The 134,057-nt window shown below is 42.8% G+C and overlaps 1 protein-coding gene and 1 pseudogene across 1 annotated transcript; both read left to right on the forward strand.

Moving 5' to 3' along the window:
* The first annotated feature begins 12,741 nt into the window (after positions 1-12,741).
* Positions 12,742-81,022, forward strand: LOC140210467 (palmitoyltransferase ZDHHC1-like; annotated as a pseudogene).
* Positions 81,023-102,762: 21,740 nt separating this feature from the next.
* On the forward strand, positions 102,763-126,207 carry LOC140210468 (tubulin polymerization-promoting protein family member 3-like). Its single transcript, XM_072279441.1, has 4 exons — positions 102,763-102,869; positions 112,333-112,530; positions 122,385-122,538; positions 125,802-126,207. The coding sequence occupies exons 2-4, from the start codon at positions 112,337-112,339 to the stop codon at positions 125,988-125,990; spliced, it is 537 nt and encodes a 178-aa protein (XP_072135542.1). The 5' UTR covers positions 102,763-102,869; positions 112,333-112,336; the 3' UTR covers positions 125,991-126,207.
* The last annotated feature ends 7,850 nt before the right edge of the window (positions 126,208-134,057 follow it).

The following is a 134,057-nucleotide window of genomic DNA, read 5'->3' on the forward strand; positions in this document are numbered from 1 at the left end:
CGAACCCACGACCTTCAGATGGCTAGTCCAACGCCCTAACCACTTGGCCACGCACCACACACTGCAGTAATTTAATGTATTTCAATATACTGCTGTCGGAAAAAGAGGCAAATGTCATGACGTGTGAGTAACGATAAATCTGATTCTGATATGGGTCTCTATTGTGGACTGAGAGTGGGAAATGAGCAGGGAGAGGGGAATCACAGTTGGGAAAAGGAGAAGGGAGTGGGGAGTGAGTGGGAGGCACCAGAGAGACATTCTATAATGATTAATAAACCAATTGTTTGGCCTGGTGTCTCAGGGCCGGGTGTAACTGCACCTGCACCACCCCCTGAGATGGCACTCCTCTATCAGCTTTCCTGCACCCCTTCTGCAGTGCTTCATTCTCACCATTCCCAAAGTTCTTTGCTCTCTCGCGATTTACCTGTGCAAGTACAGTACTGGGCAACAGTCTTAAGCACCCTAGCTATAAATATGTACCCAAGGCTTTTGCATAAAACAGATGGTGTTGTGTGAAATAAGCTGCCAGAGAAAATGATAGAGGTGGGTACCATTACAGCATTTAAAAGGCATTTAAACAGGTGCGCAGATCGGAAAGGCTTAAGAGGGATAAAGGCCAAAGGCAGGCAAATAGGATTAGTTCAGTTTGGCAACTTGTCTGTGCAGATGAATTGTGTCTGTTTCTCTGCATCCAACTCTATGATAACCAGTGGCAAACTCAAATTTTGCATAGGCTGCCATCTTTCTTCTCTGGCAGTCAATATCCTGCGTTTGGTAAGTCAAGGTTTAAGCTCTCCTCGGTGTTTTTACAGCAACACTGCATGTAGAAATATTTTTTAAGTTTACTAATTAGTATATTCTTGTACTTCTGTGGCAGGCAACCTGACATGCTACATGCTTTCTGCATTTTTTTATATTTTATAAATATCAGCATTTTGGTTTTTAAATTCCTCATGAGTCTCACTGTGTGAATTAATACTTGATGCCTACCTAATAATGGCTATCCAACTGCAGAATCCTTACACTTCCTCCCTTACCACCATTCAGGGCCCCAAACAGTCTTTCCAGGTGAGGCGACACTTCACCTGTGAGTTGGCTGGGGTGATATACTGTGTCCGGTGCTCCCGATGTGGCCTTTTATATATTGGCGAGACCCAACGCAGACTGGGAGACCGCTTTGCTGAACACCTACGCTCTGTCCGCCAGAGAAAGCAGGATCTCCCAGTGGCCACACATTTTAATTCCACATCCCATTCCCATTCTGACATGTCTATCCACGGCCTCCTCTACTGTAAAGATGAAGCCACACTCAGGTTGGAGGAACAACACCTTATATTCCGTCTGGGTAGCCTCCAATCTGATGGCATGAACATCGACTTCTCTAACTTCCGCTAATGCCCCACCTCCCCCTCGTACCCCATCTGTTATTTATTTTTATACACACATTCTTTCTCTCACTCTCCTTTTTTCTCCCTCTGAATATACCCCTTGCCCATCCTCTGGATTCCCCCCCACCTTGTCTTTCTTCCCGGACCTCCTGTCCCATGATCCTCTCATATCCCTTTTGCCAATCACCTGTCCAGCTCTTGGCTCTGTCCCTCCCCCTCCTGTCTTCTCCTATCATTTTGGATCTCCCCCTCCCACTCCAATTTTCAAATCTCTTACTCACTCTTCCTTCAGTTAGTCCTGACGAAGGGTCTCGGCCTGAAACGTCGACTGTACCTCTTCCTAGAGATGCTGCCTGGCCTGCTGCGTTCACCAGCAACTTTAATGTGTGTTGCTTGAATTTCCAGCATCTGCAGAATTCCTGTTGTTTGTTGTCAACTGCAGAATCTGTTGTACAGTAGATCTGGGTCACAGAATTGTAACTTCCCTGGCTTTGTCAGTAGTGAGATTGAGAGAATTATGAATATCATTGTTTTCATAAAGTATCACAGGTTTGTGCAGCTCATAGAATTTCATCCTGAGCATGCCGATAGTGTTCTCTTGTTGGATCTTTGGTGATCCCTTTGCAATAATTAAAATGGCACTCTGATTAACATGGATTGGAGGTGGATGGCAAGGAAGAAGCCTTTGTCCAAAAAACACTCAAGTATTCTCATGGGCAACTGCAAATTGTATATTCAAAGTATGTAAGCCTCTGAAATTCATAAAGAGTTCCTGATTCATAGTTGTAATGTATTTTAAGTAAACAGTGAGGTCTGATTTACCTCACCTTGAAAATCAGCAGAAATGTTTACTTGTGCCCGAACTCTGGATATGTTGTTGCCTAACATAGAATATGCCATTCTTGTAGAAATAACAGTCTGACTGTAGAACATGGAAGAACCATCACAATCTCCCACATCCCCTGATGATCTCATGATTTCAGTGTCTGAAGCTGACGTGCGAGCTGCCTTCAGGAAGGTCCGTCCATGGAAAGCATCCAGGCTGGATGGAGTACCTGGCCACGTAATACAGACATTCTGATCAAATGGCTGGTGTATTCACTGAGATATTTAACTTCGCATTTTATCAGTGTGTGGTATCCACCTGCTTGAAGCAAGCTTCAATTATGCTGGTGCCCAAGATGAGTGTTGTGACCTGCCTTAACAACTATCGCCCAGTTGCATTTACATACACGGTGATGAAGTGTTTTGCCTGAGAGGCAACTTAGGTCTACTCCAAATTGTCTACCGGAGTAACAGGTCCACATAAGATACCATCTCCTTGGTTCTTCACTGAATCCTGGAACATTTGGTCAGCAAAGATGCATACATCAGGATGCTCTCTATTGACTACAGCTCAGCATTCAATGTCATTATCCTCAAAATGAATCAATAAGCTCTAAGAGTTGACCTCAATACCCCCTTGAGCAATTGGATCCTGGATTTCCTCACCTGTAGATCCCAGTCTCTTCGAATTGACAACAACATAGCCTCTATATTCTCCATCAGCACATGTACGCCTAAGGCTGTTTGCTTAGCCCCCTACTCTACTGGATTTACACATATGACATTGTGGCCAAGTACAGCTCCAATGCCATATTCCAAATTTGCTGAGAAAACCACTGCTGGTTAAATCAAAAGTAGTGATGAATAAGCATATAGATGGGAGATTGAAAATCTGGCTGAATGGTATCATTACAACAACCTCTCACTCAATGTCAGACCAAGGAACTGATTATAGACTCCAGGAGAGGGAAACCAGAGGTCCATGAACCAGTCCTCATCAGAGAATCAGAAGTGGAGAGGGTTAACAACTTTAAATTCCTGGTGTTACTATTTCAGAGGACCTATCCTGTGCCCGGCACTTAAGTGCAATTGTGACCAAAGCACTGCAGTGCGTCCACTTCCTTAGGATTTTGTGAAGATTGCGGGCTGACATTTAAAACTTTGATAAACTTCTGTATCTGTGTAGTGGTGAGTATATTGATTGGCTGCATCACAGCCTAGTATGGAAACAACAGTGCCTTTGAACAGAAGATCCTACAAAAACTTGTGGATTTGGCCCAGTACATTACAAGTAAAGCCTTCCAAACCATTGAGCACATTGACTTGAAAGGCTGTCACAGGAAAACAGCATTTATCATCAGAGATCCCCACCACCCAGGTCATGCTCTCCTTGCACTGCTGCCATCAGGAAGAAGGTACAAGAGCCTCATGACTTACACCAACAAGTTCAAGAATAGTTACTACCCCTCAACCATCAGGCTCTTGAACAAAAGGAGATAATGACACGCAACTTCACTTGCCAGAGCATTGAAATGTTCCCACAGCCAATGAACTCACTTTCAAGGACTGTTCATCTCATGTTCTCATTATTTTTTGCTATTTATTTATATTTATATTTACAGAGTTTGTTGTCTTCTGCACTCTGCTCAATCTTTTGTTGATCCTGTTATAGTTAATATTCTACAGATTGTTGAATATGCCCATAAAAAATGAATCTCAGGGTTGTATATAGTGACATGTATGTACTTTGATAATAAAGTTAACTTTGAAATAATGTGAATGTCAGAAAAAAGTACAAAAAGATAACATTTGCATTTGACATTTAGAAATTGTTTTGCAAAGTATATTTCCAATTTTTCCTATTTTCTCAACTATTAGTGTATTTTTAGTGACATATTTTGACAAGTGGAAAACTATACAACAATGCAGCAAAAGCTATAAAAATTAGCTTTACTGTTGTTAAAGATTAATGACCTTGTATGAAAATATCTGTAAATATGTAGTAATACATCAAATTGCAAGTAGTTCTGTTATAATGCGAGAATTTTATTCCAAAATAACTTTGTATTACAGAAAATCAGGTTATAGGCAGAACAAAGCACAAACTTTAAACTAGTTTTCCCAATCATGATGATGCTGTAATCAATTCAGTCCCACATAATGCTGTAACAGTGGTCCCAAATCCATCAATCACCTTATAACTAATTTGCATTATGGAAATGGACATTAGCAGAACTATGTATGCTAATACATAGCAGCTGAGTGTCAAGGTGTGTTCTTTAAATTGGCACTCGAAGTGCTCAGGTATTAAGATTTCACATATTGTAATCCTGATGAAGGGTCTCGGCCCAAAAGTCAACTGTTTACTCTTTTCTATTGATACTGCCTGACCTGCTGAGGTCCTTCAGCATTTTATGTGTTTTGCTTTGGATTTCCAACATCTGCAGATTTTTCTCTTGTCATATAGTCATAGACATAGTCATAGTCTTACTTTATTGATCCCGAGGGAAATTGGTTTTCGTTACAGTTGCACCAACCAAGAATAGAGTATAAATATAGCAATATAAAACCATAAATAATTAAATAGTAATATGTAAATTATGCCAGGAAATAAGTCCAGGACCAGCCCATTGGCTCAGGGTGTCTGACCCTCCAGGGGAAGAGCTGTAAAGTTTGATGGCCACAGGCAGGAATGACTTCCTATGATGCTCAGTGTTGCATCTCGGTGGATTGGTCTCTGGCTGAATGTACTCCTGTGCCCAACCATATATCTTAGATGTTGCTTTAAGGATGAGCTTTACATGTGTCACTTGATATGAGTCATTTGTTGCCAGATCAGGAAGAAGATGTATGCCAAGTTACTAGCTCCCCAGAAAGCTGAAGTTGCAATGTGTTTTGTTGCTGAGGACCTGAATGAGGGCTTCAGCAGAGGAGCCAGAATTACGAGCCTAGTAAGTGCACACAAGATGTATGCTGTAGTATTGAGCCTCTGTGACAAGAAGCATGGATGATCCAGCTCCAAATTTATAACTGGCTTTACACAGTGTAAGTGTTGGCTGGTCTTTTTCAACACTTGCAGATGAGCAAATCATACAGTTGCTATGATGAAGGATTTGGCTTTCATTGTAGTATAAATGGACACAGACCGGTTTTTGAAAACTGTAGAAGAACCTGTGTTCATGCCTCAATTCATTATGCCTCCCGGAAGGTCAACCTGCAGGTTGAGTTGGTGGTGAGGAAGGCAAATGCCATGTTAGCATTCATTTCAAGAGGTCAAGAATACAAGAGCAACAATGTGATGTTGAGGCTTTATAAGGCACTGGTGAGACCTCACCTTGAGTACTGTGAACAGTCTTGGGCCCCTCATCTTAGAAAAGGTTTGCTGACATTGGTGAGGGTCCAGAGGAGATTCACAAAGATGATTCCAGGAATGAAAGGATTATCATACGAGAAACGTTTGATGGCTCTGGGTCTGTACTCACTGGAATTCAGAAGGATGGGGGGGGGGATCTCATCGAAACCTTTCGAATGTTGAAAATCCAAGACAGAGTAGATGTAGAAAGGATGTTTCCCATGGTGGGAGAGTCCAGGACAAGAGGACACAGCCTCAGGACAGAGCGGCGCCCTTTCTAAACAGAGATGCTGAGAAATTTCTTTAGCCAAAGGGTGGTGAATTTGTGGAATTTGTTGCCATGTGTAGCTGTGGAGGCAAGGTCATTGGATGTATTTAAGGCAGAGATTGATGGGTTCTTGATTGGACATGGCACGGGAAGAAGGTCGGGAACTGAGGTTGAGGAGGAGATAAAAAAGAGGATCAGGCATGATTGAATGGTGGAGCAGACTTGATGGACCAGATGGCCTAATTCTGCTCCTATGTCTTATGGCTTTATTATGTGCTGCATTGTAGGATGTGGATGATCATGGTCTTTCCATGACCATGATTGTTCTTGGCAAATCTTTTTACAGAAGTGGTTTGCCATTGCCTTCTTCTGTGGACTATGTTTACAAAACAAAGTAACCCAGCCATTATCAATAGTCTTCAGAGATTGTTTTCCTAGTGTCAGTTGTTGCATAACTGGAACTTATGGTATACACCAGCTGCTCATGTGACCAGCCAAAATCTCTTCCCACAGCTTCATATAACCCTGATCGGGGGGGGGGGGGGGGGGGGAGACGAAACAGCTGCTACATTTTGTCCAAGGGTGACCTGCAGGCTAGTAGATGGAAGGAGCACCATGCACCTCTTTTGAGATGTATCTTCACCCTACCACCCTCATGCTTCTAATACTAGTGTTTAAATGTGACTTGGCATTTTCAGAGGGATCTGGCAATGCAATGCACTGGCTTCATATACTGGTAGTATATATTGGAAAACTGAGCATACTGCCCACAGTTTATTTATCTTGCATTTATGTATGAGTAATCTGCCTAGTGTCCAGCAAGTACTCAGAAATACCTCAGTGGTAATCATCCTCACCAAGCAGACTGTTTTGCAGATAAAAGTAATCCACTGCTTTCAATAATATTGAAATATCAGGCCATAGAGGGACACCTAGCTAGCAAAAATTCTAATCTTCAATTTTTAGTAATGAAAGAAAGAGCTAATTGATTTGTTTTGTGCTACTTGCATAATTTTAGTTTGATTACTAAAAAGCAAGCACTGTATGGTGTTACTAGAATCAATCACTTGCTTGATTTCTTGGCTCAAGAATGATGTAATTGGTTGAAAAAGCCAAAGCAGGAAAAATGTTCACACAAAATGCTGGAGGAACTCAGCATGCCAGACAGCATCTCTGGAAAAGAGTACAGTTGATGTTTTGGGCTGAGACCCTTCAGCAGGACAGTTTCAGCCCGAAACGTCAACTGTAATCTTTTCCAGAGACGCTGCCTAGCCTGCTGAGTTCCTCCAGCATTTTGTGTGTGTTGCTGGGATTCCCAACATCTGCAGATTTTCTCCTCTTTGTGGAAGGAAAGATGTTACCTGTTAATTTGCAAGGTTTTATTGCAGGGAAAAGTGTTCTGAGAATGTATAGAAATATCTGTTACAAATAGCAACTTGTATAAGATGTACTGATTTGCAAATATATTAATAGGCTTTGGATAATTTGAAAGAAAGTAAACATCATTTGCGTGTACGACTTGAAGATGTACCAGTCACTCAAAGAGCCTATAGGAATTACTGGAGAACAAGATGTAACAGTAAACCTTCAGACTTTCAAATTAAAAGTCCAGCATTCACAGGTAGATAAAACTAGTAAATTTTTCAAGATATTTGTTGTCAACAGTTAGATCATTGTTGATTTTTGATCATTGTAAAGAAAATTATTTGTAATGCCCTGGGTAAGATTTCTACTACTATGCTGTGAGGTATTTTTATTTTAGCAGTTTTCTTTAAAAGCAGTGTGTCTTGCTTTAAAAGAGTGTTTTGGCTTCGGCTAAGCATAAGGAGCCATGTTGCTCAACTTAAGAGTGTTGTGTCAGCCAATTAGGACTGTCGGTGTACATGTTGTAACTTTCTGCCCAGTGGGATGTGAGAGAAGATTCTAGAGAACTGGGTGGGATGAGATTTCTGAAGGACAGTAGTCTGGTTTGGGTTTTTTTTTGGGTGGGAGATGTAGAGGACACCAGGGAAGATGCCTGGAGGATCCTATCCAAAGGGGACACCATAATGTAAGAAATGCTTTGAGAATCGAAGGATTCCAAGAAAGGAAGTTCTACCTGTGGTTGGTGATGGGAATTCAGCGCCGTGAGTAAAACGATACACCTATCTTCTATGGAAATGAGCTGCAATGTTTATGTGCACATTTAGACTGGTTTAATTGCCATGGGCCCTTTTATCTTTCTTTTCTTTTCCTGTTAACCGTTTGCTAAAGTTGAAAAGTTGGGGAATATATTTTTCTTTATAATTTTATACTGTTGTACAATCTATCATTTCTTGGCAACTGATACTTGTGTGTGAGCAGTATTTGCACAGCATTTGCTACAATCAATGTTCCTTGGTTGGAACATCCTAACTTTCCTATTTGGTTGAACCCCAAATCATACCAACCCTAGACATATATTGTTTATGAAAGGTGGCCTTCTCACCACTGAGTCACGTGGCTGTTAGCAGAATTAGTTAATGAGCCAAGTTCGTATATGAGTCCGGTGAGAGAGTTGCATTGGTGGGGTGGTCATTCAGGTTTTGGATGCTGTGTGAATGCTTTATAAGGATTCATTAAGTACTTTATTTGTGTGTTTATTTAAGTCAAAGTTTAAACTAGTGTTTATGGAAGGTAAGCTATGCTGTAATTAAGGTACTTCATTATGAGTGCTGCAGGGATAAAGGTTTGGTGCGATTCAAAGTGGTTGTCCGTAAGTAATGCTTGTGTTGTGAGTGGGGTGGATATTTGAACACCTGACGAACTGCTACTTAGAGTGCTGAATTCTGTAAAAGTATTGAGGAAAGTTAACTCTTGTTGAACAATGTTTTGACTAATCAGCTGGTGAGAATGTCATGCTAGTCCAGGCTACCCATGATATGACTGAAGTTGTGCTGTCTGATAGATGGGCAGGGCCATGGGAAGTCCATATTTTTTAAAAGGGGAGGGGAACAGCTGAGGAATAGTTAGAAGAATTTAAAGTGAAGTGTTCTTGTTTCTGTGAAGTCAGGGAAAAGAATTGTCTGATGTGAAAGATCTAAAGAGTCCTTCAGCGATTGATTTAAATTCTGAGCTGATTTCAGCTACTATATCACCAGTTGATAAATGCCAAAGTGTACCTGCGGAGAGCCAAACTTATTGAAGACTGAGAGTGTTCTGTACAGGAAGAAGAATATGAGGCTTTGGCGGAGCAGACAACTCAGTTACTGGATGAGTGATGGTGTTCAGTTAATATGAAAAAACGATGACTGTAAAGAGTTTCAAAAGTTAAGCTGCTGAGGTGGTGAGGTCCTTAAAACAGAAAACTTGTTGGCCACGTCTAAGGACTACATGCATGCATTAGAAAATGTTTTTGGCACGACGGCCCAACTGATCTTATGGTGAGGTTTAGGCACACGTTCCAGGAGAAAGGAGAGAAACCTTCACCTATCTTTTCAGGTTAGAGATTCAGCTGCATTGCTTGTGCTGTAAAGGGGGCCATTCAACTGGCTGAGATAAATCAATTAAGGATGGAGCAAGTTGTGAAGGGTGCACAGTCACATGAGGTGATTGCTTTAAGTATTCAAATATCTCATAAGATGCGCCCCCTCCCTTGTTTGTTGAACTGCTCAGAAAAGTAAAAGAGGAGGAAAATATGTTGGAGGAGTGGAAGGCCTCCACTAGTCGGGCAATGTCCTCAGTGGTAGCCCCTGTTGCTGAAGCAACTCCTGATGCCACACAAGGGAGATTTTGTTAGATAAAGTGGAAAAACCTGCAAATCAAGGTATCGCGGCTGATGTCAGCTAATGCTGCAACCAAGTGTGACAAGTCCGACAGGAAACCTGACCCAACCGTAGGACGTGCAAAACAAAGGAGTGGTGCTGAAAGGAGTCTTTTGATGAGGGAAACGACCAGTATTTTCTGTTACAACCGTGGAGAGGATGGACACATCAAGAGGGTATTTATGCCAGAGCTTTACTTGGTACTGCATACAGACACCAGGCGTGAGGGTTTAGGCAGTGTTCTTTATCAAGGCTTTTGCTTTTGTTCACCAGAGTATGTCAGTATCTGGTTGAAACTGTCCTATGCACAAATTGGAGTTTCTGGCAATGAAATGGGCAGTGGTGGATAAATTAAGTAACTATCTATACGGTGCCAAGTTTCAGGCAAGGATCAACAACAATCTACTGACTTGTATCCTGACCTTGGTGAAATTGGATGCCACAGGTTATCGCTGGTTGGCAGCGTTGTCTGTGTATGATTTCAACCTTCAATATCGGCTGGGGAGTTGGAACATTGATGTGGTTGCGTTGTTCCGGCATTCGCATGAGGTGCTGGAAATGGATGGAGAATGGGAGGGCGTTCCTGCCCCTGGTGTTTAAGCAATGTGCCAGTTTTCCACAGTGGGGAAATCAGAGGCAAGGCTATGGCCTGAGAGAGCTATGGATCATGTGGGGGCTTCTAGTCATGCCATTCCTGAAGCTTATTGCAATTTGGCTGTTCTGATTACAAAGTAGTTGCCTGCCTTGAATCCTGCAGAATTGGCAGCAGCCCAGCAGGACTATCCTTCTATAGGTGCCATTTAGTCATCAGTTTTCAAAGGGGATATGGGCCAAGTTGAGAAGCTAAAACATTCTACCATTCCCATGATGAGGCCTCCATCGGTCAGAGTTAACTATGGATATTGAGTCCTACTGTCCAAATATGCGCCCCAGGGCAGTACAATATGGGGAGTAAGCTATTGCCCCTCCACCATCTGATGAACCTAAAGGAACGGCGGAGACCGATACAGTTTGGTACCATTAGCGTCGTAGGAGTTGCCAGTTAATGTTGAACTCAAAGAAGGACTGTTTCAGCGTCTCTAGCTCTGGATTTTTCCCACAGGGTTTACTCTGAAGTCATCCCCATGAGTGGGTAGAGGCGCAAAGCAGAGGAGGCTTGAGATCAGAATTTTCCTTCTAGATGAGCTGCCAACCGTGGCTGATGAACCCCATCTGTCCGAAGCAACTGGTTTTAAGGCACCGCTGACCTGCCTTTGCCCCTTCTCCTTTCAGTAGAAATATTTTGGAAAGGATCTTCAATCACAGTATCTATCTTTCAATGGATCCTGCCAGACAGATCTTCTGATAACAATGTATCCAGCTGTATTTGAAAATCAGAACTCTGTTGAATGTTTTGTGTGAGGAAAGTGATAAAATAAGTGTTGAAAATCTGAAATAATAGCAAAATTCTGAAATTACTTGGATGAGTTTGAGAACTTGATACTAATTATTTTTCAGCTGAGGTCTGTTTATTAATACAAAAATAATCATTAAACATTGTCAAACTCTATCTCTCAATCTGAAAAAGAGGACAGAGGACGAAGCTCTGTCCTCCTTAGCAAATTAGCACTTACCTAATATTAACATTTTTTTTCTACTTGAGTTCAAACATAATTGCTGTAATTTGCAATGTCAGTTTCATGACATGAAACAACATAAGCATTAGGGTCATTCTGACTAAGCATTTAAAATGCTGTCATAGTTCACATTGGTATTTCATTAATCTTGTGTGTTTGCTGATAGTCTGCATTCACTAATTCATCAGTTAGAAATATTTTGGTGATCTTATAAGGGAAAGCAAATCAAAGGTGAGATACAAACTCAGCAAAACATGAGCCCCAAAATGAGACTTTGCTGCCCTCTGTTGTTTAATCTCAAATCAACTATTAAGTCCTTGGAGAAATCGACTTCTAATTTTTATATTTTGAAATGTGATAACTGTTGAGGGGAAATGTTTTTGAAGGCGATTGAGACCTTTCTTTTTGTTTTGCTTTAGGTTTAACTGATAAAGTTCCATTAGGATTGATAGATACGCCCCTGTTGGATACGGAAGAAGAGGTGCACTGATATTTTCTTCCTTTAGATCTTCTGAAGAAATACCCTACTTTAATCAATGAAGATAATTGCTGTGGTTGTGTGAGGGAGTTGTCCTAATAGAAATTGGCTGGAGTAATTTTCGATATATAGGTAATTAACCTGCAATTATATTGATACTACATTACAAATATAAACCCTGTTAACTTTCTCACAGTCATTTAAGTTTTGTTGCTAAAATTAATAGTTCACTGCTAATGTGATGGCCTCTCTGTAATGTTTGGGTTATGACTAGAGGTAACGGGGGGCTTTAGAATGTTCGCTATCTAATGAGAGGCCTGTTGTTTCTTTCTTGTGGGTCTGAGAGAAGGTATTCGTGGTCTTTTGTTGTGAGAGGTGAAGAGAGAAGACGCAAGTGGAGAGAGTTGGTAGACCGCAAGATGGAGTAGACTTGGACCGAGGGTCCAGCAGTCGATGCTCAGAGGAGGTCGATGGGGAACGAATGGATGGAACCGTGAGCTCCAACGTGCATTTTAGACTGTTTCATTAAAATGGGCCCTTTTTCTTTTTATGTTCTTTACTAACCCTATAGTCAGATTAAGAATTATAAAACTCAATTGTCTCTTTGCATATGGTGTACTGTCTAATATTTTGCGGTACGGATTTGTAACCAGGCAACACATCACACAGCATCCACACAAACGAGATTTCTCAGTTTGGCTGGGACAGGCTGTCTTTCCCTAGACAAATGCACGCTGGCCGAACCTGAGGGTTACACAAGTATTAATATGCTATCTGTACTCCATTTGTGCTGGGATTCCCAGCATATCATGAGCATCTTTTTACTGGAGAACCAGAAATAACCTACACTTCCTGCAGTGTCACCTTGTGTCACAATAATCAACTGGTCATTGTCCTTGGTGTTTTCTGTACAATAACTGAATCATTTATTTAAGGAAAAATACAAACAAATGAAAGTGATTGTTTCCACCTTTAGAAAGGGAGTAGGGGAGTGGTTGTTCAAAAATACATCTTTACTTCCACCCCCCCCCCACACTCTCTGCTTTCCACAGTGATTTCTCCCTCTGAGATTCACTTGTCCATTCATCCTTCCCACTAATCTCCCTCCTGACACGTATATCTGCAAGCAAAAGACTATACGCTTACCCATTCATCTCCTCCCTCACCTCCATACAGGACCACAAACAATCTTTACAGCAGAGGCAACATTTCACCTGCAAATCTGGGGTTGTCTATTGTATCTGGTGCTCCTGATGCAGCCACCTTTACATTGGTGAGACTCAGTGTAAATTGGGGGACTGTTTTGTTGAGCACCTCCGCTCCATCTGTCAAAGGCAGAATTTCCTAGTGGCTAACTATTTCAATTCCTATCCCCATACCTGTTCCAGCATGGTCTATTCAGTCCATGGCCTATTCTTCTGCTATGAGGCCACTCTCAGGGTGGAGGCGCAGCCTCATATTCTATCTAGATTATATTCAGCCTGATGGCGTTGAACATTGATTTCTCTGTCAGATAAATTTTTTTCTCTTTTTCTTTTCTCCATCCCCTTCCTTCTTTTACCATTCCCTAATCTGGCCTCTTACCTCTTCTCAACGGTCTATTACCTCCCACTGGCGTCCCTCCTTTGCTTTCTCCCATGGTCCGGTCTCCTCACCAATTAGATTCCTTCTCCAGCCTTTTACCTTTCCAACCCATCTGGCTTCACCTATCACCTTCAAGCTTTTCCTCCTCTTCCCCCACCCCCGTTTTATTTTGGTACCTTCCCCCTTCCTTTCCAGTCTTAGTGAAGGTTCTTGGCCCAAATGTTAACTTTCATAGATGCTGCCTGGCATGCTGAGTTCCTAGAGCATTTTGTGTGTGTTGCTCTGGATTTCCAGCATCTGCAGAATATCTTGTCTACTAGTTATGTACACCTTATAGGAGATGCAGGTTATGTGTCCTTGTGGTATTTACTTCACTGAAGATAATAGACATTCCGAAATATAAACCATAATCTTGTGTATAATATTACATTATTACAGAACAGATCGTCTAAACAAGTTGCAGTAAACAAAATAGAAAGTTTTATACTGCTGTTTCCAAGATGAAGATTGCATGTCAGACCTTTGGTTTTATTCGATGAGCATGGTATTTGCAGGCTGATATTCTGTTTCAGGCCTCCAGGTCTAATCTGGTGTCAAATTGCAGACGCTTTTCAATGAGGATTCTTGGTCTTTGGAATAAGGAAGCAAATTATGATTTTTAAATTAATTTAAAATGTAAATGTAAAGTAATTTTATTTCTCAAAATATGTATATCAATTTCAGTAATTTTATAAAATGTTCCCAGAATTAAGATAGGTAAAAGAAAATCTTTTCTTTACTGGCATCAACGTCCAAGAACGGTATTTCAGGTAAGGACACTACACAAAAGTATCTAGCCTATTTTCTATTTCCTAACCAGAATTGTGCAACAGACTTCAATTATTCATTGTACTTTCATGAAGCTTTTGAATTAGTTCCATCCCCCTGTTTATCCCTGGTAAACCCTTATCAGATGGGTATTCCATTGCTTTTTTGTGCTTCCTTCATCTTAGTAAAAACTGTACACACATTTCTCTGATCTTTCTGGAGAACCAGAAATACACTACACTTAGTTCTGGTTCTTTTCAACCATTTTACAGCATGTAGTTAGAGAACATCCTACCTACAGTTTTCTACAACAAATTTTGTGTGAATGCTTTCAGCCAATATCTGACAACTATTTTTATCTAATGCATATATGCCTAGTGATTCGCAGAAATCCATTATTGGGTCCATTTTTTTCCTCACTCCTGTTCACACTTGCTTAGTGAAATGACCTACAAGTCAATCATAATCTATACGTCATTGCAATTCCTATAAACAAACTTTTATGTTGTTAAATTGATAGGTATCACTTTTTTCAGTTTAGCACAGAAAGCATTTTCTGTCCCTGCCCTGAAGCTGTTTAGATTATCTTTTCCATCTCCTTTTTCTGTCTTAAGCATGCAATGCAAAAGCAAATTATAAAACCATTTGTTATTTATTGGGCAATGTTGATGGAATTTAAATCAACTTTGTTGAACATTGAAGTCAACATGATCATTCCAATTTTGCAGTAAACTTCCTTCTGACTGGCAAACTTATTCTTCCTGACCAACCTTCAGAAACTGAAGTTCTTCTGAATGAAATGAAGTTGCTTCAAATTCCGGAGCTCATCAAAGCTGTGAAATCGTACAGGAGAGAAGCACCTTTTGAAATAAAATGTCCTACTTTTAGGATGAAAACATGACAAAGCTGTATAAGATAACAAATTAAAAACTATTGAGTTATTTGGCCATCACAAACGAGAAAATCTGCAGATGCTGGAAATCCAAGCAGCACACACAACACATGTGTCTCAGCCTGAGAAAATGACTGTACTCATTTCCATAGATACTGTCTGGCTGGTGCTGCATTTTGTGTGAGTTATTTGGCAATATCTTTTTATAGATGGAAAAAAGAAATGTTGATCTCGGTGGTCTTTTTGTTTTAGACAATTGATGAATATTTAACAGTAACTGCCTATCGGGAAGATTATTTGTGCACAGTTTTTTTTGAATTAGTTTACAAATGTCATGGAAACTTTTCAGCATACATAGTTGAGACAGAACTGATCAACATGTCTACCTTAATATTTAGAATGGAAATTATAAAAGCTTAAAAAACGATTTTAAAGATTTGTAAGAACGTTAATTTTCTTTTAGAATACTTGCTTTGCTTCTCACTTCTGAACTCAACTTATTTTGGGTGATTGTGTCCATAATTGTTTATACCTCCTAGACTCAAATTTTTTTGAAAGGATAATGCTACTTTTTTTTTGCAAGTAACACCCATAGAGTATATAAACTACTGTCAGATTGGATAGCAAAAACAAAGATGTTGTTGATAAGGTATCTTTCATAATATTTGAATGTCCCAAAGATTTTCTGCAGACAACTAAATACAATAAAAGTCTGATAATTTGGCACCCTTGGGATTTTACTTTTGCCAATGTGTCAGATCTTCTTGACCATCGGATGGTACTTGCACTATTCCCAAAACTTCCATTTTCTTTACATGGAACACACATAGGGAGCATGGAAAACAGAAATAAGTTAGTTACAGCTTGTTATACATGGCTGACAGTCCACAGATAGAGAGAACTTGGTGTATCAATGAGTGATTCAAATGCTTAAATTATCAAGATTTCTGAACCTTGGATGCTGAATTATCAGTTTTTTACTGGTAGAACAGTAATCCGCTATTATAATATAAGAAGGGTTATTGTATAATGTTTGCAGCAGCTTTATGGGGATCATTCAGTGCAAGTCTCTTTACAAAGTAAGATGGGTAGATTTTGAAGTAACTAGTCAGCTATAAAAATATTCTTTAAAGATTAAAATGGATTTGAAACTTAATCACTGGTCCATAATTATAATTTTCCACCCTAACAGCAAGTTGAAAATCAATGCTATTACACTTCATTATCAATTGCAATTTTGAGTAACATACTTCTCACTTTATTATGGCAGGTAATTCCAAAGATGTCTCTATCCCTGGCAGTTCTGTGCACCTTTCTGAAGTGGGTTGTGAGGCTGTAGGCGCTATGGCAAGCAAACCATTATATGTCCTTGTCCTGGAATTATTAGTGAAGTACCCAGATTCAGCACTAGGACAGCTTTGCATTGAAAGCAGCCTTGATGGGATGAAACTATATATTTTTGGCAATGGAGTTCTTTTCAAACATGTCAGGTACTTTGTATTAGATTTGATATTAAATATGATTGATTCTAATTGTTGATTGATATCAAGTATAATTTATATAAATTTGTTTTCATAACTTTCACATAATATTGAACATTTCATTTCTCAAAGTAATTAAATACACGCTTGTGTTATGTGCCATCAGCAATAGGCCACAGACTCAGTTTTTAATGTTAAACAACTACATTTTCAGTATCTACCCAAAGTACAGACAACTAAACAAGTTACTCCCCTAAACAAAAATTAACAGTGCTCTGCACTTGTAGCTCACAAACGGTGTCAGGTTTGAGAACAGTTCTTCTTAAATCTTACTCAAACACAGTCCCAGAAATGGCAATCCAGATGATTCCAGAAATCCACGGAAACAGGTGAGGGAAAGAAACTTGTAAATCCACACTAAGATGTCCACTGAACATTTCTCACTGATTGGTGTTGTGTTTGCTTCATCATGCTGTTTTTACACTCTCATGCTGGGTCCTACATCACTGAGGATAGTAGCATTTTTGGAGTTTGTTTTGTTAATCATTTTTGATTTATCATTGATAGTAAAGATACCTGTATTAGACTATAGCTCCACCTTTAGTACTCTTAATTCCAAGCAAACTCATTTCTAAACTCAGACCTGGAACTCAACACCTGTCTTTGCAGCTGGATCCTTGACTTCCTGACCAACAGGCAACAACACCTCATCTGTGACTATCGCCAACCCTGCTGCCCCAAAAGGCTGCATCCTCAACCCCTGCTCTGCTCCCCAAACTCTCACGAATACTTGGCCAGATTTTGCTTTAATTCCATCCAAAAGTTTGCAGCTGATACTACTGTAGTGGGCTGAATCTCAAATAGTGAAGAATTGGAGTATAGAAAGTTGGTAGAGAGCCTGCTGGAATGGTGTTATGACCACAACCTTTGCCTCATCATCAGTGAGATGAAAGAGCTTGTTCATTGACTTCCAAAGGAGGCGATGGCAGTCAGTGCACCTGCTCCTGTCTACATCAACAGTGCTGAAGCTTCAAGTTTATAGCAGTAAACATCACCAGGTCTAAGCTCATTGACACTATGGCCAAGAAGGCTTACCATTGCCTCTGCTTTCTCAGGAAGCTAAAGAAATTCGGCATGTCCTTTTTGATTCCGTCTGGATGCAACGCAGCTTAGTATGGCAATTGCTCTGCTTTTAACTGCCAAAGAACTGCAAAGAGTTGTGGACACAGCACATAACTGAAAACAGTCTTCCTCCATGTAGTCTGTCTATATTTGTTATTGCCTTAGTGAAGATCCTAACGTGATCAAAGATGCCATCTACCTCTCTCCACCCCCCCCCCCCACCCCAACCCCTTCAACAATGGGCGGAAAAAACAAAAGCTTGAAAGCATGTGCCACCAGGCTCAAGGAAGGCTTCTATTCTCCTGCTATAAGACTGTTGGACGGTTCCCTTGTCCAATAAGAGGGACTCTTGACCTCACAATTCACCTTGTTATGACCTTGCACCTTGTCAACCTGAACTGCACTTTTACTGTAATGGTAGCACTTTATTCTGTGATTGTTTTTTTTCTCCCTTGGACTACCTTGGTACAATGCTATAATGAATTGATCTGTTTGAACAGTATGTAAGCAAAATTTTCACTGTACCGTGGAACACTTGGCAATAATGAAATCAATTTATCAAGTGGAAAGTTCATAATCTCATGTCGCTGTAATTTTTTGATAGTTGGTTTGTTTTCAGAAAATGGAGAGCATGACTTTAGACTATTTGGCAGTGTTCTCTGATTCTGTAATGAAGCTGATGGCAAGTTAAAGTTAATGATAATTAATTCATAGTTTGTTCTAATTTACTGTGTTGTGTCCATAAATTGTCACTGTTTTCTTTCATTCCTGCTTTTACTTTGTATCCTAACTGCAAAAGATTGACATTATTTGTGTCTCCAGAAGCTGGTTATTGTCTCAAATGTGTGCAGTTTGTGCTTATCTGGACCGACACGACAGCCTGTATCAGCCAATTAAGGATGCCATGCAACTTTATCTCCAGAAAAGAAGAAAGGAGTCGCTTGAATCAAGGTTGCAGATAAGTATGTTCATCTAAAATGCAGCAAATTTGAAAGTGGCAGGCAATGTTGAAAGAGTTGTTAGTAAAGCAAATGAGTTTGCAGGTTTCCTAAGTAGAAGCAGAGATCTTAATGCAGAAGGTACTTTTACAAGGCATTCATTATGCCACAACTGGAGTTTTGTGGTCAATTCATATTGCTGTGTTTTAGGAAGAATGTCAATTTAGAAAGAGCGCAGAAAGCATATACATGAATAGCTCAAATAGTGAGGAATTCAGCTATAAGGTTCAAATGAAAGAAGAATTCCTAGATTAAATGAGGGTAAGAAGAGATTTGACATGAACAGGAAGACTTTAGATAGACTACGGGGGAAAAGTCTGTTCCTATAAGTAGATGGTTGAATGTCTTGAACACACAAATTCAAAGTGATTGTCAAATGATGCAAGGAAACCCTTTTTACACTGTGGGTTCTGAAGTAGAACTTTTTGTAAGGGTGGTGAAAAGAGAGCTAATTGGGGCTAATTGGAACTAGCTGAAGGAAATTAATTTACAGACTTCTGGGAAAAAGGTGGGGAATGGAACTGATTAGATTGTTGTGAGGGAAAGATAAAATATATGGACTAAATGGTTCCCTTCTCTGATGTTTTAATTTTCTGTACTTTTAATGAAACCAAGACTTAAAAATTTTATTTGCATGTATCATTTTCTATCTGCAGTAATTTGCAACTTTAAATTATTTAATTGGTTTGAGGTACCTCAAATGACAGTTGGACTGCTGCTGTCAACAGCCGTACACTTCTTCAGATTGTGAAAGTTTATGTAGGAAATTATTGGTACGCCACTTATCTGAATACCTTCCTGAAGGTAAGCTAATTTATTTTTCTATCATCTGCTTTGTAGATAATTTATTCATCAGCATATATACCAGTTCTATAAATGTTGTCCAAAATAGTTATTTTGATGTTTTTTTGAGATGTAATAAATATATTACTGGCATTATTGATATTGTAATTGATGAAACAGGAAAAAAAAGTGTAATGTGACAAAAATATCTAACCTAGTTATTCTCATGACCTGTAGTTCTAAAACAAACTGATTCATTATGATATAATAATCCCTAAATAGGTCAGGAATCTGTGATACAATTTAGGGTGGAGTGTGTTCAAGATGTTTCTGTCCCATATACTACAAGTATAGAAACATGGATTGATTTCATTCGGCCCTTCAAGCCTGCACCGCCATTCAGTATGATCATGGCTGATCATCCAACTCAGAACCCTGTACCTGCCTTCTCTCCATACCCCCTGATCCCTTTAGCCACAAGGGCAATATCTAAATCCCTCTTAAATATAGCCAATGAACTGGCCTCAATTGTTTCCTGTGGCAGAGAATTCCACAGATTCACCACTCTCTGTGTGAAGAAGTTTTTCCTCATCTCGGTCCTAAAAGGCTTCCCCTTTATCCTTCAACTGTGATCCCTCATTCTGGACTTCTCCAATATCGGGATCAATCTTCCTGCATCTAGCCTGTCCCCCCCTTAATCTTCTAAATTCCAGCGAGTATAAGCCTAGTCGATCCAGTCCTTCATCATATGAAAGTCCTGCCATTCCAGGAATCAATCTGGTGAACCTTCTTTGTACTCCCTCTATGGCAATAATGTCTTTCCTCAGATTAGGGGACCAATACTGCACACAGTACTCTAGGTGTGGTTTCACCAAGGCCTTGTACAACTGCAGTAGTGCCTCCCTGCTCCTGTACTCGAATCCTCTTGCTATAAATGCCAGCATACCATTCGCCTTTTTCACCGCCTGCTGTACCTGCATGCCCACTTTCAATGACTGGTGTATAATGACACCCAGGTCTCGTTGCACCTCTCCTTTTCCTAATCGGCCACCATTCAGATAATAATCTGTTTTCCTGTTTTTGCCACCAAAGTGGATAACCTCACATTTATCCACATTAAATTGCATCTGCCATGAATTTGCCCACTCACCTAACCTATCCAAGTCACCCTGCATCCTCTTAGCATCCTCCTCACAGCTAACACTGCTGCCTAGCTTCGTGTCATCCGCAAACTTGGAGATGCTGCATTTAATTCCCTCATCTAAGTCATTAATATATATTGTAAACAACTGGGGTCCCAGCACTGAGCCTTGCGGTACCCTACTAGTCACTGCCTGCCATTCTAAAAAGGTCCCGTTTATTCCCACTCTTTGCTTTTTGTCTGCCAACCAATTCTCTATCCACATCAATACCCCCAATACTATGTGCTTTAAGTTTGCACACCAATCTCCTGTGTGGGACCTTGTCAAAAGCCTTTTGAAAATCCAAATATACCACATCCACTGGTTCTCCCCTATGCACTCTACTAGTTACATCCTCAAAAAATTCTGTGAGATTCGTCAGACATGATTTTCCATTCACAAATCCATGCTGACTTTGTCCAGTGATTTCACCACTTTCCAAATGTGCTGTTATCACATCTTTGATAACTGGCTCTAGCATTTTCCCCACCACCGATGTTAGCTAACCGGTATGTATTAGATGGTCCTGCTAATTTACCAGCCACTTAAGGAAGGTGATAACACAGCCTAAGATTCCACCTCTGTCCTGGTTTAGTATATGATAAATTCCACATTCTATTAGACTAAGAATGCAGTAATTTACCACATACAAAGTTAGGGCAGAGGTAGAACCTTGGGTTCACCCTGGAGTTTTAAAGTCTCAGCCAAGTTAGTTTTATTATATACATTTTGAAATGATCCCAACATTGACATTTTAGGAACAACATCTGAAAAAAAACACAAGCATTTACTACTGTTTTTTTTGTTTCCTCCTTTTAAGGCGAATTGTAAGAGCTTTTCCATTAAGCAATGGCTATGTTGGAATCCAGCAAAATTTTCAATATTATCAAATACAAATCCCTGCTTTTCTAGACCTATTTTCTCTTGAACCCTTATTGTATTATCTGGTCCTATTATTTATAGTCAATGATGATTTCATGGCAATAAAGCCCTTTGGTATCTCATTTCAATAGCACTGTTTACTGGGAGAATAGTCAACTGAAGTTATGTCCTTGAAGGAGAATAGGAAAGAGCTTGAATTGAACATCACTGTCATTAGTGGACTGATTTGGTCTTTTTCTGTGCAGGCTCTACATAATTTCTTGTAAAATGAGAAATAGCAATATGATAGAGGCTTTACCCCAATTAATTTTCTCTCCCATTGACTTCAAAGTAAAAGAGAATTATGATGGACACAGAAGAAGTTGCTAATTTGTTATTTCATATTTTCTGTTACTGCTTTAAAACAATTTCATCCATTCATATTGTGATGGAACTGCCAGAATATGTCCAACTAGACCTGGAATCCTTTATTGAAATACAACTTTTATAAACATGCAAACCCAAAATGTGCATGATGATAATATATTTGACAATAAAGGAGCATTACAGATTAGTCCTGTTTTATTTTCATCAACGTCCATGTGGCAGGAACCATTAAATATTAATCAGCATTAAAGAATACTGGGGCTGGTTCCTGATAAAAAGATGTGAATGAGAGTGACTCTTTTCAGGGTGAGAGCCATTTGAAATCAACAACTCTCAACAAGAGTGAGTTATTGTTTGAAGAAGCATGTGAGAGAGTGACATCTTGTAGGGCAGGAGCCATTTGATAAAGGCAAGTCTATTCAGGAGTAAGTCATTGCTTTAGGTAGCAAGTGAGAGATTGACATGCTGCAAGATAGGAGCCATTTGAAAACATCAAGTCTTGTCAGGAGTGAGTATTATTTGAGCGGCCCATTGTTGATGCAGGCAGGCTTTGGCTCAACAGGCTTCAGCAAGATCGGGTGTAGGCTAAAGACGCTGAGCTTTTGGAGTCATTTAGTTGATTGTAGGATTTAAGCTGAAGAAGTGAGAGCTAAAGGTATAATAAGTGTGGGCATGATGAAAAGCTCCTCCTGTGAGATGTGGGATTTCAGGATATCGAATGGTCTTTCTGATAACTATATTTACAGGAAGTGCAGCCAATTTCAGCTCCTGACTTGATAGGTTTAAGGAGCTGGAGCTGAAGCTGGATGCACTTGGGACCAACCAGGAGGCTGAGACTTTTACCAGAGTGGGCATACCTGGAGCGTAGGCTTCTCCTGGTGGTCAACCATCTCATATGTGAATTAAGGGGAGTAAGCACTCAGTGCAGGTTCCCCTGTGGCCATTTCTCTCAGCAACAAGTATACTCCTTTGCAGACTGTAGTGGGGATGACCTATCAGGGTGTAGCAGCAGCTAGGCCAGGCCACCAAAGCCGGCTCTGAGGCTCAACAGGGAAGGGTAAAGTCAGCAAGTGCAGGAGAAAAGAGGGCAAAGAACCTTTGGTAGTTGTTTCTAAGACTTGAATTTGATAACATTGTCAGCAGCCAGATCGTAAGTCCTCTGTGTATCCTGTCAAGAAGGCCAAATTATCAGGTATGTACTCTCTACCAAGAGAGAGAGAATGTGGTGATGATTATGATATTGACGATGATAATATGGTAAGGAAATCAAGCAGAATGTGAGGAAAAAGAGCTCATGTTTGTAATAGTCAAAACCTATTAAAGCTCTTTTAGGTTCTTGTGGTTCACTATCATTTATTAAGAAAAGTCATGCCCCTGCCTTTGGTGTTGCCTACAGTCAGCAAACACCTGTCCAGTATGTCCGTGGTGACTGGAAGTCTGAGTCACTGGCAGAACTCACTGTTGATTTGGATGACCACAAAGTATGTAATGAATGTAAGTGTGCTGAGAAACTGCCAGTTAACATGAATCGGGAAGAAATTTGCCTGTGTTTCATGAGTTACTGAGGAAGGAAAATAGCCAATCACACTCATCTGTTACTCCATGAGTAGATAGTGCTGGTTTGTATTTTGGCATGACCTGTGCAAACCAAACCAATGGCCGGGTTACAATCTCTGCCTGACCTGAATGCTAGTCAATGAGAGGAAGGAATCAAAAGGCCTAGAAAATTAGGTTGGCAACAGCACCGTGAGAAATATGCTGGTTCTCCTGCTTCTGTTGATAATTGTATAGATGGTGTACCCATTTGATGATGATGATTCTGAAGGGGCTATGGAGGCCTGGAGGATTGACCTCTCCCATCTTGATGGCTGCCAACAAGTGGAGCTGCAGAGGGTGTTTGCTTATTTTCCACAGCTGTTCCAGAAGAGACCAGGGCTGACAAAGGTCTTAAGACATCCCATCAGGATCAAACATGACCAGAGTTAAGTACAACACACCGCTATGGAGTGTCAGAGCGGCTTGTGGGGGCCCTGAAGGATGAGATGCTGACCATGTTGGCACTGGGAGTCATCAAGCCTTCAAATGGTGAGTGGAGTAGTCCTATCGTTATTGGCCCCAAGGAGGATGGTACCCTGAAGATATTCATTGACTTCCAGAAGTTGAATGCCATTTCATTTTTCAATGCTTATCCTATGTCCCGCATTGATGACCTATTAGAAAGAATTGGACGGGAAAATGACATTACTAGACTGGACCTTTGTAAAGGCTACTGGTAGGTTCACCTGGATGACCAATCAAAACCCCTCATAGCCTTCCAACCCTGGTTCTGTTTCAATTCACCATGATGTCCTCTGGTCTTCATAGTGCACTGGCAATCTTCCAGCAACTGGTGAACCAGGTGTTACAAGGCTGAGGACTGTAGTGCGGCCTACCTAAATGACGTGCTTGTCTACAGCCAGATGTGGTCAGAGCACTGGGACCATCTGCACAGGATCCTGGAAAATATGCTGATGGTTCCACCCTCAATCTACAAAAATGTGAGTGGGCAAAAAGGAAATCCAGATACCTTGGCTGTCAGCTGGGACATGGGAAAATCTGAGCCCAAGTGGACAAAGTGAAGTCCTTCCTGGCTCTGGTAGGGTGGCATCACGGGTTCGTTCCCCAATTCGCCACTCTGGCTGCACCTTTGACTCATCTTCCTGGGAAACTTGTAAGTCACCCAGTGTCGTGGACAAGTGAGTGTGAAAACACTTTTCCAGTCCTTAAAGCTCACATGTGTTCTTCATCTGTACTTCAGAGCTCAGACCTTGACTAATGGTCTCTTGTCCAGGTGGATGGCTGCCTCAGGAGTAGTCACTGGAGCAATGCGGGTCTGAAGAACCTGGAGAAGAGCGACTTACCTTTTGCCTGAGCCAAAAACTCCTCCCAAGGGAAACCAGGTATTTCTTCATTGAAAAGGAGTGTCTGGCCCTTGGCAGCCTTCAGTACTACCTTCTTGGTGGGGAGTTTAACCTCTGCACAGACCACAGAGTGATGTCATGGATTCAAACAGCGGAGGACCGTAGTACTAGAGTGACACAGTGGTATCTGGAGCTTCAACCTTTCAAATCCTGCATCCACCATAAAGCAGGGAAAGGGAGAGTCACTGCAGACTACCTGTCTTGGCTGCTGTGTGTTGGTGCAGCAGGAGAGGAGGGTGGAAATGTGATGGAGAGCACTCAGTAAACACACTCCTTATACGTGTGCATTTACAGACACACAGTCATTGCCTTGTCATTCTGATGTCGTTGTGCTGAGTGGACACATTTAAATGCCTTCCCCGGTATATTCTCATAATGGGTCCAAAACCAAGCTGATGAACTTGTATTGGCTGGATGGTGCCCTCCCACCATATACAGTGAAATATTCATTTTCTGTAGTAATGGGGATGTGTAAATATGTATATATTGTTTGTATACTGTATTTAAGGGAAATTCTTCCATTTATTTTGTGATATGATTGTAACTACATTGTGGGATGTATCAAGTCTTAAGTTAACTTTGTGGGTAAATAAAGATGGTATGCCCTGGTGCCTAATAAACTGAGCTTTTATCATCAGTTGGAGAGAGATCATGGCTGCAAGGTCTTAACAGTGGACAAAAATAGTATGGAGCTATTAGTGTGTTTTCTAGTAGATATACTTAGGAAAATATTGGCAGTTTTTTTCCCACTTTTTTCTCTAATTTTGTAAATTTGATTTTTGACGCACCTAATAAACACACTTGCACTAAAGTGTTAAGTGACTCCAGCCATTTCTGTAACAGAGCCTGAGGTAAAAGAACTCTTCAGAGGCAGTAATCATAATGTGATACAATTCACTCTGCAGTTTGAGAGGGAGAAGGTAACGTTTTATGTATCAGTATTACAGTGGAGTAAAGAGAATTACAGAGGCATATGAGAGGAGCTGACCAAAGTTGATTGGAAGGGAAAACTAGTATAGCTGATGGCAGAACAGCATTGGCTGGAGATTCTGGGGACAATTTGGAAGGCGCAAGGTAGATACCTCCCAAAGATGAAGAAGTACTCTAAGGGGAGGATGAGGGAACTGTAGCTGACAAGGGAAGTCAAAGACAGCATTAAAGCAAGAGACGGCATATAATGTAGCAAAATTTAGTTGGAAATTAGGAAAGAAAATATGAAATATGAAGATAAGCTAGCCAATAATATGCAAGAGTACCAAAGGTTTTTTGCAGATCTGTGAAGAGTAAAAGAAGGGAGAAGGTGGATATTGGGCCACTGGAAAATGATGCTGGAGAGGTAGTATGGTGAGCAAAGAAATGGTATTTTGTGTCAGTCTTCACTGTAGAAGTTGCTAGCAGTATGCCAGAAGTTTGAGAGTGTCAGGGGGCAAAGTTGAGTGAAGTCACCTGAATCAGATGATTTACACCCCGGGTTCTGAAAGAGGTAGCTGAAGAAATTCTAAAATGGTTCCGGACTGAAACCATTATGTCTTATGGTCTTATGCCAGATTTCGTTAGAGCTATAGCTCATGAATTTTCTGATTCAGCTTTGACTAGAAATTGAATAGCCTAGTAACACATTGCCCAATTAAATAGTTTCTTGTTTTATTACTGTTATACTGCTGGTAAATTAATCTGGAATATATCTAGAATTATGTCAGTATGCTTTGTAAAACTTAAAAGGACAACTTTATAAATGCTTGTGTTCTAATGAATTGTGTTGTGATTGGAAGTTCTGAATATACTGTGCACCACTTTCTTTCTCATGAAGTGACAAACTCTATACCTCATGGAGTGGTTAAGACAGATATCATTGATATATTTAAGGAAAACTAGATTAGTACATGGGAGGAAAGAAATATGCTAAAATGATGCAAAATGATATCTGTTTAGTTCAAAGGACCAGTGATTTGCTGTGGTAAACTGTGATGTGACTTTCTTCTGGTGAATTATTTCACCAAATTTGCATATGATATGAAAAAAATTAACAAACTAATTCTAATGTGATAAGTTCTTACGAATCTTTAAGGCAATGATTATAATTTCTTGAGTGACTATAATTAAATACAATGTAGCCTTTTTGACAAGATTCATGTCTGTCAGTATCCTGAACTGCTGTTTAATCGCAACAAAGCACAATGGATCACATATGGCAAGACACTTTTCATGATTGGAGATGGTCAGATGTTTAGGCATATTATCAACTTCCTGAGATTCGACAAACTGTGTATTCCATCAGGATTCAAGTGAGTGCAATACTTCATATTTTAGCCATTTGAATGTCAAACAATTCATATAGATTTTCTAATATTTAAAGAGTTACATACAAGTCAAAATATTTAAATCCAACCAGTTTAATAAGATGAACATTTTGTCCATCTGTAGACTACAAGTTTAAATTCTGACTTCCAAAATATAAAGCTGCACTGATCTTGAAATTACTGATATCACTTAGAGGAAAGTAGTCAAACTGAAAAATTGACAACTGATGCTATATGGAGTGCTTTATCTGGTAGTACAAGGTCAATAGACAGAAGATTCTGTAAGTTGAAGTAGCAAACAATCTGCTGGAGGAACTGCCAAGTCAAGTGAAGAAAAGGAACATATTTGGCCCCATGTTTGGAAGATGTGTGTTTGAAGAGTTTATTAAACCTAATTGTGGCCAGGGTAACGTAGCCTTTAGTGCAACGCTATTACAGCTAAGGGAGTCATGGTTTGGTGTTCAATTCCGGCATCCTCTGTAAGAAAGCTTGTACGTTCTCCTTGTGTGGGTTTTATCCAGGAGCTCCAGGTTTCTCCTACAGTCCAAAGATGTGCTGGTTCATAGGTTAATCGGTCATTGTAAATTGTCCTGATTAGACTAGGGGGGTAAATCGGTGGGTTGCTGGCCGAGGCAGCTCGGTGAGCCGAAAGGACGTACCTCTAAATAAATCAGAATCAGAATCATATAAAACCTAGCAGAATTGATCATGGTTTGGTGCCAAGCATAAAAACAGGACGATACTATAGCAGACAACACAATGGCAACCAACAATTTACAAGACAATAGTGTGAACAGCCACGAACAGTTGACAACTGGCAGAATGTTCACATGTGCAAACATACAACATAGAACAGTACAGTACAGGAACAGGCTATTCAGCCCACAATGTTGTGCCGACCCAGCTAAAAAGCAAATCAAAAATACCCAAACACTAATCCCTTCAAAAACACAATGTCAATATTCCTCCATCTCCCTTACATCCAAACGCCTCTTAAAATCCTCTAATGTATTTGCGAACGTCAATAATCAAACTTCAGTAAACATGAACATATGAACAAATTCAATAATTATCAACAGAACAAGGAGAGCAGGAAAGACCATTTATTTAACAGATGTTGGGTTGGGACATTTGGGATTTTATACCTGAGTAAGATTTGTTGAGAAGCTGGATAGCTACAGGAAAGAAGCCTCGGAGATGATGTGTAGTGCTGGTGGTGATGGACTTGTAGCATCTTCGTGATGGCAAATTGGTGAATGTATGTCCGGTGGATGGAGTCAGCAGTATTTTTTTAGCTCCTCTCTTTGCTCGGTCGAGGAACAGGTTTTTAAATGTCGATAAAGTTCAATATAAAATTTATTATAAGACTCATATGATTAGGAGTAGTCAGCATGGCTTTGTCAAAGGCAGGTTGTGCCTTACGAGCTCGATTGAATTTTTTAAGGATGTGACCAAACACATTGATAAAGGTAGAGCAGTAGATGTATATGGATTTCAGCAAGGCATTTGATAAGGTACCCCATGCAAGGCTTATTGAGAAGGTAGGGAGGCATGGGATCCAAGAGGACATGACAATGTGGATCCACAATTGACTTGCTCACAGAAAGCAAAGAGTGGTTGTAGACGGGTCATATTCTGCATGGAGGTCGGTGACCAGTGCTGTGCCTCAGGGATCTGTTCTGGGACTGTCTCTCTTCGAGATTTTTATAAATTACCTAGATGAGGAAGTGGAGGGATGGGTTAGTAAATTTTCTGACACAAAGGTCAGGGTGTTGTGGATAGTGTGGAGGGCTGTCAGAGGTTACAGCAGGGCATCGATAGGATACAAAACTGGGCAGAGAAGTGGCAGATAAAGTTCAACCCAGATAAGTGTGAGGTGGTTCACTTTGGTGGTCAAATATGATGGCAGAATATAGTATTAATGGTAAGAATCTTGGGAGTGTGGAGGATCAGAAGGATCTTGAGGTCTGAGTCCATAGGACACTCAAAGCTGCTGAGCAGGTTGACTCCGTGGCATTGGCCTTCATCAACCGCGGAATTGAGTCTAAGAGCCAAGAGGTAATGTTACAGCTATATAGGACCCTGGTCAGACCCCACTTGGAGTACTGTGCTCAGTTCTCGTCACCTCACTACAGGATGGATGTGGAAACTATAGAAAGGGTGCAGAGGAGATTTACAAGGATGTTGCCTGGATTAGGGAGCATGCCTTACGAGAATAGGTTGAGTGAACTTGGCCTTTACTCCTTGGAGTGACAGAGGATGAGTAGTCCTCAGGAATTGGAATGACTTGTTCAGACACCGCCTGGACATTAATTTCCAAGGTGAGGGCAGGGTGTTGTTGACAAAAGTCAATCTTCATTTCCTTTGTCTTTATACATGAGGCTCTGAGTTGTTACGAGCACACCATGCAGCAAAGTGGTCCAGCTCTCTTTGATAGCCAACTACAGTCCTGTCATCAGCGGACTTCAGAATTTTAATGGATTTGTGTGTGGAGGTACAATCACTTGTATAAAGTGAGAACAGGAGGGGTAAAGAACACGGCCGTGGGGACAGCCTGTGCTTACAGACATTGGATAGGACAAGTTGGACCTCAGCTTTTCTAACTGCTTACTTTCTGTCAGTATGTTTGCAATCTACTGACAGATGCTGTAGGGTTAGCTTGGTGTGGAGCCGCTCCAGGATAATAGAATAAAATAGACACTAGACAATAGGTGCAGGAGTAAGCCATTCAACCCTTTGAGCCAGCACTGTCATTCACTGTGATCATGGCTGATCATCCACAATCAGTACCCTGTTCCTGCCTTCCTCCCATATCCCTATCGCTATCTTTAAGAGCTCTAACTCTTTCTTGAAAGAATCCAGAGAATTGGCCTCCACTGCCTTCTGAGGCAGAGCATTCCGCAGATCCACAACCCTCTGTGTGAAAAGGTTTTTCCTCAACTTCATTATAAATGGTCTACCCCTTATTCTTAAACTGTGGCCTCTGGTTCTGGACTCCCCCAATATCGGGAACATGTTTCCTGCCTCTAATGTGTCCAATCCATTAATAATCTTACATGTTTCAATCAGATCCCCTCTCATCCTTCTAAATTCCAGAGTATACAAGCCCAGTCGCTCCAACCTTTCAACATATGACATCCCCACCATCCCTAGAATTAATCCAGTGAACCTACGCTGCACTCCCTCCATAGTAAGAATGTCTTTCCTCAAATTTGGAGACGAAAACTGCACGCAATACTCCAGGTGGGGTCTCACCAGGGCCTTGTACAACTGCAGAAGGACCTCTTTGCTCCTATATTCAACTCCCCTTGTTATGAAGGCCAACATGCCATTAGCTTTCTTCACTAAATAAAACATTAAAGAGAAGGCGGTGGAAAGGTTTAAACAAGCAGCTGGTTTGTACTTTATCTATTACTCAGCCTGCTCTGGCTAAATCAGTGAGCGTGAGAGAAAGGAGCAGTAGGAGGCCATGGCCTGGTATGTGCTAGCAAGTGGTCTCCGGAAGTTGCTGGATGAAAATCAGATTTAGCTGTGGTGGAACGCTTAGACCAGTGATTCCCAGTGGGGGCAGTACCACTCCACATGAGGGTGGCTACCTGTCCTAAGGATTCTTGGGTGGGGGGTGGTAAGCGGCGCCCTAACTTGAGGCACTTCCAAACAAAAGGATGAGCCACTGGAACACGGGAAGAACCACAGCTCTGCAGGCGGTGAGCACTCGTCGTCACAATGCATCTGAAACTCGGTAATCTCATCCGACCTTACCGACCAAACAGACGTTATTGGTGATGCACAAATTAGCAACCGCGGTGCCCAACAGTTCTGCTTGACTCGCGGCACTGAACTAGTTCATGCAATTTAACATTTGGTAAGTGAAGTACAGATCTACCGGAAACAGGTGAAATAGAACCTGCCTACCCTGAGGATTCCTCTTGAGGTGTTCAAAGCGACCTCAGCTGCATATGTGCAGTCAACGACCATCTTATGGTTTTATGGGACCTTACGTGATTGATCAATCGCGCTAATTGGAGTGGTAGAAAGGTAGCTTGCCGAACACCAGCTCTGTCCCGACTAATATTCAGATTCCAATCTGAATCCTCGTCAATGTAACTTTCACTGTTGTGATCATCTTCAACTTCGCCTCGCCGTTCCTTTGCATGCCGCTACCATCGTTTCGTCCATGTCAACCCGCTGCTGTCGTCAACATCCAATAGGCATTTCCAGATTGTGTTCATTTTTTAATTTTAGCTTATTCCTGATAACGATGGATAAATATCCTGCTGAGAAATAGAAAGTGCGTCAATACAACGTTGGAGTACGGTTTTATTCGGTTCTCATCAGATCAGCAATGCTCCATGCGTCTTATCTGTATTGTCTAATGAAGGAATGAAACCATCAAGATTGCAGGAACACTTCTGTAAAAGACACCCTGAAAAGACCACTTATGGTATTACTCAGTTCCAGAGGATGAAAGAAGCATTTGAAAAGCATTGCACACTCAGTTACTTTCCCAAGAAAACTAAAAATGACCTTGATATTGGTTTCATTGCTTCTTATAACATTTCCAAAATTATAGCAAAGTGTGGAAAATCTCATGCAATAGGTGAAAGGTTAACAAGGCCACTGCATCAGAAATGCTCACCACTGTTCTCAAAATGGATACCAGTATTTTAAAATCAATTACTCTGAGTAATAACTCTGTAGCTCGTTGTACTGACAAAATGAGTTACGACATTGAGAATCATTTATGCACAGAGGAACAAAAACAGTATTTGTGATACAGTTGGATGAATAAACAGTGTGAGGCAATGAGGCATTGCTAATGGCATATGCACTGTTTGTCAAAATTGGAGAAGTTTATGAAGAGATTGTGTTTAGTAAAAAGTTAAAAGCAAATATCAATGGAGAATCAATTTAGGACGAGTTCAAAATGTAAATTGAGGATAAAAATATTCCAATTAGGAACATGATTTCTTGTGCATCGGATGGAGCACCATATATAACAGGGAAGCAATGCTGGTTTAGTGGCATTTATGAAGAAGGATATTCCAAGTAATTTGCAATCCAGTGTGTAATTCATCGTCATCACATCGTAGCCAAAAACCTCAGCTAACTTTGTTTTAAACTATTATCTATTATCATAAACTTAAAGCTCATCCATTAAACAGCAGAATATTTCGCTAGTTACCCTAAGATAATGTGTTTGAACGCTTGCTTCTTCACATTGGCTGTCAAAAGGCTGCTGCTTAACATGTTTCTATGATCATTTTGACACAGAGGTTCAATCTTTGCTCCAATTCAACAACAGCTTGAGAAGCAAGATTAAACTTCTATATGGAGCTGTGGCATACCAAGCCAATCTGTGTGATGAAATGAACTTTCTAAATATGAAACGGTAGAGTGAGAATTTTAATTTAATCCAGGCAAACAGCAGTGTCCACTGTGGGTAAGGAGTTGGAAATTTGGAAATAAATAAGCAAAACAATGGGAGAAGAATGTTCTCACAGTTTCCCTGCATTGAAAGTCTGGCACCCTCTTTCACATATGGTGATTTGCAAGAGTACTGCTTACATCTGCCGTCACTGAAGAAAGATTTTCAGAATTAATTCAAGGGTTTGAACGATCTGGAAATTCTGGACTGGGTAATTAACCCATTTCTTTGCAAGGTGGAAGAACAGGGAGAGCGCTTGCAAGAAGAAATGATCAAAATTCAGAATGATAAGTAATTTTTTTCAAAAATGTTGGCTCTTGTGGTGTGTGGTTACACTGTCATACAAAGTTTTCTGGTCTTTGGAGAAGAGCCAAACTGCTCTTCATGGCATTTCCCTCCTCCTACCTTGTTGAAAGAGGCTTCAGTGCAGTGAACCACATGCAAAAAAAAGAGAAACCGCTTGGACATTGTTACGCGTGGGACTTAAGCCTTTTGCTACCGCAACTTGAACCAGATATTTCAACTCTTGCTAAAAACCTTCAAGCTCAAAGGTCACAATGATATCGAAGATGCTGTACAACGTAGTGTGTAAGATAGGTTTAAAGACCGATAAAAAGTTAAAGCAGAATCACTTTAGCATAGGGTAGACTTGTTTTTACACTATGGGGGCGCCGGAAAGTATATTGTGCCTAAGAGGGGCGTTGGCAAGTATGAAAGTGCTCTAGGGTTAAGAAAGGGTCGGAAAACACTGGGACTATTTGGGAAGGGGAGGAGCGGGCAGATGATCAGAAAGGGTAAGGAGTTGGAAGAAGAAAAGAAAACATTCTTTCTCGACACAATCCCTTTCCCAACGACCCAAATTTTCCCACGCTCCGCGAGCGTCGGAAGGCGCAGTCCACTGCATTGTCGCGTCACAATGGAAGGAAGTTTGAGACGTAGACCATGGTGACCGTGGGTGTTCACGGTCCTAATGGCTCAGAACACCGTTGAGAGGTATGGAGGATGGATGTGTTTTCCACTTGGGGAGTAGAGAGGGCGGGCAGTCACTGTCAGCTGTGGCAGGGTTCATGCCAGGTGAAATCATTGCTGGTCATTTAACCCGCCCTCCGGGATGGTGCGGGTGGCCGTCCGGCCGGTTCGATTGCAATCAGTGCTGAGCCCCGGGTCGGGCTGCCTGTCCGTGGGAAGGGGATGGTTGTGTATTGCTGAACTGAGTTATTTTCCACGGTAGTGGATTTAACCATAATGATCCGCTTCGTGCTTTGTAAGGATATCAGACCCAGAGCCAATGTCACGGCCCAAGGTAGGAGTGTCGCACTTCGTAAACTTGCATTGCAATTGCCTTGTCGCCAACCTCGTCTAGTACTCTTATAATACTTTCCCAAACGCGTGAAGAAGTGACCAGGTATGACGTTCACAGAAACGGTGCAAAACTACCCTAGCCAGTTTTCTTTCAATTGTCAGCCCAAATATTCATCTTCATCATCGTTATATGCCGTGTCAGCCAAAGTAGTAGTGTTGTCATATGGGACAATCTCCCGTAACCTGGGCTTGGGTGCCCATGCCTGGTTTTGCCTGGATCATACAGCCTAGGTGCAAATGTAGATGAGACAGCAATTTTCCAGTAGTGAGGTGAGAGTGACCAACTTTGAGGCAGTTCAGGGTCTGCGATGGCTTGTGGTATCAAGGAGTCCTGGTACATTTGAAGCCTGCTGGCATCACTGTTCTGGCCCAGATAGTGCCAGTGAACAATGCCACCTCAGGTTGATGTCCAGTCACAGACTGCAGAAAATCTGCAGATGCTGGAAGTCCAAGCGACACACACAAAATGCTGGAGGAACTTAACAGGCCAGGCAGTGAGTACAGTTGACGTTTCTGGCCCGCTGTACTCTTTTCCATAGATACTGCCTGACCTGCTGAGTTCCTCCAGTATTTTGTGTATGTTGCTCAGGTTGATGTTCTTGTTGCTGTTTGCAGGATTTGTTTGTTTTTTGGGGGGGGGAGTTGATGTTCTTGTTGCTGTTCAGGGGATTTTTTTTGCAGGAGGAATGTTTGGTTTTTTTGAATGGGTTTTGTGGCTGTCTGTGGAGAATTTAAGTCTCAGGGTTGACTACTGCATGCAATCTTTATATAAATATACTTTGACCTTTGATCAAAGGGACAGTAGAGAGACAGTAGAGATTAGGAGTGCTGGAAATCTGCAGCAACACGTGTGCTGGATGCTGGAGGGGTTCAGAGGTCAGGCAGCAGCTCGGAGGGAAATGGACAATCCCTTCATCAGGGCTGGAAAAGAGGAGGACATGAGCCAGAAGGAAAGGGTGAGAGGGAAGGATGTGTTGATGGGTGATGGGCAAATCCAGTTGGAAGGTAGGTAAGTGGGGTTACTGTCAGGTGATGGGTGGAAGAGGCAAAGGGTTGATCAAGATGGAATCTGATAGGAGAGGGCAGTTGACTTTGGAATAAAGGGAAGGAGGTGAGGAATCAGAGGGAGGAATATGAAGGTGGTGGGCTGTGATGTTGATGCAGGTTGGAGACTATCAGGATGGTATTGCTTCTAGCAAGCCTAACACTCTAACGTGGTAGTCGAGGAGGCTCTGGACAGATACATCAGTGTGAGAATTGGAAGTGGAATTGAATGGCTGCTCACGAGGATATCCTGACCGTTGGGGCAGCTGGAGAGAAGGTGCTCAATGCAGTGGTCCCCCAGTCTGCTTCGGGTCTCTGCAATGTAGAGGAGGTCGCACTGGGAGCACTAGATGCAATAAATGGCGCTAATGGAGTCACATGTGAAAAGCTGCCTCTTCTGGAAAGATCGTTTAGGGCCCTGAATGCTGGCGAGGGACGATGAGTGGGGCCAGGTTGCTGGGATAAGAGCCTGGAGGGGAATTAGCGAGGGATAAGCAGGCAAGGGAGTTGTGGTGAGTGATTGCTGCAGGAAGTGGAGAGGGGAGGAATATGTGCCCCGTAGTGGAACTCTTGTAGTTCTTCACTCACATTTTGGACTGGGTCAGGAGTTAGCCTTTTCATTGCAGTGCTTCTAAATCGATGAGATTCTCCATTGTCCCAATGCATTGGAGCTGATTGACTATCTTCATAGCTGAGACTGACAGCTTTTGGCAGAATGATTACATGATATAGCTCTTCTGTCTTTATATCAACTGTTCAATCTCAGCAGTCTTCAGAAAGAGTTTTAAATTACTTTATATATTTAAAACAGTTTCCAGTTGCTACCTACATGATAATACCTTGTAGTTACCTTCCATTTCAAAAAGCTATCAGTCACACTGAGTGCCTACAAGCTGATGGGCTGGGAAATTTCAAACATTTCTTACCTTCTCAATGAAAAGGTCTTTCTCACTCAGTCCTAAGCGATCGTCATCTCCTTAGATTTAGGTCTTTATTTTCAGAATATACATCAAGGCTCATAGATTCTTAAAGCCTATTGCAAAAATGTTTCAGTGTGGTCACCACTCGCTTCTTTAAACTGAATAGGACGGGTCTGTTTGGATATATGGAATAATTTCCTTATCTCCAGAAACAGGAAAGTGCTGGATGCTTTTGGAAAGAGGTTAAAGCTAAGGAGAAGGCACAGAAAAGAATGATTTGTCAGAATGAAAGGCTTTATATATTATGATAGACTTAAAAATAACTTGTTTTCACAAAGAGAATGTTAAATGAAATCTAAATATGTTGTTTGAATTTGGGAGGTTTTAGTAAAACAGGAGTGTGGCTGACTGAAAGATAAAAATCTGAATCAGGTTTATTGTCACTGACTGCTAAGTCATGAAGTTTGTTCTTTCGTGGCAACAGTGCAACACAAAGATACAGACTACTATAAGTTACAAAATAAAAAGTGCAAAAATAGAACTAATGAAGTTGTCTTTGTGGACTATTCAAAAATCTGATGACAGAGGCAGGAGGCTCCTGTACCTCCTCTCTGGTGGTAGTTAATAGAAGCGGGCATGCTTGAATGGTGAGAGTCCTTAATGATGGATGCTGCTGCCTTCTTGGGACACCATCTCTTGAAGATATCCTTAATGGCGAGGTGGCCTGTGCCCATGATGGAGCTGGCTTAGTCTACATCTCTCTGTGTCCTCTATCGATCCTGTGCTATCAGTCAGAATGCTCTCCACCATACAACTATAGAAATTTGTGACATGCCAAATCTCTTCAAACTCCTAATGCAGTATAGCCACAAAGGTGCTTTATTTCAATATTTTGGGCCCAGGATAGATTCTCTGACACACAGAAGCTTGAAGCTGCGTACCCTTTTCCACTGCAGACCCCTCAATGAGGACTGGTGTGGGTTCTCCCAGCTTCCCCTTCCTGATGTGCACAGTTAATTCCCTGGTGTTGCTGACGTTGAGCACGAGGTTGCTGGACATCACTTCTCAACCAGCTGGTGTACCTCACTCCCTCATGCCTTTCATTTTCAGATTACTAAAAGAACATGGGGAGATTATACTAGATTCTTCTGCACAAAGGGCTGTTTGGTTAAGCATTCAGCCAGTTCTCAGTTTAACTTAATATCCCTTCATAACCTCTCTCCTCATTTCTGTAGTGCTGTCCAAAGGTCTTGGGTACCCTAGAGTTTTTTAATATAGATTTTGATTTAGATGTTTATTTTGTCTTCTGTGTTAGTGTGCCAGTAGAAAAGAGAGAATTTTAGATTCATTTCCCAAAAAAATTAGAGGTTACACAGATTTTTTTCGGTGTTTTATTAGCAAAAGTGCCATGTAAAAACTTAATTTGTAGGCATATAGCTCAGCACATGATTAAACAAAGATAACAACAGGGGCTAATGATCAATGACATAATGCGTTAAACAGAAATGGGTGTAGAAGGAATCCAACTGGGTGAAAGACAACCAAACTAGAAGGGAGGGTGTGACGGTTTGGCATAATCTGAACTGTGAGTGGGTCGGGCTGGCAGATAGTCTTTCTGGAATGGAAGAGAAGGATGTCAGGGACATGTGGAGTGGAAGTAAGTGCAGACAGATAGGAAAAGTGGAAGTAGACGAGAAAATGATAAGGATGATGAGAACAATGATCAACTTGAAAGAAGGTGACAGGAGAGGAGTGTAAAGTAATGTGTAAATCTAAGCAAGGCAGTGAAGTAAATGCATTGAGTCCACTAGCAGTGACTAACAATCTAAAGAAGGTAAAAGGAGATGTAAGTATTGCAAAGGTTCTGTGTGATGAAACAGAGGGACAAAGTAATGAAGGTACTAAATATTGTCAAAAAGAGAGTGTAGTGGAAAAATGGTATTGAAGAGGTGACAACGTGAATACCAATTAGAGAAAACTTAGAGGAACTAAAGAAAAATATTAAAGCAGGATTGGTGACTGAAATTAAGAGATTAAGAGATTAAAAGCAGTGAGAATGGAGAAAAGGTCGCTAGCACGTCTGTTATATTAATATTTCAGGGTTCAATCTTAGCAGAAAAACAAACCATTGGATTCATATGCTTTAGTGTCAGAGCCTATGTTCCACTGCACTTAGGTGTTATAAATGGGCATGTAGCACAGGTATGTAAAGGAAGGCAGAGATGTGGTAGATGTGGAGGGGAACGCATGTATGAACTGTGCAGACAAGGTGAACTGGTAAAATGTCATTGTGGTGGGGCCCAGACAGTGTCCAATGGGGGATGTGAAATTAGAAAAAAAGCAATGGAAGTCCAACAATTGAAGGGACAGCGTAATATGTCGTATGTGAAAAAGGTTTGGATAGTGAACAACAAGAGAAGAATTAAAAGTACGGGGTCTTTTTTTTGTATGTTATATTTAAAATGGCTCCTTTGTTATGTTATACTTGGGAATGCTTCTTTGTTATGTTGAATGCTGAAAAAGTCTCTAGCTAGACATTTGCTTGGGTTACTACAGATAGCAGGGTGCTATTAGCCAATGGGTATTCTTGTAAAAAATTAGGAAAAGGTTTGGAGAAGCAAATTGGTACCCAGGGAAGTACAGTATATGTGGGAAGCATGATAACGTTAATGGAGCAGTGATAGAGCTTATGGAAGAGGAAAATCTGGCATGATTAGATGTAGGAAGTGGGGCAAAAGTAAATTTTAATGCAGGTTCTGAATCAACATTCTATTTAACATTAGTTACAGCACCTTTATCAGGAAAATGTTGATGGGAGGATTTGAAAGAAACAACAATAGGCAGTTATCATTATGTCAAATCGAAATGGAGATCATGATAGATCAGGAAGTATGCTGGAATGCTGGCTTTTGAAAGGCTGACTGGGGAAAATTTAAAGATTTAAGTGATAAAGAATTACAGAATATTGAAATCAATCTGCACGTAGATCTTTTATGTGACAAGATTGTAGAAGGGATAATGACAGCAGCAGCAATAAGTATACCAAGGAAGTAGAGTACAGCTCAAACGAAAGACATCGCAATAGACCAGTTAGAGTGTTTAAAGAGGAGGCACAATTTGCAAAAATTAACTTGAGTACAGAAAGATGCAAACACTAGTAAAAAAAAAGGAAATTGGAGTAGGTTTTGCAATACAGACACATACTGAGAGAGTTTGGGAGGTGATAAAAGAATGAATAATCTGACCAGGGAAATTGGATTCCCAGTGTTTTATGATGGAGAGAGAGCTGTAATATCAAAGGTAGAGAAAACTGAAATGCTAGTACATGCTTTTGTTAAAATGCACAGTTCTGACAATACGAGTAATGAAGGAAACAGAGAAGAGAGGAAAGATTATTAGAGAACTTGGAAGCATTAAGCACAAAAACATTAGAGATGGGTGGAAATTTTGAGGGTACATTAAATATGATGTTCTCCATGACAGGATTTAGTAGTGTTTTTAGAAAGACAAAGGAAATATCCCCGGGAAGCATCAACTAAGTTATCTAATTAGAGGGAGAAAGGGAAGGAAGTTATTTAGTCATGTATGGGGGAGAAGAGAAACTTCCTAAAGCATGGAAAGAAGCAATCATAGTTCCAATACATAAACTAAGCAAAAATCCTAACTATACAGCAAGTTATAGAGCACAAACAAGAGAAAATCTGCATTTGCTGGAAATCTGAGCAACACACATAAAATGCTGGAGGAACTCAGCAGGCTAGGAAAAAAAGTACAGTCAACATTTCGGCTGAAACCCTTCAGCAAGACTGGGGAAAAGAAGCTGAGGAGTAGATTTAAAAGATGTGGGGAGGGGAGAGAGAACCGCCAGGTGATAGGTGAAACCTGGAGGGGGAGAGCTGAGAAGTGGATTGGTGAGAGAGGGAAAAGTGGAGAGGGGTTGGGGGGCATTACTAGAAGTTAGAGAAATCAGGTTGAAGACTACCCAAATGGAATATAAGGTGTTGTTCCTCCAACCTAAGTGTGGCCTCATCCCAGCAGTGGAGGAGGCCATGGATTAACATATTGGAATGAGAATGGGAAGTGGAATTAAAATGGATGGCCATTGGGAGATCCCACTTGTTCTGGCGGACAGAGTGTAGGTGCTCAATGAAGCGGTCTCCCTGATATACAGGAGGCCACACCGGGAGCACCGGGCACAGTAAATGACCCCCACAAACTCACAGGTGAAGTGTCGCCTCACGTGGAAGGACTGTTTAGGACCCTGGGTGGTAGTGAGGGAGGAGATGCAGGGGCAGGTGTGGCACTTGTTCCGGTTGCAAGGATAAGTGCCAGGAGGATGATCAGTTGAGGTGGACGAATGGACAAGGGAGTCACGTAGGGAGAGATCCCTGCAGAAAGCAGAAAGTGGGGGGGGGGGAAGAAGTGTTTGGTGGTGGGATCCTGTTGGAGCTGGCGGAAGTTTCGGAGAATTATGTCCTGGATGTGGAGGCTGGTGGAGTGGTAGGTGAGGACAAGAGGAACCTATCCCTGGTAGGGTGGCAGGAGAAGGGGTAAGAGCAGATGTGTGTGAAATGGAAGAGATGCGGTTGAGGGCGGTATCACCCTTCCCCCAACGCCTTCGGGCAACAACTGAGGATATGCTCCAAAGTGCCCCTCTTCTGGCACAGTTGACATGCTGGAGTGTTTGCCATGCCCCACCTCTGCAGGATATCTCGTCCTGAACAAGTTGATGCTTCTCCTTTCCGTGGGTTTTGTTGTAGCATGGTTTGGGACAACAGCCCAGTCCTGCTCGCCCCACCGCCACAGTGCCCACCAAAATATTGTGCCGCGGCCATGCTCCCGCTCTGTCGACAGCTTTCTGTGCCTGCCGCTTCCTTCCGGTCTTTACACGGATTTCTGCCGAAGCGACTTTAATGTCAGAGGAGTCTCGGTACATCATAACCTCCCTGGCTCAAGTGACTTTGAATTGCTCTGATAGGCCGCTGATGGGGAGCTGCAGTTTGGTGGATTGCCCATACAGGGCAATGCTGCTCAAGGTCCGGGGCAGCGCCAACCACCTCCGGAGGAACTGACTGATGGTCTTCTCTAGAGCTTCCACTGTTGACATTGACACCTCGTAGACTAGAAGGGGCCAGGGTGGCCTTGGCAAGACTCCGTGTTGGTACATTCAGGCTTAGAATTTTCCTGGAAGCCCCGATTTGTCAATTGCAGTGAGCCAGGTTGTCAAGTTGCTTCTAGTTTGCTGAAGTGCGGCTGTGTCCTTCAGGGAACTGTCAAAGATCCTGCCTAGGCTCTTGACTGGTTTTTCTGTCACCGTTGGAATCTGGCTCCCTCCCAGGGTAAAGCGGAACCGGTCGGCCACTCTTTCCTTCTTCAGGACCAGAGACCTGGACTTAGCTGGTTTAAAGCTCATCCTTGCCCATGAGATGAGCCGTTCCAGCCCTTGAAAGAGCCATCTGCACCCAGGGACGGATGTTGCCATCACTGTCAGATTGTCCATGAATGCTCTTATGGGGGGCTGCTGAGTGCCAGATCTAGACTTGGGGCCTCTACATATATGGTGCCCAATATATAATTAAGTGAGCATGGTTGATTTTAAAGTTATCATGGAATAAAATACAACAACATTAGCAGTATTTTGCAGAAAGGGTCTCAGGATTATTGATTTAAATATATAGTGCAGTTCCTTAGAATACAGGCCAAGTCTCCACTTGGCAGCTCATGGAGTAAGACGTTTTTGTCATAGCTCCATCTTTTACAACTTACTTTCCACTGCTAGATTCGTTTCAAGTTTGAAGATTTATTAATTTTGCTGAAGGATTTACGATTTAATTACGATGGCTGATATTCGATCTGAAACCGAATTAAGAAGTGGCAAAACTCTTCCCAAAGCTCAACAAACAAAGAAATCAGAGGAAGTTTCTACTTCAGAAAGAATGCTCCCTTTAATAGAAGCTATTAACGCGAAGATCGGTACGGTGGATACCAAAATCAATAAATTGACAAACGGTAGTGAAATGCTTGAAAAAACTATTCTCGCTGTTCAGGAATCTGGAAGATCGATATCTTATGCTTAAGCAGAGCGCTCACAGAATTGAAAGAGAACAGGAGTTAATGTCTTAAACTATTAAAGAGCAGGATTTGAAGATGGCTTTTATGGAAAAGAAAATTAATGAGACTACTTCGGAGTTATCAAGAATTAAGAAAACGATTGATCTGGAAGGCATAAGTCGCAGGATGAATTTACGCATACTGGGTTTGCCTGAAAATACGGAATTCGGTGAGCCATTAAAGTTTTTTTGAACATGTTATACTCACTCTTTAGTGACATTCTCGAAGCCTGTCTGATATTGGACAGAACCACCAAATTCGATGTCTTAAACCTTCAGCTGAAATGAAACCACGTCCTGTAATTCTGTGCTTGCATTATTTCACAACCAAAATAGCTATTCTTCGGGATGCAAGGAAAAGGGAAAGCTAATTTATAACGAAGTTAAGATTCGTGTAGTTGAAGATTTTACCCCAGAGATTTATGCTGAAAGAATTAAATATCGGGAAGTTATGGCTGAACTTTTTAAGATTAACTGTTGCCGTTCTCTGCATTATACAGCTTGTCTAAGATGTATTGACTCTCCAGAAGACGGTTGGAAATTTATAAAGGAGTTTAAGTCCATTTCATAAGCAATTTGAAAAGTTGATCCTTAGCTGGGAGTTGTTTCTAATGGCTTTGATGAAAATCCGCTCCACGTTTTATGATTGCCCAAACACGGACTTGGTTGACTCACTTAGATCTGTTGTTGTTTGTTTTAACAGTTAATATAGTTTTGGATTTAATGTATATAGATTTACTTTTTTTTCTTTGATTTGAGTTAATTTTTAGTTGGGAGTTGTTTGTTACGGTTTCAATGAAAGTCCACTATATGTTTTACGAGAGCTTAGATATGGATTTGGTTGACTTTAATAGTTAATGTAGTTTTGATTTAACATATATGTATTCACTTATTTTTTTCTTTAATTTGTAAGTCTTTAAAATTAGTTGTATATTAGTTGGTTGGATTTATCCTTTTTTTTTGAATACATGGTTGCGTATTTTAAATGGATTTAAGATGGCCGTCGTTAATTTGGTTTTAACTATTGTTAGACATAACATGAAAATATTTGGAATCTATTTACTTTATGTATTCTTTGTTATGTCTTTTTCATGGTGGTAATGTGTTACTTTGTAAGCAGGGGCTGCTATCTGGAAACAGGGTTAAAGGTTATTAGAACAGCATGCCATTCGCCTGTTGGATGGTTTTTGGGTTTCCGGGGGAGGAGGGTCAGTCTATTAAATTAGTGTTTTTTTGACTGGGCAGTCCTGAGGGTTTTTTTGTCAATCGTTTTGCTTTTCTTTCTGATCGAGTCATGCTTCTCCCTTTTTTCGGATTTAGTTGGCGCCTGCGCATTAGTTTAGTTTATAAAATTTTTAAATTAAACTTTAAATATGGATCTTAATAAAATGAATATAATATCTTGGAATTTAAATGGTATGAACCAACCTATTAAGCACAGAAAGATTTTTAAGAAATTAAAAACACTTCGTGGGGATATTATTTTTGCGCAGGAGACTCATGTCCACAGGCAGGATGAAAATCATTTTTTTTTTAATTTTGGAAGGGCCCCTTATTTCATTCTTTATCAGTAAATAAAATAAGAGGGGTATCTATTTTTATTAATTCTAAAATCCCTTTTGTTCATTTTAATACTGTTACTAATTTAATTGGAAGATATTTAATTGTCACTGGTCTGTTATATAGTTAAATGGTGGCTTTGGCATGTGTATATGCACCTAATATAGATAGCCCTGAATTTTTAAAGAGGCTATTTTCTGTATTGCCGAATTTAAATGAATATAAGTTGATTATGGACGGTGACTTTAACTGCTGTCTCAGTCCGTCGATTGACAGATCGTCCACCAATCTGTCGCTACCTAATAAAGCTGTGACTTGTATTAATTCTTTTTTATTAGAGTACGGTTTGGTGGATATTTGGAGATTTAAACATCCTAAAGAAAAAGACTTATTTTTTTCCCATGTGTACCACAAATATTCAAGAATTGATTATATTTTGCTGGACATGCGATTGGTGCCCTCTGTTGTTGAGTGTGCATATGATGTGATTGCGTTGTCGAAACATGCACCTATGAAACTAAATTTGAAGTTTTCTGATAATATTCAGATACCTCAGTGGAGACTTAATGTTTCATTGTTACAAGATTCAACCTTTGTAAATTTTATTAAAGAACAAATTACTCTATTTTTTGAATTAAATACAACTGAGGGAATGTCAAATTTGGTTATTTGGGATTCGATGAAATCTTTTCTTAGATAATTTCATACTCAGTAGGTTTAAGAAGGAAAACTGAAGCGGAACTTTTACTGATTACTAATATGATTTAAAAAATAGATAAGGTTTATTCAGTAATGCCTAGTGAAGATCTCTTTAAGGAAAGGGTGGAACTGCAAATACAGTATGACTTGCTTTTGACTTTTCCCATTGAACAGCAACTTCTTAAATCCAAAAGCCAATCCTATATACATGGAGACAAGTCAGGCAAATTATTAGCTGGTCAGTTAAAAGCAAATATGGCTAGAAGACAGATCCTGAAAATATGAAGAGCTGATAGAACTGAAATGGCAGATCCTTATGAAATTAATAAGATATTTATGGATTTCTACTCTAATCTTTATAAATCTGAATTTTCAAGCAGTATTACTTTTATGAATAGATTTTTGCAAAAATTGAATATACCTAAAATTTCTGTTCCAGATATGAATACATTAGATGCACCTATTAAACAAGAGGAAATAGCAAGAGTTATATCCTCTTTCCAATCAGCTAAGACTCTGGGACCGGATGGATATACAGTGGAATTTTATAAGACTTTCACTGACATACTTACACTTCATTTATGTCAAATTTTCACTGATTCTATATCCTCTGGGACTCTACCGAAAACTTTTTATGAAGCTTCAATCTCTTTAATTTCTAAAAAAGATGAAGATTATCTAAATGTGCTTCCAATAGACCAGTCTCTCTATTGAATGTGGATTTTAAAATTCTCTCTAAGATCTTGGCTAATAGAGTTGAGAGTATTTTACCTACAGTTATTTCCAGTGACCAAAATGGATTTGTTAAAAATATATTCACATTTTAACATTCGAAGATTATTAAACATTATTCACTCTTCTCCATCCAAAAAATCTGAATGTGTTGTTTCCCTTGATGCAGAAAAAGCCTTTGATAGGGTGGAGTGGTCTTACTTATTTGACGTTTTGGAAAGATTTAATTTTGGCCCGGGATTTATTTCCTGGATCAATTTGATCTATCGTGCCCCTATGGCTGCAGTTATAACTAATAATCAAAGATCTCCCTATTTTAAATTATATAGGAGTACTCGGCAGGGATGTCCTCTTAGCCCTTTATTATTTAACTTGGCTTTAGAACCCCTTGCTATTGGTCTTAGAGATTCTAATACTGTTCAGGGTTTTAAGAGAGGGGACAAAATACACAAGGTTTCGTTATATGCAGATGACCTGTTAGTTTATATTTCAGATCCTGGGAAATCTATTCCTTCTATGTTATCTATATTTTCTGAATTCAGTAGATTTTCTGGGTATAAATTAAATTTACATAAAAATGAGTTATTTCCTATTAATAATTACTCAGATCCAAATCATCTTGGTATTAAAATTACTAAAAATTTTAAGGGCCTCTATAAATATAATTTTTTTCTTTAATTGAATACACCAAACAAATGCTTTCTAAATGGTCGCCTATGACATTATCAGTAATAGGTCGAATTCATGCTATTAAAATGATAGTTTTACTGAAATTCTTATATATATTTCAGGCAGTTCCTTCCTTTGTTCCTAAAACATTTTTTGACAGAATAGAATCCATAATCTTATCTTATATTTGGAACAATAAAAATCCTAGATTGAGTAAACCCTTATTGCAGAAATTTAAAAAGTATGGTGGTATGGCTTTGCCAAATTTTAGAATGTATTACTGGGCAATTAATATTCGATATATTACTTTTTGGATTCACTATTCAGCTATACATGAATGTCCTTCATGGTTGGATTTGGAGGAAAACTCGGTGAAAGGGTTTTCTTTGGCCTCTTTACTGGGAGCTCCTCTTCCTTTTTTGTTTTCTAAGATTAGTAGACAAGATTTTAATCCCATTATTAAACATACATTAAGAATTTGGTTTCAGTTTCGTAGATTTTTTGAGTTAAGTAATTTTATTCTTTCTAGTAATATCCATCTTAATTTTTTTTTAAACCATCAATTTTTGACTTGGAAAACCAAGTCCTTTTTGACTTGGAAAACCAAGGGAATAATAACTTTTCCATATTTGTTTTTAGGGGATTGTTTAATGTCTTTTTCTCAGTTAGTGGATAAATATGATTTATCTAACGTACACTATTTTAGATATTTACAAATTAGGAATTTTTTACGTGGTTTGTTGCCAAATGACCCTTCTGCTTATCCACCTAATATGACAGATACCCTCTTTCAGTTTAAACCATTTCAAAAAAGGTTGATAGCTGTAATCTATAAACAGTTATTGAATTCACCAATGATATCTAATGATAAAATTAAACGTGCTTGGGAATTGGAATTTCAAGAGTCATTTTCAGATAATCAATGGAGTAAAATTTTTCATTTGGTTAATAATTCATCTATGTGTGCCCATCAGTCCTTGATATAGTTCAAGGTAGTCCATCGGGCCCATATGTCAAAGGATAAACTAGTGTGTACTTTTTCCAATATTAATCCTATTTGTGATGGATGTAATATTGAGGTGGCCACTTTAACTCATATGTTTTGGTCTTGTATAAAGCTAGATGACTTTTGGAGAGATTTTTAAAATGCTATCAAAAGTCTTGGATTTGGATTTACAACCTCATTTACTTATGGCAATATTTGGATTATCCCATCGGAAGCAAGAAATATTCCTGTCTCTGCTCAATGTACGATAGCCTTTTCGACTTTATTGGCTAGGAGAGCTATTTTATTGAAGTGGAAGGATTCTAATCCACCTACGGTCCTGTTTTTTGGATTTCCTCCATTATGTCCTGTTTAAGTTTAGAGAAAATAAGAAGTCAGACATTTGGTACACCCTTTAAATTTGAGCAGATATGGCAACCTTTTATTCTATATTTTCATTTGAGTTGATTTATTACTCTTCCAATTTTTTTTTCTCGAAGTGTTAGATTTGATCAAAAAGTCTTTCCTTTTTTCTTTGTTGTATCCTCCAAATGGACTGCCATTTTTTTTCTTTTTTTTAGTGCAGTGGGGTTTTTTCCATTCATTTTAAAATTTAAAGGTTTTTTTCCTCTCTTTATGAATTGATAAGAGGAGAATTAGTTGTCCCTTTTTTATTATATATTGCATATAAGCATATTCACTTATTACTATGTATAATTATGATATTTATTTCATCTTTTGTTTATATTGTTGCTGATATCTATATTTGAGATAATTCTGTTGTCTGTATAATTGTTTTCTCTAAAATCTATAAAAAGATTAATAAAGAAAGAAAGAATACAGGCCTTTTTATAGCATTTGAGATGTACTGTATATAAGTATATAGGATTTCAATATCCTGACCCACACTCCAGTTCAGAAGGTGGTGGTAATGCGTTTCAAAGCTGTTTGCAAGCTGCCATATAGCCAGAGGAGAAGAAAAAAAACTGAAAGGTGAGGGTGTGGCAGATGTGAAAATGTTTGTGTAAAGAAAGCCATCTCACAGAATAAATAAAATCAAGGTGGATGCAGAGGGAAAGTGAATTGAAACTACATAGGAACTACTATGAGAATTCATTTTATACTCATGACTGGGTATAAAGTTAACAGTGTAAACTGAATTGCCTGGACAGTGGAACTACATAACCTTCATTGCTATTTCAGTGTTAGCTTAGATATGACTTTTTGATGTTACGTTGCAGATGGAGGGTAGTGAAACTGCACCAGAGGAAAATCGTCGTACTGGAAGACGCTGCACCCCCAGGCGCCCAAAGCTCAATGGTTGGAGCTGGCCACCACATCCCTATCAGATATTGGCTTGGACAGCCTACTTGTATTTTCTTATCGTTGTAGTTGGTGTACTTATCCCTCTTCTTCCACGGCATTGGATACCTGCTGGCTACATTGTATCCTTTTTACCAGGACGGTAAGACCTTACTAGTACACGTTTAAGGAAGTAATTGCGCAGTCTAACCTGTTTCCTTACAGTGATTTTATTTGCAAGTTGCATCATGCAAAGGTGCTGGTTTCAGTTTTGGTGAGCATGGAAATGTAAGTGCATTTGAACTGATAAAGAACTGTAGTAGAAGTGGGTATTAATCATTGTGTAAAAATATACTGCATGAATTTTATAATTAAGTTTATTCTTCTAATTTAGCACATTCTCCTGTAATAAAGTAGAGTCTGAAGTGTTAAAGTAACTACAAGACCAGGAAATGTTATTGCAAATGGTGAACAAGGACTGCCTGTCCCTGCAGGCAAACAAACAAGGGAACCCTATCATAGAATGGTTACAGCATAGGAGGAGATCATTTGGAGAATTGTGTTCATGCTCGTTTTCCATTCCAGTAGCTTGTTAGTTCTACACATTGGCCACTTCTCTGCAGCCTTACAAGATTTTCCTCAACATTTATTGATATTAAGGGAGAGGAGGTGTTGGAGTTCCTAAAAGACATTAGGACGGATAAGTCCCCGGGGCCTGACGGAATATTCCCCAGGCTGCTCCATGAGGCGAAGGAAGAGATTGCTGAGCCTCTGGCTAGGATCTTTATGTTCTCGTTGTCCACGGGAATGGTACCGGAGGATTGGAAGGAGGCGAATGTTGCTCCCTTGTTCAAAAAAGGTAGTAAGGATAGTCCGGGTATTTATAGACCAGTGAGCCTTACGTCTGTGGTGGGAAAGCTGTTGGAAAAGATTCTTAGAGATAGGATCTGTGGGCATTTAGAGAATCATGGTCTGATCAGGGACAGTTAGCATGGCTTTGTGAAGGGCAGATCGTGTCTAATAAGGCTGATAGAGTTCTTTGATGAGGTGACCAGGCATATAGATGAGGGTAGTGCAGTGGATGTGATCTATATGGATTATGGTAAGGCATTTGACAAGGTTCCACACGATAGGCGTATTCAGAAAGTCAGAAGGCATGGAATCCAGGGAAGTTTGGCCAGGTGGATTCAGAATTGGCTTGCCTGCAGAAGGCACAGGGTCATGGCGGAGGGAGTACATTCGGATTGGAGGGTTGTGACTAGTAGTGTCTCACAAGGATATGTTCTGGGACCTCTACTTTTTGTGATTTTTATTAACGACCTGGATGTCAGGGTAGAAGGGTGGGTTGGCAAGTTTGCAGATGACACAAAGGTTGGTGGTGTTGTAGATAGTGTAGAGGATTGTCGAAGACTGCAGAGAGACATTGATAGGATGCAGTAGTGGGCTGAGAAGTGGCAGATGGAGTTCAACCCAGAGAAGTGTGAGGTGGTACACTTTGGAAGAACAAACTCCAAGGCAGAGTACAAAGTAAATGGCAGGATACTTGGTAGTGTGGAGGAGAAGAGGGATCTCGGGGTACATGTCCACAGATCCCTTGAAGTTGCTTCACAGGTAGATAGAGTAGTTAAGAAAACTTATGGGGTGTTAGCTTTCATAAGTCGAGGGATGGAGTTTTAAGAGTCGCGAGGTAATTATGCAGCTCTATAAAACTCTGGTTAGGCCACATTTGGAGTACTGTGTCCAGTTCTGGTCGCTTCACCATAAGAAGGATGTGGAAGCATTGGAAAGGGTACAGAGGAGATTTACCAGGATGTTGCCTGGTTTAGAGACTATGGATTTTGATCAGAGATTAAGGGAGCTAGGGCTTTACTCTTTGGAGAGAAGGAGGATGAGAGGAGACATGCTAGCGGTATAGAAGATATTAAGAGGAATAGATAGAGTGCATAGCCAGCGCCTCTTCCCCAGGGCACCACTGCTCAATACAAGAGGACATGGCTTTAAGGTAAGGGGTGGGAAGTTCAAGAGGGATATTAGAGGAAGGTTTTATTAGTCAGAGAGTGGTTGGTGCGTGGAATGCTTTGCCTAAGTCAGTGGTGGAGGCAGATACACTAGTGAAATTTAAGAGACTACTGGACAGGTATATGGAGGAATTTAAGGTGGGGGTGTTATATGGGAGGCAGGGTTTGAGGGTCGGCATAACATTGTGGGCCAAAGGGCCTGTACTGTGCTGTACTATTCTATGTTCTATTTATTTATGCAAGGACATAATGGAAGCTGCCTGTATCACATATGCAGATTACTCTCATTCCAGATTCTCACTGGCCACTTTATTGATGACAGGAGTGGAACTTAGTGTGGCTTTCTGATGCTGGAGCCCATCCACTTCAAGGTTCAGACATGTTGTGCACTCAGAGATGCTCTTCTGCACACCACTGTTGTAATGCATGGTTACTTGAGTTACTGTCACATTCCTGTCAGCTTGAACCAGTCTGGCCATTCACATTTCTTCCCTTTTCTGATGTTTGGGCTGAGTGTCAACTTCATTGATTAATTCACTTAATTAATTAACTCTTAATTGATTTTCCCTTAGTTATATACAGTTGAAGTCAGAAGTTTACATACACTTTAGCCAAATACATTTAAACTCAGTTTTTCACAATTCTTGACATTTAATCCTAGAAAACATTCCCTGTCTTGGGTCGGTTAGGATCACTACTTTATTTTAAGAATGTGAAATGTCAGAATAATAGTAGAGAGAATGATATATTTCAGCTTTTATTTCTTTCATCACTTTCCCAGTGGGTCAGAAGTTTACATACACTTTGTTAGTATTTGGTAGCATTGCCTTTAAATTGTTTAACTTGGGTCAAATGTTTTGGGTGGCCTTCCACAAGCTTCTCACAGTAAGTTGCTGGAATTTTGTTCCATTCCTCCGGACAGAACCGGTATAACCGAGTCAGGTTTGTAGGCCTCCTTGCTCACACACGCTTTTTCAGTCTGCCCACAAATTTCTATCAGATTGAGGTCAGAAAATGATGTCAAGTCTGATTTATCCTTGGGAGCAATTTCCAAACGCCTGAAGGTACCACATTCATCTGTGTAAACAATAGTACGCAAGTATAAACACCATGGGACCACGCAGCCGTCATACCGCTCAGGAAGGAGACTCATTCTGTCTCCTAGAGATGAACATACTTTGGCGTAAAAAGTGCAAATCAACCCAGAACAACAGCAAAGGACCTTGTGAGATGCTGGAGGAAACAGGTAGACAAATATCCATATCCACAGTAAAATGAGTGCTGTATCAACATAACCTGAAAGGCTGCTCAGCAAGGAAGAAGCCACTGCTCAAAAACTGCCATAAAAAAGCCAGACTACAGTTTGCAAGTGCACATGGGGACAAAGATCTTACTTTTTGGAGAGATGTCCTCTCGTCTGATGAAACAAAAAACTGTTTGGCCATAATGACCGTCGTTATGTTTGGAGGTGTATGTAAACTTCTGACTTCAACTATACCTGTGACTTTTAGTTCTTTACCCCTTCACCAAAGGGGACAGCCTCCTACTATCCCCCCTGTCCAGACACCTCATCACTATCAAATCTACACTCAAGAGTCCTCTAAGAAAAGGGGTGCAAACTTTTGTAATATCTCTAATTGTTGTATCACATTCCAGGAATCACTCTCATAAATTTTTTTTTATTGCACTCTGTAAAACCTTCACATCTTTGCTGTCATGGGATGACCAGTACTGAATGTGATGCATATGTTTATAAAGGGTCTGCATGACTTCTGAGTCCAGTGTAACTTTCATATCCCTCCATGGGTTTACTCCCCCAATTCATTCTGGTGAAACTTTGAACTTTGTTGCTCACTGTTTGTTGTACACCTTTAGTCCACCTAAAACGTGGTGTTCCAATTCTAAAACTCCCTCTCCCCCTCTCCCCCATTGTGGCGTTCTTAAACCGTTCTACTTTAACTTGTTTAAATTTCTTCAGGTACAACACCATGAAATTTGATGAAGTATGGCTTACCAGTCTACTGGATCAGACACCTTCTCTCTGGAAGAAGGGGTTTTCTCGTTATTTTTCCCACTGGTGTGAGTGTCGTGCAAACTTATCAGCAGCATCAGCAATTTCTGAACCACAACTATACTTGTGTTTAATCCCTGAAGGCTGATCTAAATCCTACCCCTCCTCCTTATATGCAGCAACAGTTATAATATAATCATGGTGCACCTTCATTTGTATGTGGGTGGGCAAAGTAACTGAGCTGCAAAGACATGCAGGACAAATTTATGAATTATGAAAACCTTTAGGCTGAAAATCCCACAAGGAAGTATTTTTGTTTAATGGGAAAAGCATGAATTAATGACAGAATATTAAGGAAGAATGGTCAGTATTATCAGACATTTGCTTCAATATTAAATCTAAGCTTTAAATCTGAATACACTACAAAACATGCAACATAAGTTGGGGGAAACTACATTAAAGAATATAATAGTAAACAAAAAATGAGTCACCCCCCTCCCCCGGGGAGGAACTCAACAAGCCATAAAGCATCTATAGAAAAGAATAAAGAGTTGGTGCTTTGGGTTGAGGCCCTTAGTTAGGACTGAGACGTCGATTCTTTAGTAGAGCAGGGTTTAATACAAGCAGCCTAATGATTTTACCACCTTAGAAGAACTTACAAATGTTTTTTCAATACTCATACATATATTTTGGAACTATTCACTTTTACAGTCCTAAGAAATATTAGCATGGATGAAATTGATTAAATTATTTTACTTGGGTGTTGGTTTGACCAGCTTGACACCAATAATGCAAGGCATTAAACTTGGATCAAAGCTGAAATGGCTGACTTGCGTGTCTTAATACGTGTATAAAACTACTGTATTTGGTAGTTCCAGCTTTAAAATTATAGCTGGTTGTTATTTGGCTTGGTCATGTCTAATTTTACTTCAGTGTTTTAAAACTGACGTGCAAAGAGTTACAAAATTTCATCCATAGCATTCAGAACATTTTAACCTTAACCCGTTTTAGTATTTTGGTGCTGCTTTTACTTGGCACTTAGCTTTTTATGTGATTGCGGCCACCGTTGACCCAGCTGATGATAACGTTCGGCTCAAGAGACGTAAAAAATTACCCCCAGTGTTTCGCTGCCGAACACACAAACCTGTACTCCAGAATCATTACTGCCTGCTTTGTGAAGTTGACGTGTAAGTACCGAACTGAGTAATGCTTCTGTTGCTTAGAACTGAAAAATATACAAAGTAGAGGATCGGTGAGGCTCATTTGATCAATGGCAGTATGACAGTTGGAGTAACACTTTATAGCACTAGCTGTAAGATGGAGTTCAATTCCCAACACTGTAAGGTGTTTGTATGCTCTCTCCGTGACTGCATGGCTTCCCTCCAGGTACTCTGGTTCCTCCTATATTCCAAAATGTATGGGCTAGGGTTACTAAATTGTGAGTATGCTACGTTTGTGCCCGAAGCATGCTGGTACTTGGGGGCTGCCCCCAGCACATGTGATGGAGTTGTTCTGACTGTGTTGGCCGCTGAGACAAAACAGTGCGTTTTACTGTATGGTTTGATGTTTCAATGTACATGTGACAAATAAAACTGATCAGATCAGGTTTGAAGAACTTTATACCTATCCTCCGACCTTATGTCTTTGTAGACCTATGATGTCGTAAGCCATTAGAATAATACAAAATTAAGTATATTATTCAATGCAGATATAAAATTGTCTAAACTGATTTCTTTATGTCTACACCATTAATATTAACAGTTTTGGCCTCCAACCAGTAGTTATTTGATACCTTTCTAGTAACTGCAAATTATTGCAAAGAAATATATAACTGAGCAATAAATGTTGAGAACATGAGATGAAAGAGTGTTTGAAAGTGAGCCCATAGGTTGTGTGGGAACAGTTCAGTAATGGTACGAGTGAAGTTGACCGTGGTTCCAGAGCCTGATGGTTGAGGGGCAATAACTGTACCTGAATCTGGTGATGTGGACCCTGAGGCTCCTGCACCTTCCTGCTGGTTTTAGAAAGTATGATATTCAGAACATCCAGGGTAAAACAACACCGTACTGTATTATCTATCAAACATAATATATTGGAGTACAATTAGGCCATTTGGCCCACCAAGCTTGCTCTTCCATCCATCATGGCTGATTTATTATCCCGCTCAACCCTATTTTCCTGCCAACTCCCCATAAACTTTGACACCCTTACTAATCCAGAACTTGTCAACCTCTGATTTAAATATTACTTGGCCTCCATAGCTATCCGTGGCAATGAATTACACAGACTCACCACTCTCTAGCTAAACAAAAAGTTCCTTCTCATCTTTGTTCAAAATGGAGTCCTTCTATTCTGAGGCTAGATTCCCCCGCTACTGGAAACATCCTCTCCATGTCCAATCTATCTAGGCCTTCCGATATTTGAATGAGATTCCTCCTCATTCTTCTGGACTCGAATGAGTACAGGCCCAGAGCCATCAAACTCCTCTTCATTAACCACTCCACTCCCAGGATCATTCTTGTGAACCTCTTCTGACGCTCCCCAATGAATATTCTGATCTGTGCTCTGCTTGAGACTTTGACTGTTCATCTGTTACAACTTCACGCCATGTAGTTTCGTTACAGATGCTGTTTTAGAATGCTCTACAATTTGTAGGCTATTTGAACTGCAGTGTTAGTGTAATTTATTCATATTTTGACCAAATCAGAAGTACACTAGGACCCTACAGTTATTCCTCTGTGGGAAAAGTATAGAAGTTCCTATTTTTTCATATTTATTGTAATTTTAGGATGATAGATCATTATAGATTTTGTTTGTATATCTGATTCACAGGGGTTACAGGTCCAAGCACTGCAGACAATGCAACAAGTGTGTCTGTAATTTTGATCATCATTGTAAGTGGCTCAACAATTGTGTAGGAAGCAGAAATTACCGGTAAGTCAGATTTTTGTATGCTTGTCTTTTCTTTTTCAATATTTTTATTGATTTCTTACATAAAAGAATAGAGTACAGTAGGAGATATAGTCTATATCGATTACAATATATTGGAATCACAAATACAGTCTAATTACCCCATATCCATATTAATTAAATTTAAACATAATATTGAGAAGAGATAATTATACAAAAAAATCTAAACCCACTACTGGAAAAAAAAACAGCTGTTTGGTTTAAAAAAAAGGAAAAAATCCTTATCATATATTAAAACATATTATTAGCCAACATCTGTGCTTAATAGCAAACCATAAATTTTGAAAATACTTCAAAAACGGTCCCCACAATGTTAAAAAAAAATCTTGTCTAGGTTCAGAAATTGAACAGCGGATCTTCTCTAAATTTAAGCATGACGTAGCATCATTTAACCATTGAGCATGAGTAGGCGGAGTGGCATCCTTCCACTGAAGCACCAATGTCCTCCTGGCTGTAAGAGAAATAAAGGCCAAAATATGACAATCATGTGTCTCCAAAATAATATCATTTCCTCCAACAATACCAAATAAGGCAGTCAAAGGATTAGGTTTAAAATTTACTTTAAAAAGCACCGAAAAAGTTTGGAATACTTCCTTCCAATATTTTTCAAGACTCGGACAAGTCGAAAACATATGAATTAGTGAAGCGTCTCCATTGTTACATCTATCACAATAGAGAAATATATCTGAATAAAAATGAGACAGCTTATCTTTAGTCCTGTGGGCCCTATGAACCACTTTAAATTGTAGAAGGGAATGACAGGCACATAACGATGAGGTATTAACCAATTTAAAGATTTCATTCCAAGTATCCTCAGAAATTGGAATCTGTAAATCTTGTTCCCAGAGATTTATTTTTAATTTTGTCTAAAGGAATATTTCTCATTCCCAACCACATACCATAAATATTAGATATCGATCTATTATGAAAGGGTTTCAAATTAAAAATTGTATCAAGTAAGGCCAGTGATGTTGTGGGGATGGAACTGGACTCTGTCACGGTGGTGTCTGAAAAGAGGGTGCTGTCTAAGTTGCATGCCATCTTGGTCAATGTCTCCCATCCACTACATAATGTACTGGGTGGGCACAGGAGTACATTCAGCCAGAGACTCATTCCACCGAGATGCAGCACTGAGCGTCATAGGAAGTCATTCCTGCCTGTGGCTATCCAACTTTACAACTCCTCCCTTGGATTCTGATCTCTGGCCTTCAGAATCAATCATACCTTTCCAACGAAGTTCACAAATTAAAAGTTCCTTTGTTTGAAAGTGGTGAAGACAAATTAACACTGAACGAGGTCGTTCTCCTGGAGGAGGGTCTTGGTACTGGTGATCTATGAGCTCGGTCTATTTTAGGCGGAGATTTTAAAATATTCAGAAATAAGTTAGCCAAAAGGTTTGCAAAAAATTCCAAAGGCTGATTGCCTTCCATTAACTCTTTAAAACCCAGAATCTGTAAATTATTTCTTCTGCTTCTATTTTGTAAGTCAATAATTTTCTGTCTTAATTTTTCATTAACCTTTGACTGTTCATCACAGATCTTTTCCAGGTCATCAGTCTTCATATCCAACATCTTCAAAGTGTCTTCATTCTCTTTTATCTGTTTATTGTGTTCACTTTAAGTTTTTTGAATAGAATCCAATTTTACATCCATTTGTTTAAATTCAGCGCGGAGTTGCTGGAATTTCTGCTGGAATTCCTCTGAAAGTTCATTTTTATGCTTCCGAAGTGTCTCCATAAAAGATTGCAAAGTTATAGAAGGGTCCTCTTCTTTTTTAGTAGCTTTGGCACCCCTCATAGTAAAACAATATTGCGTTTAAAAGTAAGTTTTCAAAACAAGTTGGAAACAGTAAATTAAGTAGAGTAGGAGCAACTATAAAAATGCTGCTACTCCATCGGCAGCCAGTAGGTTTCTCATGCTTGTCAATAAGAAAAAATATACATAGCTATTCCTAATATTTTTGAGTGGAATGAAAATTGAAATTAAACTGTTATGACAATGTATAGTCACGTGGTCTTGTTTTAACATCAGTAAATTGAAACTTGGTCCAATCAGAACCTGTTCAAACACAAACCAATCTAAAGTACTTAAATTTTCAGCCAGACCCTGACCATCACTGTGAGTGTAAGTCTCGTATATGCTATTGATTGGAGGTATGATGTAATGGTCCTGATGTGCAGTAGTAAGTGGTGTATCGATGGTTTTGCCTCATTCCGAGTGCTGACTTACGTAGAAATTTTATTTCAGTACATCTGTTAAAGTTTTCATTCAGTAAGGTGCAGATGATTTAAACTAGTGTTACTGGACTCACTGCTGTCAGTTTTACTCACGTTTGGGAGTGCTGGGTATCAAATAGATCTCCAAAGTATGTTCAAAAATCGGGTAACTGTACTTTGCACCTTGACATTTAAAAGCTGTGTTTGTTGTGAGGATGCACAGAAATATAATGTAGAAGGAAATTTACAGAATATACTATTCACTATGCACTGAACGCTTTGAATATTGGAAATGAGAGCTGGAAAATGAATGCCTCTTTGCTTTCGAGATCAGTTTTGCAGGTACTACTGGATGAGGATATTTAACCTCCTGTTTGATTGTGGGACAAGCATAACATTTCATTTTTCAGTTCAATATTATTTTGCTTTCCCTGATTAAGCTCATCCCATCTCAGCATTTGCTTCAGTGTCCAGATTTTGGTTATTGGTTTTCTATTGTTATGTACCGAGATACAGAGGAAAGTTTGTCTTGCATACTGTTCATATAGTCAAATGCTTTGAAGTAGAACAAGGTTATACAAGATGATGATAGAGAATAACAAGTTACAGAGACAGTGCAGTACAGGTAAGCTGTATAGTGCAGCATCATAATGAAGATTGCAAAGCCAAGAGTCTACTTTATTTCACAAAGGAGCTGTCTTATAACAGCAGGATAGAAGCCACCTTGAGCCTGTTGTAGTTGCTTTCAGACTTGTGCATCTTCTGCCCAGTGGGAGGGGGAGAAGAAAGAAAGGCTGGGGTGTTGGAATCTTTGATTATGCTGGCTGCTTTACAGAGGCAGCAAGAGGTATAGACAGAGTTCATAGAGATGAAACTGACTCCCGTGATGTGCTGAGCCCTGAACACAACTCTCTGCAGTTTCTGCAATCAAAGCCAAGACATGATGCATTCAGATGATCTGATGGCTCTCCTGTACAGTGACAGAAGGTTTTGGAGAGTATTCACAGGCAATAACGAGCTGCTTAAAGGTTAACAGATTGGCTGCCATGTTGATTGTGTCAGGTGGACCTCACCACTGTAGACTCTTGCCAAAGACCAAAAGCTAAGGAAGGTGTTCCCATTTCCTCCCAAATGACAAAGGTGGGTTAATGAGCTGCTGTAAATTGCCCCGAATGTGCAGGTGAGAGATTGATCTGGGGAGCTGGTGAGAATATGAGGAGGATCAACAGTGAGAGTACTGCAGGATTGGTGTCGATGGAGAGCGGCTGTAACAGGCAAAATGCCTGAGGAACTGGTCAGGTCAGGCAGCATCATGGTGAGAAATAAACAGTCAACTTTTCAGCCTGAGGCCCCTCAGGACTCGCTTGACTGTTTATTGAAGAAAAAGTTCATATTTTCTTAATCTTTGCTAGAATTGCTCAGCCATCCCTTCTGCACCGCACCTGTTCAATAGGCTCTGAGGGCAGGAAATCAGTAGAATTTTAACAGTTCTGGTCACTGACATCTTTACAGTGCGCATGCTTTAATACTCATTCACTTGATGTTTTGAACCTGCTTTCTCATGCAGGTACTTCCTGAACTCCGTTATCATTGCTCTCCTTGGTAGTGTGGTAATCGTCATCATTTCAGGCTTTGTGCTTGTTGCATTCTTCATCAATCCAAACCTGCTTCGAAGCAACCCAAAATTTGAATGTAAGTTTATTTGCTAAATTTAAATTTCAATGACGTTATGTTTCGGATGCTTTGTACAAGGCAAGTTATTTTGCTCCCTGTTTTAATTGACTGTGTCTGAATGATGTGAGGATTCTTTCAGGAGTCACTTCTGTTTTCAATCTTTTTCTTGTGTGTTCATGAATAGAGATGTCTGATGTTTTTGCCTCCTTTAGGCAGGAGCCCAAGACCATGTATAAAGACACTGCAGTTCCATTGGCTTATTTTAGCTAATTTTCCAGAGATGATTTCAATTTCCCTATCAAGGGGTAGTGGTAGATGCAGGTACAATAGGGGCATTTAAAAAACACTTAGAAAGGCACATGGATGATTGAAGGAGGGAAGGGTTAGATTGTGGTTCAATGGTTGACTCTGAAGAGCCTTTACTGTGCTGTAATTTCTATGAATCCCATGTGTCACGGACCCCATGACGGGGATAAAGAACCAGCAGAGATGGAAAACACTTTGGAGTCTCGTATCGCTATAAACTAATAATATTTATTAGTAACTACGCAATACAGTAATATAAATGTAGATAAATCAAACAAGTTAGCAATGATTATATATAAAAATAAGTGTGGAATATATATGTATGAAAAAACCAAGCTTCTTTAAGTCTAGGGGTAAAAAGATACAGTCTTACGATGTTCAGTAAAGTTCAGTTCAGTTCGTGGTATTTAGTTGAGTAGTGATGGAGAGAGAGAGAGAGAGAGTGAGTCGAGTCTTCAGGTGAGCTGATGCCGTCAATCTTCTCGTCGTCCTCCGAAATCATTTACAAGTCACCAACTGTGACTTTAACCAGGGGGACCGGTCTTCTGTGGTGGAGCTATCACCCAGGCAAGGGTGGACACATAGACAACTCCCCACCAGTCAACCCCTTCTCCTCAAACTGGAATAGCAACTTGGATCAATCAGCCTGATCGATCGTCCAAAACCCACTTTCTCTGCGGGTACTACAATGCTCATTCAGTGTCCAGATCATGTGTCCCGAGGTCTGTATCATCGGACCTCCCATTTATTTCACCAGGTTCAGCATCACCTGCCATTCAAAGAGTCCCTCCTTCCTTTGTCTGTAAAGGAGTGCACAAGCAGGCAACAAGTCCTTGGAAGTAACATCAACAACCAGCCTTTGGTCACCATAGCAACCTTCGAGCTGCTCGGTGCTGTCTCCAACTCCAACTCAGTAAAAATCCAAAGTTACGTCCAATGCCTTAAAGTGACAGTCCAACTGTTAATCTTCATCTCTCTCTCTCTCTCTGTCTTTTCCAAAAGCAACATATCTGTGGTAAATAACTCTGTCTCTCTCTCCTTTCCAAACAAACCATCAATGATAAATGTCTCTCTCCAAACAATTAATAGCGGCACTCCTGGATCCCCTCACACATGTTACAAGTGGGGATGTATACTTACACAATATTTTCTCTTGCATTAAGCCATTTTATCAGAGAGGACAAAATAACCCACTGCCGTTATTTATTAGTTGAGGCTAAAATAACCTATTTATTAGTAGACTCTGGGATTGGACAAGACTACTGCGGAAGAAACAACACAAATTGTCAGATTTCACTTCTAGTGACTGTGCTGTGGATCCATAAGATTTGGACATGAGTCACTGCTTTGAGTGGGTTAACAGCCACAGGCCAGTCTCTCCTTTGCCACACTCTCTCCAGTCCAAGGATGCGAAGATGAGAGGAGGTGGTTCATAGTACTGTGTTCCCCTGTGAGGCACATTTTCCCTGGTGCATAGGTCTGAGGCATTAGGAAAAGGTTCAACAAATGGGGCTATCGGAAACGGATGAAATTCAAGGATTGGGGATCATGGAAGAAATAGAAGCAGATTGAGGGGGATAATGGGTTCAAACATTGTGAAACTCACGTTGTCCTTACTTCGTTCACCATGATCGAAACGCTTAATTATGTCTAGTTTTATGCTAAGTGTAACACCCTTACGAGCACTTTTAGGCTTTTCCGACACCTTCGAACTCATATTGAAAACGGCTGCTCACAGGTACGTGCTTCAGCAATGCCGGCGAGAATGCCATTCCGAATCCGGGGGAAAGCGGCTGCTTGGGGTCGGCGCTGATTTTTTCGTGCGCTGATTTTTTATCGCGCGCTGATTTTTTTCGTAACAGTGAAAACACCTTCTGAAAGCGAAAACGGTACTAATGTCGTAACAGTGAGATTTCGTAAAGCGAGCGTTCGAAAAGCGGGGGACACCTGTACTTTAAGGAGCTGGCCATGGTACTGCATCTTCCCACAATGCTTTGCAGGTGCTGAGCTTGGCAGCACTGCACTCTGACCTGTGTGTTCCTGTGTCAGCTGACTGGAGGAACTCAACAATAATTTTAAATGCAATTGACATTATACCAAATCTTATTCCCTCACCCCTTTGTGTGAATAAAAACTGACAATATTCTTTTGTTTCTTTTAAACATTTTGTTTTTTTCCTGACATAACTTCTGTATGAGTGAAATTTATTCTGTATCTCAAGATTTTTGGATACTGATTTGTGAAATCTGTAAGTGAATTTCTGTAACCTAAGTGGCTTGTAACCCAAATGCAAGGTCACCTGTACATGTCAAAGAGAAGAGGTTCTAAGCGTGGGATCTTTATAGATCCCTTAAGAAGGCAGCATCCATCATACGGACTGCCATCACCCAGGACATGCCCTCTTCTCATTGCTATCGTCAAGAAGGAGGTACAGGAGCCTGAAGATACACACTCAACGTTTAAGCTTTTTTCCCTTTGTTACAATATTTCTGAATGAACAATGAATCCAAGAACCCTCCCTCACTTTTTACGTTACTGACGTAATTTAATTGTATAGGCAGCGAGACAGAGAGATATACTTACTACAGTACAGTGCAAAAGTCTTAGGCACACATGTATAGTTGGGGTGTCTGAGACTTTTGCACAGTACTGTAGTAAGCTTACATATTGCACTGTACTGCTGCCACAAAAATAAAAAATTTCATGACATATGTAAGTGCTGATAAACCTGATTCTGATGTGAGTCCCTATTGTGGACTGAGAGTGGGAAGGGGACAGGAAGAGTGGAATCATGGTTAGGGAAAAGGGGAGGGAAGAGAGCAGGAAGCATGAGGGAGACATTCTGTAATGATCAATAAACCAATTGTTAGGAATCAAGTGACCTTGCCTGGTGTCTCAGGGCCGGGTGTGTCTGCACCCACATCACCCCCTGCCCCAGCACTCCTGCACTGCCACCTGTCCCAGACCCCTCCTGCCGTACTCCCCGCTCACCATTTCCAGCATCCTTTGCTTCTGCAGATTTACAAGTTTGCTCACCACTCCACGTTGACAAATTACAGCACTGTCCAAGAGTGTTAGGCACCCTATTTATATATTTATAAATACAAAGCCTTTTGCACAGTACTGTATATATACCTCATGTAAATTATAATTTTATAATGATGTATTGCAGTGTACTCCAGTGATATTAAACCTGATTCTGATTCTTATGGAAATATTTCTGGGAGAAGAGCAGTGAGTTGGGAGTTCTATGGTTGGTGACTTTAAATTCAGACCATTATGCTTACAAAGGGAATGAGTGCATTGCAGCCCCATATAGGCAGCACTTGTTAGGTCAGTTTGGGTAATGGAAATTCTCTCTTGCAGAATTCATAAGTATCACCCTAAAATCTGATGCAGAGTAACAATTTGTTCTTAAGAAATTCATGTATGGCGGGAATGGCAAACATATAAGCAATTATATTCATCTCTCAGTTCTTTATGCCTGTTTAGATACTGTGGCTTTGTGTTATGTAGGATAGTCATGTGGATTGCTTTCTAGGAGCAGAACCCTAGCTCCACCACATCCCCACCAAATAACACAGATTTGCCTGTATTCACCAGCTACAGATTTGGAAAAATAATAGTTTGATTGTCGATTCTAATGCATATTTATAATTTTCCAACTTTATCCCACAGTAGTGTCCTGGGTTTGACTCTAAACTGCAACCGGTGATGAGGCTCTGATTGGGGATTTTCAGAGCTTTGCTAGATACTAGGTTTCCTAGAATCTATTTGCTAAGAAAACCATGGTCAAATTCACAAAATGTATCACACAACACCAGCATCAAGAGGATCTTCAAGACAATTCTGAAGACGCTTTGCTCGATAGGGTTGATTCTGGTTAGCAGGGCATCCCCGACCGTCATCAAGCTAGTGCTCATAAAATTCAAGTAACACAAAAGAAAATTATTGCCAATTGGAATGTAAGAACCCTATATCAAGCAGGAAAATTGAACAATGTGATAAATGAAATGGAAAGACTAAAGATTAACATCATGGGAATTAGCAAAGTTCGTTGGATAGGTGCTGGAACATGTCAGAATAGAAATAAAACACTAATTTATTATTGTGGAACATCCCATACTAATGGAGTAGATATTCTTATGGATGAAAACATGGCAAAAAGTGTTTTAGGACATTGAGCAATATCAGAAAGAGTGCTCCTTGTTAGATTCACAGGACAACTATTTGGTTTAGCAATTATACAGGTATATGCACCAACAACAGATGTAACAAATGAGGGTATAGATAAATTCTGTGAAGAGCTTGAACAAGCAAAGAATGGATGCAAATCTCAAGATATTGTTATTGTCATGGGAGATCTAAATGCTAAAGTAGGACAAGGTGCTGATGGAAATACCATAGGAAAATTTGGACTAGGGGAAAGAAATGAAAGAGGTGAGAAATGGGTAGAATGGTGCAAGATGAATAATCAGGTCATTATGAATACCTACTTTAAAAACCGTCCAAGATGCTTGTGGACCTGGAAAAGTCCAGCTGATAACACTAGAAATTAAATTGACTTTATTACTGTAAACCAAAGAGTTAGAAACTCAGTGACTCAATGCAAAACGTATCCAGGTGCAGGCTGTAATAGTGACCGTAACCCAGTAGTATGTCATGTAAAAGTAAAACTTGAAAAACTAAAGAAGCAAAAACCTGGACAATCCCTTGACTACTCGCAATTAATTAAAGAAGAAAACTTAAAGACAAAAATTTACAATTGAAGTAAGGAATAGATTTCAAAAATCAATATCAGTTCAAGTTTTTTAAACACTTAATTCAAATGACTTGATAATTTGAATATAAACTGTAAAGACAGAGGTATTTAAAATCCTGAATTGAAATTCTTAATTCTGTTAATGTTTTGCAGGAAAGTATTTTGAAATATTAATGGTAAACAATACTCCTGCATCTTGATTTAAGTGTGTTTTGGAGATCCATATTAACTAAGGCATTAGGGGTTTCTGGCTTTCATGCAATTACTGTATGCACGAGACCACTACATTATCAATATTTATTTATACTCAGTTATTTCTCATTGTTATAATAATTCCTTGACTCTAAACAGAACATTAAAATATTGTACATTAGTGTATACAGTGTACACACCCCCTGCTGACAGTGACTGAAATATTGTTGTATATTAGTGCATACAGTGTACACACACCCCCACACAGTGACTAAAAAGCTTATATTATGTTAGTGTATTTATTTTCTTTGAACATTTGTAAGTCTCACTGATTATATTGCTCTGATGGAATTATTTTATCACTTTAGGTACTTTATAAAAATCAGAAAGTCATTGAGCTTTTAAAATGTTTGAAAACGTTAACGTTATGTTTGTGGAAATATGGATAAAAGGACATGCATTGCAGATCAAGTTTGTATAGTTTTATCCCCCAAGCACATTTCATGAAAGAAACAATGAGGGCTTTTATCCAGTTTAAGTCCTTTAATGGAATCAGGCAGGCTGAATGTCAGTAGATCATTCAGAGCAATTACTGCTCTGAATCTTCAGCATTATACCTCGAACCTTTAAATGAAGGGTAGATTGGGAGAGATCTGGTGGAACTTAAATCCAGTTTAAACTTGTACTCTTTATTCCAACAGCGGTAAATGATGCAAATACTTGGCTTGCATTTCTGCCATATTTTTCCGTTCGTATAAACGCACCTACTCTTCTTGTTCTCGCTGTGGTCACTATTGGACTAAGTCTGATTGCACTGATAGCTTTGTGCTACCTTCTGTTCTTCCACTCCTACCTCAGTAAGTAATGTACGAAATGTCTGCTCCAGTTTTAACATCAGTAAGATTCACCGCTAGTATTGTTTTTTCTAAAAGAAATTAAGGCCTCTTTAAATTATGTCTTAAAGATTCTGTTACAAGCAAATGATTATTTAAAAGTTGAACTTGATCAATTCTCTACTATGGGAAGTGTCTACTTTGACAAATCATAGAAATTATGACAGATGATAAAATAGGCTTGGCATACAGTATTTACACAGTCGAGCAAACTAATCCTACTTTTCCAATAGAGAACTCCATTTTTTTTACTAAAACGTTGGTTGTCCTGGACTGTTCCTTGTAATTATCAGCACCAAGGTAGTGCTCCATAGTTTTAGTTTTACCACTTCTGTTCTGCTTCAAGGGTGCAGACCTCAAACCTTGCATTTCTTTACATTTATTTTCATGAAATAATTGAAAGGAAGACGGGCACTTTGTTAACCTCACCCAGAGGGCAGCATAAATGTAATATTTAATTGGATTACTAATCTAGATGAATGGCAGGGTGGAGAAACGTCTCTACCAAAGCAGGTGTAGGACGCTCCTTGCCTCTACTGATCTACAGGTCATCCTTGGACAAGGTGTAGCACCTGCTTAGCACCCCCCCAACCCAAGACCAGCGTGACATGAAGGCATGGGAGCAGTGATGGAAGGTCATATGAGCAGCTGGTGCGTATCATGTCCTGGTTATGCGACCGCTGACACTAGACAATCTCTGAAGAATATTGATAATGGTTGGGGTCATCTGTCTTGTAAAGACACTGCCCAGAAGGCAATGGCAAACCATGTCTGTAGAAAAATCTACCAAGAACAATTGTGGTCATAGACAAACCATGATCCCACAGGTCATATGACACAGTACAGAATAAATGAACTAGCAAACTAATCTAGAAGCCTGATGCCTGAACAAACACAGTTAATCATTCCTGATTCTGAGAGGACAGGTTCAAAATTTGGAACTGATTCAAAGAATGTAGAAATGAAGGTAAATAGAAATGGCCTTTGCACTTCTCATACACATTCAATTGACCGACAGATCACTTGCGTCTCATAGTTCTGTGGCTCTTGGTTGTATTCAGATTGCAAAGCCAATTCATTATTAGCAAAGTGGACATTCTGAGATTGAGTTTTTTCAAATAAAGAAATTAATGTATTATAGAAATCGAAATATAGTAATTGAAGACAATAAGACACAGAAGCAGAATTAGGCCATTCAGCCAATGAGTCTGCTTGCCTTTGTATCATCACTGATTTATTTTCCACCTCAACCCCATTTTCTTGCTTTCTTCCCATAACCTTTGATGCCACAACTAATCAAGAACCATCAAACTACACTTTAAATATATCCATCTGGTGAGGCTACCCAGAAGGAATATGAGTTGTTGCTTCTCCAGTCTGAGAGTGGCCTCATGACAGTCTGTGAGGCCATGGTCTGACATTTCGGAATGGGAATGGGAAGTCAAATTGAAATGTGTGCCCACGGGGAAATCCCAACTTTTGTGGCAGAGGGAGCAACAGTGCTCATCAAGTGGCCACCCAACCTACACCAATGTAGAGGGGGCGTCACCAGATACAGTAGATGACCCTGACAGATTTGCAGGTGAAATGTCGCCTCACTTGGAAGGACTGTTTGGGACCCTAAATGGAGGTGAGGGAGGGACAAGTATAGAACTGGTCATGCTTGCAGGGATAAGTGCCAGGAAGAAGATGAGTGGGGATGAGTAAGTGCCCCAGGGAGTCATGGAGAGTTGGGAGAGGTAAAGATGTGCCTAGTGCTCGGATCGTGTTGAAGAGGGCAGAAGTTAGGGAGAATGATGTGATGGATATGGAAAATCAGATGTTTTTTGTACCATCTTTTACAGCCTTGGGTTATAACTTGAAGACAATTGAATAATTCTAGATTGCAGTAGCTGTGGTAATTAAAGAAATTCAAGTTTTATTTCAGAAAGGTTGTTGGATCCAACCTGATGACATGGGCATTAATTTCTCTAACCTATGGTAATTTCTTCTGCTCTCCCACCCCTCTTGCATTCCCTAATCTGGCTCCCCGCTGCCCCTTCTTTTCTCCTCACCTGCCCATTACTTCCCTCTGGTGTCTTTCCTCCTTTCCTTTCTCCCATGGTCCACTGCCCTCTCCAATCAGACTCCGTTTGTCTTTACCTCTTCCATGTATCACCTCCCACCTCTTTGTCTATCATTACCCTTCCCCAACCCATTTACTCTCTCCCTCCCCTTGTTTCAACTATCATCCCCCACCACCTTATTCTGGCGTCTCCCCCCCCCCCCCCACTTCTAATCCTGATGAAGAGTCTCAGCCTGAAATAGCAACTGTCTATTCTACTCCATTGATACTGCCTGGCCTGCTGACTTCCTCCAGCATTTATGTACGTTGTTCTAGATTTTCAGCACCTGCAGAATCTCTTCTGTGTTTCTGATTTACTGATGGCTCATATGTTTTGCCTGTGTTTCTTCTGTCCATTAAATTAAGGCCAGAGTTACCTTTTTGTTTTTCAAGATATATCGCATGCACGTGTGCCAATTCTCCAGCCATAAGCATATAACCAGAAAATATCTTGCTAATATTCTGCCTAATTGTGTTTTTTATATGAAAGCAATGTGCTTGGCAATTCAGAAAGCAGGCTTTAAGAATAATTGCAAAAACAGTGCATTGCATCCAAAACCACTGATATATCACATAGTAGCAAAAATGAATATTTTAGCGTTTATCAGATAAACTTCTCAATGTTTTCTTGATAAAAGTAGGTTCCAATGGTGTTCAGCATTAAAAAATACATTTTGATTTTCTTTCTAAAGTGTCAAAAGCTTTTAAAACATTTTACATGTATTTTTCAGTTTGCTATCTTAATAAATTTTACTTCTAAATTTGTTTTTCATTTATGTCTAAAGCCCAGCACTAACATCCAAAATGAACTTAATAGTATTACTCATTTTGCAAGACATTGTTAGAGATTCAGTGCAGAATTTGCAGGCGGCACATAACTTGGACATGTTCTTTCTCTGACAGTGTGGAACCGACTAAGCACTTACGAATACATACTTCTGTACTCTCGACATCAAAGGTCGGAAAATGATGATGTAGAAGCTCCACGATTGAGACCTATTCAGGTAGCAAGGTGCCAGTTTTCTATAAATGATATGTGCATTTTATAACTTCTGATACTGTCCTGTGCCTGTTCAGAAAACCTTGCTTATGTTCTCGGGTTAAGCTGATTAAGATATTGACACTGGATTGTGAATCATGAAAGAGTGGCAGAAACAGGAAGAATTTTGTATGTAGAGAAATGAATAGAAGTTAATAGATTCTAACTAATAAACTGACAAGGGTTGGAAGTTAGGATATAAATAGTCTAGGAAGGTTTGAGTAACAGTGAAAAAACAGTAACGTGGAGGTCTACTAAACATTGAGATATCGTGCTAGGAAACATGAAAACGTACAGTACATCTGTGCTCCAGTTATGGACAATGAGGAAGGTTGTCCAATGATTCAGCAGGATCTTAACCAATCAGGAATGTTCTCAGAGAAGTGATGGCTGGAGCTTCATCTGGACCAGTGTGAGGTGCTACACTTTGGGAGTTTGCACGTTAAGATGAAGGGATAGAGTTTCTGGGAGGATTGATGTACTGAGGGATTTTGGAGGAGGTCCATAGCTCCCTAAAAGTATCACCTATGGTGCGAAGGTGATAGAGCAGGCAGGACAGATTTCCCGTCGTCGGCAGTGGTGCTCAGTGTACAAGAGGGGAAGTCACTTTGCAGCTGGTCTGCTACAATTTGGAGAATTGTGTGCAGGTCTGCTTGCCTCATTACAAGAAAGATGTAGAGGCTTTGAACAGGGTACAGATAAGTTCACCAGGATGTTGTCTGGATTAAAGAGATCAGCTATAAGGAGAAGATGAACAAGCTTGGACTAGGGAAGACCTGACTGAAGTATACGGTCTGAATGGAATGATGTGTTGGGACGGCACTGAAGCAAAAATGTTGCATTGTGTCTCAGTACATGGGACAATCATAAACCGATTTCCAATGTAAACTTGTCAAGCACAGATAATCTAGACAGTCAGGAGCATAAGGGAGTGTACAGTTGCTGGAAATCCTGAACAACGCACAAAGTTCTGGAGGAACTCAATAGGTCAGGTGGCAGCTGTAGAAGGTCAACATTTCAGGCCAAGACCCTTCAACAGTCGTCGTTTCAGGGTGGAAATGTTAAATGCTAAGAGGGATAGCTTTAAGGTGATGGTAGGGGTGGGGGAGGAGAGTTCAAAAGAGTTTACACGGCAAGTTTCTTGTACAGCGGTGAGATCAGCACTGGGCTTGTGGTTGAATAATAAATTGAAGAGATGTTGACTGAGGAATGATTAGAAGAATTCTCTTTTTATGTCAGGGTATCTCTATTGTCTTAAGGATATTTTTAAAGTATCTTTTGTTGGTACTTTTGAGCGGGTAGATCAAATCTCCCTCACATAGCACCCCTTCCTCCAGTATTGCACCGATTACTGTCCAAGTTTATTTTGACAAAATTGATAGTAAGATCACTCACCATTATATTCCTGAAATTACTTTAAATATGAAAATGTTTCCAAAGACGGGAGAGTGAAAATCACTAACCACTGATAGAGACGTGAATTCGATAAAATAATAGATCAGTTCATTTCTGCTCATTATGGATGAACTTCAAGAGTTGATGGAAAAGGCACCAGCTGATGAAAGGTGGTCAGTGGTGTTTTAACTAATTCTATTTTGTGAGAAAAGAACATGAATTTCTAACAGGTTTCAAAGGGTTCACCAGCAACTTTTATGTGTGTTGCATGTAAGAGATGTGTTGATCTTGGGAAAATAGCCGGGTAAATTTGTTGTTTTTTAGATTTGCTTAGTATGTGTACGGGTATTAGTGTCCCACAGTATCAGTGCTGAGACTTTTTTTTATACGAGCGTTGGTGTAAGTGAAGATGATAATGATTAAAGCTTGTTAATGGCCATATAAGGACCATGTTAAGAAAAGCTTTTAGCATATCATTAGCTGAAATTATATGTTGTACTTTTATTTTCAGTTTTTGGCCATTGATAAAGCAGTTACTGGTTCTGAACTTGATATTTAATTTTCAAATATTGACAGTTATGTTCCAGTATAACAATTTGAATTGGACAAATTACTCCATTTAATCCATTTCTAAAGAGAACGACTCGGTGAGAATTCAGTTTCAAGGGTAAATATTCTTTCATCTGGACAAGTTGCGCCCAATGTCAGCCGTCCAAACATGTGCATCTTCCAGCAGAGCTTCTTCAGATTGACAGTTTCGCTTTGAGCTTCGCAGGCTTGGTTTATGACGTTACAAATGTGTACCAATCCTAGTGTTATATTTATCATTAAACCATAAACAAAACTGAAATTCTGCCATTTTTACCTTTAATTGTATAATCATTAACCTTCAGTTGTACTGATGAAAAGTTTTGCTTCCATCCCGAGAGACCAGCTTATTGGCAAAAATGTGTGTTTCTACTTGGGCCACTGTGAAAGAAGCATGTCTTTAGTGAAGATTGTATTTTTAAAAAAACAGAAGCTCAAATGGTATGGTAACCTCTCTGTTTTCCAGAGGATAAAAAACATGGCATCTCGTCGAAAGGGTAGTGTTCACGTTCATTTTGAAAGCACTTCAACAAATGGGTCAGTAACAAATGAATAATTCCTCATTTTAACTTTTCTCAGCATCCAAAGCTAAATTGATAATCATTTTAAAAGAAGTGTTAGAATAAGTGTATAAAATAGCATTATGTTAATTTACAACATTAAATCAAATCAATTCAAATTAATTTGATGGCGGAGGAGAGGGAAGTATTCCTGAAACATTGAGTGTGTGTCTTAGGCTCCTGTGCCTCCTCCTGGATAGTAGCAATGAGAAGAGGGCATGTCCTGGGTGATGGGAATCCTTAATGATGGGTGTCTCCTTTCTGAGGCATCACGTTTTGAAGATATCCTCGATGCTGGGGAGGTGAGTGCCACATGATGGAGCTGGCTGAGTTTGCAGCATTCGACAGCTCTTTTCCATCCTGTGTGGTGGCCCCTCCATTCAACCATATACCACCAAATTGAGTCTTAACATACAATATTCATTTATACCAGCATGTAGCATCTTAATCTGCTCACATTATCTAACTATAACCCTGCAGTAGTTGTATTATTGAAATTGGGTGTATAATTTTACAACGAAGTATTATTTTAAATAGGTTTGTTGGAATTCAAATATATTTAAATCTGAGGACATGTTTATAGTGAATGCCCGATTTGGTATACAGTACATGATAGTCCTTAGATAAATATTGGTACTGGACCAGGAAGCAGATATAATTTTTTTAATTTGGAGGTGTCAGGGGTTTTCTGCAATCAAAATCAGTTATGAAAAATATACGGGGAACCATGGTAGAGTGTAGAAGAACTGATTTTGTTCTGTTTCCTAAGTGCTTGAGATTTTGTGTACATCAGAAGAACAATACAGTGAAATACCTAAATGGGGCGTAATAGAAATAGCAAGATAGACTTTTGTCGATGGGAAGAGAGAAAACTCAGAAACCAACTTGTTAGCCTAACATCAGTAGTTGGGAAAATGCTGGACTTTATAATAAAGCTTGTGATACCAAGATTCAGAAATAATAATAACATTGAACAAAGTCAACAGCAAAAGAATGCTTGACTGATGTCTGCATATCGGTAAAGTTAGACCAGACACAGGATTACAGGTGTATATAGATAACTATCAGACAACAAGGTGAATTTATCTGTTGTTTCTCTCTTTACTAGTGTGAAGAATCTTGCACCTCACCACTGACTATGTCTACCCCATTTTGTTTTACTTTGTATCCTGTCGTCTATTTCACAGGTCAGGATCAGAGAATCACGGGGATGGCTTCAGGACAGAGGATGAAACTTTGCCAGCAGTTCCTTCTAATCATAAACGAGTCAAGATAAAGAAGATTTTGTAGATAAAGAAGATTTCGCAGGTAAAGGAGGCTGATGCACAGGACATTGAAAGTAATTGTAATTGATGAATTCAAGATCGATCTTCAGAGATATTGATTAGGATCAGGTTTATTATCACCAGCATGTGTTGTCAAATTTGTTCACTTAGCAGCAGTTCAATGCAATATATAACACAGAACAAGAAAAAATAATAAAATAATAATAATAAATAAATAAATTACAGTATACGTATGTTGAATAGATTAAAAATTGTACAAAAAACAAATAATCTGTATTTTAAAAAAGTGAGGTAGTGTTCGCGGGTTCAATGTCCATTTAGGACTCGGATAGCAGAGGGAAAGAAGCTGTTCCTGTGCGCCTTCAGGCTTCTGTACCTCCTACCTTATGGTAACGGTGAGAAAAGGGCATGCCCTGGGTGCTGGAGGTCCTTAATAATGGACACTACCCTTCTGAAACAACGCTCCTTGAAGATGTCCTGGTTACTTTGTAGGCTAGTACCCAAGATGGAGCTGACTAGATTTACAACCCTCTGCAGCTTCTGTCAGTCCTGTGCTGTAGCATCCCCCCCACCCACCGTATCAGACAGTGATGCAGCCTGTCAGAATCCTCTCCATGGTACATCTATAGGAGTTTTTGAGGGTATCTGTTGACACACCAAATCTCTTCAGACTCCTGATGAAGCATAGTCGCAGTCTTGCTGTCTTTATAACTACATCGATATGTTGGGACCAGGTTAGATCCTCAGAGATCTTGACACCCAGGAACTTGAAACTGCTCACTCTTCCCACTTCTGATCCCTCCTCCATGAGGATTGATGTTATGTTGTGCTGACTTCCCCTTTCTAAAGTCCACATTTAATCCTTGGTCTTACTGGTGTTGAGTGCAAGGTTGTTGTCACACCCCCCTCATCAGCATCTGAAATTCTGCCAACGGTAGTTGTGTCTGCAGCAGATTTATAGCTGGGATTTGAGTTGTGCTTGGTCACACACAGTTGTGTGTGTAGAGAGAGTGAGCACCTGTCCCTGAAGTGCTCCAGTTTTGATTTTCATTGGGGTAGAAATGTTATTTCTGATCTGCACAGACTGTGGTCTCTTGGTGAGGAAGTTGCAGGGGGAGGTACAGAGGCCCAAGTTTTGGAGTTTGTTCATTAGAACATTGAGCGCGATAACATTAAGCGCTGAGCCATAATCAATAAACAGTAGCCTGAGGTAGGTATTGCTATTGTACCAAGAGCCAGTGAAATTGCATCTGCTGTAGACCTATTGTGGTGATAGGCCAATTGTACTGGATCCAGATCCTTGCTGAGGCAGGAGTTGGTTCTAGCCATGACCAAGCTCTCAAAGCGTTTCATCACAGTAAATGTGAGTGTCAATGGGTGATAGTCATTGAGGCAGCTCACTCTGCTCTTCTTGAATATTGCTGTGATTATCACCCTTTTGTAGCTTGAACCAGTTTGACTATTCTCCTCTGACCTCTCTCGTTAACAAGATGTTTTTGCCTTCAGACCTGCTGCTCACTGTATGCTTATTGTGTTTTGCACCATTCTCTGTAAATTCTAGGGACTGTTGTGTGCGAAAATCTCAGGGGATTAGCAGTTTCTGAAATGCTCAAACCACCTCATCTGGCACCAACAATCGTTCCATGGTCAAGGTGACTTAAATCACATTTCTTGCCCATTCTGATGTTTGGCCTTGACAACAACTGAATCTCTTGACCATGTCTGCATGCTTTTATGCATTGAGTTGTTGCCACACGATTGGCTGATTAGATATTTGTATTTACAAGCTGGTGTACAGATGTATCTAATAAAGTGTCTACTGGATGTAATTAAAGTAGTACTTTGCATGTGAACAGCTCTGTCGGTTTCTGAATGCAATGTATATATCCTTCTGGCAGAGTTTTACATTCGATGAATAACTGACATTAATCTTTCTGTCGTTGAAGAAAAAACGAAGACGTCAAATGGCTGCAGGTAGAATTAGACACAAGGCTGCAATCCGCACCACTAAAGGACCATTTCCACGTTCTCAACTACCACCAGGTAAGGATTAGATAGTTATTACCTAAAGTAAAGTTTTTAAAAACGTTTGTACTTAGAATAAATTGAAGGAATTGTGATTTTCTAAATTTTCAAAATTTGAAATAACTAATCTATTTATCAAAAGAAAAACAATGTTTAAATGGTGTCAACGTATTGCAACAAAGCTAATGTAAAATTCTATTGATTTTAGTTAATAGATACCTAAAGCATCATATTTACTGCACTTTATTTCAGTCTTCTGAAATATATTCAGCTGTTTGATTCATGTTGATATTCATCTCCTGCTGAATTACTCAACTAGTTTCTTTCCCTGTACTTTTACTGACCTTCATCCACTGTAGGTCAGGGGCGGGGTGTAAGAAATCACTCTGGCTCCCCACGTTCCAGATAGTCCCTTCCCTTGTACTTGTGCCATACTCTCCCACCCACTGCTGGAAGCTTTTCTATCGTGGCCACTTCCTCCTCGGGGTTCTGGGGCATTCCTGATCGTTCTAATTGTAGGTGATCTTTGAGGCGAGGGTCTGTTTCTCAGGCTCTGTCAACCTTGAGTTGATACAGCCTGCTTCCCCCGTAGGGTGTAGGTTGGTTTTAAGAGGCAGTTTTGTTTCTTCAAAGGTCTATTCATCCTCTTAATCAGCCCTGATGCTTGGGCAGTAATGGAGCATATGATACACCTTTGCTAGTGGCCCAGTCTTTCAGGCTCTTGTTATTTAGAGATACAGTGTAGAACAGGTCCTCTGGCCCAGCAAGCTACACCAGCCAGCAACCCACCTATTTAACACCAGCTTAATCACAGGACGATTTACAATGACCAATTAACCTGCTGACTGGTACCTCTTTAGACTGTGGGAGGAAACCAGAGCCCCTCTGTCCTGCAAAATGAGACCCGTTATCCCATTGTATTTCTTGTGGGTCCCCATAACAACGGATCGACTTCTGCCATCCCTTCAGTGTACGGTCCTGATCAGACTGGAGTACGTCTCGGCCATGGAGAGCAAGTATTTACGTCGTCACTGCTGTGGTATCCATCTGCCATATTAGGGCTGAACCAGTTTCCCTTTTAGTGGGGTGGGGGTAGTGGTCTTTTAGGGAGAGCTGTCCCTTTAACCTGCTGGCAAATGAAGCATGCAGCGACAGCTTCCTTCGTTATGCCCACGGGTTGCAAGCCCATTCAGTGGTGTCAAGTGATCAGCCGTGTTCCTTTTCCCCAGGCACTCAGCAAGGTTCATTAGGCTATACTCTTATTCTCCTTTCATTTAGGAAACCCTATCTCATTTAACAGAGTGACTTCCTTAGTCAAGAGGCTGTCACTAGTGCTTTTCATCAACATGTGGGAGAATACCTTCATAAATAGGGGCATCAGAGCTTAAAAATTCAACATAACCCCTCTGTACAAAAGATCACATCTGAAGTATAGCATCCAGTTTTGGTTACTATACTGGGGAAAATATGTGAAGGCCTTCGAAGGCAAAGAAAAGATTTACTGGAAAATTTCCAGGAGTGAGTGATTTTTGCTTCAAGATTAGATAAGAGAAGCTGGAGTCATTTTCCTTACACTAAAGAAGATTGACTGGACATTTGATGGAGTTGTACACAATGATGACCCGTTGGACATTTGATGGAGCTGTACAGGATAATGACCCGTTGGACATTTGATTTAGCTGTACAAGACTATGACCCGTTGGACATTTGATTGACCTGTACAAGACTATCACCAATTTTAGGGTAAAACCAAGAAAAGCTCTCTCACTAAAATATGATTCAAGGATCTTATTTGGGGGGGGGGGGTGTTGGAGCACAGAGATATCCTGGAAATGAAAGGGAAATACAGTGAAGGAGAGGTATATGGAGAAACACTATCACATAGAAGGTGGTGGATCTGGAACTCTGTGCCTGGAAGAGTCCTAGAAGCAGAATCAGTCAGGGGTGAGAGAAATGGATAGGTGCTTTGGAGAAAATAATCTTCAGAGCTCCGCTGAAAGAAGATATTTTGGGACCAAATAAGTTGCTCTTTGGGTACCCACAGTGGACAATGTGAGGCACACTCCTGTGAAGCAACTGATCTGTGATTCTGCAACAAGCCAAGAAGGGGGGAGGTGGGGGGGGGGAAGAGAGAGAGAGAGCGAGAGAGAGAGACAGACAGACAGACACGCTTAGGACTTTGACAGCTCAAAGCATTGATATAGAAACATAGAAAATAGGTGCAGGAGTAGGCCATTCGGCCCTTCGAGCCTGCACCGCCATTTATTATGATCATGGCTGATCATCCAACTCAGAACACCACCCCAGCCTTCCCTCCATACGCCCTGACCCCCGTAGCCACAAGGGCCATATCTAACTCCCTCTTAAATATAGCCAATGAACTGGCCTCAACTGTTTCCTGTGGCAGAGAATTCCACAGATTCACCACTCTCTGTGTGAAGAAGTTTTTCCTAATCTCAGTCCTAAAAGGCTTCCCCTCTATCCTCAAACTGTGGCCCCTCGTTCTGGACTTCCCCAATATGAAGCATGGAGAATTTAATACAGAGATCCTCAAAGGGCTAGACTTAGAAGAGCGCAGGTATGGTAAATTATTCATGAGCTTGCAAGAGATATAAATATGAAAAACGAACGTTTATGAAATTGAGATACTGCTTTACCATAAATCAACAAGCAAGAGCAGAGGGTGTATGAAATACAGACAACAGAATTCTGAATGATTATATTTATGGAGAAGAAAAGGAGAAAGTCAGGCCAGGAATCCTTTGGGCTTCATCAAGTGTACAGATAACAAAAAAGAGGCTTGAGTGGTAGAGCCTTGGCAGGGACGAGGGGATGTCCATAAATAGAGGGGAATACAGGAGATCTTACTAATGGCTTGCACAAGACCAGTCTATTAATTTTGAGAAAGTTTAGGATCAAGAGAAGTTGTCAAGTGGTAAAAGTGGGTATCATCTGTGTATAAGCTGAGGCTGTCATTTCAAATAATGTTGTCAAGAAGATGCACATAGAGAGAGAAGGGGGAGATGCGATCACCAGAGGTAACGGTGCAAATGATGCAAGTGCTGTACAAAATTCTACTGATGGCAGTCTGGTGAGAGCAGGTGAATGTGATTCCATTCATCCAGAAAACACTGAATAGGTAGGGGAAAAGGAAAGTGAGATCGACATTGAAGGTTGCAGACAAGTTGGGAAGGAAGGATAGAAGTTCTTGTTTCAATCAAATCGAATGATAGTAGTGATCAGAACTTTAGCAATAGTGTGGCACAGGTGGGAATTTGATTTGGTGGATAATGAGATCTGAGTGAGATCGACAGAGATGTAGGAAGCCCAAATATCCTCATAAACTTTGGAAAGGAAAGGGCAATTGGAGCTGAGGTGTTCTACAAAGAAAGAGTGAGGGACTTGTAATTATGACTATCATGTTTTAATAAAAGAGCGTTGTACCTGAGTGACCAGAACTATCCACAAAAGACCAGCACTAGAAGCAGGAGGGGTGATTCCGTATTTATTAGTTTACTGCAAATAAAATCAGAGTGGGGGGGGGTGCGCTGGGGTCCCACATCACCAGGTTCACAGTGGGGGGTGCGCCGGGGTCCCACACCACCAGGTTCACAGTGGGGGGGGTGCGCTGGCGTCCCACGTCACCAGGTTCACAGTGGGGGGTGCGCCGGGGTCCCACACCACCAGGTTCACAGTGGGGGGGGGTGCGCTGGCGTCCCACGTCACCAGGTTCACAGTGGGGGGTGCGCCGGGGTCCCACGTCACCAGGTTCACAGTGGGGGGTGCGCCGGGGTCCCACACCACCAGGTTCACAGTGGGGGGGGTGCGCTGGCGTCCCACGTCACCAGGTTCACAGTGAGGGGTGCGCCGGGGTCCCACACCACCAGGTTCACAGTGGGGGGTGCGCCGGGGTCCCACACCACCAGGTTCACAGTGGGGGGGGTGCGCTGGCGTCCCACATCACCAGGTTCACAGTGGGGGGTGCGCCGGGGTCCCACACCACCAGGTTCACAGTGGGGGGGGTGCGCTGGCGTCCCACATCACCAGGTTCACAGTGGGGGGTGCGCCGGGGTCCCACACCACCAGGTTCACAGTGGGGGGTGCGCCGGGGTCCCACACCACCAGGTTCACAGTGGGAGGGTGGGTGCGCTGGGGTCCCACACCACCAGGTTCAGAGTGGGGGGGGGGGTGCGCTGGGGTCCCACACCACCAGGTTCACAGTGGGGGGGTGGGTGCGCTGGGGTCCCACACCATCAGGTTCAGAGTGGGAGGGGGTGCGCTGGGGTCCCACAGCACCAGGTTCACAGTGGGGGGTGCGCTGGGGTCCCACACCACCAGGTTCACAGTGGGAGGTGCGCTGGGGTCCCACACCACCAGGTTCACAGTGGGGGGGTGCGCTGGGTCCCACACCACCAGGTTCACAGTGGGGGGGGGTGCGCTGGGGCCCACACCACCAGGTTCACAGTGGGAGGTGCGCTGGGGTCCCACACCACCAGGTTCGGAGTGGGGGGGTGCGCTGGGGTCCCACAGCACCAGGTTCACAGTTGGGGGGTGCGCTGGGGTCCCACACCACCAGGTTCACAGTTGGGGGGTGTGCTGGGGTCCCACAGCACCAGGTTCACAGTGGGGGGGGTGCGCTGGGGTCCCACACCACCAGGTTCAGAGTGGGGGGGGTGCGCTGGGGCCCACACCACCAGGTTCACAGTGGGAGGTGCGCTGGCGTCCCACACCACCAGGTTCAGAGTGGGGGGGGTGCGCTGGGGTCCCACACCACCAGGTTCACAGTGGGGAGGTGCGCTGGGGTCCCACACCACCAGGTTCGGAGTGGGGGGGTGCGCTGGGGTCCCACACCACCAGGTTCACAGTTGGGGGGTGCGCTGGGGTCCCACACCACCAGGTTCAGAGTGGGGGGGGGTGCGTTGAGGTCCCACACCACCAGGTTCAGAGTGGGGGGGTGCGCTGGGGTCCCACACCACCAGGTTCACAGTTGGGGGGTGCGCTGGGGTCCCACACCACCAGGTTCACAGTGGGAGGTGCGCTGGGGTCCCACACCACCAGGTTCAGAGTGGGAGGGGGTGCGCTGGGGTCCCACACCACCAGGTTCACAGTGGGGGGTGTGCTGGGGTCCCACACCACCAGGTTCACAGTGGGGGGGTGCGCTGGGGTCCCACACCACCAGGTTCACAGTGGGGGGGGGGGGCGCTGGGGTCCCACACCACCAGGTTCACAGTCGGGGAGGGGGGTGCAGTGGGGTCCCACACCACCAGGTTCACAGTGAGTGGAGGTGCACTGGGGTCCCACACCACCAGGTTCAGAGTGGGAGGGGGTGCGCTGGGGTCCCACACCACCAGGTTCACAGTGGGGGGGTGTGCTGAGGTCCCACATCACCAGGTTCACAGTGAGTGGAGGTGCGCTGGGGTCCCACACCACCAGGTTCACAGTGGGGGGGTGCGCTGGGGTCCCACACCACCAGGTTCACAGTGGGGGGTGTGCTGGGGTCCCACACCACCAGGTTCACAGTGGGGGGTGCGCTGGGGTCCCACACCACCAGGTTCACAGTGGGGGGTGCGCTGGGGTCCCACACCACCAGGTTCACAGTGTGGGGTGTGCTGGTGTCCCACACCACCAGGTTCAGAGTGGGGGGTGCGCTGGGGTCCCACACCACCAGGTTCAGAGTTTTGAGAAATAAGATATGGAGGATTAGGTGGGGTGGAGGGCCCAGGTGGGCAGAGGCATGAGCATATGACCCACATACTCGGTCCTGACTATCATTATCCCCGGGCCTGACCACAATCATGCCAATTCCTGAAGGTTAAAGCTGTCATGTGACATCCTTCAGCTTTTCAGCCATATACTATATCAGAACAAGCACAGTTTTAGTGCAGGATTTCTGTTGGTGTTTGAGAACTTTGCGATGATTTGTCCCATTAATATGATGAACTGAACACCGAGGCTTTGGGCCGACTCGGGGCTGCTCTGGAGATTTGGATCAGGGACTCAGTTTGGTTCAGAATGCTGTTGTTGTTGCTTGCTTCCATTGTTTCCATGATTTGTGTTATTTTTTTCTCTGGTGGTTGGTCTTTATTTTTATCAATTGGGTTCTTTCGTGTTTGTCTCTTTGTGGCTGCTTGCAAGCAGACAATTCTCAAGATAGTATTATTTATACATTCTTTGATGATAAATGTACTTTGAATCTTTAATTCCACTTGCTTCTTCCATTCCACAGCTCTTGCGGCTGCTCTTCAGACTTCAGTGCTCTCTCTCCAAACCTTCCCATCGATGGATTATCTGTCTGCTTTATCAATGAGCACTGTCCGCTCCGTGCGGGCTGCAGGACCTCCAGGTGAGTACCATTCAGATTCTGCAGAGTCCATGAATGAAATCCCGGTGGTCCAGACAAGACTAGGCAGTGCAGCAGTGGCCATGCAGACCAGCACAACCTTCCACAACACAGAGGACTCCTTTGGAAATTCTCTTCAGACTGCGATTTCCGAAGAGCGCCATGAGAAAACACCAGATCAGCCAACTACAGGCAAAACATCGAACGGCTTGGATCCAAGAGATCCGCCTGTGAATGACAGGCACAAGAGTGATGAAATGCCTCTTCCTGAATAAGGATAGGGCCTAAACCTGGATCTGTGAACCGGAGACCGTCCAGATTCTTTCCCCATGTCAAGGATAACTTGGCTGAAAAAGCAAACACAGCATCTGAATGAATGTCATGTTCAATTGGTTTCAAGGTACGCATGTTAAAGCTGGGTCCCAGTGTTGGTTAACGATGGTGCAACTGCAGGAAGTGGTTTGTAATACTACAGATCCATTGTGGATTAAAGTTGCTCATGACTTTGGAATTTAAATTAGCAAATTGTTCATTGTGACAATCTGAGGGGGAAAAGAAAACACCATCTAACAGCTTCTTTACAACACTTTTCCTAAAACCACAGCATTTATTTTGTGCAGCCTTGGCAATCTTTTAATGGCAATGTGACATTTCTCTTGTTTTATTGCGATTTTATTGGTATGTTATTTAATAGCTAATCTCTTAAGTGCCAGAAGTATTAGATATCGGTATAATTTTCATTTTATTTATTAAGACTACAACATTGTTTCTGTACTAAAATAAATTGTTTTAAAATATACGTACCTCGTGAAGTTTATTTAAATATTACTGCAGAATACCTACATCATTAAAATGTCATGTCGTATGCACATCATTATGGTTATTTCCTCCTCTTGTTTTTTATTAAGCCTCCACACTGGAAGACCAATTTAACACCTTCATCTTCTTACCACACACTGAAACCTTTTCCTCTGAACTCACGTTAGCAGAGATTGGTATTGCTCCATCACAAATGGTTGTGCAGCTCAACAGAAAGGCAGGCATCACTCCAAGATAGCACTTGTGGAGCTAAACAAGGGCACGTTACTGAGATCAGAGCCCTGCATTCAACAGCCACGGACCGTCTCCCAACAGTAACACACAGAGAATCCAGAAGTCAGGCATCTGTTTTCTGCTGCATTCATTATATCCCTGCAAACCCAGCACTCTTTTCCCATCGTAGTATGGAAAACAGACCAAATCAAAACAATGATGGTGCGAGAAATTCCAGCCTGATGTCCAATTTATTGGAGGTCTGTCTGGAACAACATCATGAATAAAATATAAACTGTTACAAATCATACAAAGGGGATGTAACTCATTTATCCCAGCAGAAGCCCTACTAAGCCATTGTGATACGCAGTGGCTTTGTTTCCTTCCTATTACGAGCATTCTGGTTTTCTTTGCACAACCGAGTGGCAAGGTAGCGTAGTGGTTAGCCTGTTGTTTTGCACTGCCACAGACCCAAGTTCAGTTTACGGTGCTGTATGTAAGGACCATGTAGATTTCCTCCGGGGACTCTGGTTCCCTCCCACATTCCAAAGACACACAGTTTATGAGGTGAATTGGTCACGGGTGTAATTGGGCAGTGCAGGCTTATCGGCTGGAAGGGGCTGTTACCATGCCATGTCTCCAAATCTTAAAAAAAAATCTAAATCTAACAATGTAAGCAATGCTTGATCTCAAATGTTTCTTAGTACCTAAAGCATTGAATCTGTTTCTCCACAGATAAGACCATAAGACATAGGAGCAGAATTAGGCCATTCAGCCCATCGAGTCCGCTCCGCCATTCCATCATGGCTGATCCTGTATCCCATTCAACCCTGTACACCTGCCCTCTCGCCATATCCCTTGATGCCTTGACTGATCAGGAATCTATCAATTCCTGCTTTGAATATACCCATGGACTTGGCCTCTACCACATCCTGTGGCAGAGCATTGCACAGATTCACCACTCTTTGGCTCAAAAAAAATCTTCCCCTTGTTCTCAAAGGTCACCCTTCAATTTTGAGGCTGTGCCCTCTAATTCTGGATACCCCGACCATAGGAAACATCTGCTCTACATCCATGCCATCTAGTCCTATCAATATTCGGTAGCTTAACCCCTTCATTCCTGGAATAATGCTGCCTGACCTTCTGTATTTCCAGTGTTCTCTGTTTTCATTTCAATTTTGCAACAACAGGGGATTTTTTGCAAATGGTCCTGTTGTGATTGTAACAAAGAAAGTCAAACTTTTGACTATATCATCAAAGGTGGCTTCCTAAATCTTTCCCAGATCTCATGACCAGCATTCGGCAAACCAAATCTATGCTCTTATCACTGTCCGATAAGATGGGGAGAGTTCTAGTTATGTCTCTTACCAACTATGGATAGTACCTAGCCTGATGAGGAATTAGGGAAGATTTAGCTTGCTCAGCCACAGGGGATTAAGCCGGGCAGATCAGAAGAGATCCAGCTTCCTTGCTGAAATCTGTGCTGCTCCCAAGTGGTGGTGGATATTCTGAAATTTGCCTCTGTAGGATCAAATGGGTGGAACGGTAGGAGAAATCAGACAGGGTTTCTGATGTGCGCTTAAACTCCTGCTGGAAATGCAGCTTAAATAATAATTGTTGGAGTTGTTTGTAACAATACATTTCCTTTGGCAAGGAGGTCAAACGATGTATGAAGAAAACTAAATTAATTGGGAAAAGAATTAAAGGGTATTAGAAGAAAAGTTTGAGGGTAGGAGACTGGGACTTGGAATAAGTAACCCACAGGCTAGAGCTGCTGAACTGAAAAGTGAATTTTGGATGGGTATCTCTTTAACAGTGGATAAATGGCCAGACATTTCTATGAACCATTATTTTAGCAATCCAGAGTTCTGTCACACCAAGGGGCTGCGTGGCCTTTCGTTGCATACGTACTATCATATACCCAGAGATGCTTGGCTTGTTTCCAGAGTAATAGACCATGTGTGCTGCACGTAACAATTATTATCTACTCCTTGATTTCTCAAAATGCAGGTGGTAGTTTGCACTGAAGCGTCGTGAGATCAGAATCAGGTCTATTATCACTGACAAGTGACGTGAAATAACTTGTTTTGCTGCAGCAGGGTGGCAAGTGTTATCAGACAAAAGATCTTCCCCTGAACTGCATGCTGGTGCACTAAATGTTTTGTGAATTGAGTAACTGAGTCACCCTTCAGTGTGGGAAATCAGCAACCCTCCCAGCAAGTACTGACTCTGCTTTGGCAAGACAGCATGAAATCTATTTAAATCCCTTTGCAAACAGAGGGGAAAGATATCAGAGGTGGGGAGGGGAGGTATTACTACACTGAGAGTGGTGGGTGTATGGAACCCACTGCTAGGTGTGATGATAGAGAGAAATTTAATAGACTCTTAGATAGGACCATGGATGAAGGAAAATTGAGAGCTATGTGGGAGGGAAGGGTTAGATTGATATTAGAGTAGTTTAAAAGGTCGACACAACATGGGCTGCACCGTTCTGTGTTCTATTATTGCTCTTGGAAGAAGGTTGCCCTCAAGGATCGGCCGAGTCTGTGATAGGGATTTTGCTTTTTCATTTGGTTTCATCCCTGACGTCAGTTGCTGAAAGGAGCGCTCTACATGGAGTTCGCACAGTCTCTGCGATCGTGTGAGTTTCCCCGGCCACCGGGGTTTTCTAAGGGTATGGTGCTTGGTACGTTGATTGGCTTCTGCAGCTAAGTGGAATCAGGATAGAGTTGATCAGCATATAAAGAAAGAATAGTTTAAGGGGAAACATGGGGCATTCTCTGTGTTGTAAGAAAAATGTGATGTTCACAGTTGTCCTGCTGACAATCTGGCTGAGCAGCCAATGAATAATTCTCACAGGCAACTAACTGGCAAGTAAAAAGATACACCTTAACTTCTTCGCAATGACTAAAGTAAATGTTAAACTGTGTTCATGGATGAAAGCAACGATAAATTCTCAAAATTCTTTAAAGATGTCGAAGCAATTATGAAGGATTCCACACATATAAAATTAGTATTTTGACCAGAGACGTTTCCAAGCAGTAATTATGCCTTAGCAAACTATTGAAAATTCAGTTACATCTTACACAGAAATCACAGTATTGCAGTCAGAATCAGGTTTATTATTACTGTCCTGTATGATGTCAGATTTGTTGTTTTATGAAACTTAATGTTTGAATCATTGACATTCTTGTCAATCAACTGATTTCTCATGACACCAAAGAAATCCCCAACAAGACATTCAGTGGAAAAACAAGAAGTTACCCACAGCAGCTTCTGTCTTCTCAGATTCAGTTATGCAAATGCCAAGTCATTCAGCTGATGCTGGATTTTCTCTTTGTAGTGGTGAGTACTGAATTCACACTGTAATCTTTATCACAAACCTTGGATGAATTCAAAAAGACCATATTGCACCACAGAATGAATACACAGAAACAATGGAATGGAAGCAGACCTTGTATCCTCAGTGTTATTTCTAATCCATATACTCATCTGTTTCTTATTACAAACAGCAGAATTTCTGTTGACAAGATAAAGAGTGTGAAGTGTCACGGATGTAGGTAGGAAGGGACTGAACCAGGGGAATAAAACCGAATCAAGGTCTGCTGATATAAGTTCGGAGGGGCAGGAACAGACCCCTGGCCCTGGTCATCTCATTTTCACTATGTATGTCCAGTCCCTATACACCTCCATCCCCCACCAGGAAGGCATCAAAGCCCTCTGCTTCTTTTTGGGCACCACAGCCAACCAGTTCCCCTCCACCAGCTCACTTCTCAGTCTTTCTCTGTTTTTTCTCACTGTGAACCTTTGTCTTGTACTTTGTGCAGAGCGCAGTGGTTAGTGCAGCTCTTTACATGACCCAACAGGATCTACCACTCCCTGTAAGACATTTGTGCCCTTTCCCTGTGACCATGTGGGTTTCTAACAGCTGCTCTGGTTTCACCTCACATTCCAAAACATTACAAAAAGCATGAAATACCACAAACTGTCATTATGATGTCCATGTTCTAAAAACCTTACACAGCTTTAACTATGAGCCGTTACTCTGCCTTCTGCTCATTTGTGCTTATCTTCAATGAATTGAATAAAGTCAATCAAGCATTCACCTAGTCCTAAAGGAATACTTCAAAGTTCAAAATAAATAGTACAACCTTGAGATTAATCTTGTTGCAAACACCCACAAAGAACAAAGAAACACAATAGAATCCATGGAAAACCATGTAAAACTAAGATTGGCAAACATCGAGTGTGCAAAAAAAAGAACAGATCATGCAAAAAATATAAGCGAGTAACCAAATACACGGCGACACACTGGAGGAACTCAGCAACTATGACAACATCTATGGAAATGAATAATGGTCGATGGTTCAGATGAGACCCTTCTTCGGGACTGGAAAGGAAGAGGGAGATTCCAGAATTAAAAGGTGAAGGGAGGGGAAGGAGGCAAGCTAGAAGTTGGCAGGTGAAGCCAGGTAAAGGGCTGAAGATAAAGGAATCTGACAGGAGAGGAGAGTGGACCACAGGATAAAGGGAAGGAGGTGATAAGTGAGAAGAGGTAAGAGGCCAGAGTGGGGAATAGAGGGAGGAGAGGAGGGAGTTTTTTTTTACAGGAAGGAGAAATCGATATTCATATCATCAGGTTGGAGGCTACCCAGACAGAATATAAAGTGTTGCTCTTCCACCCTGAGGGTGGCCTCATCATGGCACAAGAGGAGGTCATGGACGACATGTCGGAACGAGAATGGGAATCAGAATTAAAATGCTTGGCCACTGGGAACTTCCACTTTCAGCAGATGGAGCAGAGGTGCTCGACGAATCTGTCCTCTCAAATTTACGATGGGTCTCACCAATGCAGAGCAGGCTGCATCGGGAGGACCAGACCCATTAGACGATGCCAGCAGATTCGCAGGTGCTGGAAGGACTGTTTGGAGCCCTGAATGGAGGTGAGGGAGGAGGTGAGTCAATAAGTGTAGCATTTTGTCTGCTTGCAGGAATAAGTGACTGGAGGGAGATTCGTGGGGAGGGATGAATGGACAAGGGAATCATGGAGGGGACTATCCCTGTGGAAAGCAGAGAGAGGTGGAGAGGTACAGAGGTGTTGGTGGTAGGATCCCTTTGGACACGGCGGAAGTTGCACAGAATGAAGTGTTGGGTACAGAGGCTAATGGGGTGGTAAGAGGAACTCTATCACTGTGACGGTGGTGGGAAGATTGAATGAGGGTAGATGTTCTGGAAATGGAGGAGATGCAAGTGATGGCAGCATCAAAGGTGGACAAAGAAGGAGGACATCCTGGAAAGGAAAGCCTCATCCTGGGAACAGATGTGCAGATGAAGGAACTGAGGAAAGGGAATAGCATTTTTACAGAAGACAGGGTGGGAAGAGGTATAGTCAAGATGGCCATGGGAATGTAGGTGTTTAAAAGGTGTCGTTCGACAGTTTGTCTCCAGAGATGGAGACAGAGAGTTCAAGAAAGGGGATGGAGATGTCAGAAATGGACCAAGTGAATTTAAGGGCAGGGAGGAAGTCGGAGGCAATTGAAGCACCTTCAATAACTCCAAAAGACTGAGGTTTGGTAAAATACTGAGAGGCTTTTATTCGCTGTACAATACGACCTCCACGGTGAGTGTCTTCCCCTGGACTGAGGGGGAGGGGCAAGGTGAGACACCTTTATACAGGACTCTGTGGGAGGAGCCACAGGGGCAGTCAGCAGAGGGGCGTTTCCAGACAGTTAATCCAGTTACAACATATATACATGGTTTACCACAGCAATGTTGATGAAATTGACAAGGTCAGTATAGATGCATGAAGTGGCACCAATACTGTACTGTAATCCAGGGGTCCCCAACCTTTTGTACATTGCCGACCAGTTTAATATTGACAATATTCTTGCGGACCGGCCGACCGGGGGGTGGGGGGAAGGGGTAGGGTTACCAACGGACGAGAGTAGCAGTCAAATACGCAAACAACAGGAATTCTGCAGACACTGGAAGTTCAAGCAACACACATCAAAGTTGCTGGTGAACGCAGCAGGCCAGGCAGCATCTCTAGGAAGAGGTACAGTCGACGTTTCAGGCCGAGACCCTTCGTCAGGACTAACTGAAGGAAGAGTTAGTAAGAGATTTGAAAGTGGGAGGGGGAGGGGGAGATCCGAAATGATAGGAGAAGACAGGAGGGGGAGGGATGGAGCCAAGAGCTGGACAGCTGATTGGCAAAGGGGATATGAGAGGATCATGGGACAGGAGGCCTGGGGAGAAAGACAAAGTGGGGGGGGGAACCCAGAGGATGGGCACGGGGTATAGTCAGAGGGACAGAGGGAGAAAAAGGAGAGTGAGAGAAAGAATGTGTGTAGAAAAATAAATAGCGGATGGGGTACGAGGGGGAGGTGGGGCATTAGCGGAAGTTAGAGAAGTCGATGTTCATGCCATAAGGTTGGAGGCTACCCAGATGTTGTTCCTCCAACCTGAGTGTGGCTTCATCTTTACAGTAAAGGAGGCCGTGGATAGACATGTCAGAATGGGAATGGGATGTGGAATTAAAATGTGTGGCCACTGGGAGATCCTGCTTTCTCTGGCGGACAGAGCGTAGGTGTTCAGCAAAGCGGTCCCCCAGTCTGCGTCGGGTCTCGCCAATGTATAGAAGGCCACATGGGAGCACCGGACACAGTGTATCACCCCAGCCGACTCACAGGTGAAGTGTCGCCTCACCTGGAAGGACTGTTTGGGGCCCTGAATGGTGGTAAGGGAGGAAGTGTAAGGGCATGTGTAGCACTTGTTCCGCTTACAGGGATAAGTGCCAGGAGGGAGATCAGTGGGGAGGGATGGGGGGGACGAATGGACAAGGGAGTCACGTAGGGAGTGATCCCTGCGGAAAGCAGGTGGGGGTGGGGGGGGAGGGAAAGATGTGCTTAGTAGTGGGATCCCGTTGGAGGTGGCCGAAGTTACAGAGAATAATATGTTGGACCTGGAGGCTGGTGGGGTGGTAGGTGAGGACCAGGGGAGCCCTATTCCTAGTGGGGTGGCGGGAGGATGGAGTGAGAGCAGATGTACGTGAAATGGGGGAGATGCGTTTGAGAGCATAGTTGATAGTGGAGGAAGGGAAGCCCCTTTCTTTAAAAGAGGAGGATATTTCCCTTGTCCTGGAATGAAAAGCCTCATCCTGAGAGCAGATGCGACGGAGACGGAGGAATTGCGAGAAGGGGATGGCATTTTCGCAAGAGACAGGGTGGGAAGAGGAATAGTCCAGATAGCTGTGAGAGTCAGTAGGCTTATAGTAGACATCAGTGGATAAGCTGTCTCCAGAGACAGAGACAGAAAGATCTAGAAAGGGGAGGGAGGTGTCGGAAATGGACCAGGTAAACTTGAGGGCAGGGTGAAAGTTGGAGGCAAAGTTAATAAAGTCAACGAGCTCAGCATGCGTGCAGGAAGCAGCGCCAATGCAGTCGTCGATGTAGCGAAGGAAAAGTGGGGGACAGATACCAGAATAGGCATGGAACGTAAATTGTTCCACAAAGCCAACAAAAATGAAGGCATAGCTAGGACCCATGCGGCTGGATTTACCCATATAAGACTACAGTGACCATGAAGCCTTGCGCGGGCACCTGTGTGCGCATGCGTATACGTGCCGATTTCCCCCACCCCCACCCCCACCCCCACCCCCACAAATCGATTTTAGCGATTCTGTTCGGGGAGGGGGTGTTAATCACGACCGGAATATAGGTGATAAGTGGCTAAAACACTCAATTTCTTTTCTAAAAGGGTTTATCTAACAAATTTAATATCAAACACACAGCGCATATTTTCCTCGCATGAATATAGTGATAAATCAATTATCAGGGGAGCTTGAAGTAAGGGTTGAACGAACTTCCAGTAGAAGTGGTAGAGGCAGGTTCGATATTATCATTTAAAGAAAAATTGGATAGGTATATGGACAGGAAAGGAATGGAGGGTTATGGGCTGAGTGCAGGTCGGTGGGACTAGGTTTTCAGCCCGCCATCATTTCTGTCTGTCTGTCTGTGTTTTACGGCGGTTGGCTTTCAGCTTCATGGTGCATTACCGCCACCTTCTGCTCCGGAATGTGCCCTAGACATACATTCTAAATCCCTTCACCCAATCTTGCGCGCGCATGCACGCACACGCACACGCACACTAACCTACACTTTACCCTCCCATCTTTGACCATCCTAGTACCCTATTCCTGTTATCCGTCATATCCTATAAAAAACCCCTGTACCCCTTAAGAAAGCTAAAAATACACGGACCTGTGCTCTCTCACCCATGCCCAGCAACCCTTTTAATGTGAATTCCTGCACCCCCAACTCCCTTAGTTTAATTCTCATCATCACTCTCTGTATCCCATACTTCCTGCAACTCAGAACTACATGTTCTACTGACTCCTCTTCCTGACATTCCTCACACAATCCTGTCGGGTGTTTCCCTATCATTTTCAATGTTTTATTTAATGCACAGTGTCCCAGCCTTAACCTAGTCCACACAGTTTCCTCTCTTCTGTATCCACTGCCTACCCTAGTACCTGCAACACTTTTTTGTATTTGATATAAATGCCTCCCTTTCCCCTCCCTGTCCCATCTTTCTTGCCACATTCGGTTGACTTTTTCCCAGATTACACACTTAAATTCTGCTTTACTGATACTAATGTGCATTTCTACATTTTCTTTCTTTAATGCCCTCTTTGCCAACTCATCCACCCTCTCATTCCCCTTCACCCCTACATGTGCTGGAACCCATAGAAATTTTATCTGACCTCCCTGATTTGCAATTCTTGTAACTAACTGAAGGACTTCATAAAGTACATCTTGCCGACTGTTTGTGCGAAAAGACCTTAAACTTGGTAGAACGGAGGATGAATCTGAACATATCAATGCTTTGGCTTGTCTGGCTTTCTGCACCCATTGCAACGCAACCAACACTGCCAGCATCTCCACTGTAAACACCCCTAACTTATTAGATGTTCTTCTGCTGAGTCCAATTTCTTTTGCTGGTATATCCACCCCAAACCCTGTCACTCCTGTTTCAGGTTCCTTCGCACTATCCGTATAAATGTGAGTATAATCACTATACTTTTCCATCACATGACAGTTAAATGCATTTACCAAATCAGTTCTATATCTTCCTTTCCTTTTTACCTCTAACAAATGCCAGTCTATGTCAGGCCATACAAACTTCCATGGAGCTACAACCGGATAAACCACTGAAGGACTTATCCTCAGATCAAATACTCCACATTCTTTCGCGATATCATTCCCTACTCGACTAAAGGTATCCCTCTGAAACCTCCCATTTTCCCAGCACTCCTGCAACATTGCTTTAGCAGGGTGAGGATCATTGTGCCCCTGCAAGTTAGCCCAGTAGTTTGCCATCAGTTGCATCCTTCTTAGTTCCAAAGGCATTATTCCCATTTCTACCTGTAGGGCTGACACTGGTGACTTTTTAAAAGCCCCACTGCACACTGTCAAGGCCTGAGCCTGAATCACATCCAGTTTCCTTATAAGAGACCTAGCTGCTGATCCATATACTATATTTCCATAGTCCAACACAGATCTTACTAAAGCCATATACATTCTCTTCAATGCTGAACAACTTGCTCCCCATTCCCTACCAGTCAAACATCTCATCACATTTATTACTTTTTTACATTTCTCCTCAACTTTCCTGATATGGTCTGCCCATGTTAATCGTGAATCAAATATAACTCCCAGAAATTTAAATGATGCAACCCTTTCTAATTCAACCCCATACATCCTTAACTTCTTCCCTACCTCAACTCTTTTCCTGGTAAAAAATACAGTTTGAGTTTTTTCTACTGAAAATCTACATCCCCAATCATAACTCCACTCCACCACTTCATCAATTGCTTCTTGTAGTTTCCTGATTATATGGTCCATGTTCCTGCCTCTTTTCCACAAGGCCCCACCATCCGCAAACAGTGTCCTACCTATATCCACTGGTACCTTTGTGAAGACATCATTGATCATAATGATGAAAAGTAACAGGCTAATCACACTACCTTGAGGTGTGCCATTTTCCGCTATATACTGTTTTGATAATTCTGATCCAATCCGAACTTGAATTTTTCTACCAAACAAAAAATCTTTAATCCAATCAAAAACTCTCCCACCAACTCCCATCTTGTGCAGTTTAATTAATAATCCTTCCTTCCACATCATATCATAGGCTTTTTCAATGTCAAAGAACACTGCAACTACTGACTCTTTATTTGCCTGGGCCTTCCTTATTTCAGTCTTTAACCTTATCACTGAGTCCATGGAATTCCTTCCCTTTCTAAAACCACTCTGATAACTTGCCAGCATTCCCCTTTTCTCAAGCTCATACGATAACCTTTCTGTTATCATCCTTTCCATTATCTTACATACACTTGATGTTAATGCTATTGGTCTATAGCTAATGGGTTTTGACAGATCCTTGCCAGGCTTCCTTATTGGAATTACTACTGCTTCTTTCCATGCACTTGGTAATCTTCCACACTCTGTTATAAAAATGCAGCAACTTCAAGAGCGCTCCTTCTCCTAGATTTTTTAGCATCACAGAGCATATCAGATCTTTCCCTGGGGAGGTTGGTCTCGATCTCTTTATTGCTCTCACCATTTCTGCTAATGTAAATGGATCATCAATTATATCATCTGTTCCTTCCCTCCTGCTCAACACACCTGGGTGTTGGCTCCTTATCCTTTCCCTTCTCCTTCTCCCTTCTTCAGACAAATTTTCTGAACTGTGTATCAGTACAAATGACTTGGCCATGACCTCAGCCTTATCCCTACTGGAGACTGCAGTTTCCTCCTCAGATATCATTACTGGATATTCCCATTCCCTTCTATCTCCTCCCATCCTCTTAATCATTCCCCATATCTCTCCCACAGGTGTTGTTCTTCCTATTTTGTTGTAAAAACTCCTCCAACTTGCCCTTTTAGCTTGACGTATAGTTCTTCTCACCACTGCCTGTGCTTTTTTATATTGAACCAAATGCTGCACATTATGGGTTCTTTTAACTAGCCTGAATGCTGTATTTCTGTTTTTTACAGCCTGACAACATTCCTCTGTCCACCATGGTACTAGTTTTCTATTCATCCTATTTTTACTCCTGGGTATAGATCCTTCTGCTGCCATGATAATTGCTGAAGTCACCTGACTGTTTAATTCATCTATATTTCCAGAAATATCAATCTTTGTCAATGCTTCTTCACTCAACTTCTGGAACTTACCCCAATCTGCTTTTCCAAACAACTGGGGTCCCCGGTTTCTCTCTCCCTCCTTTTTTAAAAAGCGGGGTTACATTAGCCATCCTCCAATCCTCAGGAACTAGTACTGATTCTAAAGAGTTTTGAAAAATTATCACTAATGCATCCACTATTTCTTGGGCTACTTCCTTAAGCACTGTGGGATGCAGACCATCTGGCCCTGGGGATTTATCTGCCTTTAATCCCTTCAATTTACCTAACACCACTTCCCTACTAACATGTATTTCCCTCAGTTCCTCCATCTCACTAGACCCTCTGTCCCCTACTATTTCTGGAAGATTATTTATGTCCTCCTTAGTGAAGACAGAACCAAAGTAGTTATTCAATTGGTCTGCCATGTCCTTGCTCCCCATAATCAATTCACCTGTTTCTGTCTGTAAGGGACCTACATTTGTCTTAACCAATCTTTTTCTTTTCACATATCTATAAAAGCTTTTACAGTCAGTTTTTATGTTCCCTGCCAGTTTTCTCTCATAATCTTTTTTCCCTTTCCTAATTAAGCGCTTTGTCCTCCTCTGCTGGACTCTGAATTTCTCCCAGTCCTCAGGTGAGCCACTTTTTCTGGCTAATTTGTATGTTTCTTCTTTGGAATTGATACTATCCCTAATTTCCCTTGTCAGCCACGTGTGCACTACCTTCCCTGATTTATTCTTTTGCCAAACTGGGATGAACAATTGTTGTAGTTCATCCATGCGATCGTTAAATGCTTGCCATTGAATATCCACCGTCAACCCTTTAAGTATCATTTGCCAGTCTATCTTAGCTAATTCACGTCTCATACCTTCAAAGTTACCCTTCTTTAAGTTCAGAACCTTTGTTTCTGAATTAACTATGTCACTCTCCATCTTAATGAAGAATTCCACCATATTATGGTCACTCTTACCCAAGGGGCCTCTCACGACAAGATTGCTAATTAACCCTTCCTCATTGCTCAATACCCAGTCTAGAATGGCCTGCTCTCTAGTTGGTTCCTCGACATGTTGGTTCAAAAAACCATCCCGCATACATTCCAAGAAATCCTCTTCCTCAGCACCTTTACCAATTTGGTTCACCTGATCTATATGTAGATTGAAGTCACCCACTATAACTGCTGTTCCTTTATTGCACGCATTTCTAATTTCCTGTTTAATGCCATCCCCAACCTCACTCCTACTGTTAGGTGGCCTGTACACAACTCCCACCAGCATTTTCTGCCCCTTAGTGTTATGCAGCTCTACCCATATCGATTCCACATCCTCCCGGCTAATGTCCTTCCTTTCTATTGCATTAATCTCCTCTCTAACCAGCAATGCTACCCCACCTCCTTTTCTTTCATGTCCATCTCTCCTGAATATTGAATATCCCTGAATATTGAGTTCCCATTGCTGGTCACCCTGGAGCCATGTCTCTGTGATCCCAACTATATCATATTCATTAATAACAAACTGCACTTTTAATTCATCCACCTTGTTATGAATGCTTCTTGCATTGACACACAAAGCCTTCAGGCTTGCTTTTACAACACTCTTAGCCCTTATACAATTATGTTGAAAAGTGACCCTTTTTGATTTTTGCCCTGGATTTGCCAGCCTGCCACTTTTACTTTTCACCTTACTACTTTTTGCTTCTACCCTCATTTTAGTCATAGTCATATTTTATTGATCCCTGGGGAAATTGGCTTTCATTACAGTTGCACCATAAATAATAAATAGTAATAGAAATAGTAATAGTAATATTACTATTAGTAATTAGTAAATAGTAATAGTCATAGAAAAAATAAATAGTAATAAAATAGTAATGGAAACCAGTAATAAATAGTTAAATAGTAATATGTAAATTATGCCAGTAAATTATGAAATAAGTCCAGGACCAGCCTATCGGCTCAGGGTTTCTGACCCTCCAAGGGAGGAGTTGGAAAGTTTGATGGCCACAGGCAAGAATGACTTCCTATGACGCTCTGTGCTGCATCTCGGTGGAATGAGTCTCTGGCTGAATGTACTCCTGTGCCCACCCAGTACATTATGTAGTGGATGGGAGACATTGACCAAGATGGCATGCAACTTGGACAGCATCCTCTTTTCAGACACCACTGTGAGAGAGTCCAGTTCCGTCCCCAGAACATCACTGGCCTTACGAATGAGTTTGTTGATTCTGTTGGTGTCTGCTACCCTCAGCCTGCTGCCCCAGCACACAACAGCAAACATGATAGCACTGGCCACCACAGGCTCGTAGAACATCCCCAGCATCCTCTGTCTCTCTGCACTTGTTCCCATCTCCCTGTTGTGAGCTAACCTCCTCTCTCCTAGTCTCTTTAATTTGATTCCCACCCCCCAACCATTCTAGTTTAAAGTCACGTCAGTAGCCCTTGCAAATCTCCCCACCAGGATAATGGGTCCCCTAGGATTCAAGTGTAACCCATCCTTTTTGTACAGGTCACACCCAAGCCAAAAGAGGTCCCAATGATCCAAAAACTTGAATTCCTGCCCCCTGCTCCAATCCCTCAGCCACACATTTATCCTCCACCTCATTTCATTCCTACTCTCACTGTCGTGTGGCACAGGCAGTAATCCCGAGATTACTACCTTTGCAGTCCTTTTTCTCAACTCCCTTCCCAACTCCCTATATTCTCCTTTCAGGACCTCTTCCCATTTCCTACCTATGTCATTGGTACCTATATGTACCACGACCTCTGGCTCCTCACCCTCCCACTTCAAGATATCTTGGACACGATCAGAAATATCCTGGACCCTGGCACCAAGGAGACAAACTACCATCCGGTTCTCTGGACTGCGTCCACAGAATTGCCTATCTGACCCCCTTACTATCAAGTCCCCTATTACAACTGCCCTCCTCTTCCTTTCCCTACCCTTCTGAGCTACAGGGCCGGACTCTGTGCCAGAGGCACGGCCACTGTCGCTTCCCCCAGGTAAGCTGTCCCCCCCCAACAGTACTCAAACAGGAGTACCTATTGTCAAGGGGCACAGCCACCGGGGTACTCCCTATTACCTGACTCTTCCTCTTTCCCCTCCTAACCGTGACCCACTGGTCTGCCTCCCGTGGCCCTGGTGTGACCATCTGCCTGTAACTCCTCTCTATCAACTCCTCACTCTCCCTGACCAGACGAAGGTCATCGAGCTGCAGCTCCAGTTCCCTAACGCGGTCCCTTAGGAGCTGCATCACGGCACACCTGGCGCAGATGTGGATGTCTGGGAGACAGGGAGTCAAAACTGGCTTCCTCCGCACTCCCGCTCCGATTCTCAGACTTCCTTCTCCAAATTAAACCCGAAACAGGATTTCTGTCCTTTTAAATCTTCCGCGCTTCGCTGCCTGACATCATACACCTGTGCAGTCCAGCCTCTCTGAATGCCGATGGAAAAAAACGTCCTCACTCAGCGGGTGGTGTGAGTGTGGAACGAGCTACCAGCAGAAGTAGTATATGTGGGCTCAATGGGTCCACTTAAGAGAAGTTTGGAAAAGTTGTGGATTGGAGGGGTATGGAGATCCTGGTGCAGGTCAATGGGACTCGGCAGAATAACAATTCGGCATGGACTACATGTCTGTGTTTCTCTGCTATAGTGTTCTCTGACTTCTATCTGCCATCTTCTTGCAAGATGCCATTTACATTTTAAAAATAAATTTTCTATGATTTAATTACATTTATATCTCATTGATTTAAACCCATAGATAAAGGAGGTTTCTCTTAATTTTCTTTTGCTGATGCTAGTCACTCTGACTTTCCAGTTCTATCAGTGTTATGCTCTAGATAAAGGTGTAACCTTGCACTCACAGGTTGTTGCAATGAGAGGGAGTATTGCTCTCATTACGCTGCCTGGCCTGCTGAGTTCCTCCAGCATTTTGTGTGTGTGTGTGTATCACTCACATGGTGTCTGCTCATTCACGTGCAGATCAACCCTAATTCCCAGTGACTGCGAAATGCACTTCTATTTTATACACTCTGTGCGTTCTCAGCCTGATGAAGTAAAAGTCATCATCATGTCCTTGAAAGCTGTCCGGTCCCATTTGGAATATATTCACAACAAGCTCATACATTCAGAAAGACAATGATCCTTGCCTCACTTACTCTATCCTGCCTGTTTCCCAAAGTCTTTGACCAATTAATAATACCTGTTCCATCTGTCCTGAAGGTGTAAAACTAGTCGATCGCTACCACCATCTCAACTCTGAGACTATGCCCTCTTACTCTAGATCTCGTAAAGAGGGCAATCACTCTCTCAGCCCTCTGACACCTCAGGACATTAGGGTAGAAACAGCAACTGGTCATTTGGCCTCTTTGTGTGGGTCTGCTGTTTAATGAGATCACGAATGATTACTTTCTTCTGCACCAATTCCCTCATCAACCCCCTGTTCCCTGATTCACTTCGTACCCAAAGATCTGTTGAATTCTGTGCTAAATATGCTGAGTGTCTAATTCTCTTGGGTAGAGAATTCCAGAGGTTCACTGGTCTCTGTGCAAAGATATTTCTCTTCATTTCACAGAGAAAACATCTCAGCCTGCAATAATGATGTCCAAGGTGCTTAACAAAGTGCTCACAGACCATTCAGCTAAGGAATCGACTTGGTCAAACTTCCCTCAACTGTCTGTGATGTAAGTCTATGCCTCCCTCAATAAGGGGAACAGAACTGAACACATTACTCTGGTCTGATCTCGTATTCAGTTGTAGCTAAATTTCCCTGCTTTTATACTCTAATCTTTGTTTAGAATAAAACGCAACATTGCATTTACCCACCTTGTTACTCGTTTTACTTGCAAGTTACTTTTCTCAATTAGAACCCTACAGCACATTGCAGGCCCCTCAGTCCACAATGTTGTGCTGACTATGTAACCTACTCTAGAAACTGCCTAGAATTTTCCTACCGCATAGCCCTCTATTTTTCTAATCTCCACGTACCTACGATTCTCTTAAAAGACCCTATTGTATCCGCCTTCACCGTTGCCTGCAGTGCATTCCATACACCCACCACTCCCTGAGTGGAAAAACTTACCCCTGACATCCCCTCCAAACCCACCTCCAAGCACCTTAAAACTATGTCCCCTCATGTTAGCCATTTCAGCCCTGGGAAAAAGCTATCCACATGATCAATGCTTCTCGTCATTTTCTCCCTTATTAGGAGAGAGAGAGCCTGAAGCAAATATACACCACCTTTTGTGTGAAGAAGTTGCCCCTGATGTCTCTTTTGAACGTCTCACCTCTGATCTCAAACTTCTGTCCCTTTGCTGTGCAGGGAATAAAGACTGTGCTTCCACCCTGTCTGTGGGGGATGATCTTGTATGCCTCCATCAGGTCATACCTCAATTTCCTACACTCTACAGAATAAATTACTAGTCTATGAAATTTATCCTTGTAACTTGGGCCCCGAAGTCCAGTCAACATCTTATTAACATTCTTTCTCTCTCTGATTCCCCTCTTCCTTCCCTTTCTTCCATGGCCCACTGTCCTCTACTATTAGATTCTTCCTTCATTCCTTTATCTCTTCCACCAATTCCCCTCTCATTTTACTTCATTTCTCCTTACTCACCCATCCACCGTCCCCTTCACCTGGTCTCACCTGTCACTTGACAGCTTGTACTCCTTCCACTTCCCCACCTTTTTCTTTTTTTCTGCTACCCACCTTTCCAGTCCTGATAAAAGGTTTAGTCCAAAATGTTAACTGTGTATTCCCCTCCACGGATGCTGCCTGACTTGCTGAGTTTCTTGAGCATTTTTGTGTGTGTTGCTCAAGAGTGACAAGAGCCTATTTCACCACTTTTTCTGTGATACAGCTTTCTTTGAACTCAACTTCATAACACCCATCCCACCCTCCCATGGACTCCCGGACCTTTGCCAATCCTCAGCCCACATACAAGGTCCTGCGATCAAGGATCAAGGTCCTGTGCTGATTTTTCCTATAACCTTCTACACCATCTACACCCCCACCTATTTTTTATATCATCCACAATGTTAGTAACCATGCTTTCTAATTTCACATCGTAGCATTTGTATAAATTACAAGGTCCCAACACTGCCCCCTTGTGTCCCACACTAGGCACAGGCTCCCAGTCCAAGAAAGAGCTTCAGCTATTACTTTCTGCTTTCTACCACCGAGCAAATTATCAATCCAGTCCACTTTCTTCTCCTGGATCTCATGCAATTTAATATTCCAGACCAATGCACCACAGGAACCTTGTCTAAGGCCTTGCTAAACTCCATATAGGCAACATCTCTGCCCTAGCCTCATTGACCTCTTACTTTCCTCCTTGAAGAACTCCGTATTTGTCAGACACAGCTTCCCATGCACAAACGCTGACTATGCTGAAGAACAAAAGGATGACAGGAGTGAAGGTTGGACCGATTAGAGATAACGGTGGGAAGATGTGCCTGGAGGCTGTGGAAGTGAGCGAGGTCCTCAATGAATACTTCTCTTCGGTATTCACCAATGAGAGGGAACTTGATGATGGTGAGGACAATATGAGTGAGGTTGATGTTCTGGAGCATGTTGATATTAAGGAAGAGGAGGAGTTGGAGTTGTTAAAATACATTAGGTCAGATAAGTCCCCGGGGCCTGACGGAATATTCCCCAGGCTGCTCCATGAGGTGAGGGAAGAGATTGCTGAGCCTCTGGCTAGGATCTTTATGTCCTCGTTGTCCATGGGAATGGTACCGGAGGATTGGAGGGAGGCAAATGTTGTCCCCTTGTTCAAAAAAGGTAGTAGGGATTGTCCGGGTATTTATAGACCAGCGAGCCTTACGTCCATGGTGGGAAAGCTGTTGGAAAAGATTCTTAGAGATAGGATCTATGGGCATTTAGAGAATCATGGTCTGATCAGGGACAGTCAGTATGGCTTTGTGAAGGGCAGATCGTGTCTAACAAGCCTGATAGAGTTCTTTGAGGAGGTGACCAGGCATATAGTTGAGGGTAGTGCAGTGGATGTGATCCATATGGATTTTAGTAAGGCATTTGACAAGGTTCCACACGGTAGGTTTATTCAGAGAAGGCATGGGATCCAGGGAAGTTTGGCAGGTGGATTCAGAATTGGCTTGCCTGCAGAAGGCAGAGGGTGGTGGTGGAGGGAGTACATTCGGATTGGAGGGTTGTGACTAGTGGTGTCCCACAAGGATCTGTTCTGGGACCTCTACTTTTTGTGATTTTTATTAACAACCTGGATGTGGGGGTAGAAGGGTGGGTTGGCAAGTTTGCAGACGACACAAAAGTTGGTGGTGTTGTAGATAGTGTAGAGGATTGTCGAAGACTGCAGAGAGACATTGATAGGATGCAGTAGTGGGCTGAGAAGTGGCAGATGGAGTTCAATCCAGAGAAATGTGAGGTGGTACACTTTGGAAAGGCAAACTCCAAGGCAGAGTACAAAGTAAATGGCAGGATACTTGGTGGTGTGGAGGAGCAGGGGGATCTCGGGGTACATGTCCACAAATCCCTGAAAGTTGCCTCACAGGTAGATAGGGTAGTTAAGAAAGCTTATGGAGTGTTACTGTTAGCTTTCATAAGTCGAGGGATAGAGTTTAAGAGTCGCGATGCAATGATGCAGTTCTATAAAACTCTGGTTAGGCCACACTTGGAGTACTGTGTCCAGGTCTGGTTGCCTCACTATAGGGAGGATGTGGAAGCACTGGAAAGGTAGAGAGGAGATTTATCAGGATGCTGCCTGGTTTAGAGAGTATGGATTATGATCAGAGATTAAGGGAGCTAGGGCTTTACTCTTTGGAGAGAAGGAAGATGAGAGGAGACATGATAGAGGTGTACAAGATAATAAGAGGAATAGATAGAGTGGATAGCCAGTGCCTCTTCCCCAGGGCACCACTGCTCAATACAAGAGGACATGGCTTTAAGGTAAGGGGTGGGAAGTTCAAGGGGGATATTAGAGGAAGGTTTTTTACTCAGAGAGTGGTTGGTGCGTGGAATGCACTGCCTGAGTCAGTGGTGGAGGCAGATACACTAGTGAAGTTTAAGAGACTACTAGACAGGTATATGGAGGAATTTAAGTTGGGGGGTTATATGGGAGGCAGGGTTTGAGGGTCGGCACAACTTTGTGGGCCGAAGGGCCTGTAATGTGCTGTACTATTCTATGTTCTATATTCTAACACCTAAATCAGGTCACCTCTCATCCTCTGTCACTCCAAGGAGAATTCTTTCCACAAGATCCTAACCCCTCCCATATGACATTCAACTCAAATATTATCTTTTCTCTCAACTAAGAGAAAATCTGCAGATGCTAGAAATCCAAGCAACACACACAAAATGCTGGAGGAACTCAGCAGGCCAGGCAGTATCTATGGAAAAAAAGTACAGCCAACGTTTCAAGCAGAGACCCTTTGGCACGACCGGAGAAAAAAGAGGAGGAATTTTCTTGTTATTTACTTTAATAATTTCACATTTCCACTCATTATACTTCATCTCCCATATGTTCACCCACTTGCTGATCTATCTGTGTTGTTTTTTTCAGACTCTGTGCTCCTCATTACTGATTTCCTCAAATATCTTTGTGTCGTCAGCAAATCTGGCTGCAAAATACTCGTCTTTCATCTAAGTCATTAATATAAGTTAGAAATAGTCAAGTCATGTTATCCTTCTGTTTATATCTGATTCCCCCAGACACTGACAGCAAAACATACGGTCAAGGAACACACACAAAATGGTGGAGGGGCTCACCAGGCCAGGCAGCCTCTGTGGAAAAGAGCGAGCAGTCGATGTTCCAGGCCGAGATGCTTCGTCAGGACTGGGGAAAAAGAGTGGGAAGTCTGAAGTCAAGGCAATGTTTCACATTTTCTGGACAGCGTATAGAGGCCTGCAGCATACAATCCATTGAGACTGCTAGTCATCACACACCCATTTAGAGTACACTGACATTAAATGGATCCTATTTTATTCCCCTGACAGACTTCCTGACGCTACCGTTCACTTGCGCACGAGAGGCATTCAGCCTGCCAACATTCCCATGCTTGGGATGTGCGAGGAAACTGACGACGTGGAGGAAACCCACAGGGGGGCGGGGGTGGGGGTGGAGTGTGCAAACTCCGACAGAAGTCAGGATCAGACCCAGGTCAGTGGAGCAATGAGGAAAAGGCCCTGTTACATATGCCGTTGTGTGGAGATGTGTCCACGCGCTCATCTTCCTAGACTAAGTGGAACTCAGCCATGGTGACACAACCACAAGCCCATGAGCAGGATTGCACCTTCTAAAGCAACTGCTTGCCTGGGGACCTCTGACGCGGAGGCACTGGACACACAGACTGTGAGTAATCACAGAGCCTCCTCTTCAGTCACCCTTCTGAAGGGGAAACCCACCCGGTTCTGAGGTGGTAAGCTGCTGCCTCTCTCCCCGGAGCATTTACCTTAACCAGCTCCGATAAACAGGAGGGAACTGTAGGTCACACTGACTACTTGCAAGAAATCCACTGCCCAGCTTTCACTGTCAAGATCTGCATTACAGGCATTACAGTTCTGTCTATGAGGGCAGTCTTCTGTACTGTTACATGCAATAAAATGAATAAGGGAAAGTCATAATAAAATTATCTTTTTGCTTTGATTCTAATATTCTTTTATGACATCATCCTGCATTAGAGGCTGTGGCTCATGAATCGATAACTCAGTTGGACAGTCTTTTATAAAATCCCATTGCTCTGGTTGCCATGGGGAGGGGATGGATAAAGCGTCAATAAACCAAACCAAGCGATAGTTCCCTTTCAGTTAGTTCATTCCTGGGATTTGGACGTGGTGGGCAAGGCCAGCATTTAACGCCCACGCCTCATTGACTTTCCATTGATTGGCATCCAGCTTCTCTAAGTGGGCAGTACACACTGTTGTGGGTCAGACTGCACGAAGGTAGCAGATTTCTTTCCCTGAAAGACAAGACATTAGGAATGACATTGTGAATAAAGAAGCTATTTGGTGGTTTCATGACTGGTACAATCTTTTGTTAAAATATCAAATTATTAAAGTTCCTGTGATGGGATTTGAATGTCTATAGATCGGTGATTTGGGCCTCTAAATTACCAGCCCATTAACCTGACCTGTATGTTAAGATCCCAATGATACTGTGTATATGTGTCCCTTAAACCTACATTTAAGAAAGGGTAATCCTTTGAATTACTATTCTACCGAAACAAGGCTGTTGCTACTATAACTGTAACTAATGACCTGGTCACTTTGTGTTGTGCTATTTTATCACGCCCTCTTGATGTTACACAGCTTGTTGCTATGGCTGCAGGAAAAACAGAAAATAACATCCCTTCACTTTAAAGGAACATTTTGTAACTGAACGGGAACAGCAGAACTTAGTGGAGAGATTCTCAAGACAACGGCGAAAGAGCTCAAAGGTGAGAACAGTGATTCCTCCTTATTTAATACATTAACTATAGCCAGATAGGGCAGGGCTTGTACAGAATGAAAGATTAAGGAGCATTGATTTGTTTTCAGAGTTTTTGCTATTTCAGGTTATTTTATGCTGAGTTTGATCTTTTTATATCTCTTCCTTCCAAGGCTTGTGCCATTGCCTCAGTTTTCATGCGTTGTAACACTTCCACCAACATTTGCTGAAATGTGTCCCAGTTCCCCCAGGTCACGGTCCTTTGACCCCAGTGTTGTGTGTAGTTAGTGAAGTGATGGTGTAACACAATGAAAAGACATTGCTTCCCTCTGGTTTGCATCAGAATCAGGACATCGCTAAGCATGAATGTTTTTGACGTCCCATCACTGTTATTATACAACAGGGGTTCCCAACTTTTTTCATGCCATGGACCAATACCATTAAGCAAGGGATCTATGGACCCCAGGTTATACAACAAACTAGACCATATTAAAAGGAGCCGCAAACAGCAACCAAATCATGACAGATTTTGCTTTTGATGATAACTAAGGTAATAACTCTTCGAGGCTTCAGAGGAGAGAGGCCTCAGTCAGAGAAAGCAAAGAAAAGAAAAACTCCAGGTTAAGTTTTTGTTTCTCCTTCCCTTCTTATATCTGCTCATTTAGGACAATAAACAATAGGTGCAGGAGTAGGCCATTTGGCCCTTCGAGCCAGCACTGCCATTCACTCTGATCATGGCTGATCATCCACAATCAGTACCCCGTTCCTGTCTTCTCCCCATATCCCTTAACTCCACTGTCATTAAGAGTTCTATCTAACTCTTTCTTGAAAGCATCCAGAGAATTGGCCTCCACTGCCTTCTGAGGCAGAGTATTCCACAGATCCACGACTCTCTGGGTGAAAAAGTTTTTCCTGTTCTAAATGGCCTACCCCTTATTCTCAAATTGTGGCCTCTGGTTCTGGACTCCCTCAACATTGGGAACATGTTTCCTGCCTCTAGCGTGTCCAATCCCTTAATAATCTTATATGTTTCAATCAGATCCCCTCTCATCCTTCTAAATTCCAGTGTCTACAAGCCCAGTCGCTCCAATCTTTCAACATAGGACAGTACAGATGCCAGGCAGAATAGTTGAATGCTCCTCTTATGGATGTGTTGTGATCTCAGGATTGCTTCCCATGCCACATGCTAGTGAGGTCTGAACTAGGAAGATTATATAGTTTAATACGTGAGTTGGTGTAGGAGGGAGGGCATCAAACTTTTGGAGCATTAGACTCTCTTCCAGGGAAGGTGGGACCTGTACAGAAGGGACAATTTGCACCTGAACTGGAGGGGGAATAATATCCTAGCGGGAATTATTTGTTTGTTAATGCTGCGCAATGGGGTTTAAACTAGAGTTGCAGGGGAATGGGAACCAGACTGCCAGAAGTTAGTGGAGAGGTTGTGGAGGCAGATGTTGGTAATACCTCAGACAAAGTTAGGAATCAAAAGGTTGAGCATGGTGCGGCTAGTATCCAGAGCTGCATATATTTCAATGCAAGAAGTATTGTAGGAAATGCGGATGGTGGTGCTGAAGATGAGGTGGCTGGGCTTAGAAACAGTGGCAATGTATAGTGAGGAGAGGCTGTGGATCGGGTAAAATTGCAGTCAACAGGATGAGTTGCAATGTAAAAGGCAGACAAAATTGAAAAGGGTGAATACAGGACTGAAGGAGTTGTATTTGAATACATGCAGTACACGGAATAAGGTAGCTGAAGTTGCAGCACATTAACAGATTGGCGTGTATGACGCTGTAGTCATCACTGAATTGTGGCTGAAAGAAGATTATAGCCGGGAGCTTAATGTCCAAGGATACACATTGTATTGAAAGGATAAGCAGGAAGACGGCGAGGGGGCGGGGTGGGGGGGGGGGTGGCACGGCATTGCTCTGTTTGTAAAAAATGAAATCAAATCATTGGGAAGAGGTGACGTAGGGTCAGAAGGTGTTGAATCATTGTGGATAGAGCTAAGGAATTGCAAGGGTAATGGGAGTTGTACACAGACCCCCAAACAGTGGTAAGGGTGTGGTCTGCAAATTACAATGAGAGAGAGAAAATGCATGCTGAAAGGGCAATGTTATGATAGACATGAGAGATCTGAATGTGCAGGTAGATGGGGAAAATCAGGCTGGTGCTGGAGTCAAAGAGGAGGAGTTTATAGGAAGTCTATGAGAGGGCTTTTTCAGAGCAGCTCATGAATGAGCCCATTAGGGAATCAGTTATTCTGGATAGGGTGTTGTGCAATGAACCAGAATTGATTAGAGAGCTTACGGTAAAAGAACCCTGAGGGAAAATGATCATAATATGATCGAATTCACCCTGAAATTTGAGGAAAAGCTGAAGTCAGATGAATCAGTATTACAGTGGAGTAAAGGGAATTTCAGAGGCATGAGAGAGGAGTTGGCCAAAATTGATTGGAAAAGAACACTGGCAGGGATGATGACTGAGCAGCAATGGCTGGAAATTCTGGAAGCAATTCAGAAGGCAGAGGATAGGTAGATCTCAAAGATGAAGAAGATGTCACAATTGTGGCTAGCAAGAGAAGTCAAAGCCAACATAGAAGCCAAAGAGAGGGCAAATAATAAAGCAAAAATTAGTGAGAAGCGAGAGGATTGGGAAACTTTTAAAAACCAAAAGAAGGCAGCTAAAAAGTCATTAAGAAGGTAAAGGTAGAATATGAAAGTAAGCTAGCCAATAATATTGAAGAGGATACCAAAAGTTTCTTCAGATACATGAAGTGTAAAAGAGAGGTGAGAGTGGATATCAGACCACTGGAAAATGATGCTGGAGAAGTAGTAATGGGGGACAGCAAAATGGCAGATGATTTGAATAAGTATTTTGCATCAGTCTTCACTGTGGAAGACTCTAGCAGTATGGTGGAAGTTCTAAGTGTCAGGGGTCGTGAAGTGTGTGTAGTTACCATAACTAGAGAGAAGGTTCTTGGGAAACTGAAAGGTCTGAAGGTGGACAAGATGGTGTGCATGCCAGGGTTCTGATGGAGGTGGCCGAAGAGATTGTGGAGGCATTAGTAATGATCTTTCAAGAATCATTAGTTTCTGGAATGGTTACAGAATACTGGAAGATTATAAATGTCACTTCACTCTTCAAGAAGGTGGAAAGGCAGAAGAAAGGCTACTTAGTCTGACCTTAGTGGCTGGGAAGATGTTGGAGTTGATCGTTAAGGATGAGGTCCCAGGGTAGTTGGAGGCACATGATAAAACAGGCTGTAGTCGGCATGGTTCCCTCAGGGGAAAATCTTGCCTGACAAATCAGTTGAAATTCTTCAAAGAAATAACAAGCAGGACAGACAAAGGAGAATTGGCTGATGTTGCGTGCTTGGATTTTCAGAGTTAATGTTTTGGATCATTGATCGTTCATCAGGAGACTTCTGACACAAAGGTTTGAAACAGAAGCATTAATACTGTTTCTCTCTCCCCATAACCAGACTCAGCCCTCTGCTGCTCTGTCTTTGAAAAGTTCTGCACCTTCCTGGCATTGCTTAGATACTGAGCAATGAGAGAGGGAGGGATGGAGGGCAAGAGAGAGAGGGAGAGGGATGGAGGGCGAGACAGAGGGGTAGAGGTACAGAGGGTGAGAAAGAGGGAGAGGGATAGAAGGTGAGAGAGAGAGGGAGGGAGGGCGAGAGAGAGAGAGAGGGAGGGAGGGAGGGCGAGCGAGGGGGAGAAGGAGGGAGGGCGAGAGGGGGAGAGGGAGGGAGGGCGACAGAGGGTTGGGAGGGAGGGTGACAGAGAGAGGAGGAGGGAGGGAGAGGGTGAGAGAGAGAGAGGGGAGGGAGGGTGAGACAGAGAGGGGGAGGGAGGGAGGGTGAGCGAGAGGGGGAGAAGGAGGGAGGGCAAGAGAGGGGGAAACGGAGGGATGGTAACAGAGGGGGAGAAGGAGGGAGGGCGAGAGAGAGTGGGGGGAGGGAGAGAGGGAGGGTGAGAGAGAGAGGGGAGGGAGGGTGAGATAGAGGGGGAGGGAGGGATGGAGGGTCATATAGAGAGGGAGAGAGGGAGGGCGAGAGATGAGGGAGGGAGGGAGGGCGAGAGAGAAGGAGAGAGGGAGGGAGGGCGAGACAGAGGGGTAGAGTTACAGAGGGTGAGAGAAAGGGAGAGGGATGGAAGGTGAGAGAGAGAGGGAGGGAGGGCAAGAGAGAGGGAGAGGGAGGGAGGGAGGGCGAGCGAGGGGGAGAAGGAGGGAGGGCGAGAGGGGGAGAGGGAGGGAGGGCGACAGAGGGTTGGGAGGGAGGGTGACAGAGAGAGGAGGAGGGAGGGAGAGGGTGAGAGAGAGAGAGGGGAGGGAGGGTGAGACAGAGAGGGGGAGGGAGGGAGGGTGAGCGAGAGGGGGAGAAGGAGGGAGGGCAAGAGAGGGGGAAACGGAGGGATGGTAACAGAGGGGGAGAAGGAGGGAGGGCGAGAGAGAGTGGGGGGAGGGAGAGAGGGAGGGTGAGAGAGAGAGGGGAGGGAGGGTGAGATAGAGGGGGAGGGAGGGATGGAGGGTCATATAGAGAGGGAGAGAGGGAGGGCGAGAGATGAGGGAGGGAGGGAGGGCGAGAGAGAAGGAGAGAGGGAGGGAGGGCGAGACAGAGGGGTAGAGTTACAGAGGGTGAGAGAAAGGGAGAGGGATGGAAGGTGAGAGAGAGAGGGAGGGAGGGCGAGAGAGAGGGAGGGAGGGTGAGAGAGAGGGAGGGAGGGTGAGAGAGAGGGAGGGAGGGTGAGAGGGGAGAGGGAGGGAGGGCAAGAGAGAGAGGAGGAGGGAGGGATGGAGGGTGAGAGAGAGGGGCGGGAGTGAGGACAAGAGAGGGGGAGAGGGAGAGAGGGCGAGAAAGGGGGAAACAGAGGGATGGTGACAGAGGGGGAGAGGGATGGAGGGCGAGAGAGCGGGAGAGAGGGAGGGTGAGAGAGGGGGAGGGAGGGAGGGTGAGAGGGAGAGAGGAGGGAGGGATGGAGGGTGAGAGAGAGGGGAGGGAGTGAGGACAAGAGAGGGGGAGAGGGAGAGAGGGCGAGAAAGGGGGAAACGGAGGGATGGTGACAGAGGGGGAGAGGGATGGAGGGCGAGAGAGGGGGAGAGAGGGAGGGTGAGAGAGGGAGAGAGGAGGGAGGGATGGAGGGCGAGAGAGTGGGGGAGGGATGGAGGGTGAGAGAGGGCGGGGAGGGAGGGCGAGAGAGTGGGGGAGGGAGGGAGCACGAGAGAGAGTTGGGGAGGGATATCTGCAGCCTGGGAAATTGATCTAGTTTTTTTTGGGTAACTTTTCCTCATTAATTATTTTTGAACCACATCACCAGTAGCAAAGGAAGAAGTGTTAGACTTGCTGGAGTTTTTCGATGCAGGTAAATGAAATGGAGCTGAACCTGTCAGAGAGAATTAGCTGGGAACAAGACACTCAATCCCACAATCCACTTTGAAACTTTTTTCCAGTTACCATATCTGCCTCCCCTATTCAACTCCTCCTCAATCTTCTCTGATTTCCCTCTGAATGTACCTAGGCTAATGCTGCTGGCTCCAGAAAGCCCATCGTTTCTGAGAACCCGTGATTACTCTGTGTCGAGAGGATTTACAGCAGACTGTCTGATCTAGCAGAGCACGTCGGTCAACTGCTATTTATGATCCTCCAACAACTACACGGAGATAGAGTTTCACCTCTAGTGCACGGCTGTTAGGGACTACCAGGACAGAGTGCAGGAAGCAAAATCCGGATGGATGCCTCCCACACCAGTGACCCATTCTGCCCAAATCTTCTCCCACCGACTGGTGTTAAACATACCTTTCCACCCTGTGGTGGTGCAGGCTTCTCCCTGCTGATGGCTCATGTTGTGAGTGGATAAGGGGAGAGGATCAGCAGCTCGGGTGGGAGGGATGACACTGGTCTGCTTCAGACCTGACCTCCAGGATCAAGGACCAAGTCTTGTTCCTCTTTCACTTTCACATGTGTTAGGGATTCGCTGTGGTGTGTTGGCATGACAAGCAACAAAAACCAACATTCAACAATGATTAGAATGAAGAATTATATAAGAAACTGAAGTTAAAGTAGAGATATGAAGTAAAGTGCGCATAAATACACCAATACCACTGTGTACTGACAGTATCAACAGCATTATAAGAAGTGGTTTCAATTGTGAGGTTCACACAGTCACTCCGTGACCACAAGGATGTCCTCCTGCTCCCCAAACACATGCAGGTTAGCCGTCGTCGTAGCTATCCCTCGAGGTCGAGGATGATGGTCTTCATTCTGAAGAAGTGGCCCACAGAGTGAAGATGCCTGTGCGTGTATTTGTTTAACGTGTACTTGATGTTGCACTCCAAGAAGCACACGATACTTCACAAATCAACCAACTGATTCCAGTGGCATGGAAACCACGACAATTGGAGCGGATGGATTTGTTGCAGCCTTCATCCACCTTCACAGCCATTGAGTTCGAAGTAACTTCGTCTGCCTGTTCCACCATTGAGGTCTTGGATTGTTCTTTGTCAGGGACCTCACCCTCGACCTTACCGCCATGGGTGACCCTACCAGGAGCACAGCTCCAGATGGCATTGCTCTCGGGATCACAGGACCACACAATCTTCTCCACCACGACAAGGTGACAATCCACGGAGAAGGCAGGTTAGCAGGTTAATGGGCAGCTGCAAATTGCCCCTGGGGTATGAGTGAGTGGTGGAAGCTGCAGCAAGTTGATGGGAATGTGACAAAATAAAAAGGGATGAGAGCAGGTGCTTGGTGGTTGGTGTAGCCTTGGTGGGACAAGGGGCTGTTTCCTGTGCTGTGTATTCATTGCTTCTTAAACCAGGACAGACATTGGCAGCAGTGGGCATGCAGCTGATGCCAGTTGATATCGTTGGTAGCAGTGACCATGCAGTTGATGCTGGGTACTGTACACACTTATGAGATGTACATACTTGGTACATCAGAAAGCAAATGATACTTGGAGGGACAAAAATGCTTGCAGGCTAAATGCAGATAAAATGGCCAGTGCTTTCTGAACGTCCTGTCCTTATGTTACACGTGTTAGCTTAGGGAGTATTGTTGTTAAATCTATGCCAGCCATTCTGCTACTTCAGCCATGTTGATGTGGAAGTCATAGTGAAGAATGCCAGCTGTACTCTGGAGATCCAGCAACTGTTTGTAGGGAGAAGCAGTGCACGTGTTAGAAACAGACGTAAGAATAGACACAGCTACAGCCCAGACTGAGGACCTGGAGTCTTATTGATTTTGAAATATTTTTGTTTACTTAGAGAAGGGCATGGCAGCAGGCCCCTTTCCTTCCCAGTGAGCCTGCACTGCCCAATTACAACCACGTGACTGACTACACTACTAACCGGTACATCTTTAGTATGTGGGAGTTAACTGGAGCATGCCAAGGAAAGCCACACGGTCATGGGGAGAAGGTACAAACTCCTTGCAGACAGCAGCAGCGATGAACCCAAGTCACTGACACTGTACGGCATTACACTCTTGTGTCAATGGAAAAGAAGTTACCAGTTCAGAGGGATAAGTAATTTCCAGGAAGTGATTGCACTTAGAGAACTGTCTGTCGTTGAGCAGAGCAATAAATATGTTCAAACATGAATCACATCTAGTTTCATCCAGTAAATTAAATCAGAGTCTCAGTAAAATGAGGAGTAGGCTCAGATCTACTCTCCCCATCACATTTGAACTTGCATCAGTTTAGAATCCATTCTGTTTAGAAAAGTTTTAGCTCTTTTCCTCCCAGAACACATTTATTTGGTTATTCTCAGTAGCTTTCAGTTGGCGAAAGGTCGAAATAATGAAGGTACAGTTTATTTCCGGTGCAACAATCAATGACTTGGTGATCTCCTGATCCGACCCTTATTATCCTGTTAGTCTCGAGGACTGACTTCCACTGCCCCGCTGGGGTTCTGGTGAAATCTTCTCTTCAATGCTATCCTCCGGGTCTGACCCTCTCTCCATTTCTGCTGAGCTGATTAGATTAGATTAGATTCAACTTCATTGTCATTGTGCCGAGTACAGATACAAAGCCAATGAAATGCAGTTAGCATCTAACCAGAAATGCAAAGAATAGTGTTACTTACAAAATAACTGCGAATAAAAAGTAAGTGCTACAGCACACAAATATAAAGGTACTGAGACAGTACAATATGGGTGCAATACTGCTTAGCGCTGTGATGTGAGGTTCAGCAGGGTCACAGCCTCAGGGAAGAAGCTCTTCCTGTGCCTGCTGGTGCGAGAGCAGAGGCTCCTGTAGCACCTACCGGATGGGAGGAGAGTGAAAAGTCCATGGTTAGGGTGAGATGCATCTTTGATAATGCTTTTCGCCTTGCTCAGGTAGCGTTTATGGTAGATATTCTCAATGGTGGGCAATTGGGTGGCGATAATCCGCTGGGCAGTTTTCACCTCACGCTGGAGTGCTTTGCGGTCCAATACGGGACAATTGCCATACCACACTGAGATGCAGTTGGTGAGTATGCTCTGAATGGTACAGCGGTAAAAGTCCGTCAGTATCCTGGGACAGAGGTGAGCTTTCTTGAGGCTCTGCTGGAAATAAAGGTGCTGTTGCGCCTTTTTGATCAGGATGGAGGAGTTCAGGGACCAGGTGAGATCCTCAGAAATGTGGACACCAAGGAATTTGAAGCTTGCTACACACTCCACTACAGCTCCGTTGATGTAGATGGGGATGTGAGTGTGGCTCCTAGCATGCCTGAAGTCCACAATGATCTCCTTGGTCTTCTGGGTGTTAAGGGCCAGGTTGTTGTCGGCGCACCACGTGGCCAAGTGCTGGACCTATGCTTCTCTGCCGACAAATGAACAGCAAGCTGTTCACACTCTCTGTGGATCTTGAATAAATTTGGCTTTTCACTGGAAAGGCGGTGAAATAAGGTTTTTACACTCGGTAGCCACTTCATCAGATACTCCTCTACAGCTGCTCATTAATGCAAATATCTAATCAGACAATCATGTGGCAGCAACTTATTGCATAGAAGTATACAAGCATGGTCAAGAGGTTCAGTTGTTCTACAGACCATATGTCAGAATGGGAAAGAAATGTGACTTAAGTGACTTTGACCGTTGGTGCCAGATGGGGTAACTTGAGTATCTCAGGAACTACTGAACTTCCGGGATTTTCGTGTAAAACAGCCTCTACAGTTTAAAAATGTCCAAACTGTGTCAGTTCTGTGGGTGAAAACATCATGGGAATGAGAGAGATCAGGCTGGTTCAAGCTGACAGGAAGGTGCCTATAACCCAAATAACCACACATTCCAACAGTGGTGTGCAGAGGAGCATCTCTGAACGCACAACACATTGGACCTGGAAGTGGATGGGCTGCAGCAGCAGAAGACCACCAGCACACACTGAGTGGCCTCTTCATTAGGTACGGGAGGGATCTGATAGTGGCCTTGTGCATTTCCGGCGGTAGGCTCTGCAGTAGACGACTTCATTTCTTTCTGTATTCATCAGGGAGATGGCTGAGGGAGGCACAGTGAATATGCAAATGCTACATGAGTCATTCAAGAAGTTTGCGGCCTATGGAGACACCAAAGCCACCGGCAATGAAATGACCGGAAAAAACTGGGCCAAGCTATGCAAAGACTGCAAAATCATTGATGGCAAAAACATCACCTCAACAGACGTTGACATAGTCTTTTCGAAAGTGAAGTAAGTAGCTGGTAATGTACAAATCAGAAATACACCACTCCCTGCATTGAATAATTATGTATTGCCCACATGGCAGAGCTGAGTCTTTTGACAAACCTCCGCGATACGAAATACTACTTTTAAATTTGATAAGGCTATGCCTGTTCAGTTGAAACAGCTGAAAGGAAAACCCATTGTTTACTCTTTTACCAGTGCTAAACATTTGTAAAAGTATCAACCAGCTGCTATAAGAGGAACACTGTGGCTCCATCCACAACAAGCAGGGTTTTCCAGTGGCCAACCACTTTAATTCCAATCCCCATTCCCAACCCAACATGTCGGTCCATGGCCTCCTCTACTGTCACAGTGAGGTCACTCTCAGGTTGGAGGTGCAACGTCCCATAATCTCTCTAGGTAGCCGGATGCATAAACATGCATTCCTCTGATTCCCTTTAATTTCTGCCTCCTTCTCCTTCTCTCTTTTCCCATTCTCCATTCTGGTTCCATCCTACCCCTCCTCTTCTCCTCCCCTGCCTATCAAGAGCAAGAAGATAGGACGTGAGAGAACAGGACAAATCAGGTGTGACAGTGGATAAGGGTGAATGGAACCGGAGGAGATGGCAGAGGTACTTAATGAATACCTTGCTTCAGTATTCACTATAGAAAAGGATCCTGGCGATGATAGGGATGACTTGCAGCAGACTGAAAAGCTTGAGCATGTAGATATTAAGGAAGAGGATGTGCTGGAGCTTTTGGAAAGCTTCATGTTGGATAAATCACCGGAAACAGACGGGATGTACCTCAGGCTACTGTGGGAAGCGAGGGAGGAGATTGCTGAGCCTCTGGCAATGATCTTTGCATCATCAATGGGGACGGGAGAGGTTCCAGAGGGTTGGAGGGTTGTGGATGTTGTTCCCTTATTCAAGAAAGGGAGTAGGGATAGCCCAGGAAATTGCAGACCAGTGAGTCTTACTTCAGTGGTTGGTAAGTTGATGGAGAAGATCCTGAGAGGCAGGATTTATGAACATTTGGAGAGGCATAATATTATTAGGAATAGTCAGCATGGCTTTGTCAAAGGCAGGTCATGCCTTACGAGACTGATTGAATTTTTTGAGGATGTGACTAAACACATTAATGAAGGTAGAGTCGTAGATGTAGTGTATATAGATTTTAGCAAGGCATTTGATAAGGTACCCCATGCAAGGCTTATTGAGAAAGTAAGGAGGCATGGGGACCAAGGGGAAATTGCTTTGTGGATCCAGAACTGGCTTCCCCACAGAAGGCAAAGAGTGGTTGTGGATGGGTCATATTCTGCATGGAGGCCGGTGACCAGTGGTGTGCCTCAGGGATCTGTTCTGGGAAACCCTACTCTTTGTGATTTTTATAAATGATCTGGATGAGGAAGTGGAGGGATGGGTTAGTAAATTTGCTGATGACACAAAGGTTGGGTGTGTTGTGGATAGTGTGGAGGGCTGTCAGAGGTTACAGTGGGACATTGATAGGATGCAAAACTGGGCTGAGAAGTGGCAGATAGAGTTCAACCCAGATAAGTGTGAAGTTGTTCATTTTGGTAGGTCAAATATGATGGCAGAATATAGTATTAATGGTAAGACTCTTGGCAGTGTGGAGGATCAGAGGGATCTTGGGATTTGAGTCCATAGGACACTCAAAGCTGCTGCGCAGGTTGACTCTGTGGTTAAGAAGGCATACCGTGCATTGGCCTTCATCAATTGTGGGATTGAGTTTAAGAGCAAGAGGTAATGTTGCAGCTATGTAGGACCCTGGTCAGACCCCACTTGGAGTACTGTGCTCAGTTCTGGTCGCCTCACTACAAGAAGAACATAGAAACTATAGAAAGGGTGCAGAGGAGATTTACAAGGATGTTACCTAGATTGGGGAGCATGCCTTATGAGAATAGGTTGAGTGAACTCGGTCTTTTCTCCTTGGAGCGACGGAGGATGAGAGGTGACCTGATAGAGGTGTACAAGATACTGGTAGGCATTGATTGTGTGGATAGTCAGAGGCTTTTTCCCAGGGCTGAAGTGGCCATCACAAGAGGGCATAGTTTTCAGGTGCTTGGAAGCAGGTACAGAGGAGATGTCAGGGGTAAGTTTTTTTTACGCAGAGAGTGGTGAGTACGTGGAATGGACTGCCAGTGACTGTGTTAGAGGCAGAAACGATGGAGTCTTTTAAGAGACTTTTGGATAGGTACGTGGAGCTTAGAAAAATAGAGGGCTATGGGTAAAGCCTAGGTAGTTCTAAGATAGGACATGTTCAGCACAGCTTTGTTGTCATAAGGAGGCGGCAGGAAGCAGACCCAAGTGCAAGAAACAGACACTGAAGTACTCGGGACAGGACTAGGATACAGGGTGAGGGCAAAGACATGGACACGAAAACCGGGAACCCGGATCAGGACTGGACAAGAGAGCTAGGAGCCCGGGCTTGGACTCCGAGACAGAGACTGGACAAGGACCCAGTACCTGGGTCTTGCCTCTGGCTCAGACCCCAGAACTAGGCAGAGCTAGAGACTTGGGGCTTGGGGTCTTGAAGCTTGGCTTAGGGCGAGGCTCGAGGCTTGGCGTCTTAAAGCTTGGCTTGGGGCGAGGCACGGCTAGAGACTTGAGGTCTTGCAGCTCCTCCTGGGCAAGGCGCAGTACTCCTCCCGACGGAGGCAAGGGACAGGAAGGGACATAGATACAGGGTGGCTCCAAGACAAGACTTCAGGTGAGGCGAGAGTTACAGGCCAGGCCAGGCCAGGCTAGGCTATGCTATGCTATGCTATGCTAGGCTAGACTTCAGGCGAGGAAACAGAAGGCAGGGGAAGGGATACAAGGAGCAAGAACAATCCAGCTGCCACGCCCTGGTTTCTGGGGGTATTTATGCAGCCAATCCCAACCAGGATCAGCTGCCTCAATTAGTGCTCAACGGGGACAGAAACAGGGTAGACAGGAAAACCTGGAGCAAGGGTCGATGGACCAGACCGTGAACCGGAATGCGGACTTCACGGACCGGACCATGACATTTGTGGGCTGAAGGGCCTGTATTGTGCTGTAGGTTTTTTATGTTTCTATGTTTCTAACCTCCCTCTGATGTCCTTCCTCCTTCCTTTCTCCCATGAGCTAATCTCGTCTCCTATCAACACACACAAAATGCTAGAGGAACTCAGCAGGTCAGGCAGCACCTTGGAAAAGAGTACAGTTGACATTTCAGCTGAAACCTTTTGTCCTGTCATGATTGTTCTTGATAAATTTTTCTATCGAAGTGGCTTGCCATTGTCTCCTTCTGGTCAGTGCCTTTGTAAGATAGGTGACCCCAGCCATTATCAATACTCTTCAGAGACTGTCTGCCTGGTGTCAGTGGTCGCATAACCAGGACTTGTGATATACACCAGCTGCTCATATGACCACCCACTACCAGGTCTCATGGCTTAATGTGACCCTGATATTTTGTGGGGTGGGGGCTAAGCAACTGCTACTCCTTGCCCAAGGGAGACCTGCAGGCTAACAGAGGGAGGACCACTTTGTACCTCCTTATATCTCGCTGAAATTTAGAGCGATTGGTGGGGGGGGGAGGATCTCATTGAAACCTTTCAAATGCTGAAAGACCTCGACAGAGTAGATGTGGAAAGGATGTTTCCCATGGTGGGGGAGTCTAGGACAAGAGGGCACAGATCAAGAAAATGGGGCGCCCATTTAAAAGAGAGATGTAGAGAAATCTCTTTAGCTGGAGGGTGATAAATTCGTAGAATATGTTACCACAGGCAGCTGTGGAGACCAGGTCGTTGGGTGTATGTCAGGCAGAGCTTGATCAGTTCTTGATTGGATGTGGCATTAAAGGTTATGGGGTAAAAGCTGGGGAGTGGGGATGAGGGGGGGAAAATGATTAGCTATGATTAAATGGCAGGGCAGACTTGATGGGCTAAATGGCCTAATTGTGCTCCTGTGTCTTATGGTAGAGATAACTCTGCAACCTACCACCCAAAGTATAAAACTTGCACCGTCTGTTCTGTATGCCAGTATTTCATGTTCTTACAAGTAACTTAAAGGGTGAAGGAGAAATATCAGAAGTTGACCAAAAGCAGTTCATGCTCCAGTGTGTCTGACAAAGCAGAGCATAGAGCGTTAACTGATGAAAATAATCCTCCTTGCTCTGTGAGCTGATGCCTGATCCTCTGTACATTTTCAGCACGACGTGTTTTAAGAATATCATTGTATGCACATTCTCTCCCTGTTGCCAAACAGACTGAGGTTACATTTACTGAGGTTAGCATAAAAGTTGATCATGACTGATACAATAGCCTAATTTACTTATCTGTATCTCCTTCCAACACCACAGAAGGCCATTAAGCCCATTGACTATGTTAACTTGCAGAGGCATGCTATTCCCACACCACGTTTCCTGGTAGCAGGGCAGTCAGTGCCAACTGTACGATGTGCTCTGGCTTTCGCTCACATACCAACGACGTGTGGTTAGAGTTACTGAGCTGTGGGCATGCAATCCTGTAGCCAGAGGCATATGAGACCTGAGGGTAGCACAGCACAATCCTCACTGATCTGATTTGATGTAAATGACACGTTTACTTGTATGCTTTGATGTACATGACACAAATGATGGAGAATCTTGGCTAACTGGGTCAGGTAAAAACATTTGCGAGACGAAAGAATTGAGTGTCTGGATTGCTTAATGCCTAGATCAGCAGCGAATCATGGTACTGCCATCTAGTCTACTGCTGTAAACACAAGACTACGTGGTACTGCCATCTACCCTACTGCTGTAAACACAAGACTATGTGGCACTGCCCTCTACCCTACTGCTGTAAACACAAGACTACGTGGCACTGCCCTCTACCCTACTGCTGTAAACACAAGACTACATGGTACTGCCCTCTAGTCTACTGCTGTAAACACAAGACTACGTGGCACTTCCCTCTACCCTACTGCTGTAAACACAAGACTACATGGTACTGCCCTGTAGCCTACTGCTGTAAACACAAGACTACGTGGTACTGCCCTCTAGTCTACTGCTGTAAACACAAGACTACGTACTGCTGTAAACACAAGACTACGTGGTACTGCCCTCTACCCTACTGCTGTAAACACAAGACTATGTGGTACTGCCCTCTAGTCTACTGCTGTAAACACGAGACTATGTGGTACTGCCCTCTAGTCTACTGCTGTAAACACAAGACTACGTGGTACTGCCTTCTAGTCTACTGCTGCAAACACAAGACTACGTGGTACTGCCCTCTCGTCTACTGCTGTAAACACAAGACTACGTGGTACTGCCCTCTCGCCTGCTGCTGTAAACACAAGACTACGTGGTACTGCCCTCTAGTCTACTGCTGTAAACACAAGACTGCGTGGTACTGCCCTCTACCCTACTGCTGTAAACACAAGACTATGTGGTACTGCCCTCTCGCCTGCTGCTGTAAACACAAGACTACGTGGTACTGCCCTCTAGTCTACTGCTGTAAACACAAGACTACGTGGTACTGCCCTCTCGTCAACTGCTGTAAACACAAGACTACGTGGTACTGCCCTCTCGTCTACTGCTGTAAACACAAGGCTACGTGGTACTGCCCTCTACCCTACTGCTGTAAACACAAGACTACGTGGTACTACCCTCTAGGCTACTGCTGTAAACACAAGACTACGTGGTACTGCTGTCTAGTCTACTGCTGTAAACACAAGACTACGTGGTACTGCCCTCTAACCTACTGCTGTAAACACAAGACTACGTGGTACTGCCCTCTAGTCTACTGCTGTAAACACAAGACTACGTGGTACTGCCCTCTCGTCTACTGCTGTAAACACAAGACTACGTGGTACTGCAGTCTAGTCTACTGCTGTAAACACAGAACTACGTGGTACTGCCCTCTAGTCTACTGCTGTAAACACAAGACTACGTGGTACTGCCCTCTCGTCTGCTGCTGTAAACACAAGACTACGTGGTACTGCCCTCTAGCCTACTGCTGTAAACACAAGACTACGTGGTACTGCCCTCTACCCTACTGTTGTAAACACAAGACTACGTGGTACTGCCTTCTCGTCTACTGCTGTAAACACAAGACTACGTGGTACTGCCCTCCAGTCTACTGCTGTAAACATAAGACTACGTGGTACTGCCCTCTAGTCTATTGTTGTAAACACAAGACTACGTGGTACTGCCCTCTAGCTTACTGCTGTAAACACAAGACTACGTGGTACTGCCCTCTACCTAACTGCTGTAAACACAAGACTACGTGGTACTGCCCTCTAGTCTACTGCTGTAAACACAAGACTACGTGGTACTGCCCTCTAGACTACTGCTGTAAACACAAGACTACGTGGTACTGCCATTCAACCTACAGTTGTAAACACAAGACTACGTGGTACTGCCCTCTAGTCTACTGCTGTAAACACAAGACTACGTGGTACTGCCCTCTCGACTGCTGCTGTAAACACAAGACTACGTGGTACTGCCCTCTAGTCTACTGCTGTAAGCACAAGACTATGTGGTCCTGCCCTCTACCCTACTGTTGTAAACACAAGACTACGTAATACTGCCCTCTAGTCTACTGCTGTAAACACAAGACTACGTGGTACTGCCCTCTAGCCTACTGCTGTAAACACAAGACTATGTGGTACTGCCCTCTAGCCTACTGCTGTAAACACGAGACTACGTGGTACTGCCCTCTAGTCTACTGCTGTAAACACAAGACTACGTGGTACTGCCCTCCAGTCTACTGCTGTAAACACAAGACTACGTGGTACTGCCCTCTAGTCTATTGTTGTAAACACAAGACTACGTGGTACTGCCCTCTACCCTGCTGCTGTAAACACAAGACTACATGGTACTGCCCTCTCGTCTACTGCTGTAAACACTTGACTACGTGGTACTGCCCTCTAGCCTACTGCTGTAAACACAAGACTACGTGGTACTGCCCTCTAGTCTACTGCTGTAAACACAAGACTACGTGGTACTGCCCTCTCGACTGCTGCTGTAAACACAAGACTACGTGGTACTGCCCTCTAGTCTACTGCTGTAAGCACAAGACTATGTGGTCCTGCCCTCTACCCTACTGTTGTAAACACAAGACTACGTAATACTGCCCTCTAGTCTACTGCTGTAAACACAAGACTACGTGGTACTGCCCTCTAGTCTACTGCTGTAAACACAAGACTACGTGGTACTGCCCTCTAGCCTACTGCTGTAAACACGAGACTACGTGGTACTGCCCTCTAGTCTACTGCTGTAAACACAAGACTACGTGGTACTGCCCTCTAGTCTATTGTTGTAAACACAAGACTACGTGGTACTGCCCTCTACCCTGCTGCTGTAAACACAAGACTACATGGTACTGCCCTCTCGTCTACTGCTGTAAACACTTGACTAAGTGGTACTGCCCTCTAGCCTACTGCTGTAAACACAAGACTACGTGGTACTGCCCTCTAGTCTACTGCTGTAAACACAAGACTACGTGGTACTGCCCTCTAGTCTACTGCTGTAAACACAAAACTACGTGGTACTGCCCTCCAGCCTACTGCTGTAAACGCAAAACTACGTGGTACTGCCCTCCAGCCTCCTGCTGTACACCACGAGGCTCCGTGACTTAATAGTAGAAGAAAATTCTGAATCAAGGGTTGTTACCACCCTGCACCTTCGTTTAATTAGCAATACGCCTAGTGCTGATCTTAGCGCGTAACACATCAGCATAAACAAGATGGAGACAGTGAGGGTCGTACATTGCAGGGAGGACCCTGTGGGCAGTCAAGTTTCTGACAATTAAACAGTTTGGTTTTCCTTCATGTGTGCAGTACAAACATATAAAACAAATTGTACTTATGTCTCATATCACTAATATACCTCTAAGAATTTTGATGACAAGAGCTAAAAGTAAGACACAAGCTGAAATAGGTGAAGAACAATGTGGTTTTGTGTAAGACAAAGGTACAAGAACTGCGATATTGACGTGAAAGATACCATCAGAACGAGCTATTCAAGTGCAAGAAGATTTATTTGTTTGTTTTATCGACTACACAAAAACATTTGATAAAGTGAAGCACAATATGTTATTTGAAATATTACAGGAAATTCTAGATCTAGATTCGAAAGACCTCCACCTAATCAGAAATCTGTACTGGGAACAAACTGCCGCTGTAAGAATAGATGGAGAAGTTAGTCTGTTTACGAAAATCAAGAGAGGCGTTAGACAAGGGTGTGTTTTCTCCCCTGATTTGTTTAATGTGTACAGTGAAACAATATTACAAAAAATAAGAGACATCTTGGGAATCAAAGTTGGCGATGAAAACATCAATAATGTCAGATATGCAGATGACACTGTGTTAATTGCAAGTACAGAGGAAGAACTACAAAACTTAATTGATATACTTGTTGAAGAAAGTGCAAAAATGGGTCTATCTATTAATTGCAAAAAGACAGAATGTATAGTGATAGCCACAAAGAAGGAGAATTCTATCTGCAGGCTGAAAATAAACAGGGAAGACATAAAACAATTACAGAACTGTTGCTACTTAGGAAGCTGGGTGAAATCAGATGGCAGGTGCGACATGGATGTCAAATGAAGAATAGGGATGGCAAAAGACACCTTTACGAGAATGAAGAGTATACTGACCAATACTAAACTAGGCATGACAATCTGCTTCAGAGTACTGAAATGTTACGTTTATCCAGTTATGTTATATGGATCAGAATGTTGGGCAATATCTAGTAACGAGGAAACGAATTGAAGCAGCAGAGATGTGGTTTTTGAGGAGGATGCAAAGAATATCATGGACAAAATGAATATCTAAGGAGGATGTCATGAACAGAGCAAGCACAAAAAGAGAAATAATGTATGAGATCATGAAAAGGCAACATAACTTCATTGGACATGTGATTAGGAAAGCGGAGTTAAAATGCACGGTAATTATGGGAAAGATTGAAGGGAAGAAAGCAAGAGGAAGACAAAGACAAATGATGATGGAGACAGCAGCCAGAGAACTGGAAATGAATACCAATGAATTGATCCACTTGATCCGAAACAGGAGTGTGTGGGCCACGGCAGTCAAAGCTCAAACTGGGCATGGCACCTGATGATGATGACTTTAATGACTTAGTCGAACTAAGGATTTAATAAACCTTCTTTATATCATAAATAATGACTCACCATTTGGCCTGGGTTCTCAGGATGCTTGCAATAATCTATCTTAGTTTCAAGGCTGTTCTGATAACCTATCTGTGTGTGTTGTGGGCAGAAAAGAGACTGTCTCTAGCATTTTCAAGGGAATTGATAAAACACACAAGATCAATTTTGTTTGACCTATGTAATTGACTTTCTGTGTGCATCACAGTATAGAAAAGGCTGTGACTATCTTCCCTTTGAAGACTTGTCAAACGCACTGTTAGCGAACCATTCTTCCTTTATTCACGAATAAGGATATTCTCTGGTCACTTCAACGTCCATGTCCAACTTATTAGTGACCAACTTTAGTTGAAATTTCTTAGCAATTAATTTCCCTTACACAAATAAAGCTAATCTTTAAAGGTTTTTAATCTTTACCTTTTCTCTCTAAATTCTCATTATCTCCCCTCAGATTCTATCTCTTCATCTATACATTAGGGTCAATATCTATACATCAGATCATATTCCTTAAAACTTCAAATACTGTTTCTGAAATTGGTCTGTTATAATAGCATGATGGATGTCTCATTTGAAAGGTGTTCACAATAAAGAAAAGTATTAACTATTCAAGTGATTTGCAAATTCCAAATTCTATATATGAGGAAGTTTAACTGATGCACATTTTAAACATGATATAATGATATAATGATTTAATTCTTATCGCCATTTAAAAAAACCAGAAATGAAGTATTTTAATTACATATGCACACAGGGCCAAAACAGCTCGCATAATCACCTTTGAAGAGTTTAAAGATGCTCTGGCAGAGCTGGCCCCAAAGAGATTCAAAGTCCGAAGTAAGGAGGAAGCTACCGAGGCTGCTTACAGGCTGATTGCAGGGAAAGAGCCAGCAAATGTTGGTGTGACGGTGAGTGAATCTGCAGAGATTCTCCAGTGAGGGAAAGAATGCCACCTAGCAAGTTTGAACTGTTTTCATGCATCATGGGATCACCAGACACAGGCCATTGTTGCTGAGGACAGGGGATGAGGCAACATCAAATAATAGGGCAGGAAAACGTAAGGCGGTTCACCAAAACTGCCCCGCAATGTCTTGAATGCCTTGTGAATTTGAATTTCTGACTACAGTCATCATTTGCCTTAGTGCCTTGTGCATCTGAATTTCTGATGATCCACTCTCACTGCAGTTGCAAACAAAAATACCCTGAATGATTCTGTGCAGAAAAATTCGTAAGATGATCAAAGTACACCACATTAATCGTGATCGAATTATCTAGTTTTATCTTAATTTTATGCACAGTATATCTTTTACAGACATTAACTTGTCCACTTCTATGTTAAAAATGAACAGTGAATCCACATGTATGATAACTGTTGTCTAATGGCATTTAGCTGGAAAAGAACAGGCTGACAAACAATCTTGCCTTGTCTTTTTGTAAGTTTACATCCATACAAACATATAACTGCAATCAGGTTCATTACTTTAAACACACCATTCTGTCCCCCTTGCGTCTATAGCTCCCCAGGGCTGGCTGGCCTGCTATCCTGAAATAACTGAAAGCACTGTGCTTGCTACATCATATGAAACTGTTAGCTTAGGTAGCTTCTATAAAAGTACCCACGAAAATCTTAGGAGGTATTGCACTGGTTTATCTATCCCCTGAGAGGGTACGTCCAAATGCTTAGTTTTGGACACTTCTAAAGATACATTTGCTAGCACCATGAAATCAAATAAAGTACAGAGAAACTATCTCTCTGGATACATAGGCCTCCCCACCTTTCCATTTGCTCTCTCTCCCTCTGTGTCCCAAGAAGATTTGAGATGAGATCTCATAGGGACACTAGCTCCACATTCCTTTGTACGTGTATGGTTTGCTAACAGCAGAGACTATTTGTACAGAGGGGATCAACACAATGAGTTTGAGTCTGAATAACAGGTCTCATGCGGTTCCTGAGGCTGCGGAGGCAGCAGAGTTTGGCACTTGGGACTGATGGGTAGGTCCCCTTTAACTGACTTATTCTGTCTGTTCTGTGGGTATCTATGGACGCTCCCACCAATAACTCGCAAAATACTGGAGGAATTCAGCAGGTCTGGCACCATCTATGGCAGGGAATGAACATTCAGAGTTTTGGGCCGGGACTCTTCATCAGGACTGGAAAAGAAGGAGGAAGAAGTCAGAATAAGAAGCTGGGGGTAGGGGGACGAGTACAAGCTGGCAGATGACAGGTGAAACCAGGTGAGTGGGAAGGTGGGTGTCACCCGCCTACCTTGACACTTTCATCATCTTTGCCGCCTGCCCACACCACGAACACTGTGACCAGATCTTGTAAGATTATGACGTCCCAACAGTAGGTGAGTGTTAACTCACCCCATTTCCGTAATCCGATATTCAGGTCGTGATCCCAAATCCCCTCTGATGGAGCCGCTGATCTTCCTCAATTCACTGTCTATAGTGGACCATCCTTCGCCCATCTCGTCTCCGGGTGCCCGCATAAGGTGACTGGCAGGGGGTTGCCACAGCACGGGGCATCTCCTTCATCTTGAGGTGATGTTTTGACCCACAGAAGAGTTGTTGCCTGAGCAGTATTGCCTTTTTCAGGTCAGAACAATATCTAGCCTTCTGGCCATCTAATCCTCCCTTTCATCAGCAAACGGCAATTTTATGGTGTGTGCTTCATCTTTAACAGGGAGTTTGCTTTTAGTTCCTTTATTTTCCAGGACTTTTTAAGCGTAAATTATATGAAAGCAGAAGAAATATCTCCTTTTGGGCATACTCTATGACCTCACTATTAACAACACTACACACAGACAAAGCAGCACAAATTCATCAATTTTCTCTCTCCCGATCGGAAAGACTCCCCTTGCTCTACCCATCCTCCCATCATCTTTTCTACTACTGAGAACTAACTTATCTTGTTGCTCTTTGAGTTCCGATGAAGGTCTTTGGAGCTGAAACATGCATCTTGTTTCACCTTCGGCCTGCTGAGCTTCGATTCTCTTGTTGTTCTCTGCTGTTTTCTTACGGCTAGAAAAAATATAACCTGCACATCATTGTCTGGGCAAACGTGAATATATATTTAAATAATGATGAGGGGGGTCTCGGCACGAAACATCATCTGTCTATAGATGCTGCCTAATCTGCTGAGCTCCTCCAGCATTATGTGTGTGCTGCTCTGGATTTCCAGCATCTGCAGAATCTCTTGTGTTTATGTATGTTTAAATGATTGGTTACTCTGAACCCGATGTATTCACGTATGTGAAATATAATTAAAATTGCATTGATCAAAAATGGATTACTTGTGTTGGTTACAGTGTGAAAATATCAAATTGTGACTCAACAAACAGAAGAAAATCTGCAGATGATGGAAATCCTGAGTAAGAGTCACAGCCCAAAACATCGACTGTTTACTCAAACATTTTGTGTGTGTTCAATTCATTCACATGTTAAAATAAGATTAGATATTATTTAAATTAAAATTGCAAGTTCATAAAGGCTGGTCAGTTTTAGAAATCATGTATCTGTGACATTTGTTGCCAATTCTTTATGTGATTTCATCAAACAGACGTTGTATTTCGTAATAAAATCCCTATGATGATGGATTAAAATGCATGTACATTGCATCTGTTATTTGAATGAGGACAGGCTGTTCAGAGACGAAGGAATTCTGCAGCATAGCCAAAGTCTTATCATTAAACAGAATTAAGGAGGAGTTAGATATTCTCCTTGGGGCTTGAGGGGTCAAGGTATATAGGGAGAAAACGGAATACATACATTACTGAATTTGGATAGCAACGCAAAGATTGCAGATGATGGAACCTAGAACAAGAAGCAAATTGCAGGAGGAACTCAACAGGTCAGGTGGCATCTGAACTGGGGAATGAACAGTTGACATTTTGGATCAAAACCCCTTATCAGTTGACTGAATAATCAATTGTATTCAATGGTGGAACAGGCTCAAAGAGCCAAATGCTGCCACAGAACAAGAAATTTCACAACATATGTCGGAGTTAATACACCTGATTCTGATTATGATGGTCCTATAATTGTCACTATCTTATGAGCTGGTCATGAACCCAGGTATGGGCCTGACTGGATCAGAAAATAACAAAGTGGATGAAATGAACTTCTAACTTAATTTTCTTCTTTTAACCAAGTTTTATTTTGTTTTTAGAAAGTAACGAAGACTGGTGCTGTTAACAGGCTGACTGACACGTCCAAGTATACAGGATCCCACAAGGAACGATTTGATGAAGGTGGAAAAGGCAAAGGGAAGATTGGTCGAGAGGACGTATTGGAGAATACAGGTTATGTGGGAGCCTACAAAGGAGCTGGAACATATGATGGAAAGGCAAAATGTTAAACGTGATTTCTGGTTTATTTGGCTTGGTTAACCTGCTGAAGACTTAGTAAAATGTATAATCATTCAGCTTTAACAAGCTTTTAGTTGAAAGTAATTATAATATATAACATGATTTTCAGTATGGAAACACAGATTTACGCTAAATCTTTCTGTATTTTATGTAGAAATTAGTCCTTTAAAAATAAACATTTAATGCCTATGTTAAACATAAATGGAATTTTTTTGTGCAACACACACAAGCTATTGGAGGAACTTCGCAAGTCAGCCAGCATTTTTGGAGGAGCATAAACAATCGATGCTTAAGGCTGAGATCCTTCATCAGGACTGATGATCTGTCTTGATGAAGACTCTCAGACTGAAACGCCAGTTGTGTATTCCTCTCCATGGATGCTGCCCAACTTGCTGGTTTCCTCCAGCACGTTTTGTGCATTGCTCAGTATTTCCAGCATCAGCAGAATAGAGTGCTAGAGTCATAGAGCACTACAGCTCAGAAACAGGCCTTTCAGCCCATCCAGTCTGTGCTGAACTGTTAGTCTGCCGTTGAACCCACATCCACCATTCTGCTGGCAACTCGTTAAACACTTGCACTACCCTCTGAGTAGAAAAGCTCCCCCTCAAGATCGTCTTAAATATTTCACCTCTCACCTTTAACCTATGACCTCTAGTTCTAGTCTCACTTGACCTCAGTGGAAAAGGCCTGCTTGCATTTACCCTATCTATACCCCTCATAATTTTATATTCCTCTGTCTCATCTCTCTTCATTTGCCCATGCTCCAAGGAATAAAACCCTAACCTATTCAACCTTTCCCTACAACTCAGGTCCTCAAGTCCTGGTAACATCCTTGTAAATTTTCTCTGTGCTCTTTCGATTTATTGATAGCTTTCCTGTAGATAGGTGACCAGAACTGTGCACAATACTCCAAATATGGCCTCACCAATGTCTCATACAACTTCAACATAACATCCCAACTCCTGGACACAGTACTCTGATTTATGAAGGCTGATGTAACAAAAGGCTCCTGTCTATCTGTGAGGCCACTAAGCTCACCTGTCTTATTTACAATGCTCCTTGTATTGAAATAGGTGCGACTCAGAATATTAATCCTGCCACGTTCAATCTTTCAGTACCTGTCTTTGTATGTGGGCTGAACATCTACTTTCCCCACAGCCACTCTACTACCTGCCCTGGCACTCTGCTTTCCATTCCTTTGCAACTCTAGTTTAAATCTCCCTGTGCAGCACTAGCAAACGTTCTCTCAGGGATATTGGTCCCCCTCCAGTTCAGGTGCAAACTACTCCGTCTGCACAGGTCCCAACTCCCCTGGAATAGAGTCCAATTCCAAAAATCTGAGTCCCCCTCGTACACTATCTTTAATGTCCTCACCTTATTTCTTGCACCCCTTTTAGATTAACGTCAAATAATGGTAGAGCACTGGATACCAAAACAGACATGTGAGAATAAATTTCATGCTCTAGCCATTGTATAATGAATAATCACCAGAAATCACTGGGAGGGAACCTCATAAGTATGCCTCTGTAAATGGAATGGGACTCAGTGAGATACCATAACCTGACATCACCCAGTTAATAAGATTATTAGTAGATTAATGAGTTATACTACTTTAACTAGATTTTCGATAGTGATAGTTTTTACGGAAAATTAAATCTTTCCTGATGACGATATCCTGGCATCTCACCGGAAGTTGAGATCCAAAAAGGGGTTCACCAGGGCTGCATTATCTCCCCTTATTCCTTAACATTTACTCAGAGGTAATCTTCAGGGTATTGAACAATGAAGCTGGTGTCCAAATTGGTGGGGTGACGGTGAACAACTTGAGATATGCAGATGACTCAGTGTTGTTAGCCCAGACTGAGGATGAGTTACTCAGAATAGTAGATAAGATAAATGCTGAAGGAGAACGATTTGGAATGAAAGTAAATGCTGCAAAGACAAAGATGATGGTAGTATCACGGAAGAAAGAAGTCCCCAAAATCAGTATCAAAATTAACGGTGTAGGCATAGAGCAAGTCAAGAAGTTTGTGTACTTGGGACAGTTGGTCACAGAGGATGGGAAATGTGATACAGAAATTAGACGAAGAATTGAGATTGCAAGATCAACGTTCGGGAGCCTGAGTGACGTGCTGTGTGGCAAGAGGTTGGACTTTGGGCTGTGTTGTAGAACTTGGAAATGCTACGTCTGGAGCAGTCTGTTGTATGGAGTCGAATCGTGGGCCTTATGCAAGGAAGCACAACAACAACTGGAGGCATTTGAGATGTGGTGTTTAAGGCGAATGCAGAAAATTAGATGGGTGATGAAGGTCAGTAATATGGAAGTGTTGAAGGGAGCGAGGAGAGAAAAGGAGTTGTTGAAGAATGTACAGAAAAGGAAGCTGGAATATGCCGGGCACTTGTTAAGAGGTGGTGGACTGCAGAAATTGTTATTGGAAGGAATGATAGAAGGAAAGACGGAAAGAGGAAGGCAGCCAGCCACTTAGTATGAGAATGTGAGGCAATGGGCTGGGTTGAGTGATGCTGAGGCCAGAGAAAGAGCGCAAGATGGAAGAAGATGGAGGTGTATAACCACGACCCCGGATTTGGGACGGCACCCGCTGACTGACTGATAACCATATGGGAGCATAATAGGATCAATTAATACTTTTAGTACTGAAACTTTGTACAAGTACTTTCCACCCACTTTGGCACACTTTAAGTTTGGAAATAGACTGCTCTGTTGCACATCCTAAATGCTTTGTGCCTAGAGTAAAACTACAAAATACATAAAACAGAGAACAGTACAGTACAGGATCAGGCCATGATGTTATGCTGAACCAGTTAAATTAGTAATCTAAATGGCTAACTAAATGAATCCTCTCTGTCCACACAATGTCTGTCTCCTTCCATTTTCCCCACACTCGTGTGCCCATCTAAACATCTCTGAAAAGTCTCGAGTGTATCTGTCTCTGCCGCCACGATGTATCCTATTCTATAACATCACATGGACAGAAAGCTAAAATAGCGTGCAGTATAATGAACTGTATTGCAGTTTCCCTGATGTTATTCATCTAAATAAGTTTGAATTAAAAAATGACATACACAAACATTACTATGATGCTAATAAACCACAGTACTATTCACCAAGAGTTCTTTCCCTGTTTTTTTAACAACCTAGATTGATAATTATTGTTTATCAATGATTGGAAATGTTCACATGACAGCAGGATGAATTTACATTGTGGTGTCGTTATCCATCATGAACACCTCCTTGCAGGCAGCAGGCAGCTTACAGGAAGCCCTTGGCAGTGCATCTGTGATTTCACCATGGCATCCAGAATGGGAACATTTGACCCAGCGACTATAGTGTCAGTTCAAAGCTAAATATATCTTGTTCTAGGAGAACTTTTCAAAGATAAGGTACTTGAAGAATCAGTAAAGTGTGTGAGATTCCTTGGCATCTTTGATACTTATGGGTGAAGCACCCAAAGGAAATGAAAGTTCAGCTACATCCAGGGCGTGACGCTGGTAAACACATGTTTCTCCATGGAAACTGCACATTCATCTAAACAATAAAACAGCTGCTTTTAATAAAGTTTCGCCTACAGCCGAGCATGGTTTCAAAGTACCCATTGTTTGCAGACTGCCGTTGCTGTGCTATGATGTACAATAATAATCGTCAACATTAACTTTAACTGGCTAAGGCTTCCTAGAACTATACAATTACACCAGCATGATGAATAAAGTTATCTTTGTTTCGAACAGTACAGAGACTGACTTAAGGAAGGACTTACTCAATACACAAGTCAAGCAATATCTTTTCCTATCCATCCATTGTAAACAGCTAATGAGACCATCAAACTGTACAATTTTTAACCTTTTAATTTTGTTAGTGGGGACAGGAAAAGTAAACAATTATTTCACCACATTAAAACTCCTCAAGGATCTGATAAGATGCCTGACCAGTCTGGAATCGTGCTTGTTATTCTCACGCTAGAGTTCACAAGGTCAGGATGCAGTGGATGGCCAGCAGTGTTCTGTGTGTCTCACTGTGCCCTCAGCGCTCCACGACACATTGCTGAGAATCGCCTTTCTGCCCGTTGAACCAGTGATGGTTTCTTCCGCGCAGTCCGCCGAATCCAGGCTTCACACGCTAGGTAGACAAGCCCCGAGTGTTGTGGGTCTACGGCAGTTCTTGTGGCGTGCTCGCAAGCCTCCCTACCCATTGTTGGGCATCCTCATCCGCCTTTGCAGCCGTTGGGAGATGTCTCCTCTTCCGCCTGCTCCGCCGTTGGGATCCACTGCATCCTGACCTATCTCCAGCCGTCTCGACTATGTCTTGCCACTGGGTCCAGATAGGCCGGGACGAGAGAGTGAGGCTGACGACCTGCGCAACTCTCCCTCACTTTAATCCAAGTCAAGCACAAGTCATGACTTCAAACCCAACGCGCAACCTGAAGTCCTGTGGCGATGGGGGAGTGGCGAAGCAGCAGGTACGGATACACTGGAAGCTGTAGTCACAAACCTGCACACAGGCGGCCCAGGGCATAGAGTCGCTCTCTACTGGACTGAAGCAGCAGTTGAGTTCGGCAGCCCCCTGGGTGTCTGAGCAGCCCTCTTTAGGATCGCTCTGCTCACCTCCATGGAGGAAGGGGCCTCAAACATAGTCTGCTTCACCTCACCCTGGCCAGCTTACCGAGGCTGGTGGGGATCCCTCACAGCGGTCGACCTACAACAGTGAAGAAGAAAGTGATGGTGCTCAACCTTGGCACATGGAACGTGGGAACTCTGCGAGGTAACATCAAGGCAGACAGACCAGAGAGAAGAACTGCACTGGTTGCAAAAGAGCTAGCTCGCTACAACGTGGACATAGCAGCTCTCAGCGAAACGCGCCTAGCAGACCAGGGCCAGCTGACAGAACGTAGTGGTGGATACACGTTCTTCTGGAGCGGTCGCAGCAGCGCTGAACGACGAGAAGCAGGCGTGGGATTTGCCATCAATTCTAACCTCGCCCGTAAACTCACCAAGCACCCAGAGAGCATCAACGACCGCCTGATGACACTTCAACTCCCACTTGCAAACAAGAAGAGCGCTACGCTGATTAGTGCCTACGCTCCCACCATGACCAACCCAGATGACATTAAAGACAAGTTCTATGAAGAACTCGACGCCCTCATCTCAGCAATCCCACAGTCAGAGAAGCTCATCGTTCTCGGGGACTTCAATGCCAGAGTAGGGACAGACTACCAAACCTGGGAAGGGATCATTGGAAGACACGGCACTGGCAAGTGTAACAGCAACGGCCTTCTGCTCCTCAAGACATGTGCCACACATGACCTTGTCATCACCAACACCCTGTTCCACCTACCCACCCGTAAGAAGACGTCATGGATGCACCCACGCTCGAAGCACTGGCAACTGATTGACTACATCATCACCAGGAAGAGGGACAGGTTGGATGTCAGAGTGACGAGAGCCATGTGTGGTGCCGACTGCTGGACCGACCACCGCCTCATTGTGTCCAAGTTCAGGCTTTGCATTCTGCCCATGAGAAGACCCCAAGGGCAGAAGACTGCAAAGAGGCTGAATGTCTCCAAGCTGAAAAGCAGCAGGGTTGCAGAAGAACTCGTCGATGACCTTGAAGGCAGACTGCCAGACACAACACAGGATGACGGGATCAGCGTTGAGGAACAGTGGACGGTCTTTAGAGACGCTGTCTACACTACCGCCCTCGAACATCTCGGACCAGCAACCCGAAGAAACCAAGACTGGTTCAATGAGAATGATGAAGAAATACAGGCACTACTAAGGGAGAAACATCAACAGTACAGAGCGCATCAGAACGACCCCACGTCGCTAGCCAAGAAAGATGCCTTTACCAACGCAAGAAGAAAGGTGCAGAAAAAACTTCGCGAGATGCAGGACAGCTGGTTCAGCAAGAAGGCCGATGAAATCCAGGGCTATGCAGACAGCCACGACATAAAGCGCTTCTACGATGCGCTTAAGGCTGTATACGGACCCCAGTCCTCCGGCTCCTCACCCCTCCTCAACGCATATGAGACGCAGCTGCTGACAGAGAAGAAGCAGATTCTGGATCGGTGGGCTGAGCACTTTAACAACGTCCTTAACCGCCCTGCCGACATCAACGACGAGGCCATTGCCCGCCTGCCCCAGGTAGAGATCAACAAGAACCTCGACACCCTCCCCACAGTAGATGAAGTCAGGAAGGCAGTGAAGCAACTCTCCTGTGGCAAAGCGCCAGGACCCGATGCAATCCCTGCTGAGGTATACAAAGCAGGAGGCCCTGTCATGATGCAAAAGCTGACTGTACTCTTCCAGTCCATGTGGAAAAAGGGACAGGTCCCACAGCAGCTGAAAGATGCTAGCACAGTCCACATCTACAAGAGGAAAGGCAACCGCCAGTCTTGCGACAACCACCGAGGCATCTCCCTCTTGTCCATTGCGGGGAAGATTCTGGACCGCGTCCTGCTCAACCGCCTTCTCCAACATCTTGAGCAAGATCTGCTCCCAGAAAGCCAGTGCGGCTTCCGTGCTGAACGTGGGACCGCGGACATGATTTTTGCTGCGCGCCAACTCCAGGAAAAATGCCAGGAGCAACACAGCGACCTCTTCGTGACCTTTGTCGATCTAGGCTTTCGATACAGTCAGCAGAGAAGGCTTGTGGAAGATCATGGAGAAGTTTGGCTGCCCCAGCAAGTTCATCACAATCGTCCGGCAGTTCCACGACGGTATGATGGTGAAAGTTCTGGATGACAGCGACGAGTCGGAGGCCTTCCCAGTGACAAATGGCGTCAAACAAGGCTGCGTTCTTGCCCCGACTCAGTTTAGTATGGTATTCTCTGCCATGCTGACAGATGCCTTCCGTAACTATGAAGAAGGAATCCACGTCAGGTACAGGACTGACGGCAGGTTGTTCAACCTTAGGCGCCTGCAGGCAGTTACAAAGGTGCAAGAGACTGTCATCAGAGACTTCTTGTTTGCTGATGACTGCGCACTCAACGCCAGCACAGAGCAGGAGATGCAGCGTGAAATGGACTGCTTCTCACAAGCCTGCGACAACTTCGAACTCACTATCAGCACCAAAAAGACCTAAGTTATGTACCAGCCTGCCCCAGGAAAGCCATACCAGGAGCCGCGCATCACGGTGAAGGGCCAGAACCTCCAGGCAGTCGACAACTTCACCTACCTGGGCAGTGTACTCTCTCACGCAGTGAACATAGACGCTGAGGTCAACAACAGGATTACCAAAGCCAGCGCCGCCTTTGGGAGACTCCGTGAGAACGTCTGGGAGCGGAGAGGACTCAACCTTACCACCAAGCTGAAGGTCTACTGTGCAGTGGTCCTTACCACCCTCCTTTACGCCAGCGAGACCTGGACTGTCTACAGCAGACACGCCAAACAGCTCAGCCACTTTCACGAGCTGTCTCCACAGACTCCTCCACATCAGGTGGCAGGACAAAGTCCCCAACACGGAAATCCTGGAATGAGCTGGGCTCTGCAGCGTCTACACCCTCCTGATGAAAGCCCAAGCCAGGAGGGCTGGACATGTGGTCAGAATGCCAGACAGCCGATTGCCTAAGCAGCTGCTGTACGGAGAACTGTGTCAGGGCAAGCGCTCAGTCGGGGGGCAGAAGAAACGTTACAAAGACTGCCTCAAAGCGTCCCTCAAAGGCCTGGGTGTCGACATCAACACGTGGGAGCCGCTTGCCCTCGACCGTCCAGCTTGGCGCAGCAAGATCACCACAGGAGCCCGTGCAGCTGAAGTCAGGCGCATCATCGAGGCGCAACGAAAGCGTGCTGTGCGCAAGGCCCGAGCAGCATCCACTGCCACGACAGCACCCACCCACTTGTGTCCCACATGTGGGCGAGCCTTCAGGGCCCGGATTGGCCTCATCAGTCACCTCCGGACCCACAGCCACCAATCTCCCATTTGACTTTGAAGCCATGGTCATCTTCGACTACGAAGGACGAACAACAACAGCGTTCACAATATTTCAGATAAATGGCTAGGTGGAAAACAGAAAGCTACCATGAATAACATTGGAGCGTGTTCA

Source organism: Mobula birostris, chromosome 15, assembly GCF_030028105.1.
Source record: "Mobula birostris isolate sMobBir1 chromosome 15, sMobBir1.hap1, whole genome shotgun sequence".
Taxonomy (NCBI): domain Eukaryota; kingdom Metazoa; phylum Chordata; class Chondrichthyes; order Myliobatiformes; family Myliobatidae; genus Mobula; species Mobula birostris.

Coding starts and splice junctions, on each gene's coding strand:
- LOC140210468 (XM_072279441.1), top strand. CDS start 112,337: ATGGCTGAGGGAGGCACAGTGAATATGCAAATGCTACATGAGTCATTC. Junction 112,531..122,384: donor ATAGTCTTTTCGAAAGTGAA/GTAAGTAGCTGG, acceptor ATATGCACACAG/GGCCAAAACAGCTCGCATAA. Junction 122,539..125,801: donor CAGCAAATGTTGGTGTGACG/GTGAGTGAATCT, acceptor TTTTGTTTTTAG/AAAGTAACGAAGACTGGTGC.